Raw genomic sequence first — 119,768 nt, 5'->3', positions numbered from 1 at the left:
GATAAGCACAAAAATAAGATAAAGTAGGCCAACTGAACATTTGACCAATAAAATAGATGCTGGATCAATCGGCGAGTATCCCTTTTAGGGTTTTACGAGGGGAAAGATATGAAATATAAATAAATCTAGTTTAATATTATTCGGCAGCTTTGTAGTTTTACGTTGAGGGTAAATATTCCAAAATGGCTAGTGGTTATTGGTAGATATAATATATTCATAATAATATATTGCATGCGTTAGTACATGTGTATTTCAAAAAGTAAAAATATGTTTTTTTAAATATTTTGATAAAGTGAATATGTTATTCTATTTTCTGTGGGGGTGTCAGTACCTGCACCTGGCTATCTCGAATGGAACCTTTGTGCATATCCCCAAGGTCTAAACTGCCTTTCTAAGCTTGGACCATTTCCCATCACGCTGGTCCAGTGCGGGTTGGTGGGTTCACATATCTAGATGTGCTAAATCTAGATATGCAGGTTTCCTCACGATGTTTTCCGTCACCGTAAGAGCGATGGTATACATTGTACTTAAATTCAGAAAAGAACTCATTGGTACCTACATGTCAGCGCCGGGATTCGAACCCGCATCTCTGGCGTGAGAAGCGGGCGCTTACCCGTCTGAGCTACCACCGCTCCTTACCCGACTGAGCTACCACCGCTCGTGAATATGTTAACTATTCATCCTGCTTCAAATAAACAGCTTTAATTAATTGTGTTTTTTTTATACGTTTTCTAATTAGTAAGTATTAGAATGGTATAAATATTTAAAAAAAACTGTGATAATATTAAATAACGATATCTGATTCTTTTATTTACATTTTCAATTATTGATAAACATAATCATTAGTTCCGTATATTCAACACACTTTTAAATCAAAAACTTATAATGTCTAATAAAAGTAGATAAGCACACTCTTACAAAATACATAGTAAAGTTATTATGATCCTCAAAGCGAGCCGAAATAGTTAATCTCTACTAAAAGGAGATTTAGCTCGGACATCCAATTTATTGCGTATTAGTAATTGATATCTCCAAAAACCTTTCTTGGTAACCTTTAGTTAGGCCTTCATGGATACGGGACTGATTACTTTATCCCAAAGGGGAGCTACGATTATTATTATTCTTGTGTAGTCCATGGATATATTGTGTACGGTGGCCTGCGCCTAAAAGTATACAGGCGGAGTTTTTAAAATAGCGATCCCTGATGATGAAGGGACCAGCTACATCTGTTATAAATCCGGGGACGTGTTGTGTGTGATGTGTGTAGCAGGGGTGTTTATGTGGATGTACTTGTACAGCATGTGAGCTTGAGATCGCTATTTTAAAAACTCCGCCTGTATACTTTTAGGCGCAGGCCACCGTACATATTTATTGTTAAAATATTACACTCACTGGCAATGAAAAGGTTCCACTGCGAAAGGCACTAAATTAATCCTAAACGGTAAAACTTAGCTTGATGGCGTTTTCTGCAACATTGAAGTACCTACTTATATTTAACAGAGCATCAGGATATTACCAATTAAAAACTTTTTTTTATTTTTATTTTTTTAATGTCTTATAAAATATTGGTCGTTTGCTGTCGGTATTTTGTGTGTGGAACTGAGGACATCCTCACACACGGCATCCGACCCCAAGCTAGGCAGCGCCTCTGTTATGGGTATCGGACAGCTGATATATCTACACAAATACATAGATAGATACATATTAAATATAAAAATCAACACCCAATACCCGAGTACAAATATCTGCCTTTAAACAAATATCTGCCCCAGCCGGGAATCAAACCCGGGACCTTCGGCTCAGCAGTCAGGGTCACTAACCACTACACCAGTAGGCCGTTGTATATTTGACAATGACCTGCCTTAAACGCGAGCACACATAAAAAGCCTCCCTGTAGAGTGCGACAAACTTATCTGTTCCGGTGACAGTTTACTAAATTGGTCCATATCTAATTATTTACTAATAAATTATATATTGATATAGATTAGATGGGTTTATTAAAACCGCAAGGGTAAATTACCATTACGGGAAAACTTAACATCTTAAAGAATTAAGAAATATTAGACATTTACGTGAGCTCTCACCGGAACAGATAAGTTTGTGGCACTGTACAAAGTTTAATGTTGTAGCAATAAAACCGCCGGGTAATTCGCTATTAAAACCACTTTTAATGGCATTTCCTAAAATTACCACTGCGTTGGCCCGATAAAGGGCTGTTACGGTAAATTTATGCTAATTTTGTTATTTATTAATAGGATTTCGGTAACGTGGTATGCGGTATTATTATTACAAAGTTATTTTATGTAATTTTGAGTGTATTTAATTGTTTTTTTAATGATTGGGCCAATACAATCGGAAATTCAATTGTATATTTATGATCTTCTTATAGTGTCAGCAAGGACTTTGTATGTCAGTGACAATCACTAGATCTATAATGCCACAAACTTATCTGTTCCGGTGACAGCTCACGTAAATGTCTAATATTTCTTCATTCTATAAGATTTTAAGTTTGCCAGTAGTGTTAATACGCTCTTGTGGTTTTAATAAACCCATCCAATCTATATCAATATACACTGCCGGGCAATGAAATAGTTCCACTGATATAACATCAAATTACTCCTAAACGGTAAATGCTAGCTTAATGACGCCTTCTACAATATTGAAGAATATTTAATTGCGCATCAGAATATACCCATGTAAAAACTTAAATATTGTAATAAAAATTTAAATTAAATGTTTTTCAAAAAATGGGGCATTTGGCAAATAAAACAAAATCTCTAATTATGCGTTTATTCGGTGTAAACGTGGTATTTTGATAACTCAGTACTTGATGTTACCTCCACGTGCTCTCAATACAGCTTCTACGCGATTGGGCATGCTGAATACCAGATTCTTAGGCATATGCTGAGGAATGTTCTCCCATTCTTTGATGAGCGCGTCTTTCAAGCCACGAAGTGTAATTGGAGGTGGAACTCGGTCTCTCACAGTTCTATCGAGCTCGTCCCAAGCAAGCTCAATGGGATTCAAACCGGGGCTCCTTGCAGGCCACTCCATTTTATGGATTCCTACGTCATGAAGATACTCATTTACAACTTGAGCAATGTGCGCCCGTGTACTATCGTTCATGAACATTGCATTCTCGCTCATATTGGCCAAAAACGGAACAGCATGTTCATTGAGGACCTCATTGATGTATCTCACAGTAGTTAGGTTCCCGTTCTCGATTGGAACTAACGCTGTTGGACCCTCCGCAGAGATGCCCGCCCGCACGCGAAAGCTGCCTCCGACGTGTGCCACTTTTTTTTCAAAATATACTTGTGAAAAATCTTCTCCTGGTTGTCGGTATACTCTTTTCCTCCCATCACGATGGTATAGCATGAATTATGACTCATCTGAGAACATCACTCTGCCCCATTCGTCCTCATCTCATTCTGTATGATTACGGGCGTATCGCAATCGGGCAACCTTATGATGCCGTTCCAGTTTTGGGCCATTTGCTGGCTTGTAATGCTTTAATCTTCTTTCGGCAAGACGTCTCCTGACTGTCCACTCGCTTATTGACTCCCTTCGAGCTTGTAGAAGTTGTTGTTGAACGGCTACTCCCGTCTGATGTCGATTTCTTAACATGATTTCCGCAGTGAATCGAACTTTTCGGACTGTTGTGCACCTTGGCGTGCCAGTACCTGGTCTTCTCAGGTTTAGTCCTGTCTCCCTAAACCTTTAGATCATTCGTCGTACAGTAGTATGAGTCACGCCCATTATTCTGGCCGGATTTCTTTGGCTGGTTCCCATGTCCACCATGGTGATGATTCTCGCACAATCCTCGCGTGATACGGGCATGATTTATGGGTACGAGAGCCGCAAGACTTTACAATTTCATAATTATTTCACAACGACAAAAAAAAAGAATGAAATAAAAAGCAAAACTAAAAACGAAGCAAATGTTTTCCTAAACTTTCAAAACCGAAAATTTTGCTTCTTATCTTTTGCTATCCATGGCTTCGAAAATAACACTATTAAAAAGAGTTTGCATTTAAAATGTTTGCATAATAAACTATATTTCATTAAACTTTTTAATTCATGAAGCTAGGTTCTATATCTTAGGAGATATTAAGGTGTTTGTCGGCATTTTGTGGGTGGAACTATTTCATTGCCCGGCAGTGTATAATTCATTAGTAAGTAATGAGATATAGATCAATATAGTTCACTCTCACCGGAACAGATAAGTTTGTGGCACTGTACTAGAGTTTATCACCATTAAGGAGTCTACACACCAAACCCGCCGACCCGCCGACACAGCCCGGCGGCTTGGTGTCGGCGACTTTGTTTCAAGAATCATGTCGGCGACTCGTACCCGCGCGTGCAAGTACTAATAAAGTTGTACTGATTTCTTGCCGCCGACACTCACCGACACAGCCCCATGACACATGTTGGCGGGTTTGGGTCGCCGACACCAAGCCGCCGGGCTGTGTCGGCGGGTTTGGTGTGTAGACTCCTTTAGCCATACTTAAAAATACACTTATATAGGTAAATCCATTCCATAACCTAACCAACATTAAGAACCTCCGATATTCAACACTGAAAGTTGCATAACATTTGAACGGCTAAGGATTTTTTTATAAAATACGGCTAAGAGCACCCGAGGTAACATTAATGTATAACCCTAAAAATCAAAAAGAAAATCGATTCAGCCGTTTGGCAGCTACGCTACTACAGACAGATACACACACACACACACAGATACGTTAAACTTATAACACCTCTATTTTTCCGTCGGGGTTAAAAACAAAATAACATCGCAATCCAAAGGTACATAAAAGCATTAATCCAGTCCCGCCCCGCAGTCATTCACAGAAGACGATAACTTTTCCTGAAAAAAGGGCGATCCTAACAATAATTGCAGGCTATTGATTTTATGGCCGTGTGGGCGCCCGTTAAACAGAGTGGAACCTATTAACACGTGTTTTTGTGAAATCGACTAAAGTAGATGATATGCAAGAGGTTGCTGCCGTTGTATTATCACCTATATATTTCACAGTAAAATATAGAACGGTGGTGGCGTAATGGATAAATAAGGCTTCATCCTCACAATCGAGAGGCCGTGGGTTCAAATCCTGGCCTGTACCAATGAATTATTTCAATTGTGTTTTCAACTTAGGAGTTTAAGTACAATAATACCACGTGCTCTTACGGTGAAGGAAAACATCGTGGGGAAACCTGTGCACATCTAGACTCTGACTAGACCTTCGGGGATTACAGTCGCGAGTGTAGGTATATTATATACAAAAATATAAGTGAAAAACTATTAAAATCTAGCACATCCAACCTAGTAAATTATACAAGAAGCCAACCTAGTGAATTCAATTCAGAAGTTTATCATGAAACGCCAAAGACTAGTCGTTTATGGCAAAACTGCTAAAAACAAATTAAAAATTTTTTGACGAACTTTATGTATATGAACATAGGAAGTCTTTTTTTTCAAACAGTGCTTTTTGAAAAAAAAAATATTCACACGGATGACATAATGTAGAATCCGCGCCACCACTGAAGTCTTACGGCAAATCCCAGGGGAAACGTTTTAAGGCGAAGCGTGGCTCGCGGGCGACATCTAGTATTCAGTAAAAACCCCGGGGTCAAACTGTTCCGCTCTGTATTAGATAATTAAGCATTTCCTTTACGGAAGCTTTTCTTTCTCCATACAATTTATGTCTCTTGGAAGCGATAGTCGAAAATCATTATCATTTATAATAGCACAAAAAACTTAGATTTTATTGTTTAGGTCCAAAATCAAAAGTGTGTGTTTTGTAAAAACAATTGTATCCGGATAATGAAAGGTACAATAATTTTTTAACAACAATTAAATAAATAAATATATGGAGGATGCCTCCGAGTACTTATTTACTTTCTTACTGCGATTATATGCCATTCTCATTATACTCGTAGTGCCACAAACACAGATCACCCCCAATAGATTCCGCCTAATGCGACATTTGCACTGGGCCGAACTCACCAAATTTAGAGGAAGGAAGGGTGTGCGGGGAAAAAGAAAGCGGGCGTGTGATTGGCTAATTCAGAATCGCGCTAGAACGCATCCACGGTCTAGTGATGCGACACCGAAATCACAGAGTTAGAAACTAATCGATAGATAGTCATAGCGAATCAATTCCAACGAAAGACCTGTGATTTTCCGAACTACAAATTTAAAGTCACAGAAATTATATAACAGTAAAGTAAGGTTAAATATTTTTTTTAAACATTAGAAAATAAAAATGTTTTTCTTGAGAAAAATATTTATTTACATAATCTTAATAATCTATATAATAAAAATGAATTGCTGTTCGTTAGTCTCGCTAAAACTCGAGAACGGCTGAACCGATTTGGCTAATTTTGGTCTTATTCATATTCGTGGAAGTCCAGGGAAGGTTTAAATGGTAAGAAAGGTAGGGTAGGGTAGGGTAGGGTAGTGTAGGGTAGTGTAGTATAGGGAAGTGTAGGGTAGGGTAGGGTAGTGTAGGGTAGTGTAGGGTGGTGTAGGGTAGGCTAGGGTAGTAGGGTAGTAGGGTAGGGTAGTGTAGGGTAGTATAGGGTAGGGTAGGGTAGTGTAGGGTAGTGTAGTGTAGGGAAGTGTAGGGTAGTGTAGGGTAAGAGGCGGTATGAAGTTCGCCGGGTCAGCTAGTCTATACAGAGTGTTGCAAAAAGGGTATACTAAGCCGAAACCTACATGTGCAGCATGGTATATCTAAGCCCGAAACTGAAATCAGAATTTTAAAATTCTCGAAAAAAAAAGTCATTCTCCATGGTAAAAAGTCACGTGACCAACATAGTTTCTATGGAAAATTAAATATTTTTTTCGCGAATTTTGTAATTCTGATTTCAGTTTCGGGCTTAGATATACCATGCTGCACATGAAGGTTTCGGCTTAGTATACCCTTTTTGCAACACCCTGTATAATAAAAATGAATTGCTGTTCGTTAGTCTCGCTAAAACTCGAGAACGGCTGAACCGATTTGGCTAATTTTGGTCTTGAAATGTTCGTGGAACTCCAGGGAAGGTTTAAAAGGTAAGAAAGGTAGGGTAGGGTAGGGTAGGATAGGGTAGTGTAGTGTAGTGTAGTGTAGTGTAGTGTAGGGTAGGGTAGGGTAGGGTAGGGTAGTGTAGTGTAGGGTAGGGTAGTATAAGGTAGTGTAGTGTAGTTTACAATTTACAATTACAATTGAATATTTACAATTAATACTTTAATACTTACAATTTAATCAAAAACACACTTAAAAAACCATAACATTATGAGGGTACAAAGGTACCTACGTATTAGAAGCTATTCTTGACTTACATATTATAAGTAGATAAAATTTTACATAATTGAAAAAATAGGCTAAAATTATGACGATACATAATCATAGGCCAACGAAGTGGGCAGCAATAATCAGTACACGCGAAGAAATAGCATTACTATTGATTTTTAAAATGGATTAATTTGGTCACCAAAGGTCGCCACGATGTGCTGCATCTATCCATTTGCTTTTTCTTTCAGGGCATTGTGGAAACCTAAAACAAACGATTACAATAATGTTCCGCATTAATCTTGCACTTTAAAAATAAGAAAATTTGCCGTGTAAAATCCCAACATCATTTGTATAAAAAACCCCCGACCCAATAAATATACTCTATAAACTAACAAGTAGTATTTTAAGCTATAATTATTATTATCATCTTTACATGTAAATTGAAATATGTTAAAATGATCGATAAAAACTTGAGCGCGGAACTCGGCGCTACACAACACTAGTAGTATCGCGTGATTTTGATAAAAAAGGACAGGTAATTTCATTACCGCAGGTGAGAAAGAGACATTTTCAAAAGACATCAACGCATAGCGTAAGTTCTATTATTAATAAACCATTATATATTGACCTTTGCTTCACTAACATAATAAAATATTTTTTATGATTTCACTTACCGGTGGAAAGTAATTCCATCTTTTTGGAAGTTTGAAGTCTTAGAAGACTTCCCACACCACTTTACACCACAAAACGGCATTAAAATGTCATATGTTTTCGTTGGAAAAGATTTTTAACAGTTTATTATTCCACACTACGCGCGGGTCTGAATCTTGGTCAGAACTAAAGGAGCGCTGTCAAGCTTTGTTTCTTTATTATACTTATTGAGCTAATGCGTGGTGCGCGTCGCTTGCCTTGTAGGCGGAATCTATTGGGGGTGATCTGTGGCCACAAACTTATCTGTTCCGGTGACAGTTCAAGTAAATGTCTAATATTTCTTTATTCTATAAGATTTTAAGTTTTCCCGTAGTGGTAATTTGCCCTTGAGGTTTTATAAACCCATCTAATCTATATCAATATACAATGAATTAGTAAGTAATGAGATATGGATCAGTCAGTTGAAATATCTGTCTACCTCTATAAATTTATAATGTTTTATCTGAGTGCTAGATAGAAACGTAAACTTTTCGCTCCCGCTAGGAAAATTCCGTCCGAAAACAAAAATGCTTGCGTAAAAACTACCAGTTTTCGCTTTCCGATACTCTGTCGGATCTCGCCATGTTGGTATAACCTCATTTCGCGAAAGGGAATATGCAGTAAAAAACTGAAAGCCAATAAAATGAGAATTCATTTAACTGAAAAGCTCCATCCTGCTATGTTTGCCGTTTTTTGGTAGATTTTGAGTGAAAGCTGGATTAGTTCCTATATTGCTGACTGGGTGAGTGATGGTAAATGGTTAGGATTTCGAGGGCTAACTTACGACGTAATGCTCTTATAGGTATAGTTGACGACATCAATGCTACATTTTTCTTTCGGTGTTATTTTTTATGTAATACTAGCGGTTCCCGCAAGCTTCGATTCGCCTTAAAAAGTTTTTCCGGGTTAAAAAGTAGCCTATGTTCTTTGTCAGGGTCTAGACCAGCTATACTCAAACTGCGGCCCGCGGGCCGCATGTGGCCCGCCGGGCCTTTATCAGTGGCCCGCGTGCCATGAGAGATAATAGATAATATCATTCTATGTAAAAAGTATCGGGATTATATCCATATAAAAACCAAAAAAATATTGTTATTCATCCAAATTTATTTAATCACCTTCAAAGTTTGCTCCGAAGTTTGAAACGATACCCATGCGCCAACGAATTATCCAATTATCACAACATGTTTTTAAACGCTGTTTTCAGAGTTGTGTTTAGTACTCGCGGCGATTTTTTTCTTATTGTCTTCTATCGATTGAAAACAGTGCCTCAAAGTATTTATTTGTGTTTAGGAAAAAAAAGAAGCTATAGCCGTGAGCTGCAGCCATATCTGGTTAATATGGTGGATGCTCGATGGTATTTGTTGAAAAAATCATTCACAATTGTACGAAAGGTGCGTTATCGTGGTGCAAAATCTTTCTTGGTTTTTTCCACAAATCTGGCCTCCTTCGTCGAATTTGCTGTATTAAATTTTACATAACCCGCAAATAATACTATTTTCCTACCGTTTGACTTTCTGGCTAGAATTCCGAGTGCACAACACCACAATAATGTCAAAGAAAACAGTCAACACATGACTTTAAATAACAATGGATAGAAAACAAAAAGGAAAATTCGCCGCGAGTTAGTACTCTGCAAAAAGCGTTTAAAAATGTTGTGATGATTGTATAATTCATTGGCGAATGTGTATCGTTCCTGAAGGAGCATACATTGAAAGTGATAGATAAAATATATAAATTTGGATGTATAACAATATTTTTTGGTTTTATTGGTCTAATAGTATATGCATGTGTTTTTTTATATTAGTATACATTGCTTTATAATAGTTCAAAAAAAAATTGCTTGCGGCCCGCGACAGCATGACTTGAACGTGTTTGTGGCCCTTATATAAAAAAGGTTGAGTACCAATGGTCTAGACCATATGTATACCAAAATTCATTCAAATCCGTCCAGTAGTTTTGGCGTGAAAGAGTCACAGACTGACAGACAGACACAGTTACTTTCGCATTTATAATATTAGTTAGGATAAACATCCAAAATCAAATTATAAGCACTGTTAAGCCTCACCAACATTACGTAGCTTTTTAATATCTCACTCGTTCAGAAGGCAAAGAACTTATTTAGCAATCTAGAAGACAAAATGTGTGGACCATACCCACACGAAGTGCACCGTACCCTCTAGATTTACACTAAGCGAGCTGGAATCGCGTAGCACAAAGCATTTAAAGAACCTCTGAGACATTGATAAAGTGCCTGCTACATAGACGTGGCGTGTGCCGCTACCATGAGTCTATAAACATCAATAAACATACACTCGCGAGCAATTAAAAAGTTTCACAGATAGAACAAAATTCAGTTTTACAAAATGTCGACACCAAATGACCCAATTTTTTTAAAACATTTCATTTAGAAATTGATCAAAATATTTACTTTCCTGTTGGTAATATTCTGATGTGCTGTTACCTTTAGGATTGGTGGTGCTTTTCTCACTGGAACTTTTTAATTGCACGTCAGTGTACTTATATTCTTATTTAAATTCAATATACTCATGGTAGGGTCTCTCACGTAGAACTTTACATGGAGCTCTGAAATATATCTTAATGTTCTGGAAACCGAAATAGATGGGTCTTCAATATCCAATGGCTCATTAAATAATCTAGATATACGAGTATAGTGTAATGTGGGAATAGTTGGTTATATCATATTTATTATGGCTTCTATCTATGTTCTTATATAATATCATACATTAAACGAATTTATCTTCTATAACTCGTACAATATATTGAGTGTTTATTTATCTAAGTAATTAATATAATTTGCGCAATAGGTTTTCGATAACGGACCAACTACTATGTTTGACAAAAAGGCATTCATTAGTCCGTGACATTTAGAATAGAATAGAATACTCTTTATTTTGCACCATTAAAGAAAACATAATAATTTCACAACTTATATTTAAATATAGTACCAAAAAGGCGGTCTTATTGCTTAAAGCAATCTCTACCAGACAACCTTTACACACATTTAGAATGGGAATAGAATATTAAAATGTATTTTTTCGCCAAAACCTGGCGTTAACTTAATGTAAATATAAACACAACTGGTATGGACAGAGGGCGAGGGTTTATAAATTAGATTTTCTTTCTTCTCTCATTCCCTGATCTCCATAATTCTCCACATTTTTCCGTCCTCCGTGCCGGACAAAACTACAACTGCGCCCGTCGCCTAATGAACGAAATAATAACATTAATACAACGTCTTTTTTACTCTGTTCCTTTGACACAAAATACATTTCAGGTTATCAGTAACCTGATTACACGTCCCGGGAAGATTGAGTGTGGTTTGCTGGCTCTAATTAGTTGAGGCGCTTATACGTTACGCCAAACTTACGGTTGTTGTGTCTGTAACCCCTAAAACCAGGGCTTAAGAACTATTTTTGTGTAGCAGGGAGTCAGGGTAAGTTTGGCTCGCGTATAGGCGCTAACATTAGATTAGAGGCTGGTAGATAGGTACCATAAAATAAAATTACCTCAGTGGTAGGCAACACGAGATAAAAATGAGTTTTTGGCGTGCTAATCTTGAATATTAGACGCTTGAGCGTTTATTAAGTTCTTTTTGGGGTTGGTTATGGCTATGAGGATATTCAATTATTTCTAAGTAACTTTAGGCGAAAGTGCAGTATTTGAATAACAAACACACACACACACACACACGTTCTCACGCCTTGTACTAACGTACTCCCTTGCGGGGTAGGCAGAGGTGCATTGCTGCACCCACTTTTCACAATAACAAACAGTGTGCCTTCTAGCCTAATGACTTTTTACCCAATCGATTGACCCATGAACTATGAATACAGAAAGTTTCTACCAGCGGACTTACCAGACCTACTGCTGAAAAACTACAGCAAAATATATAAACAGAGTGAAATTTTATCAGTGACCCTTCAACTGGTCAATAAACCGTACGTACTGAGCAATTTCTACTATGGGACTTATTCTGAAATTTTAAACCATCAGGATCAGAATAGACTGAAAAAATCCACTGTATATCATTTGACATATCCGATGCAACACTATACATACTATGTACATGTAGGTACGTACATAGTGTGGAGCGGGTTTTCATAAAATATCCAGCCGAGGCGTCAGGTATTCCATTTATTGCAACGACCGGCGAGCGACGGGGCAAGTTTCAAAAAGGACATTTTACAATTGGCGAGACAATCTTAATTTTTTACGTTCTTAGCATCAAATTATTCTATGATATCTTATAATCTTATTTCTTACTACCAATATTTTTTGAATTTTCAGTAATTTGTGTAAATTTAGAGTAATTTATGTCCTTTTCGACATATATTATATATATATCATATATTATATTGTCCTTTTTTAACGAAACTGTTATATATATTAGAATGTTTCAACCAACAAATGTTTCAATGCAGACGAAAAATGGCTTCTGTTTGGTCCGATAAGTACGATGTCAATAGGTGGACGCTTACCTTAAAGGCAAGCAAAACTCACTGGAAATACTATTTTAGAATAAAATTATAGGTAATATCAGTTAGATTACGAAAAATGAAAACTTTTTGTGAAATAAGAAATTTATTTTAGAAATTTTAGGTACTAAACTGTCGCTCCCGTCATACGCCGACAACCGTTTGTAAACCATTTTTTTCCTGAATAAAGATTTTTATTCATTTTAAAATAGTTAACCGAGACGCAACTAGCCCCGTCGCTAACCCCCTGTATATACGTGACGCATACTTTGAAAGATACGCCATCCAATCCGGCTCGTGTTGTGGGAAAATATTTAATTTTGCACCAAATATGTGTTGTGTGCGTCATTGCACTCGGATACTTGTTGTTGCCGCAAAGTGTCAGCAGTACAGGTATTAAACAATTATTTAATGCTACTTAGGAATAACCTAACACTAGGGATTATCTTATATTACATTATAGAAAATAAACTAAACAAAAATCAGTTAAGCCGTTGGGGACGCTACCACAGATACACAAACACACACACACATACTATGTTAAACTTATAAAACCCCCCCTTTTGCGTCAGGGATTATTTAATTAGAGATTCTATTCTATTCTCTGTGGGGGTGTTAGTCCCTGCACCTGATTGTCTCGAATGGAAAATTTGTGCAATAAAAGTATAAATAAATAAATGGAAAATTTGTGCACATCCCATTAAGGTCTAAACTGTCTCCCTAATTCCATGGTCACAACTTACCTTTTCATTGGACATTTCCCACCACGGTTAGAAAATGCGTATAACATAAAAGTTTACATTAAAAACTGCTAAACCGCAGTACAATTTAACATCAGTTAGGTAAAGCGTCCCATTCTTGGCAGTACAATCATAGAACCAGACTCTCGAGAGCCCGCTTACCAATAGCCCGAGGCGAAGCGAAAAAAAACCTTTTTTACTAACAAATCGGAACAAATAATCATTTTCACTCTTTTATTTTATATCTCCTGGGATCACTTACCACTGGATTCTAAGATACGGGTTTTTTTTATAGGCGGGTCGAAATATTGGTGATTTATCTTTTTTGAGGGTATATTGGAGTGAATAGGTATCAGAAAAATGTAGTATGGGACTATATTTCCAGTTTTTTTATATATTTTTATAATAGGTAGTTTGTACGTACTAAAAAGTAAAGAATACTATTTATATCGGTAGTGTGAATGAGTTTTTTAAACCTGTTGTAACGACAGTTACATAAGGTTTGTCTACTGGGAAAGCGGCTTAAAGGACCCACAAATTCATATTTAATGCCTACGGCAATTTATAACCCTGTATCCAGAAACGCTCAAAACTTTAACAAAGTTATAATCTTACGAGCGTTTCTTTTCTCTCAGTGACTAAGACAAGTGTCACTTAACTTAAGGAGAGGTTAAGTGTTCTATCATTGTCGTCTACTTAAGCACCGTCACTTTGGACGTGTCTTTGTCATTGTAACTTCTGCCAGACTTCCCCTTAAAGGAGAGATATTAAGTTACTGTTTCACGAAATATTAGCGGTTGAAGTTATATTAATATTAGCTTACGTAAAAATAATATAAGATGCACTAGTATTATAAATGTGATTTGTAATTATAGGAGAGTAGATATCCTCGAACAAACAATTTATTTTATATTTGTGAAATAAAGAATTAAATAAATAAAAAATAAATAAAACAATAGTTGTTCCTTACCCTGCATTGCATATACCCACACAGTTCTACGAAATAAAAAAGCGCTATTTGAAAAACAACATTTACTGTTACCAGCCAGTTGCCCTTTTCTGGCCTACCCTCATTTTACAGGAGGCTCTCATAAACGGGAGACGTGTTGAGCATCCAGAAAGTTCTGCTCAAGCACTTTCGGTAATTAACTAATTTATAGACAGGGGGGTCACTTTCCAAATCGACGAACGAACGACGGCGAACCATGGCTCTATCTCTTTCGTTCGTCAATTTAGAAAGTGACCCCAAGGGCTAGTACGGTGCGCATTTAAGACGTGACAAGAGTTTTGCATCGCGCTCACTCACACATCGCGCAGCCTCAAGAGCGAACGCGACGGAAAACTCTTGTCACGTCTTAATAGCGCCCCGTGCTACAGGGCCAGGTCGCTCTTTGACGACCGGATGGTGTAGTCGTGAAAATGGGTGCTACGCCAAAGGTCCCGGGTTCGATTACAGGCAGATGTTTTTGTTACAGATATTTGTACACGGGTGTTGGATGTGTAAATGTAGACGACCGAATGGCGTAGTGGTTAGTGACCCTGACTACTGAGCCGATGGTCCCGGGTTCGATTCCCGGCTGGGGCAGATATTTGTTTAAACACAGATATTTGTTCTCGGGTCTTGGATGTGCCCGTAAAATGGCAATAGGCCCGCCCCCTATTACATTGGGACTAACATAACACTCTGGCGAAAAGTGGGTGCAGCAATGCACCTCTGCCTACCCCGCAAGGGAGTACATTAGTACAAGGCGTGAGTGCGTGTGTGTGTTGGATGTGTAAATGTTTTTGTTGTGTGATATTTCCAACCAAAGTTGGTAAGCGATTAAATGTATGCTGCGGTCTTTGGAAGATATTTCCAACGATGGACGTGTATTGGTTAATTAATTATGATGAAAATTAAGATAAGTAAATTAAAATATATTAAAAATAAAAATAAACTCTTTGTCAGCAATCCCTAACCAGAAATCGAACTATTTTAATAACCAAACTGTTCAACTTGAAACTACTGCATAATACGAATTCTAGAGGAACTAGTAATCAAGATAGTTTAGTATCCAAGCAGGCACTAACTTAGGTCTAAGTTGGTAACCTATTACCTTGAAACTGGGAGCCTAGATTGTGGGGCGGCCACAAATTGCGATGATTAAATTTCAGACGTCAGTGCACAAGGCTATTTGGGTTTATGCATAATTATACCAACAGAACGATCATTTTTATTGAGGAGACATCTTTTTTTTCTGTCATCTGATTTTGCGGATTGGTAGACCCCAACACAAGCAAGCTTGTGCTGAAAGAGTTTTTGGGTAGGCAACCCGTGTTTCAGATGTTTTCAAGCTGCCCGAAGGCCTCTGACTTGGCTTGACAACTGCTAACGAAACAGCAATTGGGACCCACGGCTTAACGTGCCGTCTGAAGGATGAAAGCGTTTAGTAAACCACCACTTAAAATCGGTCACCTATTGGGTGGTGCCATGTGTTTCTTTACTTCAAAGATCGATCACTGAAGCTAGCTCGACTACGGACGCTTTTATTACTGTAAAACAAGTTTAGTTTAAACTTCAAATTGGAATTAAAACAACTCACAGTATGAACCGTTCTGAATTTAGGTTATTTACAACACACAATTGAACCAACACTGAAATTAATCCGTTAAATATTAAATTTAATGGCCTCAGTTATGGGTGTTATTTATTCTGCGAGCTCGCTGCCCGTGCCGGCCGAGTAATGCAACTTTTCAAATGAATGGAAACAAATTGAACAAACACAAAGCCCGTAATTAGTCCTCTGGATAATCCTTGACAAACACTAGAGCTGAGAGTCTATTCTCCTCCTTTAAAGATAGTCAAACTAATTGCAAACGGTTATTTTCCGTTTAGACCTCAAATATGCGCGACGTTTTCGAGAATCCGTTAAAAAACGTTTATGTAGAACTAGCTGTTCCCGCGCGCTTCGCTTCGCCTTAAAAAGTTTTCCCGTGGGAATTCCGGGATAAAAAGTAGCCTATGTTCTTTCCCAGGGTCTAGACCGTATGTATACCAAATTTCATTCAAATCCGTTCAGTAGTTTTGGCGTGAAAGAGTAACAGACAGACAGACAGACAGACTCAGTTACTTTCGCATTTATAATATTAAGTTAGGATTAATGCATTCAGTAGTTCTAGTTGAAATTCCAAAGTCGACGCTTTTAATAAAATAAGTCTTTTTAATAATCTTTGTTAATTTCTCAATGGTGATTACTTGAGGCGTGAGCGTCCCGTGGCCTTCGTGGGAATAAATCCACTTTTACGGTTGCATAATAGAATAGAATAATATTTATTTCAGACATAAGTCCATAGTTGTGTTAGTAACAATAATGGTTGCACAACTGTGTTAGTGACATGAGAATCTAAACTCATCTCTAGTCTGTGACACCGACACGCTAAGAAGAAGAAAATAAAGATATGTATTAACTATTTCAGGATAGTCTGTTTGCAGTATTTATTCGAAGACAAAGCGAAGTTTAAACGGAAATGAAATAGTTATTTAAAATGCAAAATCCTTGTCAGATGTAGGTACACATTAAATATTAATACGGAATGATGTACCCATTACCTAATAATACATTATTTATGTCTCGATAGAATTAGGGCAGCGAAAAAGTTGCGACTTTTTCCAACCTTTAATAGTACATGTCGTGTCCTCAAAAACTAGACTAAAACCCTTCCTTCATTGGAAGGAGACCCGTGTCCCAGCAGTGGGGACGTGATGGGTTGTGATGATGATGTGTCCTCAAAAAGGGCCTCCTTAAGTGACGTATCACAGTCCTCATATATGTCCGATGCACCGTGGGCAATCTGCAACTGACGTTTATCTGCCTGACCAATCCTTTCGCCACACAACGGTCACAAACCCTAGACTATATAGCTCTCCTTGTCTGTGTGTATGTGTATCTGTCTGTAGCTTCCAAATAGCTACTTAAGTAAAATGTACGGATCAGCTTTTCATGCGATTTCAGTGTCGGTCCTTTAATAAAAACCTTTTCACGCAGAAGGTACTAAGATACTCATAAAAAAATTGCTCAATGAACTTACGTACATCGCAATCGCAATATACTTTATGCCTCACAAAGAGCGAAATTTCATACTTTCGAACTAGCGTACATCGGAATCATAAACTTTATAAATAACAATCAGCGGGATTTCGTACTTCGAAATTCAGTAGCGGAGTCCGATTTCCGTGATGTTTTTTACAGCTATAAGTATTACCTCGAGTGTTTTAGCCATATTTTATCATAATCCATAACATGTTGAATGTCGTAGGTTTTTAACGTTGGTTAGGTTATTTCACTATTTATCCTATTATACGCACAATCGTTCAAACAGTAAACGCAAGCTGTGATCAAAGCCTTAGAACACAAAGATAAGTCCCGCAAGAAATGAAAAGACTTTCCATCGGATGACAAGAGCTTTCATTCCCCTTCTTTGTTTATTATCTGTAAAGATGTCTTGTTTTAAAAAAACAACTTTACTCTCTTGTTTTCAAAATACAGGGTGTTGTTAAAATTGTGTAGTAGTCTAGTGGTCTGGTCACATTTGTCGAAGAACCGATAAGGTAAACATGTTCTGGAGTGGACACCGCGACTAGGCATAGTGTAGGACGCCTTCCGGCTTTATTGGGTGACGACTAGCAAAAGGTGGCTGGTTATGATTAGATGCGGAAAGCTAAAGATCGCATCCAGTAGCGTGTTTTGGGAGAGGCCTATATCCAAGAGTAGACTGCAATAGGCTGATGATAATAATGAAGAACGATATAGTCTATCTACGAATAAATAAAATAAAACACACACCTTCTTACAAAAACAAACAGCAAATCTCACGTACACTTTGAACATTTTGAGGGTGAACGGTGGAAGTTTGTTTGTTAGTCCAGCAATCACCCGTGTGGGGTTGTGGTGATTAGTGTACGAAGTGCCACTTCCACTGTAGACCAGTGGTAGTGCAAGTGTGAGAACTGCTAGTTATACTTGTGCAAGATATTTTAATTATATAAAATGGGTAATTCTTTTTTAAGTAATAATTATTTAAAAACATTATTCGTTATTATTTAATAACAAAACATTATTCGTTTTTTTTTATTGTTAGTTATCTCTTCTGTCTCATCAAACTACTACCGATGTTTTACGTTAAAGCTTTCCTACCAATAAGGGTGGCTTGTACCAAAAAGTTTATCAAAATTTAATCTATGTAATGTCAGAGCAATTGTAAAATGTAAAACTATATAAAATTAATACTTATGCTACTTATGTTACTTAAGTTTGGAAATAAATTGCATTATTTATTTTATTTAATGTCAGAGCAAGAGATAATAACATATAATATTTAATTTTTATTTAAATGTTGTGTTGCACTCGAGAAATCCATAATAAGCTGCATGTCATTCTTAAAAGTTCTGCTCAACTTGAAAGAAGAAGAAAGAAAGAAAAACTTTATTTGACTTAGACAGCAATATTCATGACACTCTGAGTTGTGAAATCGGATGCTAGCCACTGATAGTGAAGTAAGAAATCAGACAGTTTTACTATCACTGGTTAACTGTGGTAAAGTTTCGGGTCAAATTGGGGTCAAATGGGCCAGTTTAATCTACGCCTTAGGAAAGTGTATGAAGTATTAATGTAGGATCTGTGGGCCCTTACTTAAGTGTTGACTAGTAAACAAATTTCATCCTTAGCTGAGAGTCGAAAAGGTTTTATTTCAGTGGAACACTGAGTTGTACCATTTTACTACGAATCTCGTAGCGCTACGAAGCCTACGGCGTAGCACGTAGCAGAATTCAAATAGTACCTAACGAAGTAACGAATAAGGACCTTACAACGTGAAGGGTGTTTAATTAAACAACCTTTCAAAAACCGATAAGAAAAGCCGAAAATTATTACAAATACTAAACCGAGTTTGATGAAACTAAATTTAGAGCATAACCAGGGAGTAGTGGTTGACTTTTGACACATCTGTCATGAATTTTATATGGGTTTGTCGTATAATTTATAAATCAATCCCTGTGGGCTAGATAGCCAACTATGGAGAAATTGGCACTTTACCTCATGATCACTTAACTTTTGATTATCAACGCTATGTGGGCCACCTACAAATTGTAAACTATGCCAGCTATGCTTTGTTCTTCGAACAATTATACGACCCTTACATTACAGGGGTACACGTAATACTTGGAGCTCGGTTAATCTGGGCCTTTCACCTTCAACCGTCACTGTAATTATATGTATATATATATATATATATATATATATATATCCAGACCGTTTTCGGTCACAGCGACTGTAGGTCCTGACTAGCGAGAGCTTCGTTCATGGGCTCTCATGTGACTGACGTAGCCAATTTTTGCAGTGCATGTACGACCACATACTCTGCACGTCAGCACCCCTCCGACGTAATTATAATTAATGGCCGCAGCTGGTCGGGCCTTGAGCTCGTCTCGCTTAGCGTCGAGCTCCTCCCGTCGCCTCCTCTCGAACTCAAACACCTTAGTGCGCACTGTATGCCTCCACGCGGGCCGATCTGCAGCCATCGACTCCCACCGAGACGAGTCTAGGTGACAACGCTTCATGTGGCGCTTAAGCACATCTTTATATCGCAGAATTTGGCCACCTTGTTTCCGCTTACCTTCCTGCAATTCTGAGTAGAAGATGCGCTTAGCCACTCTGTTGTCAGACATTCGGGAGACATGGCCAGCCCACCGCAGCTGCCGTCGCATTAGATAGGCCTCTATTCCACCGACATTGGCACGTCGCAGAACTTCCGTGTTTCGAACACGATCCGACCAATGAATGTTCATAATGTCGCGTAGGCATTTCAGATGGAATCTATCTAATGTCCGGATGTGCTTGCGGTACAGGGTCCATGTTTCAGAGGCATACAGGAGATTGGGCAGAACGACCGCCATGTACACAGATATTTTCGTAGGGAGCTTAACGTCATGTGACCGAAACACCTTGGTACGAAGTTTGCCGAAGGCTGCAGCAGCTGCTCCGATTCTGCTGTTGACTTCGCTGTCAAGTTGGCACCTAGATGTAATGGTGCTGCCCAGGTATTTGAATTGGTCTACGATCTTAAGCGAGTCTACACCGAGTTTTATGTCGACCGGGACACTATTCAGCGTATCAGATACCATCACTTCTGTCTTCTTTACGCTGATTTTAAGCCCAAATCTTCGACACGACTCATCAAGACTCGACATAAGTCTTTGTAGACCATCTGGGGATTCTGCCACAAAACATAAATCATCCGCATACATAATCTCAGTGATATTCATATGAGACACTTTGGTGTGAGCTCTTAGTCTAGCCAGGTTGAAGACACCACCGCCATCTGCACGAAAACGAATACGGATACCATCAGGCAAGGTTTGTAAGGTTTCCCGAACTACAACTGCAAAGTACAGAGCAAACAGAGTTGGAGCGAGAACGCAGCCTTGCTTTACGCCGCAACTCACTGAGAAGAACTCTGAATCTTCGCCCTGCACACTGACACAGCAACGCATGTCATTGTGCAAGAGACGGAGCAGTCTCACAAACTTATCCGTGCAGCCTAGTTTCGTCAGTACCACCCACAGGGCTTCTCGAGGCACGCTATCGAAAGCTTTCTCGAGGTCAACAAAACACAGGTACAACGGTTGACCCTGCTCTCGACTTTTCTCTTGTAGTTGGCGAACAGAGAAAATTGCCTCGCATGTGCCTCGATTCGGTCGGAAACCAAATTGGGTTTCAGGCAGTATGTCCTCAGACAAGGGTAGCAAGCGGTTTAATAAAATCCGAGCAAAGACTTTTCCCGGAGAAGTCAGCAGAGAGATGCCCCTATAGGAATTGCAGTCAGATCTGTTTCCTTTGTTCTTATACAAGGGGCAAACACGCGAGACTCGAAAGTTATCAGGTACTCGCTCCTCGTCCCACATTCGAACGAACAACTTCCAAACCACTTCGTGCAATTCACCACCCCCATACTTTATAAGTTCTCCGGGTATGTTGTCAATACCGACCGCTTTCTTGTTCTGCTGTTGTTGAACGGCAATAACGACCTCTCGCAGAGACAATGGCTCGTCTAGCTTGTCCATCGTGGGGAATGATGTCATAGAGCTGATGTGCGACATGTCCGCAGCACGGTCAACATTGAGCAGGGTGTTAAAATGCTCGCCCCATCTATTGAGCACGTCTTTCCTATTGGTAAGCAATTTTGTGCCATCGAGCGTCCTCAGGGGCACTCTAGTACGAATGACATTACCAACAAGTTTACGAACTTCTTCATAAAATGCACCCAGCTGTTTAGTATCAGCGAGCCACTGCATGCGCTTAGCCTTGTCCTGCCACCACTTGTCTTTTATTTCCCGTACATATCTCCGCAGCTCGGAACCACTACGCTTAACTTGTTCCACCTGCTGATCGTCACGGTGCCGACGTAAGAGGGACCGATGTTTCTGAATAGCCCTGGTCAAAATTTCGTCATTATCATCGAACCAGTCCTCGTGCCTACTCGTTTGTATACCTAATGTTTGCGAGGCCGCGACGACTAAATTGGTCGAAAGCGTTTGCCAGTTATCCACAGTATCACCGGTTTCTATGTCTAACGTCGAAATCGCACCACTTACTGTGTGAGCGTAGGCTTGGCGTCCATCTAGATGTGTTAATTTGTCTACATCCAGGCGCCTAGGCTTCACTCCTTCCGATCTGCGAGGAGGATGCAATCGCAGTCTTAGTTTAGTGACGACAAGCCGGTGATCCGTAGAACAGATCGCGTTAGCGTCATGCATCACGCGGGTGACATGTACTTGGGAAATATCTCTTTGACGTACAATTACATAGTCAATCAGGTGCCAATGTTTTGACCTCGGATGCATCCATGTGGTCTTATATTTTGCCGGGAGCCTAAACATGGTGTTGGTAACTGCCAGATCAAATTGAGCACACAGGGATAGTAGGAGTTCTCCATTACTATTCATATTCCCAACACCATGTCTTCCCAAGACCTTAGGCCAAGCTTCAAAGTCACGCCCAACTCTCGCATTAAGGTCACCCATCAACAGCACCTGCTCTCTGGGGAGAATCCTAGAGAGGGCTTGCGTGACTTCTTCGTAAAACTTGGCCTTGATGTGATCATCCTTATCCATGGTTGGCGCATATACACTGACGACATTCAAATAATTGTCATTGGCCAGGTGTAAACGCAGCGTAGTTACGCGATCCGAGATGTGAACTGGAAGCTCCTCCAATTTAGAAGCTATATGGTTTTTGATCGCAAAACCTACACCGGATCTCCTAGGCTCTGAAGACGGGGTTCCTTTCCAAAAGAAAGTGTATCCGCCCAGGCGCTCCACCCTCTCCCCCTCCTCAGCCAGATGTGTCTCACTGATAGCAGCAATATCCACATCATAACGTCGGAGTTCTCGGGAAACGAGGGCAGTTCTGCGAGGAGGACCCAAGTTGCTGTCGCGATCAAGGAGGGTACGCACGTTCCACGCCGCGAAGGTCATATTTTTTGTTTTGATTGTTTTTATATATTTTTTATGAGTCTTTCGACCACGTCTTGACTGATGCAGAGATAGCCGTGGTTACTACCTCCTGTAATTTAGGGTTAAACCTTTTTTGGGACACCTTTTCTAGCCCCCTCCCCAGATTGGGGAAAGCAGGGCCCCTCTAAATAGAGCTGCTTTGTCACTCAGGTAGCTGCCGAGTCACACTGTTAACCCAGTGCAGTGCAAAGCGACCATCTTACCTGAGCCGCCTACGTGCAGACATCAGACGAAGCCCAGTTAGCATCACAACCAGACCTCTCTACCTCTGTCCATCGCCGCAGGACTTTCGGAGTCCGTTGTCAGAAACCAAGTCATTTGCGCAGGAAATATTAAAGTGCACAGAACATTTTTGAAAATGACAGTGTGCGCGCGAACACAGGTGCACTCTTATCCCTACCTCTCTTAATCCAATGGAACGGGGAGCCGCTACGATCGGCAAGAGGTAGAAACGTCCCTATGCGTCAGCGAGGCCCCTGACTCAGACCGATATTGATAACTATATGGTCAGCCTCTGTCATTAGTCGCCTTTTACGACACCCCGAGTGTGGAGGGGTGGTGCTATTCTACTCCACCGGCACCACACGGCGGAAATATATGTATACCAGCAGTAAATAAACTCAAGGTTGTAAATTTTACATTACAAATACACACATCAAAATAAAATTGTAAACACACTTTTTTTTTAAATGTTTCTGTGAAAATAACATCGGATTAATCCTAAATGGAACAGGCTAGATTAATGATGCCGTCTGCAATATGATGAAGTACTTACATAATTTAACAGCGCATCAGAATACTACCAACTCGACAACAAAAAGTAAATGAATACGTTTTTAAAATTATAAAATAAATGTTTTAAATAATCGGAGATATAATGGTGTCAGTACTTTGTAAGTGGAACTGTTTTATTGCTTGCGAGTGTATTATACTACTAACTACTATGGACTTCTTGTCTGATAATAAATAAATAATAATTATAATTATAATAAGTCCGGCACACCCTGGGCAGTCCGCGAATGACGCTAAACTGACTGATCAATCGTTTAAATACCGTGACAAACAGTTATGTATGCCTTGGTTTGCAACAGACACACTAAGCTCCAATTTCTCCATAGTCGGTTAGATCGTAACCAGGGAAAGGTTGATCAATTATACGTCATCTCCATATAAAATTCTTGACAGATGTGTCAAAATTCGACCTGGTTATGCTTTAACCGACTATGGAGAAATTGGCACTAAGAAGAAGACCTAACCACTTATGATTCAAGCAGGTTGAAGATAGCTTACTAGTTCAGCCTACAACATGTAGATATATTGAGGCACATACGCCTACCTTCAGGGCTGGCACAGGTATGCAATTATGTCAGCGATTTGAAGAAGGACAGTCGGCCAAATGATTTCGACGAACCTTCTATTAGGTATAGAGTATATGTATAGTAAGGACAGTTGTCACCAATCATTCAATAGTTGAATATTAGTGATTACTGAACTAATCTGGGACCTTCGATTTGAAGTCTAAAATTGCATAGGAAAAAGAAGGCACAAGGGTGAAGCATGCAGCACTTTCCACTCGTGTTAGAAATTTGGCTAAATAGGAGGACAATAAAAGCCAAACTGAGGGCAATCAGCGACTGATGCTCGCCTGACTCAAAACGGCTCAAAACTATTAAAGGACAAGACATTTAAGAATGAATTTAAAGTGGTACATCAGAATATTCAGAGTCTTTCTTCTAAATTGTTAGAAATAGAACTATTTTCGGAAAAATTTAACATTGATTGTTTATGTATCACAGAACATTGGTTAGACGAGAATAAAATGATGTTCCAATTGAAAAATTACAAACTTATAAGCTGTTTTAACAGAAAGTGCAACGAGCATGGCGGGTCACTTATATTTCTTAAAGAAAATTGTAAATGTAAAGAACGAAAGGACATAGTAGCTCTTTCTGTTAAACACCATATAGAAATTTCATGTGCAGAGCTAAACAAGTATATAATAGTATGTACCTACAGGCCACCTACTGGTGATTTCATTACCTTTGAGACTGTCATGGAGGATGTTCTAAGGTTAGCTTCCAATAGTAAAAAGGAAGTAATAGTGTGTGGTGACTTTAATGTTGACCTATTAGGTGACTCTCCTAATATGTCGAAATTACTGTTACTTTTTAAATCATTTAATCTTTTTAATGTCTTTCTGGAACCAACTAGGATTACATCCACGTCGGCCACTTGTCTAGATAACATATTCTGTAACTGTGAGTTTAAAGACAGTAGTGTGATAAATTGTCTGAGGTCAGACCACAGTGGGCAGACCATTACCTTAGTAAACACTGACAAGACAAATAAAACTAAGGTTAGATGCAGACCGATTACTACAAAGAAAATTGACAATTACTTGAAGAAACTAGACGAAAAACTTCCGAGGGTTAAAGTAGATTGCAATTCTAATGAGATGTATACTAACTTATTTAAGATAATAGCTGATGAGTTTGAGAGTAATTTTGAAACGAAGGAAGTTTTGATAGACAATAAAATTAAATTTTGTGACTGGGCTACAGATGGTATTCGCAAAAGCAGGGCGACATTATATGATCTGTATGAGATGAAAACATTCATACTCCGCCCTGACTTTCAATCTTATGTGAAGAAATATAGCAAAATGTACAAATGTGTCTGTCACTGTGCGAAGACAATTTTTATTAATAACAAGATTAAAGACTCGGCTAACAAATCTAAGGCCATTTGGAATATTATTAATAACGAAACGGGGAAGAATCGAACACGCGAGACTAATTTATCTTTAAAGGTAGGCAATGACATAATAACATCAAATGACGAGGTGGCGAGAGTTTTTGAAGAGTTTTTTACGAACATTCCTTTAGAGACTACTTGCAACCTAGATTCTTCAGCTACATTAGCTGAAACCCTGATGAAGGAGAACGCACCTTCAACCGATAAGGAATTTAAATTCAGATATATAAATACATTAACTATTATAAAAACATTTAAGTCCTTAAATATGAAGAAAACTGAAGACTTGTGGGGAATGTCAGTTAAATTTGTTTTTTCTATTATTAATAAAATCGCCCCAATTTTGGCTAACATTTTTAATAAATGTATCGCTGAAGGTGTGTTCCCAGATCTTATGAAATTGAGTAAAATTATACCTCTGTTCAAGAGTGGGGATATGGAGGACCCTGCAAATTTCAGGCCTGTCTCGGTTCTTCCAGTTTTGAGTAAAATATTTGAGAGGATCATACTCAGTCAGATGCTTTTGCATTTCAATGAAGCTCGACTGTTTCATAGCCAGCAGTATGGTTTTACAAAAGGCAAATCAACAACCGATGCCGGTACTGCGTTAATTAAGCACATATTTGACGCCTGGGAAGACCATCACGATGCTATTGGAGTCTTCTGTGATCTGTCGAAGGCGTTTGATTGTGTGGACCATCAGACTTTAATTTCGAAACTGAGATACTATGGAATAGGAGGAAAGGCTTTAGATTTGATAGCTTCATATTTAGACAAGAGGCAACAAAGGGTCGATATTAATAATACTAAATCACAGGGGGCTCATGTAAAGATAGGCGTCCCTCAAGGATCTATTCTAGGACCATTTTTATTCCTCATTTATATTAATGACTTGCCTTTTATGGTTGAAAAATTGACTAATATAGTTTTATTTGCTGACGATACTTCTTTGCTTTTTAAAGTTAAAAGAAGTGAAAATATTTTTTATGAAATTAATTCTATTCTATCTGACATACACGATTGGTTTACCGTAAATAATCTTTTATTGAATTCTAAGAAAACGAAATGTATTAAATTTACACTGCCGAATGTTAGACAATGCGATACTAACATTATTCTAGATGGGAATAAATTGGACCTAGTTAATGATACTGTCTTTCTTGGTATGACTATAGATTCAAAGTTACAATGGGGACCTCACATTGCCAAATTGGCTGGAAGGTTGAGCTCGGCAGCTTTTGCTGTACGGAAAATTAGACAACTGACCGACGTTGAAACCGCCAGATTAGTTTACTTTAGTTATTTCCACAGCTTATTGTCGTATGGAATTTTGCTTTGGGGTAGAGCCGCTGATATTGAGACTATATTTGTATTACAGAAAAGAGCCATCCGCTCTATATACAAACTTGGTTCCAGGGATTCATTGAGAGAACTATTTAAAGAAATTAACATCCTTACAGTTCCATGTCAGTTCATTTTTTCCAATTTAATGTATGTACGAAAGAATATTTCAACTTTTGATACAATTGGCAGTAATCATGACATTAATACTAGGAACAAGCATAAGCTGGCTTTTCCAGCGATGCGTCTGGCGAAAGTTAATAAATCGTTTTTAGGGTACTGTATTAGATTTTATAATAAGCTTCCAGCAGAAGTTGCTCAAATGCCAGAGAATAAGTTTAAGTGTTACATTAAAGAGAAACTCAGTAAAAAAGCTTATTATAGAATTGATGATTACTTAGAGGACGTTAATGCATGGCTGTGATAAGTAGTTAGCTCTGCTCATATTATTATAATAATAATAATTAAGCTTATATGTATTGTATACCAACTAGTTTTAAGTCTTTTTTTGAAAAGATGGCTCAGGAGTTTCTTGCCTCCGTTCTTCTCCTTAGACAGAAAGAGCCCCCCCTTATCCGAACGGAGAGTAATTTGTAAAAATTGACGTTCATCAGAAAATTTTATATTTGTACGATGAATAAAAAATTTTGACTTTTGACTTTGACTTTGACTAGCTTTTAGTGTTTGTAATAGATACGCAGAAAAATACGTTGTTTTGTTAAGTAACGTTGCTTTGGTAAATAGCCATACACTTGTGCGAATATATATTATGCAAATACATTTAATATTTGATGCTGTCTGTACGTCAGTACCTACTGGCAGGCGGTATAGTGCGGAATTTAGTGAGATTGTTCTCAAGACGTGCCCTGGCCTGGCTTATTCAGAGGGTTGCTCATTTTGCTAAGTAGAAGGCCCTTGCTTAAAGATTCTCGGCGGTAGTGGCCGCTGAAGTCATCTGAAATTCATGTTTCTTGTTACATTATTTTGATAGCTAGAACATTTCGAGATGAAATATAACGCGATGCAGTAGTATGCTAGGTATTTTATGTAGAATCAATGGCTTATACTTATACATAGCTGGTTAGACTTAACATTAACGTTTTTAAGTATTTTTGTAAGTATTTACATATTGTAAGACGACTGAATGGCGTAGTGGTTAGTGACCTGACTACTGAGCCTAAGGTCACGGGTTCGATTCCCGGCTGGGGCAGATATTGGTTTAAACACAGATATTTGTTCTCCGGTCTTGGATGTGCCCGTGAAATGGCAATAGGCCCGCCCCCTATTACATTGGGGCTAACTACACTGACGAAAAGTGGGTGCAGCAATGCACCTCTGCCTACCCCGCAAGGGAGTACATTAGTACAAGGTGTGAGTGTTTTATAAATAAAATATATTTATAAATTACATACACAATATGTAAATATGTAAGTTATATTGTGTATATAATTTATAAATATCTCATATTATCTCACCTTACCCATTTTCTTAACTTTGTTTCTGTGTGGTTGTCTGAATGGCCCCCGATGGTGGTATTTTCTTTATATTATATGTGAATCCTATTTGTGTGTAACAAAGTATAAGTATTTTATCGTAATTAACCACTAGGAACTCCTAATGTTAGGCATCCTTCATCTCGATCATAATATACCCATCTCTAATGAAACTCTAACGAAGCCGAAAAACCAAAAAAACTAAGTAAACCACTTACATCGTAACTGCCACTCCTTCTACAAATCGATACAAACTTCGATCGTAGAACCTCATAATTTAATCTAATTAGTTTCTTCACTTGGCTAACTTCTTTGCTTTATAAGAAATACAACTTTCAAGCTAAAGTTTTCTCCCCAAGAATGTTGATTATTTGTTAAACGACCCCTTTTCTCTCAAGTTTTCCGCCTCACTTAAAATGCAACGTTTAATCTAGAAATGTAAAGATAAATTGAGTAACTTCCAGATAGAGCCAAGTTAAGAACATTTCTCGTACGTCATTGCGCGATTTTTTACGTTTTAGAAGTTAAGTTAAGTAATTTTTTTAGGATACCGTAAGCTTAGTAACGTAAAACAAAAAAAAAGAATCGGCCCACACATTTACTATATCATAATATTCATTTGTAACAACTTACCCTTTTCAGTGTGAAGTTAAAATTGGTATAAATAGTTTCTGTTTATTCCTTATAGGTACATTTTGTGATATTTTACATAGTACTTCTACTTACATACATAGAGGACAGTGTTACCTTAAAGGAGTCTGGTTTCTTTGATCCAGACTGTAATTTTCGTGTATAATGTTTATTTTGATATGTAGATATCTATACAGTCTATGAAAATGTTCAGGTTCCGTACATGTTCAAAATAGTTATAAATAAACATTTCAAGTCACATAAAGATCTCTCTTAACATTTCCCTTACACCTTTTATGCCTAACCCGATTAATGTGAGTGAGTAAACGAGTGTTTTCGTGTTATGGTCTTTAGCATAGAGGCCTAGGGTTTACAGTCGCTTAGCAACCGTTGCCGGGTTGAACTCAGGTTGCTTCTAATTAAAACTATTCATCAAGAGGCTTTGAAACATGAACGCAGCAAGAACGAAGATGTGGCAATACGCGCACTGTGCTAATACATTCTATTCCGGTGCTAATAGCTTATGAAATTAAGCGGAATTCCTTTAAGACCCCCCGCAGACTGCAGACTTTTAGTCGGCCGATAGTTTGGTCGGGCTCTTAATCAGTATGGAGTCTCGGCCGATACATAATCGTTGAATGTGCGCACTACCATACATCTCCATACTGATTAAGAGCCCGACCAAACTATCGGCCGACTAAAAGTCTGCAGTCTGCGGGGGTCTAAGTTTGTGAAATAGAGAAATTATTTTATTGATATACCTACCTAGCTAGTGTGCCATCCATATCTGCCTAAGAACCGATGACAGTAAGGCCTGTTGTTCACAGCACGTTTTTGGCCGGCTCACCGAATAATCCGTAGTTTATAACGACGGAAAAAACGTGTAACAAAAAGAGGCGTAAAGGGGTATATAGTATAATTTTGTTACGAATGTCGAAAGTAGCGTAGGGGCAGCCGGTAGTGGCTGGATGAGGAAGGCAAAGTGTTGGTGGCGCTTCAAGTGGACGATAATTGGCTTTTGATGATGACGCAGTCATGATAAGATGAAGTCAAATAGGTACTTTTTAATTCGTATAAATATTAAAAATTCTGATAAGTAGTAATCGTGTTTTAAAAAAAAAACTCTCCGTTCGAAAAAGCGCTCTATGTTTTTGGAGATGATGCATGCAAACAATTATGGGTACCACGTACCACATCTTACTTGTAACTTTAGCTTCGTATTTGATGAAATTCTGTAACAAATTCGGTTCAGCCACGTCTCGGTTCTCACGGCGGTCTTAAGGTCTCGACATACCAACTTTTTACCCCACACGAGTACTTATCATAAATTATACGCGCGTATCTGACATCATAAATTATGTGCGCTTTTTTAAACTTCACAAAGGAGAAGGTTTTCAGTTCGATTTGCATGTATTATTATTATTACATAAAATATACTCTGTTTAGATTAAGAGTGTACGATGGGCTTCAAAAGTAGGTACCTATATTCAATCTAACAAACCGTCAGTGTTTAAACAGTTTTTTTTTGCATAAGTAGGTATTATAGACAAACCCCCTTATTCATAAAAAAGTTATAGGACATCAGTCTAGCTATTGAACTGTTTCGTCTCTCTCTGTCAAGGAAAAAAAATCTGTGACAGTAACTAAAACGTCCTACAACTTGTCTATGAATAAGGGGGAAACATTCTAGGGTGTCTAGATCCTTATCTTCACCACGTAGGGTAAGCCGAGCCAACACCGTAACCAGATTAGCTGAGAAACCATTTCACTATAACGTATTAACCTAGATCAGCGATTAATCTCTCTAAACGCTGATAGAAATTGTTTTATTCGCGCTCAAAGAGAGAATAGAAAAGAGGATTATAGTAATTGCCTGTCGATGTCTTTGAGGAGATTACTTAATATCTCCAAGCGAGGAGATTGTGAGCGAAATCCCATAAGACTGTGTGTTTGTTTATTTATTTTACGATTAGAGATCGTTTAGGATTTAGTGAAGGCGGTTAGCCGTAGGTAGATTGTTTATTTCTTTCAAATAAAATAAAAATCGCTATTGTTTGTATGAAAGCTGAAATATTTTTATTCATTATTTTAATTTAATCAACAAATTTTATAACAATACAGTTATCTAAATACTCAAATTGCAAAGTACAATTTTTATTTTTTATTTTATTTATTTGGGAAAACAAACAGTCTTTCATTGTATAGTAGGTATTGTAAGTATATATGTAAAATTATGTTAGTTAAACATAAGACCCACAGCGTTATCCACAGATAGGTAAACAGTATAAAAATATATGCGTGCGTTGTGTAGACGCCGACACGACAACTGTTACGCAGTACTGTATAGGTACATGTAAAGTGCTAAACTCGACACGTGCCGACGACTACACACTACTTACTACTAACATGCAACGTGTCGTACAGTATTTTTTTAAACATAGGCTTGGAATAACTAAATATATCAATATCAGAAAACATACTATTAAAGTTATTGACCAGTCTGCGTAAAGGGACGCGCTCGCCAGCGTTCGTGCGGCAAGTGCCGGGCGCGAACAGCTGGCGGACGCGCACCTCACGTCGATGTACTGTTCTAGGTACTAGATAGGCAATTTGGCTAGTTAAGTCAATACAGTCAAAGAAATTGTGACATAAACCGTACAGAATCATGGCTCCAAAGACTGTTCGCCTAGATTTTAGTGTGGGCAAGTTGTATCTCGATAGTAATTGATCATATGAAAGATATGCGCGGAAGCATCTGTAGTGCACGGCTCGAAGAAACTTTCGTTGGACCCTCTCAATGCTATCTGTATATTTATTATAGAAAGGATCCCAGACAGTGACGGCATACTCCAGTTGAGGGCGTATTAGACCTTTATATAAGTAGAGGTATGTGGAGGTACTTTTAAAATCCGTACACGCCCTTAGCACGAAGCCGCACATCTGTACAGCCTTATTTATTATTTTTCCTATGTGGAGATCAAGGTGAAGTTTTGTGTCAAGAGTAACTCCAAGGTCCCGCAGGGTATCAACTTTCTTAAGAGGAGTATTGCATAAAGCGTACTTAAATGGTATGGTTTTTCGTTTTTTTGTGAAAGTTATTGTGTTACATTTGGATAGATTTAAGTGCAGTTTATTATCAATACAGTAATTACTAAAGCGATCTAAATCAGCTTGGAATAGATGACAGTCATTAACATTTTGAATTGGTCTGTAAGCTTTAAGGTCATCGGCATATAAGAGGAATTTTGAATTTTGAAAACATTGATTAATATCATTAATAAACAGTATAAATAAGAGCGGACCCAGTATTGATCCCTGCGGGACGCCTGAAGTCACTGGTAGTAAGTCAGACTGATAACCGTTGATTACGACTCGTTGACTCCTTTTGTCAATATAGGACGCGAACCAGCGCAACAAATTACCACGGATACCATTGTAGGCAATTTTTTTGAGAAGTAGCTCGTGTTCTACCTTGTCGAAGGCCTTACGGAAGTCTGTGTAGACTGTACACAAAACCAATAATGTAACTATGTAATAAAGTAAAGGCATTTAATTGTACAATCAAAAATTTTGAAGCGTCCGTAGTCGAGCTGGTTTCAGTGATCGTAACTGATCACTGAGGTTAAGCAACACATGGCACATTTCCAGTGGTACTTTTAGTCCAGTCAATAAATGACTCAAAATGAGGTGTAGGGTGCGTGAGCAGGTAACTAAGCGATTCCTTCAGAAACTTGTTCAGGGGGCTTAGGTTGTTAACATACCAAAAGTCCTGACTCCTAGGTGGTGAGCGGGGGGAAGGAGGGGGGGATAAAGGTACGAGTTTTTGGTTTTTAGCTTATATCTCGAAAACGGTGCATCGGAGAGAAATATTTTCAGGTATAGAAATGAAGTTCTTAAAATTATCTAAAACTTTTATATCATATGTTTTTTTCTAATTCCTAACCGTTTTCGAGATTTGAAATTTACAAGAAAAATGTATTCATGTCAAAACATTCATAAACATTACTTCATATTGTCTAAACCTATTCATAAATGAGAAAAATTAATAGGAAAGAAGTTGTAGATTTTTAAATTCCCTTTTAGAATATATATAGATATGCTGGTTAATGTCCAACCCACCTAAAGTTACAGCTATTTTACTTACACTTAAGCTTACTAACTCGGTGAGTTAAGTCAGCGAATTTAGCAAAATACAAGTTTAAAATAGCTGTAACTTTAGGCGGGTTGGACATTGACCAGCGTATGCATGTAATATTATTGTATATTGTAAATTTCAACTTTTTCCGAGGGTATACCTCGAAAACGGTTAGGAATTAGAAAAAAACATATTTAGATTTAGATAATTTTAACCCTTGAATTGGCAAGATTATTTTTGTGTGATTTACGTTATTTTTATATATGTTCCTGTTTATTTATGATACAAAGACTCTAAAAAAAATGCGAAAAAAAAATTACTGTTGACAGTTTTCGCGAAAACTATAGTACTACGGGTATGACGTTGACAACTGCACTGTATATTACTAAGACTTTTGTTCGTCCTACAGGTATGACGTTGTCATGTTACTAAGAAAAACACTAAGTATATATTTATTTATTTATTTGTGAAACACTATCAATATCTTTTAACATAACTATGCATCATTTGGTATGAAACTCACGGAAACAATTCCTTTTGTTACTGTCACCCGTAGTAAAGCATAAATGCATATTGCACTTGATGCAAAACACTTTGGTTCTTCCATCTTTGCAGAACCTGCAACGGGATTGTTTATTTGACGAATCAGGGAAATGTCCAAAAGCATCGTAGCGAACACAGTCCCCTGGCCGTGAGGCTGTTGGTTTTTGAATCTTCTTGTCATCCTTCATCACCATACTGTCACGTGATTTGGGCAGTTTATTGGCATGACACAGTGCTTCAAATAATTCGAGACGAAATTCCTTCAAGGATTTGTTTGGTCTACCATCTCGTCTGTATAATAGCCAACCATTATTTATACACATGTCCAACAGTTGTGCAAAGATGCCCGTGTACCACCTTCGGCTTTTGAAAGGGGTCCGGTAGAGGGATATTAGCATGTCTGCCAGATCGACCCCACCCATGTGCCTATTATAGTGTTTTACAAGTTGCGGGCAATCAACTTCAACTTTAGCTTTGTCTTCCTTGGTATAGCGCTTTATTTTTTCTACAGGGTAGGAGTCCACAAATGAACTGATTAGTGTCACCACTTTATTGTCGTTCCACTTCACACACGCAAGCTTGTTTTTGTTGCACACAACCTGTGTACTGTATCCTCTTTTCTTCTTTTTCATTTCCTTATCAGTTGGTAAAAACTCTTGGCAACCCCTCAGTCTGTTGGTCCTAATTGTCCCCAAGCTAAATATGCCATATTCTTCACGCAATAAAACCACCAGTTCAGGAGACATGAAAAAGTTGTCTGCATAGACTATTGATGGCTTTTGTTTTATAGTATTGCATAAAGCCACCACTACCATACCTCCAATCCCCAAAGATGTTTCTTTGTCTGTGAAAGTGTGTCCACGGAAAGTGTCATCACCTGCATACATACAGAAGTCATAAATAAGACCCGAAACCCCGGCACGTACAAAATTTTTGAATCCCCACTTCTTGGGCTTGCTTTTGATGTACTGTCTTCTTTTTCCTGCTTTTGTACCCTTATATGGAATCATCATTTCGTCGATGGAATACTGCCCTTCTTCTTCTAGTCGCAAGAAGTTTTGGCGAATTCTTTCCATGACTGGGCGAATTTTAAAATATCTATCCCCGTTCTCCATAGTATTATCCACAAAATGGATATAGCGCCTTATCTGCTGGTATCGCTTGAGGGGCATTTGGTCAGCTATTGGAGCAAAACGGGTTCTTCTTGCCCAGTAATCTACGTAGGCTGGCATTCTTACAACACCCATCATTATTTGAATTGCAAGAAAGCTTTCCATTTCTTCAATTGTCACTTGGATAGATTTACCATGTTCTTGTACCGAGTATAAGTTTGTGTTATGAACAATGTCTTCAATGATATCCGCTGACAAAAATGAATGAAAATATTCCAAAACACTATCATTTCCGGATTTGTGGATCTCATGTATTCCTTCATCAATGGATGCTTTGTGGAGTAAACTGGTTTTTTTCCAGCTGTAGTCGAGGATCAATTTCTTCGATTTTTTACCAATTTTTGCGACCACCGCCATAGTTTTCTTACGTTTGGATCTCGTTACGGCTTTTGAGGTGCTGGGTATTGGTGATGCGAGTGGTTCCACTGATGCTGGTGGCAATGTCTGGATTGAATTTAGTGTGGGTATGGCTTCATAATTGTTGGTTGATGGGGAAGGGAAAACTTCTTGGAATGTTGGTGTGAGTGGCACTTCACAAAGGCTAGTGCGTTCAGAATTATTTTCATCAGAGAGGTCAGCTAAAATGTTCAGGCGTTCAAATGAGGAATTCAAAGAAGGAGAGTCGGAGCTATAGCATGATGGAGTGGGTGGGATGAAATCAGGTTCTTCGTCGGAAGCGGAACTGTCATCGGAGCAAGCATTCTCAGCGGGGACCAAAGCCAAAATTTTGTGCGATCGTGACAGCTTCAAGCACTGTGGCAAATAAAGAAAAACAAGCTCTGTAAACCATACTCCCGCCACCAAATCAGCCACCCTACGGTTTCACTCGCATTGTATTATAATATGTAAAATGCATGTAAAAAAATATAACTGAAGTTTCACATTAATGATTTGTCATTGTTTGTTATCAAAAGTGATACTCTTTATAACTCGCGAGTGATACCGCGGGAAATAACTGGTGACACGATAAAAGAAAACGAAAAAAAGCTTCACTGAATGTATGCACAGTCTTGGCAATGTACTACGGGTATAACGAAGTCTATTTGGGACCGTTCACCGTACACTTGACAACGGTATACCCGTAGTACAAACAGAAACGTGAGCTTATAAAATAGTAAATAAGTGATGAATTTATAAAATAGCGGCTCAATAATGTTATTTACAGTGTTCCCAATCCATGGAAGATCAATCAATTACCAATCCAATGCAAAAACCAGTAAAAAAGTAAAAAAACTTACACGAGGTGCAGACATAGCCGGCCGCTTCGGTGCCATTTTGCGATTTATACAGCTGATCGAAGATGTTGCCACACAGAATATTTATTTTTTGGTAGAATAAAATGATACCAGGTGTACCGTGTACCAAAATGTATTTTTTTTTTAAATTATTAAGTCAGTAGATTTTTTTAAAGACAATGTCTTACTGGTATACCACTGCCAATTTAAGGGTTAAGATCTCCATTTCATTAGTTGAATATATTTCTCTCCGATGCACCGTTTTCGAGATATAAGCTAAAAACCAAAAATTCGTACCTTTATCCCCCCCTCCTTCCCCCCGCTCATCACCTAGGAGTCAGGACTTTTGGTATGTTAACAACCTAAGCCCCCTGAACAAGTTTCTGAAGGAATCGCTTATTTACCTGCTCACGCACTCTACACCTCATTCCATGACTGGACTATTTTCTTGTGTCAGTGGTATGATTCCGTGCTTCTGAAGGCACGTTAAACCGTGGGTCCCGGCTGCTACTTCGGCAGTCGGAGGCCTTCGGGCAGCTTGAAAACATCTGACAGTCGGGTTGCCCATTGCCTACTTACCTGACAACTTCAGTGCATTGTACTCATTCAAAAACGGCGATACGGCACGCGACCTATCACGTGAATACTAATGTACAGCGAAAATCGGGTGACTCGCTTGCGAGTCACCTCTGACTACCCCTTCGGAAATTACAGTCGTGAGCATAAAATGTATTCATCAAAAGTTTAGTGAAAACATTTTGAATTCCAAACTATGCGATAATGCAATCACGCAAAAGTAATATTAATCATGCGAGCCAACGGCAACCGTTCATCCAAACCTACTGCGCCATTTCGCATTACAAGCCGCAATACCAAAGCAGAAATGCAATAAACTGTTAGGATACCTTTATTTGCGGCTCAACGATAAAATAGTAAAAAATATGCAGGCGCACGTAACAAAAATTAAATTTTCACGCCGCTGGATTGGTCGGCAAAATGTGTTTCGGCACGCCATAGTAATATTACTGGCTTGTGAGCTTTGTGCTATTGTTCTCATTTAACTTTGCGTTGTGACCAGCAGGATATATTTTATAGTCTTCATCATTCATTACATTTTGAGAATGGAAGCAGCCCTTGTCCAACAGTGGACGATTTCTGATTTAGAACAACTTTACCCCTATGAAACTTGCAGAATATAGATTATATACCTAGATACCTACTTATATAAAAATAAATAATCAGGTAGGTTCAATCCGAAGTGGGAGCTACGCCTCCACAGACAGATACAGATACACGCCTTATGTCATCTTTCTTTTTCCACCGGGGGTTAAAAAACCCCTGATTCAGTGAAAAAAAAGTTCTTCAAAATGGCGAGCTGATTCACCCTTTATTTATTTTATTTATTTATGAAAGCAATTTTATTGTATACAAAAAACATATTTACAAAAATGGACATAAAAAGTAGTATATTCTAAGGCGGGCTTATTGCCAAGAAGCTATTTCTTCCAACCAACCAACCCTTTCGGCTTACTCTATAGATGTACCATGCCATATTGGTATATGTACCTATAGAGTATATACACCTATATTATATATTATCTAAAGCAAATACGATAATATTAATACATATAGGTAACATAATATCTCTTATACTAAGGGAAAGCTGACACCGTTCGCAAATCCCAGCTAATCGCCTAAATTAACTCGTGAGGTAAATAATTCACATTATTAGAGTAAAGAGGGGAGATTAATTAGGCTTTAGAGAGGGGGAGCGATTCCACAACGATTTATTGAATAAGAGTGCCGTCGCACGACCGACTTTTTGTCGGATACTTAGGTAATCAGGCCGAATTTAATTTCCTCTGATTTAAATACGACCGAATTCCGTAGCGGTTAGTGACCCTGACTACTGAGCCGAAGGTCCCGGGTTCGATTCCCGGTTAGGGCAGATATTTGTTTAAACAGAGATATTTGTTCTTGGGTCTTGGATGTGCCCGTAAAATGGCAATAGGCCCGCCTCCTATTACATTGGGACTATCATAAACACTGGCGAAAAGTGGGTGCAGCAATGCACCTCTGCCTACCCCGCAAGGGAGTACATTAGTACAAGGTGTGAGTGTTTGTTTTTTTTTATTTAAATACTATTTATGCCAACTTTTTAGGGTAGGTCGTGAGTGTTGCACCATTGCAATCGTAATCGGTACGCGTTCTATTTTCGTCCAGCAAAAAGTCGGTCACCTATTTATCGGTCGTGTAGAAGAACCCTTACAAAGGAATGGGAGGGAGCGTTTTCACAACGATTTATTGAATAAGGCGGAACGGCCCATTTGATGTTACTGATGATGACGAATGGGAGAAAAAATGCATTTTGCATTCTTTTATTGCAACCACACTATACGTAACATCGCACTTTAATAACTCTATTAGTTACGGTTCTTAAACATAGATTTAAGTATAATTTATTAATATTCTGTTGCTTCCTTCAATTATAGGGTCAGGTCAGGATACACTATTTAGGTATATTCTGATTCTGAAGTACCCATAATACTTTTTTTTCGTCATTGTTTTTTTTCCAGATACCTACTAAGGGCCACTTGCACCAAAATATTAAATCTAGATTTAGTGATAAATGTCAATATACTAATGTATAAGGTGAGGACTGACGTTTCTTAAATCGAGATTAGACACAGATTTAACACTCTGGTGTGACTTAGAATCTGTTAATTTAGTATCTGAGATTAAAAAAATAGACTTTGTACAGATTAAGATTTTGTCTTTAGTAGATACTTGTAACCGCTCGTCATTCACCAGCCAAGCTCATCTAAGCCTTGGCTTAACTCAATAGCATCCTATAATACGCGTACGTATTTAAGTGAATTTATTCCAAAGCACTGGATTACCAGAATTAGGTACTTTTTTAAGGTTCGAACGTGGTATTATGTGCTGTCCTTTTAACACACTGTACGTAGGTACATGTGCTTTTTTTCTGTAGCTTCGAAATAGTGAATACTTGCAAATCGCAAATATGATAATTTTTATAAATAAATAAATAAAATAAAATAAAAATCGTTTATTTCAGACAATGAGGTCCATATAAGTATTAAATCAGTCATTAATTATAAATCTTACATTTTTATCACCTTTTCTAAATTGTATGAATAGGAAATATTAAGTATAACAGAAACTGGTGTAAGTATCTACGAAATCTATAAATATACGATGAAGTAATCAATGTTAGGTATTTCCATTTCCAATGAGATCCTAAGCTATATATTTTAGATATATTCAAGTGTAAAATCTAATATACTTACTCACTATTTTATTTATTTATTAAATTACTTCCATAATAGTCTACGCTCATTAACCATTTTTATTTATTAAATCCTAAATTACATTTGTAGCTACGGGCATGTAAAATCAGTTATTTAATAAAATATTAATAATAAAATAAATAACCCGTGCAAAGCAATTTCGTTCTTATCTTGATTGTGTTATGGTTCATCAGATTTCCTCCTTATATAATGTCTCTGTGAGAGTGAACCATCACAATAGCCGGTACTACGATGTATTGGATTCATGGTAAGATTGTTTATTTGTTAATATTTTATGTCAATATGGTTCGCAACCTATCACGTGAGTACAAATGTGCTGCGAAAAGTGGGTGGCTCGCTTGTGAGCCACCTCTAACTACCCCTTCGGGGATTACAGTCGTGAGTGCATATGTATTTTATGTCAAGTCAGTCCGTGACTTCACCCAGGGTTCTAGCTGAAAACCAGCGCTATGGTTTACCATAGCACCAAGCTGAGCTAGAGCTAGAACCCGTTTCAGCACCGGGAAGCAACACCCTTGCTCATTTCTCTTTACTTTAAGCTTTTTTATTATTTGTCTTATTTTATTGTTGTGTTGTTTCTGTGTGTGTGTGTGAAATAAATTTATTTTCTTTCTTTCTTTCTTATTTGTTAAAAATCATTATACTCACTCTCTCTCTCACACATGTTTTATTGTATTTGTGATGTTTTATGCAGAAACAGATTATCCTTTAATTTTCTGTTATATTTTGATTGATCAATGTTAATTATTTTTGAAATACCATCTAAATTACGTACATTTCCATAAACAAAATTTTGGGTTTATATATAGGGTTTTGCAAAAGAGGTACAGTTTAGCGAAGGGGTGACTCAAGGGGGTCAATGAACAACTTTTGATCTTTAATTTATATATCTTTACCCGTATAATATTTTTTAAATTAATAAGCCACCTGTCAGACATTGGTAAATACTTTAGAAATAAACTCCTTATCAGACTACTCACGATACAGGCCTAGCCTAGTGTGAGGGTCACTGACACAATCATAGGAAAAGCATCATCAATATTATTATTTCAATTATTTGTAAATTCTTAAGTTCTTTGATATTCTTTATTTAAATAATATTTAATTTTTAAGTTAAGTACAAATTTTAAGTTCTTTAAAGTTTTAAAATTTTCTGTTTTTATTTTAGATGTTTAAATTTTATGTTTTCAAGTTTCTCAGCTTACATTTTTGATTTTAAGTATGGTGTCAATAAAGACTTTTTAATTTTTTAATCTCACGATAAGTCAACCCGTTACGTTGTGTGCAGGATTATTAATTGTATGGTGCTTTTCAGGATTCCTGTTTATGCTGCTACAGCTCTCATTTATAGAAGCTCAACCAACACGAGCAAACCATGGAATTCAGGACAATGTAGCCCACAAAGGATTTGATGCCAAAAATATTCTGAAATATCTTCCACCACACTTAGTCAAAGAACTTCAGCAATCGTCGAAATCACATAATCCTATCGCTATTTTTACTGCCGGAGACTTTTCCATGGACTCTCCTGATGATGACTCTAAAGACGAAATCTATGAAAGAAACGGTCCGATTCCTGATGCTGGATCAGAAGAAAATTCATTAAAATATGATGAAAGTAACGAAATCTATTACGATGATGACCGAAATGATGAACCTGACATGGATGCAGATTATTCCACTAGTAGCAATGAGATGTCGGAATTAAGAAGAGTTAGAAGAAATTCAGATGCGTTAGTTCATACACGGCCAGTACGCACACTGGCACTTTTAAATTCAGTGTCAAACGTAGCAAGATCAGCAACCGAAGGACACAGTAATGATAAAACACTAGAAATTATGATTAAATTGAGTAGAGCACTTCAAACTTATCTGGCCGATATTAACAAAGATGAGGGAGTTACCTTAGATATCAAAAAAAAAATCGGATTAAAAACGCAACACAAAAATAAACCACGAAAACATTCGAATTATTCTGACAAAGACAGTACCAATGACGAACATACACGTGGCAAAAGAGAGGAATTAAGAAATTCAGATGTGTTAGTTCATTCACGCCCAGTACGCACACTGGCACTTTTAAATACAGCGTCAAAAGTAGCAGGGTTAGCACATGAAAGACATAGTCATCATGATAAAACACTAAAAATTATAGCTAATTTGAGTGGAGCACTGAGAACTTCTCTTTCTCATATTACCGAACATGTGGGCTTTAGCTTAGATGTCAACAACGAACACAGAAACAAACCACAAGAAGGTTCGAATAAATCTCACAAAGACCGTCCCAGCAAGGAGAAAAACCAAGAACATGATTAGTTATTTAAAGAACTAAAGTATATGTTAATTAGAATTTGTATGTTTTGTTTTCAAAAGATTATTGACTAAAGTTACTTGATGTAATTAGAAACTGCACTTCCTACAATATGGCGAATAAATCAGGCATTTTTATTGATGTAGCTACATTATAATTTATGCAGTAACTAAATTCTATCTCGTCCATTTTAATCATTCTTCCTTCTCTAACTTACAATTTTAACACATATACATCCGGCTCGCAGGACCATGAAAAGGCTTGGTTGCCTTATGATAGGATCGCTGGTAGTAGAAGCTATTTGACAACTGAACACTTAGTATTACTTATTATTTAGTACATAACTAATAGTACCTAACTAATAATAGACCGAAAGTCTAGTAAAACTTTAATATGTCATATCTAACAGCACCGATATTTAAGACACAATGTCTTATATTTATTTTGATCTAATAAAATCTAAATAAGAACCTACTGCCATGCATCAAGACAAACTTTAATATTCTGCGAGGCAAATTAACAGAATTCAGTCTACTACGGTCCATGAATATTGCAAATAGAAAACGCCAACTCACCTTTGAGTACCTAATTTAGTTCCTTCGCAACCTTAGATTAACAATATACTAACAAGATGGAATGTCAGTGCAAAAGAAACGTCTACACGAAATAACACCCCACTTCAACCACTGCACTCTTATTTGAATCCGTTCGGTTAGAAGATTTGTGACTTTATTCATTAGGTTAAACCTAAAACGGTTTGACAGTAAACAAAATATGGACACTTTTTGGTTTGTTTTTGTGACACGACCATCTTGTTCGTTTATTGCTAAGCTAAGTTCGCAACAGACATTTCTGTTCCTTTCTACATAATAAAAACAAACAACTTATGCGGTACCTAGGTAATAAAAACAAATGCTTCCTTTCGTGAGTATTCTGGAATGCTTCCTACGTTTTTCTGTATCCCCAAGGCCGTATGAAGTAGTATGGACGAAACGACTTGTAAAGCAGAGGCTACATTGATGAATGATTTAATAATAATAATAATATGTGGGGACAACTCACACACGGCTATCCGACCCCAAGCTAGGCAGAGCCTGTGTGTTATGGGTATCGGACAGCTGATATATCTACAAAATTACATAGATAGATACATATTAAATATAAATATCAACACCCAAGACCCGAGTACAAATATCTGTCTTTAAACAAATATATGCCCCAGCCGGGAATCGAACTCGGGACCTTCGGCATAGCAGTCAGGGTCACTAACCACTAAACCATTCGACTGTCTGTTTAAATTAAATTACAATTCGCTGGCGAATTAATAACAGCATCTGCCTTACTTTTCGTTGCAGAAAGGAATATTTAGCTAATGTGGGCATTCGACTGTCAGTAAAGCAAGGTATGTAGCTCGACGGTCGAATGGCGTAGTGGTTAGTGGCCCTGACTGCTATGCCGAAGGTCCCGGGTTCGATTCCCGGCTGGGACAGATATTTGTTTAAAGACAGATATTTGTACTCGGGTCTTGGGTGTTGATATTTATATTTAGTTTGTAAGTATCTATTTATGTATTTGTGTAGATAGGTATAACAGCGGTCCGATACCCGGACGGCCGTGTGTGAGATGTCCCCACATATTTATTTATTTACATTTAAGGTCGGTCTGTTTTGCCATTTGGCTGCCACATCCCATAGTCACATAATCACTACATACTGATTTGTATGATATTGCAATCACATTTCTTCTCCGAGGTTGGTAGGCACTACTAACTGAAATTTCCGAAGCTCCACTGCGGGCTAGGATTCCCGGAAACTCGTGGGTCCCAATCACATCAAACAGAAACCTTTTTCAAATTGATCCATACATTTCGGAGCTCCAATACCAGTTATAATGGCTCACACACGTAAAACCACGTAAAACTTATGCATTTACATAGGTACATACGGTTGCGAGCCGTTAAGCCGTAGGTTAGGTAGGTATTTATAGTAAGCAAAAGAGATAAGTTTTGTTTTGTTTTTGCTTTTTCAATTTAGTAACTACTTTTTTTTTTTGTTGCACCTTTCTACTAGTTTCTCTGTACCTCCTGTAGGTTGGCTGGTAGAAAATGCTTTTAGCATTAAGTCCACCTTTTTTACACTTATATTTCATATTTGTGCAATAAAGTATCAAATAAATAAATAAATAAATAAGTATATACCAGCACATAATTTATACAATACACGTCATCATCATCAGCCAATAATCATCCACTGCTGGACATAGGCCTCTCCCAAGGAGCCACAACACTCAGTCCTCGGCCTTCCTCATCCAACCACTACCGGCCACCCGCCTAAGGTGGTCGGTCCAACGAGCAGGAGGGCGATCCACGCTGCGTTTGCCTGTTCGTGGTCTCCACTCGAGAACTCGTCTACCCCAACAGTTATCGGTTCTTCGGCAGATATGAACAGCGACCAGCCCACTGCCACTTCAGCAGGGCGATCACGAAAAACAGTAGAGCGATCCGGAAAAAACGCAGCACATTCTATTCGATAGTCTATTCGAATGTGCTGTCAACCTGTCAATAACAAAATGGCGGTGTATAGATTTGCGAAAGTTTGACAGCTATCATTCCATAGGTCATTGTCAGAATAATATGATGTACTCTGTGGTCATTCTTTTCGAAACTCATTCGAAAGGTAAAAAGTGTTCGAAAGTGCTGTCAAGTTGACAATAGTCGCAATCACATTCGATTCTATATTTTTCGTGATCGCCCTGCAGCTTGCATATTCTGACAGCGATGTCGGTAACCTTATAGTCCTCTAACAATTACATACAAAATCTATTTAAGGTAGATTTGACGACTCGTTTCATAGAACATGTATGTAAGTACTTACATATACCTACTATGCATTAAATAAAATACTTGTACAACTCATTTTATCTTTCACCGGCGATTCTTAGTGCCAATTTCTCCATAGTCGGTTAGAGCTTAACCAGGGAGTAGTGGTTGACTTTCAACACATCTGTCATGAATTTTATATCGAGATGACGTTAATTTATAAATCAATCCCTGTCGGTTAGATAACCGACTATGGAGAAATTGGCACTTAGGATCAAACCGTTTGCACGTTTAGCGCATACTTACCTCTTTAGTTGACTGTACGCCGCTATTCTCCTAAACTTCGACTAACATTAGCGATGTACACACGCCTTTAGAAGGTGCTTCGCGATAACGTCAGCCAACGGTTCTTATGCAAATTGACGGAAAGACACTCGTACGTACATAGACGTACAACGTACATAGACGTACAACGTACATAGACCAACGATATTTTAATACCAACTAGATGGAGTCAGTGCAAAAGAAACGTCTCTACAAATAACACCACACTTCTACCACTGAGCTGATCTTTAAATAGTTCGGTTAGAACATTTGTGCCTTTATTCCTTGGTAAAATTGTTGTCATTAGGTTGAACTTAAAACGATTTGACAGTAAAATAAAATGTGTCAGTTTTTAGATTGGTTTTTGAATGTCGAGTCACCTTGTTCGTATATTGTTAATCTAAGACACAGACGTAGGTACATATATGTACGTCAGAGCAATTTGCCTTTCAATGAGACGAGATGGCATCAAATGTTAGCAGAAAGGCAGGTGGGTGTGAAGAACCGTTTCCGAAATGATGTAAGAAGTTAATCGTAGGTTACGTAATGATTAAATAAATTGATTGATTTTTTTACCTCATTTCCAAAAGTCCAAGAATGAAAGTGGTTGCAAGACCTTGTATAAAAAAAGGCCAAATGTTTTATTCCTACTTAGGGCAGATTTTTCAATAGTCAGATAAAAGTTATCTGAGGAATAATTCTGATACTGTCGCATGTGAATTTTGGTATTAGACAGAGGAACAAGTTTATCCCTCAGACAGTATTTATCCGAGCATTGAAAAATCAGCCCTAAATCTTATCCATTAGCCAAAGTCAAAATTCAAGCATGCCATGCTTATAAATTTTGTTGGGTAATGGTTGGTTAAATGTCGCCTTAATTTTTATAACAAGTGTCTAGGAGTTAGTAGTTAGGAGTAAAACGCAAAACGTGTATTTTTAATAAACATTTTAATAAATATCGTGCTTTCTTATTTTAAATGTAAAAAAGTAGAAAAAAATATTATGCTGGACAGAATATTGTTTCATTTTCACAAAATATTTTACACTTTATATATATTTGTATTGCAAGTACTTAACAGATTTGTAATGCATGTGGAATGATAACTATAGTTACATAATACATATCAGATAAGTATAATAATGTTACGATAAAAAAAATCAACGGTATTTAATTTAATAGGTTTCATTACTATATGTGTTAGTTACAGATATTATTTGAAGATACTTGATTGAAATCGTGGTTCAAGCTGCCAAATTAGTTAGGCCGTGTCCGCACCGCGAATATTTCACTAATTTTTCTCCCCTTTTTTCGGTGATAGATGAGGTCATGGGAAGTATTATATTCTTTCAGACCTATGTCTATAACTCAAACGTTAGGTACAGAGGTTATTTTAGAATATGTATACAGAATTTAGAATATTTACCTAAAACACAGAAACGATCACATTATAGTCTTGAGGAATTTTCGCTACTGGCGCCCTCTTCAACTATATGGGTTTTTAACCACACATTCCAAATTTGGGTTTTGACATTAGTAAAAATGTATTTTGTGTCTTCAGAATAGGTCTCACTGTCATGTCTATAGTTAGGCTGTACGCACAGCGATATATCACCGCGCGATTAATAAATTCTCGCGAATTATATTCCAACACTTGTATTCACCGATATGCGTTTTTTTACCGCCAGTACTCGTATAATATTCAACGTGTTACAGAACTGCGAGAAAAAAACCACGCGGTGAAATATCGCTGTGCGGACACAGCATTACAGTTATAGAACACGTCAGAGAAATCTGACCCTTCTCAGAAGCATTGTTACTATGAGAGGGGGGTCAGGTTTCTCTACTATTTCCCAACATCAAATCCAATCTCTAAGCATGCAAAAGTCCGTATTTGTTAGCCAGCGCCAGCACAGGGGAGCCAGTGGGGGGGTCGGGCAGGCAGCCCCCGGAGCCCGCCACGTCGAGGTGGCTGTAGGGAATGTCGGCCACGTCGAGGTCTGAGGTCAGGAGTAAGAAGCCTGCCGGGCCCTGGGGAATGAAAGCACACACACTTACGCCTTGTACTAATGTACTCCCTTGCGGGGTAGGCAGAGGTACATTGCCGCACCCACTTTTCGCCAGAGTGCTATGTTAGTCCCAATGTAATAGGGGGCGGGCCTATTGCCATTTTACGGGCACATCCAAGACCCGAGAACAAATATCTGTGTTTAAACAAATATCTGCCCCAGCCGGGAATCGAACCCGGGACCTTCGGCTCAGTAGTCAGGGTCACTAACCACTACGCCATTCGGTCGTCAAAGATGAATTTGATTATAAATTCAAGGGTAGTTTAATTCCATTAATTTTGAAGGAGACCCGTGCCCCAACAGTGGGGACATGATGATGTGATGATTTATTATAAACAGGTATTTTTTTTTTTATATGTAGGTAATAGTAATAATATGTGGGGACATCTCACACTTATATACATTTTAAATGAAATTAATAATGAATGTCTGCAATGCAGCCCGAAGGTTTTAATTTAATTTTCTGTCATCCAGTCTGCCAAATAGACTTATACAGACTATATCAGTAAACACCTAGTGATATTTTATTAATTCACCTATCTTCCACCCATGAGTCTTAAGATCAAACTGTTTCCTAAAACTTTAGGTGGCATACATATCTATTTTGCAGACTGTACTATATTTACAACAGTATGGTTCCTACCTGGTGTCCTCTGGGCACAGCAGACGAGGGCTGGTTCAAGGCTTGGTGGACATCTTCGAACTCAGCCTGGCCGCGGTGCACCTTGAAAGAAAGAAAGTATTTATTTTTGGGCACATAGCATACATATAGTTGGTAATTAAATCATGTATTTATTGTCACTATGCCACATACGAAGTTTTAATGCTACCTACACTAATAGTAGGTATATAGAGGAAAGATTTGATTGTGTTTGTCTAGGTACTGGAAATTCTTACATACTACTAAAACTTTTTCGCCATAATACAATATCTACACTGCCAATAGCATATTCCAACACTGCCAATAATTTTGACACTGTCCATAACCCATTCGGACACTGTCAACAACACATTTCAACACTTTCAATAATATATTTTTATTTTATACATTATTAAGCTCAACAATACCTTCAAGTCTTCTCTTCTGATGGTGGACACCTCCACCATGTCACCGACCGCCTCGCCGGCCAGTTGGAACTGTCGCGCGTGGTCCTTGTATCTGTGGGGTGGGGAGGGCGTTTTAATTTAGTCGTATTATTAAGATTAACTGGCTAGGTATATATTATTTATATTATGTTTATTTATATATTCATAACTTATATATAGTTACGTATTTTATATTATATTTGGTAATTATTATTAAGTGACTTGTTTTAATTTTGTTTTCTTTTTGCACACCTTATAATAAAATTTTCTTGCACCTCCTGTGGGTTGACTGGTAGAAAATGCTTGTAGCATTAAGTCCACCCTTTGTACACTTATTTTTATATTTGTGCAATAAAGGATTAAATAAATAAATAAATAAATAAAATTACGTTCATTTTCGAGACAGTAATAATTATTGTCACAATCAACCGTTCATCACAATCCATCAGGTCTCCACTGCTGGGGCACGGGTCGACTTCCAATGAAGGAAAGGGTTATAGGCCTAGTCGATCTTCAAAATCAAACGTTTCTATAACAAGGAGGAAGGAGGAGTAGCCCAAAAACAGGAGTGGCCCAAGAACACTTCCCTGTGGTACACCAAACTTAACCATTCTTGTTGAAGAATTGAACAACTCAGTTACTGTGTTAACTTTTTTTTCAAGTCGGACGAACTGTTTTCTGTTGTCTAAGTAGCTTTTTATCCAGTCCTGAGCTGGGCCTCGAATCCCACAACAGTGACACTTCTTTAGTAGAGTTTCGTGATCGACAAAGTCAAATGCCTTGGTCATATCAAAGAAAATAACCACCGCAGGTTGCAACTACGTCCCTAATATTATTTTTAAAGTGAAAGTGAAAGTGTTGTCACCTGGCGGCGTGGTTGTCCATCACGATGCTTCCTATGTAGCCTAGTTCTGCCTAGCTTGGGGTCGGATTTCCGTGTGTGAGATGTCCCCACATATTATTATGATTACCTAGCGGCATGGTTGTCCATGAGTATGATTTGATTTGATCCAAAGGCTTAGTTGACTTGGGGTCGGATGTCCGTGTGTGAGATGTCTTCACTGACCTGGCGGCATGGTTGTCCATCACGATGGTGTACCCGAGGCCGACGGCGCGGATGGCGTGGCCGGTCAGAGTGGCCACCGTGTAGATGTGGGTGATGTTCCAAAAGTGGTATGCATAATAATAATTATAGAACTTACGTTGCTCATAATGACCCCTAGAGTCACCGACACATTATAAACTCGGATACATTACTTAAGTCACGGACACATTATAATAGAACGGACCCCCTTTCGGATTAGTAAACCACTTTTGCAACATCCCGCCCAAGGTAAAGGTAAAATTACAAACATACACACACATATGATTTGATTTGCTCCATAGGCTTTGGACTGACGACCTTAGGCGGGCAGCCGGTAGTGGTTGGATGAGGAAGGCCGAGGACCGAGTGTTGTGGCGCTCTTTGGGAGAGCCTATGTCCAGCAGTGGATGATTATTGGCTGGTGATTATTATTATTATTATGTAATTATGATTACCTGGCGGCGTGGTTGTCCATCACGATGGTGTACCCGAGGCCGACGGCGCGGATGGCGTGGCCGGTCAGCGTGGCTACCGTGTAGATGTGGGGGTTTTTCTCGTTTACTGCTCGCTCTTTCATCTGAAAAGTTGATTAAGATTATGACGTTACTGTATACATAGAATAATGGAATATAGTAAATAAATATTTATGCCATACAGGACATGTTGCAAAAGTGCTATGGTAAGACGAAAGGAAGTTACTCAGGGGTCGTTTCGAATCACTATTGTTCTACGCTTTAGGAAATTTTACTCCTCATATTAGTCACTTTATATCACCAACAAAGTTTATTTCAAAAAGCATTTTTTTCTCTAATTTTAAAAGTCAGTGTTTCCCATATACTAGAATATGTGTTTCTTACTGCGCCCTCGCTTATACGGTATATACAGGGTGTTACACAATGTTCAGTCTTGGGTAATGATATTTATATTTAGTATGTATTTGTGTAGATAATAATATATCAGCTGTCAGACACAGGTTCTGTCTAGCTTGGGGTCGGATAGCCGTATGTGAGATTTTCCCACATACTTATTTACTATCGTATTTTTGTTTTTGTCTCATCTTCTTTTCTATCCTTTTGTTCTTGTTTTTTTGTAATTTCTTTAAATCTGTATATTTTTTTTTGTTTTTGTCTCTGTCTACATGTCAAATACACGTCTCTTTATCTTTATTACTATTTACCTCAAACAGCAGGTCGGCCATGATCATGCGTCCCTCGGCGTCAGTATTCCCCACGTGCTATATACAGAGTCTTACACAATCTTCAGTCTTGGGTGATGATATTTACATTTAGTATTTATTTGTGTATAATATCAGCTGTCTGACACAGGTTCTGTCTAACTTGGGGTCAGATGCCCGTGTGTGTGTGTATGTCCCCACATATTTAGTAACTATCGTGTTTTTGTCTCATCTTCTATTCAATTTTTAACCGACTTCAAAAAAAGGAGGAAGTTCTCAATTCGTCGGGATATATATTTTTTTTTAATTTTGCTCTTGTTGTTTCTTATATGTATTTCTTTAAATGTGTATATTTTTTGTGTTTTTAATGTTTGTGCTGTCTACGTCTCTTTATCTTCATTACTATTTACCTCAAACAGCAGATCCGCCATGATCATGCGTCCCTCGGCGTCAGTGTTCCCCACGCGGACAGTTCGTCCGCTGCGGCTTGTGATCAGTTCGTCCGCGACGTACGCGTCCGCGCCCACCAAGTTGCGCGCCATGCTGAGAGCGGCGATCACCTTGAGGCTTTAGGACCTGTATCTATGTATTTAAGTAGATATATCAGCTGTCCGACACCCATATCACAGGTAGCTAGCTTCCCACATACTTAGTTACTATCGTATTTATGTTTTTGTCTCATCTTCTATTCAATTTTTTTGCTCTTGTTGTTTTATACCTACCTAATTTCTTTAAATCTGTAATTTTTTGTTGTTGTTGTTGCTGTCTATCCTAACTAATATTATAAATGCGAAAGTAACTGTGTCTGTCTGTCTGTCTGTCTGTCTGTCTGTTACTCTTTCACGCCAAAACTACTGAACGGATTTGAATATATCTTGGGGTCGGATGGCCGTGTGTGAGACATATGTATAAATTTACCTCAAACAGCAGGTCAGCCATGATCATGCGTCCCTCGGCGTCAGTGTTCCCCACGCGGACAGTTCGCCCGCTGCGGCTTGTGATCAGTTCGTCCGCGACGTACGCGTCCGCGCCCACCGAGTTGCGCGCCATGCTGAGAGCGGCCACGACCTTGAGGCGGGGCTGCAGGAGCTGACAGGCCTGGGGGGTGAAGTGGAAGTTGAAGTGGAAGTGGGAGCTAAAGTGAAAGTGGAATGATAAAGTTACATGGGAGACAAAATTGAAAGTTAAGTATATTTATCCGAGTTGCGCGCCATGCTGAAAGCGGCGATGACCTTGAGGCGGGGTTTTAGCAGCTCACAGGCCTGGGGAGGGGGAGTTGAAGTTAAAGTGGAAGTGGGAGTTAAAGTTGAGGTGGAGGAACGCAAAAAATAAGGGCAATGATGATAAATTTTAAGTTAAAGTGGATGATAAAATTTAAATGACGTTGGTATTTTTATTCATCGTACATAATATATTATACCTACTATGCAGTTTAAATTGTTACTATCACTCACACGACTAAAATTACAGCAACAAATTTAATCCTCTAATATTTTAAGAATTTGTAGAGTCAGGCAGCGAATGTGGCTTCTTTTATTCGTGAATCGTGTTTTTCATTCAAATATACAGGGTGTTGCAAAATTGGTATACTAAGCCGAAACCTACATGTGCAGCATGTTATATCTAAGCCCGAAACTGAAATTAGAATTTGGAAAAAAAAAAGTAGTAAAAAGTCACGTGACCAACAAAGTTCCTATGGAGAATGAATTTTTTTTTTCGCGAATTTTCATATTCTGATTTCAGTTTCGGGCTTAGATATAACATGCTGCACATGTAGGTTTCGGCTTAGTATACCCTTTTTGCAACATCCTGTATAGTATTCAGGTATAACACCCTGTACAATTTGATTTGAAACTCTGTTCAATGCAACACCCTGTATACAATACCTTGACGAACCCGGCGACGGCGGCGGCACCGCACTTGTCTCTCGACATGCCCGCCATCACGCCGCCCGCCTTGATGTCGCAGCCGCCCGTGTCGTACGTCACACCCTGTAGATAACAAGTAAAACGTTATGTTAGCATGTTACGTGCAATAAGGAGCAACCTGTAGATAGCATATGTGTTTTGTTTTAGGTTTTTTTATCTTATATTTTAAAACCAAATTTTAAATAAATCAAATAAAAAGACTTAGCGTGCGTTGCACCATTTAACTTTAACTATTACAAACGTCACATCGTCTGTCAAAGCATCGGTTAAGCGAAAAATTGGTTGCACCATTCAACTATGGTTAAAATGACGTCATAACTTTAACGATAACCATAACCACCCCATGTTGGCCGGTTACTGTTAAAGTTAAAGTCAGGTAGCTGTCAAACCCGTTGTATAACCTCAAAGTAACAGTATTACGTACAAATATTAATATTCAATAATTCTTATCATGTCGCTTCTACGTGAAATAGTGCTTGAAACAAGTTCCTCAGAAATTGAGATTGAGGTGGAGTAAGTACGGAACTTACGAAATATGAAGAGAAAGGTGTACTTTCAGAGAACTGATAGATTCGCAGGTTCCAGGTCTCAAAAATGTGGCTCGTGTGTTGGCTTTAAAACTAGAACCTTTCTTACTGCCTCCAACGACGAAGTAAGTGCACCTATTATTATGTTGTAGGTGTAATGATCATCTTCACCACCAAATAAGTGTCCACTTCTAGCCATGGGCTCTTCCAAGGAGCGAAACAACACTGTGCCCTCGGCCTTCCTTATCCAGCCACTACCGGCTACCTGTCGGTTGCCGGTCCAGCGCAGCAATCTAATATCAAAGTAATCTACGTAACTCTTTAATTGAATAACCTTGTTTTCAGAAATTGTGCAATCACTCCAATACAGAAATATATCAATGAAAATAAGGACAGAACTAAGAAGAGTGCAGCCCATTATTGTGGCTACGGCATAGCTGCATAATATATTATGTAAACAAAATAGAGACCCTGTGCTGTACCACCAGCTAGGTTTTTTATGATGATTCATCATCTGATGAAGAGGAACCTGTCTATGCAGTTAACAGGAATGATGAGCATAATCGAAGGATGTCAATAAATAATTATTTTAATAGATTACATCGTTAGTTTTTATTTCAACTTGTTAAGAATTAATTAATAATAAAGGCTTCTATTCTATTCTATTCTCTGGGGGTGTAAGTACCTGCACCTGGCTCTCTCGAATGGAACCTTTGTGCATATCCCCAAGGTCTAAACTGCCTTCCAAAGCTTGGACCATTTCTCCACCACGCTGGTACACTGCGGGTTGGTGGGTTCACATATCTAGATGTGCTAAATCTAGATATGCAGGTTTCCTCACGATGTTTTCCTCACCGTAAGAGCGATGGTATACATTGTACTTATGTTAAAAGAACTCATTGGTACATGTCAGCGCCGGGATCGGACCCGCATCTCTGGCGTGAGAAGCGGGCGCCGACTGAGCTACCACCGCTCTTAATAAAGGCTTATTAGAGTCTACTTTGTCGCGGGTTTTATTGATGATAATCTTTTGGTCAATATTTGGAGGAACAACAGACTTAGTTCGGCTTAGTTCGACTTAGTTAATGACGGCTACAATGTACTCTGTGACGGCTTCAGTCCGACAGCTAGATTTGGTATTGCCCTACATAAAAACGTTTCCCACAATAACTTTGGGGATAATTATGTCTCAAACGAATAGCAACCCTAATAACATTAACAATGACCGACGATTTGATGGTGCAACACGTTACAGTAAAATATTAACTGTAACGACTCTGTCATTGCTAAGTTTAACCTTAACTATTACGATAACCGGGATGTTGATGCAACCCACCCTTAGTGTGTCTTGTTTACCTTTTGTGCCGAGAAAAAATTAATGCAGTATATTAGGTTTATTAGAATCTATGTCGATGCGGCTACACCGTAGGTAGTCTCTATGAAGTTCTCTCTTAGTTATCTGTCAAAACTGACATAATTTGTATGGATATGATAGCTGCATAAGGATTGTTTACTGTTTATGTGGTTTATGCTTATGTCTCGGTGGTAAGCCAGTAGGAGATATGATTATTAAAAGCATGTTTGATATATACCCACAGGAGAAAACTGGATAGTTTGTTGCAAGACCTGTACATATAATATCTACTAACTATATAATACGTACCTTTCCTACGAGCATCACTGTCTCTTCATACTGTGAAGGAGTGTACTCCAAGAATATGATGCGACCTGAAAAGAAACAGATTGTTATATTATTATGTAGATTGTAGGTTGACTGGTAGAAAATGCTTGAAGTATTAAGGGTCGGCAATAGGGAATCGAGGGTTGGCATTGTCATAGAATTATATAGTAAATGATGCTCTACAGCCTTGAAAAAAATCACACAGGTAGCCGAAGAGTCTAGCTAGGTGCTGAATCATTCGAATTTAAGTAAATGCTTATGGATAACTGTAAATTAATTTCAGAAAACCAGTAAATCACACTCCCGTATTGTAACAACTGTGTCGTAATTATCAAGAATTTTCATATGATTCTTATCAAATTATAAAGATAAATGCTTGGACTAGGCGCTAAATACCTTGGTTTTAAATAAACACACACCTATTTTGTGTAAATTAATAACAAACTTGGGCAATTTTTTTCCCTCAAATCTTCATACAAATATCTATGGCGGCTTTCTGTGTTATAAAATCATAAACACATGCGACGTTTGACTCAGTCGGCCGCTGGCCTCCAAAGAAGGGTCACGTCGGTTTAGGCAGCACTGACAGCTCGCGATCTTTTCGTGTACAGATACAAAATCACTGCACATTGGTTGTCATTGCACTTTTTCAACTTTTATGACACCTACATAATTTGATTTGAAATTGAGGAAGCATAATTCTTACACTATATTCAATACATTAAATTAAATTAGATAGTGGGCAATCTCGTGACATTACAGTCTCGTAAAGGTCCGATGAGGAGCAGGAATATAGCGAATGGATCTAAGTGATGACAATACGTAGGAACATTAGGTTAGGATTCATCAAAAACACAGTCTCATTGTACTGGTTGAGGAATGGTCTCGTGAGGATCTGAGGAGGGCAGTAACAAGGTGGTGACTGAATTTTATTTCAAAGATGTTAATAGCTAAAAGCATCGAGTTTGGGCTATTAAGTATGTTTTTCAGACAGACAGAAAGATATTTTAGGTTTCCTCTGGATTAGTTAGGTTTACTGGGTTTACTAAATTCATTCGTAACGTAAAATTGATAATGACGGAATTTCTTCTATAGACAGTAGTTACTAAAAAAACCAACGATAGATGGCGTAATTTGCAGAAGTACCTATCTAGTCACCCTGTCACGGGGTGACTTCGGTTGGTAACTCAGAAAAAATACTATATGTTATTGCATCAATAATAAAAAAATCAAGGAAATATTCAAAGTTTCCATCCTCGCACACAAATCACAAACTCATGCCCTGTTCTAGGAGCAGGGTCTACCCTAGTGCATTTTCATGACCACTTTTTGGTTCTACCTTTTTTGGCCCAAGATTTATTTGCCTAATCTCGTATTGCATAGTAACGTTTGGTCAAAGTCTCGTTTCGCCGAAAATCGTATGGCATAAATCTCGATTAGTAAAAAGTTATTTCGCATTATCTTGTTTAGGCTAATAATGGTATGGCCAAATCTTGAATAGCCTAATAATAGGTTTATACAAAGTAATAATATTTGTTTGGCTTTAACTTTGACGGAGCGTCTCTCTATAGCGCAAACTGGTGCCTTGTATTGTTTCCGCTGTTTGGAAAACGCTCCGCTCCGCTTCGCTGCGCTCCGCTCCGCTTCGCTGCGCTCCGCTTTGGTTTTGATGAACATGTGCACCTAACACGCTCCTCCTCGCTTTGCTCGTCGTCGCACCTATCTTTAGGTTTCGATCTCATGGGGTTTGTAATAATTATTGTACTTATGTGTTTTATAAATGTATGTTGTATTGCTCGTTAACTTTCGATTTTTTAATAATTCAATATCGTGATTTTCAGGATGTATGAGAAAAAATACCACAATTTGTACATTTACTACATACTTAATATATTATTTATTAAGATAACATTAGGAGAAACAAGATTATACATAGGTATAGACGAACATAAATTTGAGCAAACGAAACTTAGGTGTTTAAAGATTGTGCCGAAAGAGTTTTAGACGAAACGAGCCTTATGCCACATAATTCTTGGCAAAGTGATGGTTCGGCCAAAAAAGTTTAGACCATACGAATTATGCGAAATGAGTTTTGGTCAATAAAGATTATGCGAGATGAGGGGAACCGCCACTTTTCACTTGTGTCCCACCGGTTTCGGTGCTCAGCGGAATAGCACCATTAACCATTATTATTCTGAGATATCATCACTTCTTATTCTGAGTTACCGAACATAAAAACACGCCATCTATTAAAATCATTTTTAATTAGGATTTGATTATGGTGTGGTCCCCAAATTTAAGGGTAAAAGCAAAATAATTATATTTTAACCTTTTTTTATACCTATTATATTAAAAGACCAATTCAACGATACCCTACCTACACCATCAAAATAACCGGAAAAAATATCAGCCCCAATTTACTTGTATGGGAGAGGGAGTACCCCAATATTTTTTTGGGGTACTCCCCATATCTATGCGAAATATCAGCTTGATATCTTTACCCGTTTCTGAGAAAAAGGGCTGTGACAGACAGTCAGTCAGACAGACGGACAACAAAGAGATCTTATAACGGTTGCTTTTTTTCCTTTTGAGGTACGAAACCCTAAAAATAAGAAAAAATATTATTCTGCTACCAAAAAATATACTTACAAACATACAATCGAAAAATATTACCCTCCTCCTTCGGCAGTCGGGTAAAAACAAGTGAGACAGGGGGTCATTCTGAACTTTTGTTCTACGAGTTTTAAAAATTAACAAAAAAAAACCTTTTTCATAGAAACTTTGATGACACGTCACTTTTTACCATGGAAAACAAATATTTTTTTTTGCGAATTTGCAAAACTCGTAGAACAAAAGTTGTTCAAAATGACCCCTTGAGTTGAGTCATCCCCTTTCGGCTTAGTATACCCTTAGTATCTACACTTTAATACCTGTAGTTACCTAGTTAACAGTAAGTAAATACTACATTTGTTTAGAAAGCTAATCGGGTTCCGAGTATGGAGAAAAGTGGCACCCCTATTAATTTCTACTCTTTCCTGGTGCTTACCAGTGTAATTAAAAATTATACTTACCCTCAAATCACTACTTGAAAATAATTGTCAATAAAGTTAGCGAGTAAAAGTTTATGACCCACTGTGCAAACTTACATGTGTGCGTGTCACTGCGTGTGCTGTGTGAAGAGCATTGAAAACCCAAATTTGGCGGGGCACGTCACCCTGTACGGGCCCTTAAGTCCATCTGATTTTACTTTTGTCAATTATGCAATAAATAAATTATTAATTTACCATAATTTGTTAAAAAGATGATTTTTAAATGCCTTGTTTAGACAACGATTTCCGGACTCAAAATGTATTGAATTTTAGAATAAAATTACTTCGTAAATATTACTTCGTTTGACTTCGCAATATGGCCTCTGTTGTTATGATATACGGACAATTTGAATTGCGCTTTTTAAAAACCCAGCCTTAATCTATGAATTGATGTTATTTTTACCAGCCGACAAACAACTGTCGCTGATATTGTAAATATTCGTTTTAAGGATTACTGTGATATAATAAATAAATACAAAATATACTTCGAAGTTTCTTACCCTTATGCCTGGCCACGCCGCTAGCAGCCCTATCAACTGCGGCATAAAGCGGGTACTCCTTCTCAAACACCGTCCTGTCTGACACCACTCTGACACTGACAGATGTGTCCTTGAACAGTGCAGTGACGTATTCGGCCACGGCTATAGGCGTCATGCGTTCGGGGTCGCCACCGCCTATGTCGCGTGCTACAGCCCTGTGGGGAGAAAAGATTAAGTACTTAGATAAGATAAATTAACCCTCTGTAATTTTAAACAAAATGGGATAAGTAGAATAGTTGGGATTTTTATTACTAAAAGTTATCTCTCCCAGACATCAGAACGAGATGTACAATGACCTAACCAACATTAAAACCCACCGAGATTCGAAAACACACACACAAAATCGAAAATCATTTAGCCGTTTGCACGCCGGGTTATAGACAACATCATGTGAATACTGAACAAAACATTACAATTTATTCTTAAGCTTAACCTAAAGTAATACTAAAGAATCGAAATGAAATATTTGCGTTTTGAAAACATAAAATTTAGTGCACATGATGTGTTTGTGCAAATATAACTTTGGATAGCATCAATTACACTTGCTGCCGAAATCTCCCATTATCTAATCTTAGAGATAAGTTTTGAATAAGTATGTACATTGCGTCAACATCAAGTAGCACGATTTTTTATTATACTTGAGCCATTACACATATAGTTTGACAGTTAAGTAACGCTCCTTAACCCGTTCAATGCCAACTACGGATATACACGTAGTATGCAAAGAGGCAGCTACGGACGCCATATTGACATTTTATCGGTTACGCACTGACGTCTGAATGGTGTAGTGGTTAGTGACCCTGACTGCTATGCCGTAGGTCCCGTGTTCGAACCGCAGTTGGGGCGGATATTTACGCGTACTCGGGTCTTGGGTGTTCATATGCATATGTATCTGAGTCATCAGATATTATATCACCTGCCCGATACCCATATAGCTCTGCCTAGCTTGGAAACGGATGAAACGGGTGAGATGTCCCTACATGTTATTATTATTGCAACTGACCTGCCCGCCTCCAGAGCCACGGCATTCTTCAGTGTCACCTCCAGCCCTTTAACCCCTTCTCCGTATATCCCCAGGCCGCGCAGTTTCACGCGCTTGTCGGGACACAGCTCACGGATCTGGATGGGCTGTAAGAATAGAATAGAATAGAATATAACTTTATTACACACTAAGAAGAAGACAATGTTTCGTGCGACTCACCACGCCCCAATTATTTCAAAAGGGATGAATAAATGAAAATTTAAGAATGCGCCCGTCTGGACATTTTGTCTAAAGAAAATGTCACACGCACGTTGGCCCTAATTCATATAAATTATGACAGACACCTACATGCGATTTTAGAGCCAGCGTGAGGGTGCAACTTTTTTTAAGCGGTTGGGCCACAGATCTATAATCCATTCCGTTGTAGTTACTAGGGTCGTCACTGTTTGCACCCTGTATACTTTTAGACGATTAATGATGGAAAATAGTGTGGTGCCTTGCCGCACTATTTTCCATAATTCATTATTTAATCACCAGCTCACCACATACAGGTGTCTCGCAATGGCCTGCAGCGCGCTCTGCTTGCATCTGCATTTATATTTACTGTGATGGTCGTGACCCTTACACAGTATGCTTTGTAAAATATAGGAGGAAACATAATTATTATGGCGTTTGATTGACAAACTAGATGCCTTTCCGTGGTAATGTTGCTTTTCCCTTGAAAACTTTAAATGACAACAACAATGACTAACATTTGACAGCTGCCATGGGGTTCTTCCTATATTTTACATAGTATAGTACCTATACTAAAATCTGAAAGACCTAGACTTACCACATAAAGAGCTTCTAAAGCAGCCAACAGCACTACGAGTTCAGCCTGCTTGAACTGCGGATGCGGCTGTAGGACTAGCACGGGACGCGTCCGATTGATGATACTTACTGTGATGATTGTGATGTGACCTTAGACCCTATACTTGGTAAAATATAGGAAAAATCATAATAATATAAGCCGTTTGATGCCGGTCAAAGTTGCTTTTCCCTTGGAAACCGACAAATCACAGACAAAATTTGACAGCTGTCTTAGGATTCTAGCTATATTTTATGGATGTGTCAGCTGTCACAGGGTTCTTCCTATATTCGACACAGTATAGAGTGTACTAAAATCTAAAATACATGTTCTTATAGTGTATATGTCGCAGGCATCTGGTTTAATCTCCTGTTTGATTGAACCGCTAGCCCGTTCATTGGATGACGCTACTCAGTTGAATGACTAAAGAACAACTCGTCAAGTGGTTGACTGTAACGTCCAACGTCTTGACTGAACGTTATTCAGCGAAGTCGTTAAATGGGATATGGTATAGCAACTTTGTAATGTCTGGTTAGGATGAACATGACCAGACAAGAGTCAACAAAAATACTATATTACAAAGCTCTCATCTCACAAATTAACTAAACAATAACAATAAACGTACCTTGATATTGATTTGATTGATTGATTTTTAGAATTCTTTATTAAATAAATATAAATACAGTTGACACAAAAAAATACAAATTGAGTCGACACACAACTTCAAAATGATTGTTTTTACCAGGCTAGGCACCTACAAAAAACTTATAACATGAACATGACCTAACAACTTAAATAACAATAAATGTTTTAACTTACTTAGCGGATGCACTGTTTATTAATATTTATTACACATGTACTATTAGTTTTTTTAGTTACATTTTAAGGCATTAAAAAGAAAAGAGAAGAGAATAAATAAATATTATTAAAGTTTAACTTTTTCACTCGTCCGAGTTCCTAGCGAGCGCACGCATTATCGTTGTGTCCATAGTAATTCAAATCGTTCCGGTTCTACTGTCCACGCATACTAGTGATGGGAAAGTGTTCTATCGGCGAACCATCGATAAAATGGCCCAGTCCACTATCGATGGATATCTAACAAGATCGACATCGTGCTCAAGTCTTACAAAGCGACCAGCCGAGGATGACGTTGAACCTTGGAGGAAAGTGAAGCGCACGGCACTGCGAAGAAACGAGACGGTTACCAATAAAGTGACAACTTCAAACAGATATGGCAACTTGACCGTCGACAAAGAGTTGGATCCCAAGAGTACGCTGTTCAAAGAAGCTTCCAGACCTAAGAAAAAGGTTGGCCATGTACCGCCTATTATCTTGCAGTTAAAGTCTGAATGGACTCACGAAACCATCACCAGTCTCATATCCAAGTTTAATAAAAACTTTCACCTCCAGTACAGAGGTAACAACAAAGTTTCGGTCAACTGCCACTCCATAGAAGCACACCAAAGCGTTAAAGATGGTCTTCAAAAAGAAAACTTTAACTTCATCACGTACACTCGCAAAGACGAAAGGTGACCTAAAGTAGTAATAAGGGGACTACCTTCAAACGTCGAAACACAAATTGCTGATGAATTGGCTCACTTAGGATTTGGTGGCGCCACTGTGACAAAACTTGTGTCTAAAACCAGCAGAAATGCTGAATGCCCACCATTTCTTGTACAACTATCACCTGGCACTGATATTACGAAATTCCGACAGATTAAATACCTCTGCAACTGTGTGATTCAAATTCAAAAATTTAGGTCTGGCCAGAACATGGGAACACAGTGTTTTAGATGCCAGAGCTTTGGTCACACCTCTAATAATTGTAATATGCCAAGCCGATGTGTCAAATGCACAGAGCAACATTCTTCTACTGAATGCCCTATTAAGGACCGAAGCCAGCCTGTTCGTTGCTGCAACTGCTTAGAAGACCATGCAGCTAGCTATAGAATGTGCCCAACCAGACAATTGTATCTTGAGAGACTACGCTCAAAACGTGAAGAACAGGAAAAGGTCAGGAAAGGATACACTGTTACAACGACTCCAGCCCAACCTAAACTTAAAGTCGCTGAAGGCCGCAAGTGGAACGAAGTAGTTGCAGGGGCTCGAACATTACCCACAAATAGTCATCAAACATTACCCACAAACAGTCACGATATGCTGACATCTTCCAGTCCAGATGAATCGACTAAAGAAATGTTAGATATCCTAATGACCATAAGGTCCTTAAAGAACGAGTTTCTTAATTGTACCAATATGATGGACAAAGTTATACTAGTTGTTAGTCGACTCGGCCACTATGTCTAATCTTAGCCAATTGAAGTTTTTATGTTGGAATGCCGATGGCATCCGTAGCAAGCGAGATGAGCTCCTGGATCTAGTGGTAAGTGATTTTTCTGTTGACATAATTTCGCTTTGTGAAACCAGACTGACCGACAATATAGCGTTAGATTTCCCAGGCTTTACTTGTTATCGCCAAGATAAGCACACAAGTGGACGTGGTCAGGGCGTGGCTCTGTTAATAAAATCTGATATAACGCACTCTCAGATTGCTTTACCTAATACATTGCACATGGAAGCCGTAGGTATTGAGTTGTCCATATCGGGTAAGAGACATGTCATAGTGGCCATCTACCAATCCCCAAACTTAAAGCTGATTCCCCAAGATATTGAGTTACTGCTTGCTTTGGGAAATCACGTATTATTAATGGGTGACTTCAATGCTAATCATGACTGTTGGCTCAACGGAGAAGGATCCACCAATCAACATGGTAAAATTTTATTTGACCACATGGTTGATCATGACTACACAATACATGCATCTAGCACTTCATCTCTTGTCCATTACCGCTCTAATTCAACACCTACAAACCCTGACCTAATCATCTCGCTTAATATCGATTCCATTAGCGAGGTTGGGTGTATCAATGCACTTTCATCGAATCACCTTCCATTATTATTTAATCTTGGTGGCTCCTGTCATCGTCAAAAACGTAGGCAGTTTAACTATGCGAAAGCAAATTGGCCGGAATACCGGGGTGCGTATTGCGACGTATAAAAACGAAATGTATAATTTCACATTAATAACGTTCACAACATATAATGAACGTTACGTATAACAACAAAATCTATATTTTCATAAGGTATAAGATTCAATTGGTATAACGTACATTTTATATAATATCAAAATATATAATACTTACGAGGACTAATATCAATTCGTATAACATACATTACGTATATCGTTTAAAATATATACTATCATTTAGTATAAAGTTCATAAAACATACTAACATACAATAACATAGTCTGTGTTTAATTACCCAACACCGTCAAACCCCCTAGCACCAAAACCTAAAGATAGGTGCGACGACGAGCAAAGCGAGGAGGAGCGTGTTAGGTGCACATGTTCGTCGAAACCAAAGCGGAGCGCAGCGAAGCGGAGCGGAGCGTCTCCCCATATAGCGTCAATAATAATAATAATGTCAAAACCCTTTAGCACCAAAACCTAAAGATAGGTGCGACGACGAGCAAAGCGAGGAGGAGCGTGTTAGGTGCACATGTTCGTCGAAACCAAAGCGGAGCGCAGCGAAGCGGAGCGGAGCGTCTCCCCATATAGCGTCAATAATAATAATAATGTCAAAACCCTTTAGCACCAAAACCTAAAGATAGGTGCGACGACGAGCAAAGCGAGGAGGAGCGTGTTAGGTGCACATGTTCGTCGAAACCAAAGCGGAGCGCAGCGAAGCGGAGCGGAGCGTCTCCCCACATAGCCTCAATAATAATAATAATGCCAAAACCCCTAGTACCAAAACCTAAAGATAGGTGCGACGACGAGCAAAGCGAGGAGGAGCGTGTTAGGTGCACATGTTCGTCGAAACCAAAGCGGAGCGCAGCGGAGCGTTCCCCCCGCATAACATCAATAATAATGAAAATACGATACGACAATCTTTTATACTTTTTGTGCATTATACATTTTGATAATTATATCCGTTGTAGAATATATGTTATAAACTTTATGCATTTTAATCGTTATATCAATTGAAATTATACTTTTTGAACTTTATTCTTTACGAAGTTATGTATTTAGTTATTATGCCTTTCGTTTGTTATGCACAGTGATCGTTATACTTAATGAATTTATATCATATGGGCGTATACCTTGTGAATGTTATACCTTTCGTTTTTATACCTCGTATTACTTACCCGAATACCGTGCCCAATTAGATTCAAATATTGTTTTAACTGCGAAGGTGTTTGAATCGCCAAGGGAAATCGATGAATCGTGTTAAACTTTCTCAACAGAATTGTAACATCCGATCGCTATGAAGTAGAAAAACGGAAACTGAAGACGAATAGACATGCTGCATTCGTTATAGGCATACCAGAAAGTTTGCTACCACAGATCGATTCGCCTTCTTTGTGGCCCCCGCACGTTAAATATTGCGACTGGTTTCCCGCCAAGCCCCGCTACCAAGAGCGGGGACAGAGCGCCTCGCGCTGTGACGTCACCGGTACCCCCTCCGCTGCAGCCCCGACCCGTCCCGCTGTTGCCGTCGAGGCTCCCCCGGCCGCGACTCCTCATTGACATTGACGGCACCGCCACTGATATTGGAAGTGTTACTAAGAAGGTGACTAACACAAGACTGAGTAACATATCGATAATCCACCAAAATATCAATAGACTGGAGAATAAATGTTTTCAACTTGAATGTGAACTTCAGTTGTCCCATAAAGACTTGGATGTCCTCTGTATAACAGAACACTTCCTCCGATCCAATGAGCTGACCAGTGTCCGGATAGGCAACTACAGGTTGGCGGCGAGCTACGCGCGTGCTTCCCGCGAGGGAGGCGGCGCCTGCATCTACGTGAGGCCCGACCTGCTCACCATCGAGCGCGGGGAGTTCGCCGCGCTGTCCGTGGAGATGCACGTCGAGGTATGCGCTGTCGAGTGCGTCGGTCTAGACTTGATTGTTGTCTGTATTTATAGACCCCCTCAAGGAGAAAATAGAGGTGACATTGACATTTTTCTTTCTACTATGAACGCTTTATTTGATTTAAACGCATCGAATACCTACAAATTAATTATAGTTGGTGATATGAACATTGACCTTCTAGTGAAAACATTAATGTCTAAAAGATTAAATTCTACATTGAAACAACACGGTTTTAAAACGTTAGTGGATTTCCCAACTAGAGTGACCTCATCCAGTAGAACTTGTCTTGACCATGCCTACACTAATATACCTAATGTTGATATCTTACAAATAGCGCCTGTGGAAATGTGTTTGTCGGATCACACTGGTGTTATTATTGTAGCACAAATAAAAAGTCAACATGCTAATTCTAATGATGTAACCCATAAACGACTGTTTTCACAACTCCAAATTGATAATTTTTATGAGGCCCTATGTTTGTATAATTGGGATATGGTTCTCCAAAAGTGGCTAAGTCCTTGTGATCAACTTACCGCAATTTTCAACGTAATTAAGAACTTCTATGAGGTATTCTTTCCAATTAGGAAATATCCTGTAAAAAAAAACCTTTTCTCCTGGGCTAATCCAAAAGTTCAAGAGTTGCGTCGTGAAGTGCGTAAGCTGAAATACTCCGTAGCCAATCATAATAATAAACTTGACAATTGCCTATCAACCAGTAGCTTATTGCAGCTTGAGATAGAATATTCTCTGGAATTACGTAACTCACGTCGCGAATACATTAACAAACAGATCAGTAACCCTAAATCTGACATGCGTCGTACTGTGTGGAGAGTGATCGAGGCTGAAACCGGTCGAAGCGAGGCGCGGCGCGGAGGGGCCCTCGACCTGCTGGTGAGCAAGTCTGCCGGCAGCAGCCAGGAGCAGCGCGCGGGCGCCGCCGCCGCCGCCCTCAATCGCTTCTATGTGGAGGCCAACAACGACCCTCGCTCGCGACCCGACCTTGTTGTCGCTATGCAGTTCCTCGATAAATATTTAGATGGCAGGCCAAAACCAACGTTTCAGTTTGTGCCAATAACATTATCAGAGTTAATAACTGTGATCAAAAATATTAAACGTAAGAACTCGACGGATATAAATGACATGCCAACGCACGTATATGATTATGTACCACCAATACTAATCTCGTTGTTATGTATGTTGTTTAACAAGTGCGTTGAGTCTGGTGTTTATCCACAGTCTCTCAAACAGATTAAAGTCCAGCCGGTGTACAAGGGCAAAGGGGAGATGGATGTAGAAAAGAGCTATAGACCTATAGCTCAAATTCCAATATTTTCTAAGGCATTCGAACGCATAATTAGCAATAGACTCGATGAACACTTTACCAAAAATAAACTGTTAAACACTCGGCAATACGCATACCAAGCTAACAAGTCTACAGTAGACGCCGCTCGCGACGTCGTGGCGCGGGTGATGGGCCGGCTCGAGGACGGGCGACAGGTCGCGGCCATGTTCTGCGACCTGTCGCGCGCCTTCGATCTTGTTAATCACTCTCTCATACTGAAAAAGTTGAGTAAGTACGGTGTCGAGGGTGATTTCCATAAAACTATATGTAGTTTCCTGTCACAGCGTCATCAATGCACATGCGTTCGTGGTGCTAAATCGGAACTCGAGCATGTTGGTAATTGTTCTGTCCCTCAAGGGTCAATAATGGGCAATAGTCTCTTTCTCATTCTAATGAATGATATATCCACTGCGTCTGATGAAGCTGAATACGTTCTGTTCGCAGATGACACATGTGTAATAGTAGCTGCCGATGACTTCGACCAGCTAAAATCTAAACTCAGGCGTGTCACTGGCTGTCTAGCTCATTGGTTTTCCGCCAACGGAATGCTACTGAATGTTGAAAAAACAAAGGTTATGCACTTCCAACTACGAAAAACTAGGGGACACGAGCTGAACGTAGTTTGTGACGGGGTGGCGGTGCCGCAGGTGGACCAGGTCCGCTACCTGGGCTTCACCATCGACGCCGGCCTCACGAGGGCGCCGCACATCGACATCACCTGCACTAGGCTCTCATCTGCGTGCTTTGCTCTGTCTAGGCTGGCCCCATCTCTAACAACTGATAATTTAAAAAAAGCCTACTACGGTTACTTTCACTCCATACTTATTTACGGACTTGACTTGTGGGGAGACGCAGCAGACTGCGAAAGCGCACTAAGGATGCAGAAACGTGCTATAAGAATAATTGCCGGTGTACCCTGGGACTTTTCAGCGAAGGAGCTTTTCAAGAAATACAACATCTTAACGCTTCCCTCGCTGTACATATTAGAAATCGCTAAGTACGCGTGGCGTAATCTGCCACAATTTAGCAAAAAAAAAGACACGCACAATATTAACACCCGGCGTCGCGATCAGCTTTGTATACCTGCTAGGAGGTTCACCAAAGCTGACAAGTGTCTCCTTACTCTTGTTCCCAAGGTGTACAACTCTCTCCCTGACGAAATAAAAAGTGTGCCTAGTGAGTCCATATTCATTTCTAAGTTAAAAAAGCTACTGGTTGGTATGGCATGCTATACAACTAACGAATACTTTCAGACTGTGAAAGCCATTCCTTGATTTGATATATTTTCGTACAAATATTGTACCTATATTGATTTATTATATTTATTATTATTATGGCGATAAATTGTATTAATTGTAATTAACTTGACATCTATCAATAATACTGTATTAATTTAATTTATTTGACATTGATAGTATGAATTTATTAATTTGACATTGAAATATAATGTGAATGATGCTTTTTTTTACTGTGACATTTTTTGTAATACGTACTCATATAAGTACCATATATTTTTCCTTTGACTTATAAATTATTGATTTATGAATAAATGAGTATTTCAGTATTTCAGTATTTCAGATGAGGCCGTTGAAATGTTAACAAACTCCATCTTACTTGCCCGTGAGCTGCACATCCCTTCAACTAACCAATATAAAAACACTGAAACATTACCAAATCACATCAAATCAAAGATAAAGCAAAAGAATAGACTTCGTAAAATAGAACAACGTCACTCAGATCCTAATTTAAAAAAACATCTTCGCAGTAGTATAAACTGCCTACAAAATAGCATAAAAGAAGCAGTAAGAGCTCACAACGACGCCAAATGGGATGCCAAGTTGTCAAAAATTGATAATCCATGTTCGGAACTGTGGCGTATAGCCAAGCAATTTCGATCTAAACCCACTATCATACCACCATTAACAAAAGCTGACGGTTCTCTTACATCTAACACTAAGGACCAATGTGAAACTCTTGCTAATGCCTTTCATGATAACATGTGCCTTACCAAAGACTACTGTAGTGTTGAAATTGAAGCTAGCGTCAATGAAACTATGCATTACATAAATTCCACTAACAACTTAGATCCACCTATAAAATTCACACGTCCAAATGAAATCTGGAAAATTTTAAGGAAACTTAAAAGACGTAAGTGTCCTGGATTTGACGGTATTCACAATGCATTGTTAAAAAATTTGTCCCAAAAAGCTGTAGTTCTGTTAACTAAAATATTTAATGGCTGCCTCAAACTGTCATACTTCCCATCCGCCTGGAAACTTGCTAAAGTCATTGCTCTAAAAAAACCTGGAAAGAAACCTGAGATTCCAGTTAGCTATAGACCCATAAGTTTACTTCCAACGCTCGGAAAATTGTTTGAATCCATTATAAGTAGCCGACTGCGTCACTTCACTAAACACCTGCTTATAAATGAACAGTTTGGCTTTCGCAGAATACACTCAACTATCCAGCAACTGGCCAGGGTTGCTGAATATGTTACTAACAAGCTTAACATGAAAAGCTCAACCGGGATGTACTTACTTGACATCGAAAAAGCTTTCGATACTGTATGGCACGAGGGCCTACTACACAAGCTTATTTCTATGGATGTACCATTGCCAATTGTAAAAATTGTCCAATCGTATTTAAGCAACCGTAGTTTCCGTGTCCATATTGGTGATGTGCAGTCTGACACTAAGAGCATACCTGCTGGAGTCCCCCAAGGTTCACTTCTTGGCCCATACCTATTTGTACTGTATCTTAATGACATACCGAAACAGACTCGAACCGAACTAGCATGTTTTGCTGATGATACGGCGTGCTTCTCATCAGATAGCGATATTGACTTGGTTATCAGCCGTCTTCAGTTGTCGATTGAGTTGCTTCAAGAGTACTTTAAGCAGTGGAAATTAAAGTTGAACGAAAACAAAATCGAAGCAATAATGTTTTCACGGCATCGCTCTGTACCGGCCAAAACCTTAAGTATTGGTGGTCATGATATACCTTGGAGCAGGTCTGTCAAGTATTTAGGCGTTGTCATCGACGATAAAATGAACTGGACCAAGCATGTCGAATCTTCAAAGATTAAAGGTATACAAGCCTTAAATGCACTGAGCCCGATCCTTAACAGGCGGAGTAACCTTAGCGCCAAAACTAAGCTGAGCATATACTCCACTCTCGTACGCCCATGTATGACGTATGCTGCCCCGGTCTGGAGCAGTACATGCCAATCTAACTATAACAAACTACAGGTTATTCAAAACAAAGCTATCAAAATATCTTACAACACTCCCTTCAAAACCAATTTAAAGAGATTGCACCAAAACATTAAATTCCCACTCATCAATGAATTTATTTTAAAACTAACAAAAAAATTCTACCTAGAAAAAAATCCCTATCACCAAAACAGTCTGGTTTCATCTATCGGTCGCTCTCGAATGCGAAACTTACCTTATGTCGATAGTTACAATCGCTACCGCTTACCCCATCACTACGTGCTCCACGTCTAGTAGACAAAGCGTCCACACGCACTGCGCGTGATCTGTCGTCATTCCACTATTCCTATTTTAACTGCCTACCTATGTTAGCTAGGTAGTTGCTTAATGTATATTGGATATAGCTTACGGTATAAGAATTAAGATCATAACATTATTGTTCATACTAAAAGCAGGTGTAAAATATAATAAAATATGAAAGTTAATGTATAATATCCTGTCCTGTAGGTAAAATTTTATATTGTATAAAACTATAATAATTACTTATATAAATAAATGAGCATTATAATATTGGTTCCAATTGCATTAAATGTATAACTTTATATTATCATATATAACTAATATCTGCAATAGTTTTGTTTTGGAATTAAGAACTTCACTCTCAATTCATTAATTAGTAGAATCGTGACAATGACTACACCGTTATACCCCATCCACACGCTCGGCGAACAATGGCAAACAGCAAACAGCAAACAGCAAACACTGACGTGTGGATGGGTGTTTGTCGTTGTTTGCCTGTTTGTGTTTGTGTTCGCCAGTGTTCGGCATCGGTGTCGGTTTTTCTTGCCAGATCAAAGGATGTTCGGCAAACAGTTCGCTACGTATCCACACGTCTGGCAGCGATCAGTATGCGCGCTAGCATTGCGGGAGGCGGACGTATCAACTTGCTACACTTTTTCGTTGGCGCGCATTTTTTTTTATGTATGTTCACCGATTACTCCGCCGTTTATGAACCGATTTTGAAAATTCTTTTTTTTTTGTATTGGGTTGAGCTCCCAGGTGGTCCCATTTTTTTTCAGAATTTTATCTCACCCCTAAGGGTGGGTAAAGGGGTAAAAACAGGGTATGAATTTACATTTTGGACACATATTAACCGATTCTAATGAAATTAAGAACATAAATATAGTTCTTATAACAAAAAAATATGATGGTCCGTGACCTCATTATAATCGGTGATATAAATATAAATACATTATCCAAACATCACACGGATACAGTGCTGTATGAGGACATGTTGAGTGAGTACGGACTGCTTAATACAATTTCAGATGTAACTAGGGAAGAAATTAGGGATGGAAAGTTGATTGTCTCATGTTTAGATCATATTTTAATAAGAAGTTGTAAAAATAACAGTTTCTATTCTAACATTGTTAGGTGTGGCATCTCTGATCATCATCTTATATGTCTAAATTTATCAAACAATCAAGTCACACGACCAGATAAAAAAAATACTAAACAAGTACTGAATAACACATTAATCAAACAAGATTTAAAAAACATTGATTGGTCAGAGTTGCTTTACCTAGATTGTCCTCTTCTGATTTATGAAAAGATGTGTAAAATATTTGATTCCACTTATAAAAAGAACTTTAAAACTATTAGAGTTCGTAACTGTAAAAATGACTATTGTCCATGGCTTTCTGTTGAGATAAAGAACTGTATAGCACATAAGGATAAATTATATCGGCTTTGGAAGGCCTGCCCTAACAATATGGCTAAAAGGCTAGAATACACTAGATATCGAAATAAAACTTTCAAGTTAATAAATAAGGCACAAAACTTGTACAAAAAGAACTTACTAAAAAAGCATGTAGGCAATAGTAAAAAAATATGGGAACACATAAATCATTGGCTGGGGCGCAGTAAAAAGTCCCCGGACGAAGTAATAATACAGCACATGGGTAGTCAGTTTGATATACAAACTATATGTTCAAACTTTGCCCAAACTTTTGCAAATGAAGTCTTACTACTTAAATCTCAACATACTTGTAACTCAGAGTTGCTAAAGAGGGATGATTATACTAAAGTAATTAATGCCTCCATACGATTTATCAAGGTCACTCCATCACAAATCGAAAAAATTATCGACCAACTTGAAAACAACATGTCACCTGGCTTTGATCAGATAAGAATATGTGATCTAAAAGAAATTAAATTAGAAATTAGCCCAGTCATAGCCAAGATGATTAATCTCTTTGTTGAACAGTCTAAATATCATGAGAATCTTAAACTTTCAATAATTCGCCCAATATACAAAAATGGAAGCTATAGTGAAACCACTAATTACCGTCCCATCGCAATTCTTTCATGTATTAATAAAATTGTAGAAAAAGCAATTACAGGTCAAATTATGCATTTCCTAACAAAGCATGACGTCATCTCACCATCACAGTGTGGGTTTCAAAAAGGGAAAAGTACTTCAACTCTGTTATCACGATTTGCTAATGACGTAAATAATCATTTAAATATTAAAAACAAGGTGGGGGTCATTTTCATAGACTTCAGGAAGGCCTTTGATACACTTGATCATGAGGTCCTCCTGAAGTCTATGGAGAACTGTGGTATTAGAGGAGGATTAAACGACTGGTTTAGGCAATATCTGAGTTACAGAAAATTAACAGTAAAAGTAAATGCCCACACTGGGAAGTGCGAAAATGTCAAGTACGGGGTAGCAACCGGGTCAGTGACCGGGCCGACCTGTTATATAATGCATGTAAATAGTATGCCTAAAGTTGTAAAACATTGTAACATTTATATGTTCGCTGATGATACTTGTCTCATGTATGGCCATAAAGATTTAAATATAATACAACAATGTTTACAGCAGGATTTCGATAATATTACACGATGGGCTCACGATAACGGTATTATTCTGAATGTTAAAAAGACAAATATTATGTGCATCTCGTCAAGTTTTAAGAATCAATGTAATGGACTAGTTGTTAAAGGTCATAGCTATAATTGTCTTCATAATAATGTATATTGTACTTGTAAGCCTATTGAACAGGTTAACGAATGTAAGTACCTGGGTATAATTGTGGATTGTAAATTTAGCTGGAAAAAACATATAAGCTTGCTTGTAGGTAAATTAAGGATATTATTAAGAAAGTTTCATCAATTAAAATACTGTGTATCTAGATCTGTCCTGTATTGCCTCTATTTTGCACTAGTAGACTCACTAATATCATATGGTATCATAACTTACGGGGGTTCTTTTAAAACTTATATTAATAAAATAAAACAACTTCAAATACGATTCTTAAAAATTTTAGTTGATAAAAAAGTTAAACAACAGTATAAGGACAATTACGAGGGACTATTTAAAAAATGTAACGTAATTCCGGTTGATAAGAAATACCTATTGGAGATAGCCAAGGAAGAATATTGGGATAATAGATACAAGATCTTATTAAATAGTAAAGTTAAAACCAGACGGATGAGTAAGGGTAAACTATTTGTACCGAAAGTTAATAATAATTATGGTAAAAGAACAAAAGAATACTTAGTTCCTAAGATATTCAATAGTATGTCTGATTCAACGAAGAGTGTACTACGACATAAAGTCTGTTCTAGAAATAGGGCACTTAAAAAACATTTCCTTGAACACTTGTAATCTACGCCTTAATGATCATACTGTTATTTAGTAGTTGCTTACCGATAGCTTTTGTAATAAATGTAATAAGACTCAATTATTGTTACCTTCAACTTGTATTTTTTATTGGGATTGCATAAACTATAGTACATAACTTGCTGCATGTTTCAAATAATTTAATTGTATTTATACCTACTTTAAGTGTTTATAAAAATAGCTAGCTAATTAGAGTGTACTACCCCGAGAAACAATTGTATTGTTTGGGGTGTTATGCATAAATGTATATGTCTTGTTTGAAAATGAATAAACGATTTAATTTTTTTTTTTTTTTGGTGACCTTGAGCTGATCTGATGATGGAAACGGAAGGTAGTCAGGGGAACTCCTCAACGGTATATAGCACTACCTCGTGTTTAGGCTTGAATGATTCGTATTGATTAGTAGGACTTTTTGGTATCATTTGCATCTTACTTTTGATTAAAAATTATTGCAAATAAACTAAAAACTATAAAATAAAATAATAATTAAAAAGAAGAAGTCAGTATTTTTTTTTTTTATTATTATTATTATCCCACCATCGTCTTTGCTTTCTTCTTATTTTCCTTTTTTCTTTCTCTTGCTTTAATTTATACAGGGTGTTGCAAAAAGGGTATACTAAGCCGAAACCTACATGTGCAGCATGGTATATCTAAGCCCGAAACTAAAATCAGAATTCGAAAATTCGCGTAAAAAAAAAATTTCATTTTCCATAGAAATTTTGTTGGTCACGTGACTTTTTACTATGGAAAATAATTTTTTTTTTCGCGAATTTCCAAATTCTGATTTTAGTTTCGGGCTTAGATATACCATGCTGCACATGTAGGTTTCGGCTTAGTATACCAATTTTGCAACACCCTGTATAATAGAAATATGTCAACCCGAAAGTAATAGCTCGTCGTCCGCCGTGTTTGCCGGTTCGGAATGTTATGAGCGTTCGCCGAGCATGTGGATGGCTGTTTGTGTTCGGTGATTGTGGTTGGTGTTTGTGACTTTGTTTGCTGTTTGCCGTGTTTGTGACAAACAGCAAGCGTATGGATGGGGCTTTACGATTCACGATCGCAGTTTGGTATTTTGTGCAAGTACCCTAAGTTACAATGTAACCTTGATATTGTTGTTCATAATTATCCAGTTTCAGCACATTTTTTTCTTTGAAACTATCCGCCGGCGGTGTAATAATAGGTAAATCCATGTTGTCACACTATTTTAACATAAATAGCGCACTTTAAAGCTAATTTATTTGCAAAAAATAACAATACAAGTGCTTTTTGTGTCAGCTGTTCGCTGTTAGACGCCATATTTGTTTTATTCACCACCTGACTGATTTTAAGTCCGCTAACTAGTTGGACGTTTTGTGACGCTTGTAAAATCAACGTTCGGCCTAGTCATACAACTGAATAGCGTCATCCAATGAACGGGCTAGCGGTTCAATCAAACAGGAGATTAAACCAGATGCCTGCGACATATATAACAACTCACCACATAAAGAGCTTCTAAAGCAGCCAACAGCACAACGAGTTCAGCCTGCTTGAACTGCGGGTGCGGCTGCAGGACTAGCACGGGGCGGCGCGCGCCGGCTTGCATGGCCCGCTCGAGGCCGCGCTTGGCCGCCTCGGATATTGACCTGTATACAACAGAATTAGGTTTATGTCGAGGTGCAGAAAGGAACTTTAAGCTAATGGAGACATTAATGGCCTTACCACAAAAACTTAAGACAGTATTTAACAGATGTTTAGCGCTGTCAAACACCTACAAAATCTGTAAAATTTCGTTTTAAACGCTTGTTAAACAGTGATTAAAGTTTTTTGTGGTAATACAGTAGATCTTTGTCTGTGTCTTTCCGTCCGTATACTGTCAAAGCAACTCAGCAATATATAAGGTTGACATTAGCTTAAACTTTCTTTGTGCAACTCAGCGTATGGCTGCTTTTCGCCACTGATATATTAGATGGTATATTATTATAATGGGGGCTGCTTTTAAACCATAATTGAAATAAAATTAAAAGGTAGATTAAACAAAGTTCTGGTATAAAACCGGCTTTAGACTATTGAATTTTTTACCTAAGTACTTATGTATAAAATGCCTGAACACTATTTAGTTACAATCGAAAGAAGGCTCTCCGAGTGGCCAATCCTGGGCAGTAGTCGCTATTCTGACTATCTAATCTTTTCACCACGGTGACAAATCCTAGACGCACTCTCCTATCTTGTGTTTGTCACTGAGACGGTAACAACACTATATGTATACCACATTACCTGACATCATCGTAAGGGGTGATGGGTCCGGTGGGCGACACGACGAGGCGGCCCCCCGACACACGGGGGCAACTCAGCACAGCCGGCACCTGCGAGGAAAACACCCTATATAACAACTGTTAGCCGGAGTGATGTGGGTGGGTCGAGGAGTGGTTAGGGAGGGTGTGTTTAAACTCTCATTTTATTTGTTTTTTTTTGTAAAACTATATTTTCAAACTCACTATTTTCTAAATTTTGTGAAATAAATAAATAAAATAAAATTAAATTAACCAATGGATGAAAATATATTGAACTTGCTCAACTTGGGATCTTTGCTAGATGCCCCGATAAGGCAATGTAAGTATAAAAATGGCTAAGTACATAATTTTATAAGTAAATCAATACATACATATTTAACCATCAAAGTAGAAACAAAGAATAGAAGATAAGAGAAATCTTTTTATCTACTTCGTATTTAACATAACTATAGCATTTGTATTATTTAACATTTACATTTTTGCACCTCTCAGGTGCTGGCTACAACATATTTATTAATGTTTACTTAGAATGTATCATACAAACAGAAAGTGTAAATTTATTCAAGGATAATAATGATAAACTTCCACTTTATTTGTTTTAATGAAGACACATACATTGTTTATTTACTAAATGATATGATGATAGTATACAGATAACCTACTCCTTTTTTAAATCATCCTAAAAGTAGTCAAAACATTAAAATTTGCCAGTCATGCAGGATTGTGAATTTACTGAGGTATCTAAGCCCAGTAGCCCGATACCTTGAGCTTTGCTATTTCTTATCATATTAAGGTTTTTGCATGAAAACTATTTGTTTACAGAAACTTTAGGACACCTACACTCACCAACTTTTTGTTGGATAAATAATCAGGCCTATTTTTCCTAAATCATAAGTTTATACAGTTATCAATATTGGCTATCTTATCTGATAGGAATGTGTTTGTTGCTATACAGGTATAACACATATATCATAGTCCAAACAAATCAGATACCTTGCGTAATATTATCCTTTGCATGTAAAGATAGATAATAAATAATAGATGGCTATTTTATTTAATTCTGCATAAAAACCCTAAAATGAGTTTTTTCTTGACAGACTTAGCATAACTTGTGTGGCTGAAAGATGGTGTTAAGACCTTCCATTACCTACTCTCACCAGCACTCTAGCAAGCTTGGGTGTCCAAATTATCCTAAAATATTTACAGTATAAACTATACCTTACATACAGAGGCCGACAACTAATCTGACTGGGTAATCCTTTCACTACAGTTACTAAGCCTTAACAAATCTTGTGTTTGCCATTGACAAACTGAAAAGAAGTCATTTTCCATGTCTATCTAGGTGAACCAGCAACATGGTGGGAAATGGTCCAAGGTTAGAAAGGAAGTGTAGACATCCTGCTAGTATTATAAATTCGAAAGTTCGTGAAAGTGTGTGTGTTTGTTACTTCTTCATGACAAAACGGCTGAACGACTTTTATTGAAATTTGGATTGGGGTTTGCTGACACCCTGAACACATAGGCTACTTTTTATCCCAGAATTCCCACGGGAAAACTTTTTAAGGGCATGTGAAAAGCTAGTTACTGATATATGTGCAAAGATTCCATCCAATAGAGCCAGGTGCAGGTACTTACATACCTGTCTCTAGAGAATAGAACAGGATAGAATAGAATAAATTTTAATACCTTTTCCAAGCCTTTATCAATCTGCACGGCGGCCACAACAAAGTCCTCCAGGGCTTGCACAGGAGCCACCTTCGGAGACGTGACGAGGATCACCGCGTCATAGCTGTTGTCGTTCAACTCCTTCACAATCTCCACCGACACACCATTCACTTCCACCCCCATGCTGCAACAAACCCAGTTTATAAGAAACTTATAGGAAATTGAGCAGGTAATCTGACTTGAAAAATTCTAAGATAAAGATAAAATACTCTTTATTGCACACAAACAGAAACAGTTTCACAAACATAAAAAAGAAAATAAATAGTATATATCAGTGGCCTTATTACGAAGAGTAATCTATTCCAGACAACCTAATAGATAGGAAATATACATAGAAAGTATGAAAATTGGTAATGTGTGAAAACAAGAGATATTAATAAACTAACAAAACCAAAGGTGTACTTAAGTATAAATTTAAGAAATTGTATGTTCAAACCTTCTCATTGGTTCATGCAAAGCAAATGAAAACTAAATAAAATATACCTACATACTTAAATGAAAGTTTAACAAATTTCCTTAGCAATAAGTACCTGTCATCAACCATTACACATGTGAAGATTAGACTTAGGTATTCAGTTACTGTAAGTAGTAAGTAGCCTTTGTAAGATTTCATGAATATGACCTCTATATCTGCTCGCCTGGTTACAGAAAGGATACCGGTATTTGAGGTGCTACAATGAGGGCCTATAATAACAAATTTACAATGAAAGTTTATACAGATCCAAGAGTTATTAACTATCGCACTATTAAACAGTGAATAGGTACGCCCCTTTTATGGAAACACATTATCAGAAGAAAGGAAATTTTAGTGGGTACACAAAGAGAAGATATGATGAGTAGTGATGACGATGTTCTTTGTAGTTTCTAGTAAGTAATTATAATTAAAATATTTTTAAATAATAAAGCTACACACAATACTTACGTGATAAAACGAAACTGTGATGCCTTGCCGACCACAAAGCAACTAATAACCGCTTATTTATATCAATTGAACAATAAATATGCAATCTTATCGCTTTTCTGCCCGGTCAGTGTTTTTTTTTTTTTACACATACGTCACATACCGTCACCGTTGCCGCGTTGACAGTCTTGACATTGACACTTGACTTGACTGCCTTGACACTGACAATACTGTCCGTCTGTACCTCAGAATAATAACGGTCTTGGTTGTACCTACCTAACTTTATGTTAGAGCTGCCGGGGCTTAGCAGAAACGACCGGAAAAGGTCAGATGGCCTCACATTGATGCCCTGGGAGAAGGGGCGCTGCTTGATGTGGGATGCTACGACATGTGTTTGCACTTTTCACCTTCACATGTGGCATCCACCATTGCAAATTTGCAACTCCTGGGGCCGCAGCAGAACTAGCAGCAAAATAGAAAATAGCCAAATATAGCGTCCTCATGGACAGTTACATCTTTGTGCCCGTGGCTCTGGAGACTACGGGAATCTGGGGTCATGACGGCAAAATATTCATCAAAAGCCTAGGCCGTCGCATGAGGGACTGCGGGCTAGACATCCGCTCTGGAGCGTTTCTGATGCAGAGGATCTATCTGGCTGTACAGCGAGGCAACGCTGCCTTACGGACCTTTGCGTCGGATGCGTTCCGGAGCAAAGACACATAGTTTTTTTTTTGTTTATAGATAGGCTAGGTACCTATAGTCATGGGTTTTTCTTAAGTTTAGAATAAGTTATTTAGATTGTATTGTGTACGGTGGCCTGCGCCTAAAAGTATACAGGCGGAGTTTTTAAAATAGCGATCTGAAGCTCACATGCTGCTCAAGCACATCCACATAAACACCACTGCTACACACATCACACACAACACGTCCCCGGATTTATAACATATGTAGCTGGTCCCTTCATCATCAGGGATCGCTATTTTAAAAACTCCGCCTGTATACTTTTAGGCGCAGGCCACCGTACATAGATATTTACAGTTTGATTATATAAATTAACATATATAACTTATGAAGCCTAACCAAATAAAATTAACTTTATAGTTGGACTGTACAGTCCATTATAGACATGAAAACGGAAATAGATTCTACAGTTTTTATAATAAGGTTTTTAATCAATCAAGCGTAAATCTTAGAGAGGTCATACAATATATGTAAGTCTAATATATAGCGAGAGACCGTTATTATTCTGAGATGCATGTTGTGTAGGAGAGGTGGATTTTATTAGTCAGAATAATAATAATATATACAGCATAAGGCTAACTTGGGCTAAGTAAGCGTTTGAAAACGTTATTTCACCAAACTGCCAAGTTTCACGCCCTCCGGCGGCCCTCCCAATATTTATTATAGAAAAATTTATGGCACGAAGTCGAAGATCTGGAACAGGATCGGCAAACATTCAACTCTTCGAGCCTCATGTCTTAAAACCCCACTTAAAACTGTTGACGATGATGATGATGAGCAAACTATAAATAAATTAAATTTAAATAGTAAACCAAGAGAAATTAAACATAATATATATTGTCCAACTGTTTATTTTTATAATTTATCTATGTGATTTTCTTAGATTTCACATAAGTACCTACACAATTTATGTATTTTTTACGACACTCATAGTGTGAATCTAGGAGTCTAGGAGCTAATACCTACTTTTTATATCTACGAGTAGAATGGCGAGACAGTATCCTCAGCCCTACCTACCCTACCTAGTTACTAGTTTATTCTTTGGCCGATGATACTGTCTCGGCCACTCTAAAGTCTGTTTTTTTATCTCAGATACTAAATTGATAGATTCTGAACGGTTCATCAACAGTCGATTGTTCCGCAATAGAACGATACGTCACTTAATCGTGGGTCAATCGACTCGACTGTTGATGAACCGTTAAAATCTGCCAATTTAGTATCCGAGATTAAAAAACAGACTTTAGTCGTAGAGGTAATCAGGGTAAGGGCAAGCCGCCCCCCTCTTTTTGCGCCTGTCTATCCAGCCCTGGACCCCAATTCCCGACCACTAGTCTTAAATGTCTACTGTCAGTGGCGCCACGTAACGCTTTGTAAATAGTAACCATTTTGCAATGAATTCTAACACTAGACATTAAAGACTAGTGGTCGAGAATTGGGGTGCTGGTCCTGGCCTTATTTAATTTTATAAAAATGGTCTTATCAGAAATGGTAACTAAGTTAAGAAAAAACGCATTCATTTATTGAGATGACTGATGAAAATATTATCATCAAATTTAATGTAAGTAGTTAATTCATTGTGACTCGCACATTTTAATTTTATTGCCTTCTTAAAATTTGTAAATAAAAATACGGATATAAACTGTAACGCGTGCTAAGTTTATGTTTTGCAAACATTATTATCTGATGCCTACTTTAGAAAGTACCTATGTAGGTAACCTACCTATTATTTAGGTAAGTATATAAAATACCGGGTAATTTTCAACGAGATTTTGACTTTAGTACTTATACCTAACTAACTTAAAAGTAACTAACAAAAATTATCGGCTGAATAGCATTTCCATTGTGTTACCATCATATACATATTGATCACTGGTGTCTGAAATTTGATCTTATTATACAACCTGTACCTTATTGTACCTACCTACTGAAGGATAAAAATTAAAACAGTTTTATCCTGACTTAGGGTGCTTACATAGAGAAACTGGGTTCCCTGTATCTACCCGGTTTTAAATCTCTCAGTGAGCGCTACCTAATCAAGTTACCGGAGCGGGTAGATACAGGGAACCTGATTCTTTATGTAAGCACCCTTTTCGGTGAGAAGTGGTAAACTGCACTATTACGTGACTATCGTGTTCGCGCTGGGGTGGCCTACATACATACCTATTTAGCCTACCGTACCTTATATAATATCACATAAAAATGTGATTTCTTTCCAAAATTTCCAATTTAGGCAGCGAAACATGCGAACAAATAAAAGACCAAATGTGTCAGCATCAAATATATATATTTTTCAAACAAACATAATAATAACAAAACAGGTTTACCAGGTCTAGATTAAAGTTTAATATTATTACAGTTGCATTGTCTGGTACTCTATAATATTTACATAACATAATTATTTCGGTCCCTAACTCTATTATTCACAATTTCTCAACATCATCCGCAAAACGCCCCACACTCAAAATTGAAGACCGAAACGACAGAAATACAGCTATCTCTTTCAAACCTTCAATCACAGACCAATATCTCTTTCTCACAACAGAATATAATAAAAACAACATATTTGCATTATTATCTGACGCTTAGTTCAATTATATATTGTTCGAATTCATTGAAGCTGCTCTAACAGAATATTAACACCTTAAATACGATATTTCATATCATTCGAACATAGAACTAATTTCAACATAGCGTAAGTTGATTTTGAAATGCTGAGAGCATTATAAAATCAGCCCAACTCAAATCCACTAAGTTCTAAAATCGCTTGACACTTATCAATTTTGTTACGAGCAAAATTTCACTTTTGTGCTGTAACTGACTCTACCAAAGGAATTTTATTCCTATTTTATTTCCAAGACGGCTTAAACCGTTAAAATATAGCACAAATATCTATGGTTAGATGACTTTATAAATACCACTAATTTAACCAACAATATCTGATAAATATTTAATAAAAGCTTTCGTGATTTATTTGTGTGTAGGTAAACTTATCTTTAATTTACGCTACAGTTCAAATGTTACGCTATCATCATCTTTACGTCTTTGAATTAAGGTCTAAATCTAATCATCAATCAATCACACATGTGCCTTTTGTAGGCCAATCGGTCATAATTTCACATGCAAACTGGAGTCATAAAGTCACCTAAACAATTTTTTTCTCCCCAAACGTGCGTATAAGGCAGAGAAATCTGACCCTTCTCAGAAGCATTGTTACTATGAGAGGGGGGTCAGGTTTCTCTGCACTAGACCGTACATTTTGACCCGGAATTTATATTGAGCGGTGACCTTGAGGGTATTTTTGATACCTACCGCGTGTTTCACAATGCTTGTATAATGGTTATCTGTAGGATAAAAGTCATGGTAACACTCTGAAATTACATTTTCAAAAGTAAATGTAATGATTGCTATCCCACAGATAACTTTTATCCACATATCGAGAAACATACTCTTAATTTAATAATTTGAGAAATTGACATAAGCGACTGCTTGGCTAGGCCATTATAATATTATGACCGACATGAAATTTGATCAACAATTTTCCGTCAAAACCCCTGTATTTTTTCCAGGGAGCAAAACATTTTCGCCTCACAAATCCCTAAAACCCTCAAGGCCGGCGCTAAATCCAGGCCCCGCGGCACGGGTCCGCTATCGACGTAGACAAACACGTTTTAACCGTGTTCCCAGCGACGTCTTAAGCTAATCGCGATATACATGACGGTTATCTACTTCAACATATGACCCGTGCAGCGGAGACAGGAGGGCCACTCTATATGATGAAAAACGAAGCTTCGGAGCGCGAGCCACGACTCTATATTGTATACGCTCTTTACCGATTGCACGATTGCTCTCGTTGGTTCGTTTTTCGTCAGTACACAGCAACACTCCAGGCCCCGCGGCACGGGTCACCGTCATCAACAAACACATTTAACCCCATCCCTCCCATAAAATCGCCATAATTATGACGATTCGCGATAAAATTTTATCTACGTCGATAAACTCCCCATGCAGCGGCAACAGGTCCCTCCCTAGGTCCGGGTGAGCGGCGCGGGCACGTCGGCGGCGGCGAGGCGCAGCGCGCGCGACAGGTCGGGCGCGACGAGGGGGGTGGGGGCGGTGGCGGCGGGGGGGAGGTCGTCTTGTCGCTCCGCCTGTGGAAAGGGGGAAATAAAGGGTTAGATGTTATAGAAAAGGGGAGGTAAGCAGTGCCCATGTGCCAGTGCGACCTAAAAGATCTATTGCGACTCCCCTTACTGCCAGTTTCAATACTCTATCTATCAATAGCTGACAGTTACTATCATGAGCTATCATACGACTGCGACACATAAAAAGTTGCGTTCTGTCAAAAGCGTATGAAAATAACTGTCAGCTATCAATAGATAGAGTACCTATTGAAACTGGCAGTTAGAGAGTCAAATCACACACATCTTTTATAAATAAACTTGACGATCCAAAAATATGGGTTTTTACATTGTTAGCTGTTCCCGCGAGCTTCCGGACTTCCGGGATAAAAAGTAGCCTGTGTTCGTCCTCACGGTCTAGACTCTAGAAGTCTAGACCATATATGGATACCAAATTTCATTCAAATCCGTTCAGTAGTTTTGTCGTGAAAGAGTAACAGAGACAGACAGACAGACACAGTTACTTTCGCATTTATAATGTTAATAAGGATTTGTCCAAGGTTCTTATGGATCTTCAATACGTGGGTGGATGCGTCTTCATATATTCTAAATATAAAAATTATAAAAAATAAAATTAAATAAAAAGTACCATGTCAAAATCTTCTATTAGAACGAACAACATCTTAAATTTATCTTCTCATTAATTGAATCCAATAATAATGTATGGTGGAATTACTTCAATCACTCAGAGTAGCCCTGTGTAAAAGGATCCGTTTAGTAGGTAAATTGATATTATGAAACCCAGTAACAAAGTAATCCCTAGAAAGGGACCGATTGATTAGGGGATACATAAATTAGATGAGGTCTATAAATATGAAAGTTATTTGTATTCAGTGTGTAGTTTTTAGTTGCAAAAAAGTCCGCTTTTGCTTTTCTCTAAAGTCGAATTTATGCTGAACCACCTTACTCTACAATAATAGAGCGGTGGTAGCTCAGTCGGGTGAACGCCCGCTTCTCAATCAAGAGATGCGGGTTCGAATCCCGGCGCTGACATGTACCAATGAGTTCTTTTAACTTAAGTAAAATGTATACCATCGCTCTTACGGTGAAGGAAAACATCGTGAGGAAACCTGCATATCTAGATCTAGCACATCTAGATATGTGAACCCACCAACCCGCAGTGGACCAGCGTGGTGGGAAATGGTCCAAGCTTAGGAAGGCAGTTTAGACCTTGGGGATATGCACAAAGGTTCCACTCGAGAGAGCCAGGTGCAGGTACTTACACCCCCACAGAGAATAGAATAGAATAGAATAGAACTCTACAATAATAGCGTGTATTGTCTTATGCCTTAAAATACACTTCCGTGCGGAGCGTTACTTTTGTTCGACAGAAGTAGTGTGTGTAAGTGGACCTTTTTCATTGCTCGTGAGTGAATAAAACAAAGAGGTGTAGAAGATATTTTGGTTTACCTTGGCGACGAGCAGGTGCTTGAGCGTCTCGTACGTGAGCCAGCAGATCGCCGCCGCCGGCATCTGGTACAGGATGCGTGCCTGCAAACATACACACGTGTTAATAAGTGCGTATAACGTGAGGAGAAACACAGGCAATATGATAAAAGGACACAAAAATAGTCTTCCCAAAGTTAATTACGTTTATTGCAAACATAAATAATTTTACAAAGAGCGGACTTAATTCTAAAAGCATTTTCTACAGGAAATACATGATAAACTATGTCAAAAGGTGTATAATGTCGCAGGTATCTGGTTGAATCTCCTTTTTGGTTGAATCACTAGCTCGTTCATTGAATGGCGCTATTCAATTATATGACTAGGCCGGACGTTGATTGTACAAGCGTCACAAAACGTTTAACTAGATAGCGGACTTAAAATCAGTCAGGTGATGAATTAAGTTCAATGTTTTCCCACTGCGGCACTAGTAGTCGCCAAAAAAAATATGGCGTCTAACAGCTGGCACAGAAAGCACCTGTATTGATAATTTTTGCGAATAAATTAGCATTAAAGTGCGTTATTGTGTTAAATTAGTGTGACAACATGTATTTACCTATTATTACGCCGCCGCCGGCTAGTTTCAAAGAAAAAAAATGTGGCAAAACTGGATAATTATGAACAACATTGATTTTAATGGTTCAGTTAATTTGTGAAATAAGAGCTTTGTAACATAGTAGTGTTAACTCTTGTCTGGTCATGTTGACCCTAACCAGACAATACAAAGTCGGCTATACTATATCCCATTCAACGACTTCGCTGAATGACGTTCAGTCAAGACGTCGAACGTTACATTCAACGTCTTGACGAGTTGTTCTTTAATCATACAATTGAATAGCATCAGACGCTATACAAAAAGAAGATTCAACCAGATGCCTGCGACATATATGTATATACCTAGGTGAAGTTGACTTATAAGAGATCTATATCGGATGACAAAAGTCCTCTGTTTATGCAGGCCCTATAAGGGAGTCAAGTCAAGTGGACTGTACTGTACAGTACCTGGACGCCCTTGAAGAAGCCGAGCGGGCCGGTGACGCGCAGGATGTGCCCCGCCGCCTCCGCCAGCCCGTCCGCTCGCGCCGTCTTCTCCTGGAACATTATGGAAAATATACATTCGTTTGTATTATCTGTTTATTATTGATTTTTAGTATTTTCAATAAACATCTGTCAAAACCCTGTAATTAGGGAATGCAATCCCGATCCCGCGGGATCTCGATCTCGCGAGATCTCGTGTAATTTTTCGGGATCAATCCCGACGCATTATACGACGAGATCCCGTTCGAGATTGACGGGATTGGGCGGCAGTGGTCAGCGACGCAACACACAACCACTCGGGGCGCAATCGGCGTCTATCTAATATCTAATAATCTACCATTAAAAAAGAAAAAGATTTGTTTAGTGTGGAGGAACAAGGGGGCGATTTTTGCAGTTTGCATATAATTGCTTTGCCACGCTGTTGCCAACCAGCGTTGAGTCGGAGAGGGCATTCTCAGCAGCGGGGTACATTGCAACGGACATTAGATGCCGTTTAGCAAATGAAACTATTAATACCCTTTGTTTTTTAAGGAGTCATTTTCAAAATCTCTCTTTTTCCTAATTCCCTTGAAATAAGCTTATTGTTTTGATTACCTAATTTACCTACGTTAATTTCCTTACAACCTGATTATTATTTAAGTTGGTAAGACTAAAGAATAAAGGTTTTTATTTTATTTCAAGTAATATGTTATTTTAGTTAACCTCACTATCACAAACAAACAGTTATTAGCTTTTTCAGTTATCTGAATTCAACATTTTTATTTTTATTAAACGGGATCCCGAAAATTCCGGGATTAATATTTCTAATCCCGCGGGATCCCGAATTCGCAATCTCGAGTCGGGATTGCATTCCCTAACTGTAATAAGGGTAGTTTTTTTTGTGTCAGATGTCTCATTTGAAGAAACGCTGTATAAACTATGATAATCTAGTGGAATTATACATATATCTTATGAGAATGAAAATAAAGTTCATGCTAAAATTGGGATACCCATATCATGAAAGAAATTTACAGGCAGAACCTGTGTTATGGGTGTCGGACAGCTGATATATCTACACAGATACATAAATAGATACATATTAAATAGATAAACGACAACCAAACACAAGGCAAACACAAGTGCTCATCACACAAATGTTTGCCCTGGGCGGGATTCGAATTCGCGACCCAAGCTTCGGAAGCAGCTTCACTACCGCCTAAGCTACGGTGCCGTCACAAGTTTCCCACAAAGTTTGTATCCCCACAAAAGGCTTGTGGGTGGTCCGGGATGAAAGAAGCCTATGTGTTTATCCAGGGCGTAAGCTTACTATAAGGCAAATATAATATAAAATGGCCCAGCCGTTTTCTCTTGAAAGAGAGACAAACATCCATTCATCCATCCATCCTTGTGTTGTTCAAGCCTGTCATTGTAAACTACGCACCTGAGTATTAAGCACAGTCTTGCACACATCAAGCGGGGTCGTGGCGGCGGCCGCGAGGGCCCCGGCCGCGGCGCCCGACATTGTCTAACCTTGCTATTTAAAACTAGTGTTTACCCCGCTTAATATTGAGTATACTCTTGCAAACTTCGAAAAGCTAGATAAACCAATCATTCAAAAACCACCTCTACTCACCTGAGTATTAAGCACAGTCTTGCACACAACAAGCGGGGTCGTGGCGGCGGCCGCGAGGGCCCCGGCCGCGGCGCCCGACATCGTCTAACCTTGCTATTTAAAACTAGTGTTTACCCCGCTTAATATTGAGTATACTCTTGCAAGCTTCGAAAAGCTAGATAAACCAATCATTCAAAAACCACCTCTACTCACCTGAGTATTAAGCACAGTCTTGCACACATCAAGCGGGGTCGTGGCGGCGGCCGCGAGCGCCCCGGCCGCAGCGCCCGACAGTGCATGCGCTCGGGGGTCGTAGCCGCGCCGCGGGTTCACCACTGATTGGCACCACTCGTAGGTCACGAAGTGGAGTGACTGGAAGGTACAAAATGGATTTTAGAATAAGCTTACTTTATATTTCAGGAACAAAAGGTTTGAAAAGATATAGAGATAGGTAGTAATGAGGAAATGGCGGACAGTGGACTGAGACTACTCGTAGGTCACGAAGTGGAGTGACTGTAAAGATAATAAGAGGAGGATATTTTAGCCCGCGCGAAGGAGTTCACTACCGACTGGCACCACTCATAGGTCACGAAGTGGAGCTACACGGAGGGGGAAAAGAAGGGTTTAGAATAAACTTCATTAAGTTTATTTTATGTTTCAGGGACACAACACACAAGGGTTTGAAAAGACATTTGAGGTAGGTGGTAATAAGGAAATGATTGAAGGTGGACTCATACCACTGGTAGGTTACGAAATTTTTTCACAAAGGCCCCGTCATTAAGGAGGAAAGAAATGGCGAAAGAAACTCCTCGAGCATCTTTTCAACTTTTACGAAGTAGAGCTATAAGGTAAAATGGAGTTTAATAAGAGAGCGTGCGGATCGTAGTTGACTATTGACTGACACCACTCGTAGGTCACGAAGTGGAGTGACTGGAAGGGGGGAAATAGGGTTTAATAACAGTGAAATAAAGCAATTTATTCATTTGGCAGACATTTGTTATCGGGTCTTGGGTGTTTCATGTTTGTGTTGTGTGATAATATCTCCAACTCGCCTGCCAAGGATGGAGATTATGGCAATAACCCTTCTGTCTTGGAAGAGGCTCATGTCCCGAGTGGATTATTACGGGCTGTGTGTTAATTTTTTATATTTGTTGTAGATATATGTGACCTGCTACCGTACCACCACCTTAGCAATCAACAATCCATAAGCAGCGACGCTCGCCTGTCAAACCTCAGTCAGATCCTTCAATTTTTCAGATTCAACATACGGCAGGTCGGAGGAGAGGAACAGACCTGGAAGGGCACGTTCATGGCGAGCTGCGTTCCGTACGAGCGGTAGAACGCGCGCAGTCCCTCCGTGCGGTACACGCGCCGCGCGCACTCCCATACGCCGCGGTACGGCGAGTTCAGCATTTGGAGACGCTGCTTTATGACTGTGGAGGGAGAGAAGAGTGGTCTTGAGTTTTTTGTGAAATTAACTAGTTGATAAGGAGTCAGCGTTCTAATTCTTAAAAAGCTTTTTTAGGTCCCATCTGGATCCAGGCAGCCAGTAAAATATATGGGAATTCGTGGCTGCCTAGTGCGCGGCGGGCTTTAATATACGCTCTACGGGTAAGAACGGGGCAAGAAAGTCTAGAGACACATTTTTGAACCTTGAAATTCAAAATAAGTAAACCTAGCTTTTCCCGCAAGTCCAAATCTCGCTGTAAGCATTGGAAACGCGTTATACGCTTTTAAAAAACACCGTGTGCTACTATTGATCCCTACATCGCCAAGTTAATTTTCTTCGGTTGAATGAAGCAAGAAAATGCTGTACAAAGCCTTAAATGCGTCATCATAACTCCTACACCGTCACTTCGCCATCACAAAGCTATAACTTCATTCATTTCCACCATTTACTAGCCAATAGCAACAATGAAACAAACTATAGCAAATACAACGATAGACGACGCGCAAAATGTGCCAACGACCGCTAATCACAAAGCAATGCCTGCAAAACTACACAATAACAATAAAATATGGAGTAGTGTCTACCAACTAGGTGTTTATTCAATAAATTGTTATTTTATTATTACATCACACCGTGTCTAGACTCTACTCGTAAAATCATATTAAAACGTCCGTTGCGGCCATATTATGACAAAGTTGTGATAACTATAAATCTAGTAAGCCTTTTAGCCCTTAATATTAATCAGACGGAATATTTAAATATGTTAAGATTTTTCCAGGTATTTTGATTGCTATTTTCGTATATAGCAAATATACAGGGTGTTGCAAAAAGGGTATACTAAGCCGAAACCTACATGTGCAGCATGGCATATCTAAGCCCGAAACAGAAATCAAAATTTCATAATTCGCGAAAAAAGCTAGGTTTCGGCTTAGTATACCCTTTTTGCAACACCCTGTATAGCGACACCTATGATGAAGTTGTTTTTCATTTGACATCTCATCTTCCGGTTAGGAAGCAACAGTATCTCAGTATTTATTTCACTATTCACTAATAAACAGTAATGTTTTTTAAAACTGTACATCTCAATTCAATCCAATGTAAAATGTAAAATATATCATTTATCTCTAACAGCTTAAGGTATACTATTGATTACATAAAACGTCTTTGCCTGATTCACCTATGACCCGTGCTTGTATGGAAACAAAGATAAAGATATTATAGTTGGTTGTATGACTTGTATGGCATTGTCTTAGTGTAATGAATTGATGACTTATGGCCTACATTAATTTGTAAACAGTCCTTCAGTTTTATCTCGGTCTTTATTTCCCGTTACTATGCATAGTAACTTATCCTAGATCTCAAGAGAATAAGATCGTGGGCGAAGAGCCTAAGGTTTAAACCACACTTTACAGATTTAACGGCAAAAAGACAAAATCCTCAAATATTATCTTTCGTTAGTACATGTCCAACTACTACTATTACTATTTTACTACTACTGTTTTATCGTACGCTAATAGACATATACCCTTACATTAAAATTGTATTGAGTAGATAAACAAGTTAGTCATGTAAATACCTTGCTAACTTGCTGGTAATCACCCGTGTTGCCTCCCACTACAGTGTGACACCTCCCCATTGCGATTCTTTTATTGCTGCTGTGTTCTTTATTTGTACAAGTATCTAATTTGTAGGAAACACGTGTTAGACTACTACAGCATACTTAGCATGGGCCGCAAGACACGCAAAACAAGACCAAAATCTTTCGTCGCCCTCCCTTATAACGCTATTTCCATATAATATATAGAACTAAGGGTTTTACTATAAACCTGTAAAATTATCGCAAATGCCGACTAACCAACTGTGCAATAGTTAGGTGAACGAAACACACACACGCACTCACGCCTTGTACTAATGTACTCCCTTGCGGGGTAGGCAGAGGTGCATTGCTGCACCCACTTTTCGCCAGAGTGTATGTTAGTCCCAATGTAATAGGGGGCGGGCCTATTGCCATTTTACGGGCACATCCAAGACCCGAGAACAAATATCTGTGTTTAAACAAATATCTGCCCCAGCCGGGAATCGAACCCGGGACCATCGGCTCAGTAGTCAGGGTCACTAACCACTACGCCATTCGGTCGTCAGTCTTAGTTAGGTGAACGATTAAATCAATAATTTCAGTCAATCAAACGAAGGATGAACCCATTACAGCAACTATTATAAAATCATAAAATCAACGTAATGTAAGAACATGACATGCTAATTAACCGTATTGTAATAATGTGGTTGGTTGATTTTCTTTACTTCAGTACGCCTGTAACCTTCAGGTTTTTTTAATACTTATGTGAATTTTCACAATGGTACCAATACGGATATGGAAAATTAATTAGCATATATTGCACTAAACTTTAGAGTGTAAACTGAAATATTCAGGCTAAATAGAGTAGCGGTAAGTAACTGTTGTAGCCTATGTCCCGGATTCGATTCTCCGTGGTAGATATTTGTTTAGGCTGCATTTCTAGGAAAACTGTGCGCCCGAAACAAGTATCCTACTAATATTATAAAGGCGAAAGTTTGTGAGTTAGCTAACACCTTGAATTAACACATAGTTTATTGAAAACTATAAAAGTTTACGTTTGTTAGCATACTAAGTGGCGCCTCTAGCGGAACCTATCATGAAACTTTTAACAGAAGATTTAAAAAAAAACGTTTTCGTAAATTGCAGTACCCGTTAGGCAACAGTGTCATATTTTACAAGCTTCTACCTAACTTTTTAACTTGTTAAATGTTAATTTAAACTTCCTGACAAGAATTTACATTAGGTAAATAGGAAGTATTATTTCAGGTGGGTAAAATGGAGTAAGATGCCATGTGAAACCGGAAACTCACAGATAAGTTGATCAGTTGTTCAAATACTCTTTAATTATGATCGTAGCTAATTAGTATACATTTAAAGGTTTTTCGACTTAGTATACATACAACATACACGTTAATAAAACTGTGCTTATAGGAATATAGCTATTGTTATAGTGAAAAGTGGGTAGAGCGAACCAAAAAACGAATTCATTATGTATAGCTGGACAATTAAGTATTGTAATATTATGTGCGGTGTATAAATACCTAACTGTATTAGAATAAGTAAATGTAAATAGTAATTTAGACACGTTTGTCTATGATTAGTACCAGGCGAGACATTAAATTGTGTATTTTCCTTTAAGATAAGCTTCAATCAATTGTATTATTACCTGGAGCAAAAATTACCCTATAATTTACTATCCTGGAGTGTATCTCATCATTACAAGTCATGGAGCACTATAAGCAAGATGGCCACATCTGCTAATGAACCGATAATGATTATATACATATATACATACATATACTCACGACTGTAATCCCCGAAGGGGTAGTCAGAGGTGACTCGCAAGCGAGTCACCCGCTTTTCGCTGTACATTTGTACTCACGTGATAGGTCGCAAGCCGTATCGCCGTTTTTGAATGAGTACAATGCACTGAAGTTGTCGGGTAAGTGGGCAACCCGACTGTCAGATGTTTTCAAGCTGCCCGAAGGCCTCTGACTAGGCTTAACGAATGGTGCCGAAGCAGCAACCGGGACCCACGGCTTAACATGCCGTCCAAAGCACGGAAGCGTCCGAAAAGAACCACTTGAAATCGGTCACCCATCCAATGGCTGACCGTGCCAGTTGTTGCTTAACCTCAGTGATCGGTTACGATTGCTGAAGCCAGCTCTACTATGGACCGATAATGACCTCTATAAAAACTGTGTTACACATCTTGGCATACGGGCGGGACTTAGTGACTCTTCTGTATCGGATTCCTTTCCCTATCATATCCTATCCTTTTGATACAGACATACAATAGTATCTTCTAACAACCTGTAGGTACATTATACATAATTTGATTTATTTGACACTTTATTGCATGTACTGGATACACAAATGTTGCTATGTATTAGCTAAGTACATGCGGTCGTAACTAACGAATGATATAACGTATAAGGAGCGCCATCCGCCCAGACCGCAAATTGTACGAGGGGATCATCTACACAGATCTATACACATTGTTATGTCACATATACCTTGGGCCTTGTTTAGGACACATTGGTTTAAAGACGTTCCTACGAAAGAAACATAAAGTTACTAAAGCAAGGCTTAAATGATATGTCGCATAGATAATCGTATTGCATGACAGCTCTTCGAAACTACGTTCTTGATCAAGCAAGAGTAACCTCGGAAACTGTTGGTGTAAATTAAAGGACTCGAGACTACGAATAGGCTGTCATAACGATAAACGTCCTCCAGCCACTAGACTAAACCAGCCTATAGTGGATCATAGACCATAGACTGTGTTGCAAAAGTGATATAGTAAGCCGAAACTAGGATCATTCCTAACTACATTTTGTTCGACGAATGTTGGAAATTCGCGTTTTTTTATACCACTTTTCCAACACCCTAGAAACAGCGGTTTGGCAGATATAAATCTTTTCGTCAAAAATAATGTGGATAAGGAAACACCTTTCCAACATACTTGTTAGTAAACAAACCACTGTATTGTGACTGCCTCCGTGTTAGTATGTCTGTTGAATGTTTACTAGGCTACGTGAACACAGGAAGCGTCGTGGTTCAACATCGGACTGCCTGCAAGTGGGAAACCCCGGTACCTTGAGGTGTTGTGATAAATATAGGTCTATAGTACTTGTGGTCTTGTTACTGTGCGGTTAGATAAATTGTGTATTGTTTTGAAGTATTGTGGCGCTCTCTGGGAGAGGCGCTGTTTACTACTTAGTAGATTAATCATATATGAACATGAACAAGATTGTGTGTCACATGCAAAAATAAAAAAATAAACTGTCCGTATTTTGTTTCCTATCAAACCATTTAATTTTTAATGTAATGACAACCATGATTGTACTAATGAATAAAGTCACAAATCTTCTAATTGAACTAATTATAAAAAAAGAGTTCAGTAGTAGGTGGGGTGTTATTGGTCGAGACGTTTCTTGTGCACTCACACTTATTGTTCGTATTTTGTTAATCTAAGATGCGGTTAGATAAATTATAGTGTTTTGTTTTGAACATTTGTGGCGCTCTCTGGGAGAGGCCTATGTCCAGATATGCTATATACAATACTTGTGTTCGCTGAAGGTATATAACGTTATGTACAGTATAAACACGCGTGTAAACTGACTTGCAATTACCGTAATACCGTTTCGCGCATGCACAATTATAATGAATTGTGGAATACCAATTGTGTGTCGGTGTGAACGAATGACTGATCGATATTATACTCAATGCTTTGACTGCTAAGGACTAGAATTAAATGGAAATTTACGTATAATACACAAGCCGATTGTATTGATTTAAAATACGCACATACTTAAAGGTCAATATCGACTTTTAACTAGGTAATGGGGGTGACTTACTATTTATTTTTATAGGCGCCGTGTTTTAAACGACTAAAGTCCGACAACGCTAACTCCGACAATGTAGAAGGGTAAGACGTTACCATGTCAGTGTCAGAAATTACAAAGAATGATATGGTCAGTGTTGTTACAAAGTATTACTTACCTTCTGTGGGATTTGAAACTGCGTCGTGTATTACTGAAGCCAAACATCCGGATAAGCCTGGAAAAGCATAAAAGAAAATGTTTTAATAACCGTTTTAAAAGCTGCTTTTAAAATAATTTCAATTTAATGCTTAATGCTATTTGTCTCGTTTGGACCTTTACTTAGATGTATAATAATTATATATAATGGCAAATTACTGTCTTAGGCCATTTTATTTTAGATTTTATTATTAAAAAATACACCTAGATTGTTGAGGAAATCCATCATACCCTAGACGGGGAAAACCTGCAACGTGGTCATGAATAGAATAATAATAATAATATAATAATATGTGGGGACATCTCACACACGGCCATCCGACCCCAAGCTAGGCAGAACCTGTGTTATGGGTGTCGGACAGCTGATATATCTACACAAATACATAGATAGATAGATACTAAATATAAATATCAACACCCAAGACCCGAGTACAAATATCTGTCATTAAACAAATATCTGCCCCAGCCGGGAATCGAACCCGGGACCATCGGCTCAGTAGTTAGGTCACTAACCACTACGCCATTCGGTCGTCAATACGGTAGAATACTTAACTAAGTCATACGTCAAACCTTATCAATTGAAGCAGACATTGTTTTATTCAAGATACACATGAGATCATCATCTCAAGCGCTTACCAACTCACTGCACGGTGTAAGGGCAGATTAACAACGTTCTGACATGTTGCGGGACAGTGTGACTTGTGAGATATGGGGTCAGGAGCAGGAGGCAACTGGCAGACCCAAATTCTGGCATCTAATGCGAGCTTACTACTTTGCATAATAACTAATGCCTAGGTCCTCGGATTTTCTGGTCCTACTATTCGGTCGTTTCTTCATCATACCTTCCCAGCATGTTTCCCCGTGCTTACTGTGTGTGACATGGTCTCCCGTGCTTACCGTTCCTACCATATAACTGCTGAAATGACGTTGAATGATAAAGCAGCCAATACAGGTTCAGCTATAGCGAACCTATTTGCTGAAAATTTTTCAAAGGTGTACAGCTCAGACACTGTGTTGGATTCTGCTCAGAGCCTTTCAGGAAAGACAAGCTGTACGGGTCTCAGTAGTTTAGCTTTTACTGAATTAGAGGTATTAAAAAAAATTAAACAACTTGACATATATAAAGGAAGTGGGCCAGATGGAATTCCACCATTGTTTATTAAAAGATGTGCTACGGTTTTGGCTCTTCCCTTGATGATGATTTTTAACAAATCTTTGAGTGATGGATTATATCCAAACGAATTCAAAAGGGCTAGAATAATACCAATATACAAAAAAAATGATGTAACTAAGGTTTCAAACTATCGTCCAGTGTCTATTCTATCATGCTTTTCTAAGATTTTTGAATCACTTGTATGCCCGATTCTATCTCGCTATGTTCACCACTCACTGTCGATTTATCAACATGGTTTTATAAAGGGAAGATCTGTGCACACCAACTTGGTCTCTTTTGTGACTGACTTATCCTCTTGTATTGATAAAGGTGCACAAGTTGATGCAGTTTATACTGACTTCAGTAGCGCCTTTGATAAAGTCAGTCATAAGCTACTAATAAAAAAATTGGAACACTACTCGATACATGGGACTCTGTTGGATTGGTTTAGGTCATATCTCGATGAAAGACTCCAAACTGTGTCAGTCAATGGTTACGAAAGCCAGATATACATTGCAACGTCTGGTGTGCCCCAGGGGTCCCATCTGGGCCCTATACTATTTTTAATCTTTAACAATGATATCTGTAATGAAATTCGTCATTGTAAATTCTCTTTGTTTGCTGACGACCTTAAAATATATGCCCAAGTTAATTCCAACAATGATGTTATGCTCATCCAACATGATTTGGATAGAATAAAACGTTGGTGCAATGACAATGCAATGGTTTTGAATGCTGATAAATGTTATCATATCAAATACACGAAAAAGAAAAATGTCATACCGTCCACATATACCCTTAATGGCAGACAGCTGGAGGAAGTAAGCGAAATCCGAGATTTGGGCGTGCTTATTGATAGTAGTCTGAAGTTCGATTCGCATATCAATGCGGTGGTTAATAAAGCGGCAAAAATGCTTGGCTTTATCAGGAGAAACACGAAAAAATTCAAATCGCCTACGTGTAAGATCTTACTCTACAACTCTTTGGTACGCAGTCAACTCGAATATGCGTCTACTGCTTGGAGCCCCTTTTATAGTAATCAATCCCAAAGGATTGAAGGTATTCAAAGGGCGTTCACCCGGTCATTAGCGTTCTCTGCCCCAAATATATCACATAGGAGTCCGTACAATGTTCGCTTGCAGTTTTTTAAAATGTGTACCTTGCGGGATCGAAGAATAATTCAGGATGTCTGCCTATTGCACAAAATTCTTAACCATAACATAGACTCGGTCTCGAATCTTACACCCATATCGTTAAATGTACCCTCGCGTTACCCTAGGTATCCTATAAATAAAATATTGGACCTTCCTTTTTGTAAAACGAATACGGGTATGACCTCTCCTGTTTGTAGAATGTGTAGAGAGTACAACAGCTTGAATACACAAGTGAATGGTCTCGACATCTTCCACGACAGCCTTAACTGTTTCAAAACCAAACTACTACAATTCTTTTCAAAATAAAAATAAAAGTTAAATCTTATTTATTGGGTTCATACCTACATCTCTGTTCTACTTTTTTGCTCACATTGTTATGTTAGATTAATGTATTAATGTTTTACTGTTACCTTTCACATTTTTAGGTTAATCTTTAGTTTAGGTTAGTCTTTAGTTTAGATTAAGTACTTAACTTATCGTGTTGTAGTATCGTTTAAGAATGATGTGGATACCTATAATGAGGCATACATATCAGTATTTTATAATAAGAAATACCTTTGTATTGTTCTATATGTATGCTGTTGGTGTTCCTTAATAAATAAATAAATAAATAAATAACTTCTCTCGCCACACACCCGCCCACCGTACGAGTATCCCCCGTGCTCACCATGCGTGACGTGTTCTCCCGTGCTTACCGTGTGTGATGTGGTCGTGCCGGTGCCGCGTGAGCTGCGACAGCGTGTGCTTGGCCTCTATCTCCCGTGTGTGACGTGGTCTCCCGTGCTTACCGTGTGTGATGTGGTCGTGCCGGTGCCTCGTCAGCTGCGACAGCGTGTGCTTGGCCTCTATCTCCCGTGTGCGACGTGGCCTCCCGTGCTTACCGTGTGTGATGTGGTCGTGCCGGTGCCGCGTGAGCTGCGACAGCGTGTGCTTGGCCTCTATCTCCCGTGTGTGACGTGGCCTCCCGTGCTTACCGTGTGTGATGTGGTCATGCCTGTGTCTCGTCACTTCAACAGCGTGTGCTTGGCCTCTATCTCCCGTGTGTGACGTGGCCTCCCGTGCTTACCGTGTGTGATGTGGTCGTGCCGGTGCCGCGTGAGCTGCGACAGCGTGTGCTTGGCCTCTATCTCCCGTGTGTGACGTGGCCTCCCGTGCTTACCGTGTGTGATGTGGTCGTGCCGGTGCCGCGTGAGCTGCGACAGCGTGTGCTTGGCTTGCTCGTACGTGGCGAAGAAGCACGCGTGCGCCGGGCCCGCGCCCATCACCACGGCGGACATGCCGCGCACGGGCCTGCAACACGGGAGAAACACGTTAGATTTTATACATGGTACTTATATTACAAAATGCTGCCGTAACTCCACTGACACATTCATCACGACCCATTACGTCCCCACTGCTGGGGCACGGGTCTCCTTCCAATGAAGGAAGGGTTTAGGCCTAGTCCTGACACATTAGCAATTAAAAATCCATAAGCGGCGTCGCTCGCCTGTCAAACATCTGTCAGATACATACAAGTTACGTAAGATTTGACAAGCGACCGACCGACCCTGCTTAAATCGGTGGTTTGAGAAAATTACTATTTAATCCAAAACTTTAAGGGGAACAATAATCTATTTACACATGAAAAGAGTAAATAACAGCCGCAAGGGATAGTAATGTAGACCAATAATTTGAATATCTGATTTTACAGGATCTCGTTGGCATGTCCATATAAAAGTACTTTACGGGATGCAGGCAAACTGTTCACCAATGCATTGGAAGATGTCTTTAAGACGTTGGACTGGAAAGGACATGGCATATGTATAAATGGCGAGTACATGTCACACCTCCGCTTCGCGGACGACATCGTTATTATGGCAGAATCTCTGCAGGAACTCAGCTGGATGCTAAGTGGCCTAAATGCTGCTTCCCGACGTGTTGGCCTCGGTATGAACTTGGACAAGACGAAAGTCATGTACAATGCTCACATCAAACCGGAGCCGGTCGCCGTTGGTGAGGCAACAATCGAAGTTGTGCAAGAATATGTCTACCTCGGGCAGACTATTCGGCTAGGCAGAAGCAACTTCGACAAGGAGGCTGCAAGGCGCATCCAACTGGGGTGGGCTGCATTCGGGAAACTTCGTCAAATATTCTCCTCGGCCATTCCTCAGAGCCTGAAGACAAAAGTCTTCAACCAGTGCGTCCTGCCAGTGATGACGTATGGTGCAGAGACGTGGACACTGACGGTAGGACTGGTCCACCGATTTAAAGTCGCTCAGCGTGCTATGGAGAGAGCTATGCTTGGGGTTTCTCTGATGGATCGTATCAGAAATGAGGTTATCCGTCAGAGGACTAAGGTTACCGACATAGCTGTCAAAATATGCAAGCTGAAGTGGCAGTGGGCTGGTCATATCTGCCGAAGAACCGATAACCGTTGGGGTAGACGAGTTCTCGAGTGGAGACCACGAACAGGCAAACGCAGCGTGGGACGCCCTCCTGCCCGCTGGACTGACGACCTTAGGCGGGTGGCGGGTAGTGGTTGGATGAGGAAGGCCGAGGCCGAGTGTTGTGGCGCTCCTTGGGAGAGGCCTATGTCCAGCAGTGGATGATTATTGGCTGATGATGATGCAGGCAAAATGCCTTCCCAAAATGCCTATCGTTAGACATCTTCATTCATGGAATTATTATCCCAATTTCCTGGAAATTTACGTTATCAATGCACTGTCTGTTCTATCTTAGTCGGCGGACTGTGTTGTCCCGGGTTCAAATCCGGAGAAAAAAGTAGTATAGTAGGTTTTAAATTTGCATTTAACTGTAGGCTCAGTATAGCAACCTGCTCTTACTCGTTATAGAAATGTAGGACATATCTTTCTACACCATGTTTTATACCGCAGTGATCATCGCTTAAAAACTCGACTGCGTCAAAGGTTCGAATCCCAGGAGGGCCCGTTATTTGTCTAGAAGATATCACATTATTTTGTCTATGAATGACTGAAATTTTGTGAACTGTGTGCACTGGACCTTAGGTATAGGTGATAGGATCAATCGAGGTGGCTCGTTTGGTAAATCCTTATTATATGACTTTATTAAGAGCACATAATCGTCGACTTTCCTCACAAAGGAATAAACATAGGGCATGATATTTTCAGAATAACTATATCTAGGTATGTCAAATTCCAATTATTGTAACTATTTAGATACGAATAAACCAATTACCTAAATAAATAACGTTTCCCCAATACTGTATGTTAATACAAAAGGGCGTGATTACCTACGGCTACGTTTTTATAGGCATTTTCATCGATTTACTTCAATTACAATAACTATTCAAAGGCTGGCCTTGGAATTTTAACCCGATGACCAAAATACGAGGATCATAAGTTTGATGCTATTGTCTTCGTATCTGTTCCCCTTCTGCTACCCTTTCTTCATTGGAAGGAGACAGCAGTGGAGACGTGATGGGTTGTGATGATAAGGAATCGAAGCTTTTGGGAAAAACTTACTTAATACCTATAATAATTTGTTCTGGACTCATCGATTTATTCTCGTAGAAATAACAGATAAACTACTATACCTATTTACTAAGTAGTGGGTTTAAAGTTTTGGATTCAGGTTAGGTTATCTAGAGTTCTGAACTCAGGCTATCGTTTCATTATGTAATTAATTAAAGCTTCCAAAATGCGCATGATAGGTGCCAAAAGATAAGTAGTTAATTTAAGTAAATAAAAATGTTTAAATGTATTTGAACTGATAGGTTACCTGTTGTTATCTACAGGCTTTGAATAGTTTTAATCACCTTCCTTCTTAAATCGCCTATTTGTAGAGAATTTTATGTATATTGTTTGAGTAAAAGCATATTTTTTTGCAAGGAGCCACCATTTACGATATATATAAAAGGAAAAACTGAAAATGGGACCTTCACTTTCCCCTTAACTCCACCCCCATGCATCAGCACTTTGCCTGCAACCTACAACTTTGCTAAATTCGCTTACACGAACTATTTCCCATATATATTTCTGCTTCTTCGGGTGAGCTAAAAAACCTGATTTCCTATCGGAGCGGACCCTAACACATAGATTTAAAATTTCCGTACTTTAGGAGTTACGAGTACCAAAACATCAACATTTCAGGAAATAAACAAAAATTTGAGGAAAAAAATATTGCATACTGTGCGATATTGACATAAATTCACTTTGCATAGGAACAATAAAACACTTGAACCAACGCGTGTTATCTCACACTTGTATGCAAATTGTTGATATCACAATGTAGTTTAATTAAATAATTGAACAAGAATATTTAGGTATGAGTAACGTGACCATACGTCCCGCTTTGGGCGGGACAGTCCCGCTTTCAAGATGTGCGTCCCGCTGTCCCCCGCGAGGGCAAAAATGTCCCGCTTTCTTAAGAGGAGAGTATAGCTTCGCGATCCTAGCGAAATAGGTATTTAGGAAAGGTATTGCTGTCGCTCGTGCACTCGCCCGCGCCGGGCACCGCACACACACATGCAAGTAGCGTCACGCACACATCGATGGACGCTGCCGCGCCGCCACCGCGCCGCGCCGGTTGGCGAGAAATTGCGACCAAACACGGAGTGTCTTCGTCTTACCTTCATATTATTATTTCTGTGTTGTGCTTGTGAGTTGTGACTTGTGAGCGAAACTTGAAATTATTGAAGATAAATAGAAAGAAGTATGTAAGTAATTAGTGATAATTTCATGTGAGTAAGTATTTTATTATGTAGGTAATTACCTACCTAGTAACGAGTTAGTAGGTAAGTACATAAAATGGATTTTTGATTATTGGAAAATAGACCTTTTGCCGGTTCTTGGACTATCATTTTGTATGTAAGGTTATTTACATCTATATATGCAGTGAATCTAAAAAAACATTATGATAGTTTTGTAAAAATATAAGTTTATAAGTACCTACTAATAAAGTTTCGGGGCTGTTTATAAATCTTGAGTTGTCTTAGTAAGTATTTATTTCTTTTAGCATGAGAAGCAAAAGCAAGGAGTCTAAACTTTCAAGCGAGACACTCGAGCTTATGAGGCAGAGACGCGAATTTCCGTCGGCAGGTGACACTTCGTCAGAACTACGGGTACTCAACAAGCTTATAAAGAAGCTGATACGAAGAGATCTCCGTCGCTCCAACACACGCGCCATAGAAGCAGCAATTGAGCAAAATCGGGGGTCAAAAGTCTTCGTTCAGCAACTTGGGAGAGGCCACTTGACGAAGTTGAGGTCTGCAGATGGTAATATCGTTGCCTCTAAGCCGGAGGTTCTTGCCGAAATCGAAGGTTTTTACGGACAACTTTATGCTTCACACGCGCAGAAGTCTGTGGCTCAGCTCACCGATTCCAGAGCGCCACTAATACGCCACTACACTGACGACATCCCTGACGTCGACATAGGCGAGATTAGGATAGCCCTTGAGCAGCTTAAAAACAACAAGGCTCCGGGTGAAGACGGAATTACTACAGAGCTTCTGAAAGCTGGAGGTATTGCAATCCTCGAACAGCTCCAGAGGCTCTTCAATTCGGTTCTTCACAATGACATTACACCGGAGGCATGGTCTGAGAGCGTCGTGGTATTGTTCTTTAAGAAGGGTGACAAAACCCTTCTGAAGAACTATAGACCGATCTCGCTTTTAAGCCATGTATATGTCGCAGGCAACTGGTTTAATCTCCTGTTTGATTGAACCACTAGCCCGTTCATTGGATGGCGCTGTTCAGTTGTATGACTAGGCCGAACGTTGATTGTACAAGCGTCACAAAACGTCCAACTAGTTAGCTGACTTAAAATCAGTCAGGTGGTGAATAAAACAAATATGGCGTCTAACAGCTAACAGCTGACACAAAAAGCACCTATATTGTTAGTTTTTTGCAAATAAATTAGCTTTAAAGTGCGTTATTCGTGTTAAAATAGTGCTACAACATGGATTTACCTATTATTACGCCGCGGGCGGATAGTTTCAAAGAAAAAAAGTGGCGAAACTGGATAATTATGAACAACAATATGAACAACAACAACAATATAGTACGTTTATTGTTATTGTTTAGTTAATTCGTGAGATAAGAGCTTTGTAACATAGTCTTTTTGTTGACTCTTGTCTGGTGATGTTCACCCTAACCAGACATTACAAAGTTGCTACACTATATCCCATTCAACTCAGTCGGGTGAGCGGCGGTAGCTCAGTCGGGTGAGCGGCGGTAGCTCAGTCGGGCGAGCGGCGGTAGCTCAGTCGGGTAAGCGTCCGCTTCTCACGCCAGAGATGCGGGTTCGATCCCGGCGCTGACATGTACCAATGAGTTCTTTTAACTTAAGTACAATGTATACCATCGCTCTTACGGTGAAGGAAAACATCGTGAGGAAACCTGCATATCTAGATCTAGCACATCTAGATATGTGAACCCACCAACCCGCAGTGGACCAGCGTGGTGGGAAATGGTCCAAGCTTAGGAAGGCAGTTTAGACCTTGGGGATATGCACAAAGGTTCCATTCGAGAGAGCCAGGTGCAGGTACTTACACCCCCACAGAGAATAGAATAGAATAGAATAGAATATCCCATTCAACGACTTCGCTGAATGACGTTCAGTCAAGACGTCGGACGTTACAATCAACGACTTGACGAGTTGTCCTTTAGTCATACAACTGAATAGCGCCATCCAATGAACGGGCTAGTGGTTCAATCAAACAGAAGATTAAACCAGTTGCCTGCGACATATACAAGCTGTTCTCAAGGGTTATCACGAACCGTCTTGCCCAAAAGTTAGACGAGTTTCAGTTTCGAAAAGGCTTTAGTACAATAGACCACATCCACACAGTAAGGCAGATTATACAGAAGACCGAAGAGTATAATCAGCCTTTGTGGACTATGAAAAAGCCTTCGACTCCATCGAGACCTGGGCAGTTTTGGAATCCTTGCAGAGATGCCAAATCGATTGGCGCTATATCGAGGTGTTGAGATGTCTGTACAACGCCGCTACTATGACTGTCCAAGTACAGGACCACAAGACAAGACCTATCCAACTGCAACGTGGAGTGAGACAGGGGGATGTGATATCTCCGAAACTGTTCACCAATGCATTGGAAGATGTCTTTAAGACGTTGGACTGGAAAGGACATGGCAAATGTATAAATGGCGAGTACATGTCACACCTCCGCTTCGCGGACGACATCGTTATTATGGCAGAATCTCTGCAGGAACTCAGCTGGATGCTAAGTGGCCTAAATGCTGCTTCCCGACGTGTAGGCCTCGGTATGAACTTGGACAAGACGAAAGTCATGTACAATGCTCACATCAAACCGGAGCCGGTCGCCGTTGGTGAGGCAACAATCGAAGTTGTGCAAGAATATGTCTACCTCGGGCAGACTATTCGGCTAGGCAGAAGCAACTTCGACAAGGAGGCTGCAAGGCGCATCCAACTGGGTTGGGCTGTTTACGTGAAACTTCGTCACATATTCTCCTCGGCCATTCCTCAGAGCCTGAAGACAAAAGTCTTCAACCAGTGCGTCCTGCCAGTGATGACGTATGGTGCAGAGACGTAGACACTGACGGTAGGACTGGTCCACCGATTTAAAGTCGCTCAGCGTTCTATGGAGAGAGCTATGCTTGGGGTTTCTCTGATGAATCGTATCAGAAATGAGGTTTTCCGTCAGAGGACTAAGGTTACCGACATAGCTGTCAAAATATGCAAGCTGAAGTGGCAGTGGGCTGGTCATATCTGCCGAAGAACCGATAACCGTTGGGGTAGACGAGTTCTCGAGTGGAGACCACGAACAGGCAAACGCAGCGTGGGACGCCCTCCTGCTCGCTGGACTGACGACCTTAGGCGGGTAGCGGGTAGTGGTTGGATGAGGAAGGCCGAGGACCGAGTGTTGTGGCACTCCTTGGGAGAGGCCTATGTCCAGCAGTGGATGATTATTGGCTGATGATGTCTTAGTATACTTACCTAAGTAATTATATCATAGAATACATTTTATTATTCGCTTTTGTGGCCTCAAGTCAATTTATAGTAAGTAAGTAAGTATTATATTTTTATGTAAGTAACTATGTTAGTTTAGATGTAAGTAAATAAAATTTCCTAAGTAACCTAATCCATGTTGAGTGAGGATTAAATATAATATAGTAACTAGTCATTTTTTTGCTTGAAAACCTACTAGTACTTTAAACTTTTCCTATTCACATCTTTTTATATACAGGGTGTCCCAAATTAAAGTGCACATCCAAATTATAGTGACTTAATTTGTTATTCTAAAAAACTTTTGTTTTACGACTTTTGTAAATTCGTGAAAAAAAATCTACTGTCTATAGTAAAAAATCTCATAGCCAACAAAGTTTCTATATGAATTAGCAAAAATAAAATTCGCAAACAATCAAAAGTCTTAAAACAAAAGATGTTTAGAATGACGAGTTGTGTCACTATGATTCGGATGTGCAATTTAACATGGGACATCCTGTGTATATCTATAGATATCGATAACGCAGGTAGTATCCCATCTCTACTATCGACTTCACTATGGACATCCCTATCGTACGTGTGCTTTGCTTCCCCCCCCGACCCTCAATCGTGCGATAGAGAGCACTGCAGCTCGGGACTGACAATAGGTACTTTTCTTGATGAAATTCTGGTTTTGGGAGAAAACGTTTTACACTAACTAAATATCAACCGATCTCTTTGATTTTAGTGTCAATCGCTTCAGCTTAATATATTCTAGGTTTATAGGTTTCGCTTTTTTAAAAAAAATACGTTGTTATTGATCCACAAACGGCTTAATTCAACAAAGTCGCAATCACAAAAAAAACATTATTTGAGGTGCCTATAAGTTTGAATCTATAGAAAATTTTGAAAAAAGGAAAACCTATAAACCTAGTTATTCCTTGTGTCAATAACATATTAAAAAATCATGGAGATTGGATAATATTTAGGGGTAGTAAAACGTTTTCTCTTTTTGTATGGACGAGCAAGTGCTATACTCTACTCTTAAACATACCAAACGATAATTTAAATTACCTACATTTTGTAACTAAATCCCATATTTCCCTTCTTTCTTTTAATCACTTGATACAACTATTTATCTTCTTATCACTTACTCACATAGACTATAGGGATTAATATGAGTCCTAGATCCACCGAGACTCCGCGAGTAACTTCGTTCAGTGACAATCATTGACTCGCTATTGCTCTATCGTGTATAATGAATTTATCTCGCAAACCTACCGATTCCTAACAAAGAAGAAATGCGTTGGAGTACATGTTTTCCAAAAAAGTAAAGTAAGAACTTTAAATTAAACTTAACAAATTATTTAAAAAAATCAAAGTATGATGTTTGAGAATTTTGTAGCGTCTGGTATGAGAACACCCAAAAATTCCGAAACTTTTTTTGCGAATTTAAAACACCGAATATGTACCTAATTTACAAAATATTGAAATAACGATTTTTTAAATATTTATTTATAAAAATCGAAATTAATGTTTAATTGTTTACTAAGTAACATTCGGGGATTCGTGTTTTCGGAATATTAAAACTTTGGGATTCGTTATTTAAACAATTCGATATAATAAAAATCGTACATTTAAAACATCGAAATTATAGCATTCGAAAAAATTACTTTGGTCATTTTAATAAATCTGTTGTTTAAAATTTCGTTTATCAATTGTTCGTAATTTTCGTTATTCGGAAACTTAAAATTTACTAGAACTATGAAATTCATAATTTTAAAAATCGTTATTTCATATTCGTAAAAAAGTAATTCGGATTTATGTAGTGTACCCGTCTGGTATATTTATAAAACATAGTAATTACTTAGGTATCCTAAAATATACCAACTTTAAAAGATTATTAGATAGGTAAATATAAAAAAATGACCGTGATATGAGGTAACTTTGTAGGTACCTACTTGTGGAGTCTATCTTTGGAGTTAAGTATGACGATCTTCAAAATTTTTTATAGGTATTGATGTATGTATGTACGACGAATAATATAATAGATAGGAAGATCTTTATTCTTTGTTTAAAAAAACAACTCAATAATGTTTGGGTTTGGAGGCTAATTAAGTATACTAAAACTTCTATGAACGGCAAAAATAGAGTTCTAGAGTATTCTTTTAATTTTTTTAATTCGATACTGATAATTTTAGATATTTTTCAGATACATACAGAGTGGAATTTATACATTGTCCAGCCGCGTCATATCGCTCCATTCACAGATTTTATAAAATGATTTTATCGGATTCGTGCCGGTCTATTAAATACGATCGATTGACATTGACAGTGGGGGACGTCACTATCTACCCCCTCCCCCACTACCAAACGACCTTGATTTTTATGATAGTGGTCGTAGATTAGACCTTAAGGGAACACGCATAACAGTTCGATTCGAGTGAGCAATTTGCAGGAACTAGCAATCTCACTTAAAATGCCAGAATAATGTAAATAATGAATAATAATGTAATGTAATAACCAGACAGTAATAGTAAAGTCACAATAGTAAAGTCACAATACTCTGTCCTCTGCCTTCCTCATCCAGAAACTACCAGCTAGCTGTCTAAGGTCGTAAGGTCGTCGTCGGGACGGAGGGCGTCCCACGCTACGCTTGCCTGCTCGTGGTCATCAGTCCTAATTTACCCCTTACCCCACCGATAAATAAATGCCCGCTGCCATTTCACCTTGCAAATTTTAAGAGCTATGTCAGTTATTCTAGTTCTCTTACGAAATACCTCATTTATTTCTTCACAGAATTTCTGCGCATACCTATTTCCATAGCACTCAGAGTGAGTTTAAATCATTTACCCATTATCCTGAATTTCAGGAAAATCTATCTGCTAACATTGCTATCTATAGTATGTAGTTTATGAAATTCACTTTATGATCAGTCGCTCACACATCAGAATAAGTTTATTTAGATAACACTGCATATATGTGTCAAGTAGAGTGATAATTTTGCAATTTTCGCACATCGTCGTCAGATACGGTATCTAATCGCTGCCACATTCAACCATTGCGGGCTTGTGAATCAAACCGCAATTACTTATAGTAAATTAATTTATAGTAATAGAGATAGGAATAATACGCTCAAGCGCAAATACCTCTGAAAAAGCACCGCCCGAGCATTATTGTAAACAAAAATAAGATACTTTATTTCAATATCTTTTGAAAATGCCTAAACTATAGGTGAACGCAAAATCATGAAAATCCGGGAGTTGTACATAAATGAATCCCTTCCAAGCTTGAATAGTCGGAAGAGTTTTACTATATAGTACTTTAAAATATTTAAAGTGGCGACTAAACACTTTTGTAGTTTTAACCTTGGCTGATAAATGATAAAATCAAATATCAGTCGGTTGTTTGTGAACAAGTCCAAGTCAAACCACTATTTGCTGACAGAAGTAACGTTTAATTATATCAAGCACAAAGTCATTAAAACCAAAGAAATCTTAATACCGCGATGTACGGTAAGGGATAGTGACATCTGTTGGCACATGAACTAAAAACATTAACATTATATAATTATGACGAACTTAAAACTAAACATTCCGCCCACCAAGAACGCGGTGCCGTTCTTCCATTTACCGCCCACCATGAGGTCAAGGGCGGTTTACATCAATAAACCACTTGATAACATTAAAATTAACAAAATTAAAAACATAAACTTAACTTTCATTGATTGTACATAACTAGTAAACCTATGCATGATACCCAACTTAACTTGCTATCGGTAGTATGCATAATTTTGATGTTGGGCGTTTAATAAGAGATCCATTACATTTTAAGGTTACTACACGAGTTAACTGGTCTGATCCTGGATGTTTCGCAACCACTCTGCCTAATAACCACCGAGCAGGAGGAAGATTATCTTCCTTAATCAAAACAACATCTCCAAGTTTAGGTTCGGGAATGACCTTGGACCATTTGTACCTTTGCATGCAATACACTAAATACTCATTGGACCACCTGCGCCAAAAATTTTGCACCATCCTTTGAGTTAATTGCCACCGTTTCAATGATGATATGTTACATAACTCATAATTGCGTTCAGGAACAATCACCAATGGTTCACCGACTAAAAAGTGGCCTGGTGTGAGCGGTGTGGGGTCCTGGTGATCATCAGACAATGTTGAAAGGGGTCTAGAATTCAGGCACGCCTCTATCTGAGCTAAAGTAGTAGCTAATTCTTCATAAGTCAAAGTTGAGTCACCTATCACTCGCCTTAAATGAAACTTAGTGGATTTCACTCCTGCTTCCCACAGCCCGCCAAAATTCGGTGCATGGGGAGGAATAAAATGCCATGTGACGCTATTATCACTCAACCACTCTTGAATCTCAACTGCTACTGAGGAATTTTCAGCTGAGACTAGCTTGTGGAGTTCCCTAGATGCCCCAACAAAGTTGGTACCGTTGTCGCTCCAAACATCACTGACGTGGCCGCGACGAGCCACTAGTCTCTTAAATCCAGCAATAAACCCTTCAGCTGTTAAATCGCTGATTGCTTCTAAGTGTATAGCTTTAGTTGCCATACATATGAAGACACATATATAGCCCTTGTAGGATCTATTGCCCCGACCCTTGGACATTCGAACGTTGATGGGTCCGGCAAAGTCTACTCCACTGTGTAAAAATGGTCTAGACGGGGTGACTCTGCTTTCTGGTAGTTGACCCATGTATTGAGTCTTTGTTGCTGCTGCATGTCGAACACATTTGACACAATTATGAACGTGAGCTTTTACAAGTTTCTTGGCTGCTACTATCCAATATTTTGTGCGTAAATGATTCAACATAAGAGTGGGTCCTCCATGCAATGTCCTCTTGTGTGCGTCGTCTACCACTAAATTTGTGAAATGACTCTTATGAGGGAGAATAATTGGATGCTTTGCATCATGGTCAAGGCTTGCATTTTGAAGTCTGCCGCCAACTCTCATAATTCCCTTATCATCAAGGAATGGACATAACGATTTAAGTTTTTCCATATCACATATTAGTTGAGACTGCCTAATGCATACATCTAATGCTTCATTTATTTCAGACTTTGTGAGGTGAGACCCGGATATACAGACATATAATTATGACGAACTTAAAACTAAACAGTTTGTTTTATCAGTTAGTATTTTATTTACAAGCAGGCGATTCGATACTTCGCATAGTAATTGCAATTTTAAATCAATTATACGAATTGCGTTACCTTCAGTGATTGACCTACTTTCAGTGGGCAGTCCTGAAGCGACGTATGAAAATTCATTTTTACGCTATTGCATTAACACTTTACAAAAGCCATGTTTTTCATAATTGCAAATTATAAGGTAATGAGGTAGGCACACACCAAGATCAGAATATACAGTGTGTTTGTCTATTGACTATTGAATATTTACTATAGTGACCAACACCAGAGCTGGTCTAGAGCCTGTCAGAATAGCGTCAGTCGCTGACCACCCAGTCTGTGCCTGACGTATACAAAGTTCAATTGAAACGTCACTCGGGGCGGCTCCATTCGGGATTTACTTGGTGAATATTAATTTTCTACAAAATTAGTTTTGTGGTGACTGTTATTGGCAGATAACAATAATATTTAGTTTAGTACAAAATCTTGTCTGTGTTGGGGTCCGCACTAGGTCAGCGTGGTGGACTAGGCCTAAAACCCTTCCTTCATTGGAAGGAGACCCGTGCCCCAGCAGTGGGGACGTGATGGGGTGTGATGGTGAGGATTATTATGAAAGGTTTCTTCCTTTCCCACATAACTTTCACTTCACCTATTTCCACCGATGTTCTCTACTAGAGCTTCACAAACACAAATCAAATATCAGTGAGTCAACTCGTCTAAAATTGGCCCGTGGTTATAATAGACTTGGCCACAGATATCGATTTTGACCTTTGACTCTAGACACAGTTATATCTCTCACTTGCGCCTACATCAATACTAAATGTAGTTATTTTATTTTTAAACCCCTGGCCTATTATTGGGGGTGTTTGATGAATGAATTTACGTCAGTTTACTCAAGACATTACTTTTGAGCGTTGTACGTAAAGAGTAGGATGTTTAGCCGTGTTTGAATACTATTGGTTCATTCATTCGCTTAAGTGTCGAGAGCTTGCTTGGATGTCAAGACAGTAGACACAGACGCACCCTTGTACCTAACACCCTTCTTTTTAGGTCCAGGTTAAAAAATATGTCTGGTAGATTTCTGAATATTCTGGATATGAATATACTTATAATGTATGTATTCTATAAGAGAAATTGCCGTTACTTCATCTTTACAATTGATTATGAAATTGCAACGATAACAACGATACGTGTATATCCTTATCACTGTGAATCTTATACTTTCTATGATTCATTCAATCGATTGACAACGTTATGTTGATCGTAGACGCTAACAATAACATAATTATGACCATGAAAAGCATGACGGTGCATTTTCTGTGCATGCTATTCTGCTGGTACAAACGAGGGTTCTTGATATATTATGATACAAGAAGCAGTTAACGAAAGTTTACTAAACTACAGATCTACAAATCAGTTTTTTGGCATTCTATTTCCTTTTCAATCACTGAAACTTAATTCCTCGTCTTTTGTATAAATCATGCGCCGATTTAACCTCTTTACACCGCTAATTATCAAAAAATTATCACTTTCCCAATCCCAGGGGTCAATACGTGATATACTTCGATGACTTCTTGTTATCTAAGCGTCTTTCCGCAAAAAAATATGCATCTCGAGTGGAAGAAAACTTATTACCTATCAGTCACCTTTAGAACCTGGCTGAAATAAAAACGCGATAAAGGCACACTTGTACTGCTACCGTGAAAAAAAAAAGTCGGCGGCTACAGATAACTTCCAGCCACGTTAACAGATATTGGAGTAAGAGTCTGAATTATTACGAAATGATAAACATTATGGAACGAACCGTGGGATGGATTTCAGCCATATTGTTCCCCATGATGAAATGATTGGCCAGTTGGATAAGCGTAAAAGGCTCAATTGTTTACCTTCAGTTGATGACGACTAAATTCCCAAACACATTGGAACAGGATCATCAAACCTGGACATGCAATTACACAGTCCAGTGTTTACGATAAACCATACAAAAGTAGGCTGCCTAATTTACAGTGCAGTAATGCAGCAAGATAGTACAATTTACCCGGCGTCTAATAATAACTTTCGGTAGGTATTAGTACATAGTATCAGGCGTGACAACATCGTACAGTAAGTGGCCATAGATAACGAATACTTCGGCTTTGTTTAAACTTGCCTGCACGTACTGTGATAAGAGATAACCGAAACGCGAGATATCAAATTAAATAACACCGAATTTATTGTGTGGTGAGCTCTGAGCTTGATCTGTTTTGGGTTTTTACTGTTTTGCCGAAGTTTGAACCAGTTTCATCGGCTATTTATCATAGAATATCATATACAGGATGTTTCAAAAAAGGTAAACTACGCCGAAACCTACGTGTACAGCATGTTTATTTATATACACTTTATTGCACACAAAAAACAATTTTTACATGGAAGCATTTAAAAACATAGCTAATAATTTGCGCACAAAGGCGGACTTATTGCTAAAAAGCAATTTATATCTGTTACTTCACCGATGAGTCTACAACTGCTGCCAATCAGCTTTAAGGCCCAAACCGGTATACCGCTATCTACAGGGCATGATATCACATGACTCTGAATAGGAAATTTAATTACTTAGATCTATAAATGCAGAGTCAGACAATACTAACTTTGTAACGGGTAAAATATAGTACATAGCTGCCGATTAGCTCAAGAGAGTTCAAAGAAACAATACAATATTGACATTGACATTGAAACTTAATTTAAACGATTTTGAATAAAACTAATCACTTCCACGCGTCACTAGTGCAAGGTCAACACTACCCGATTTGCATACAACTCATACTACGTCCACCAACATGGATAATTTGTAAACAACAAGACTTAATACACGACGGAAATTAGAAACCACGGATCGAACTATACGCTTCCAACGAGCCACCCGTCGGAAAGCATAAGGAAGGGTGCTGGGGGTTATTCTATTCTATTCTATTCTATTCTCTGTGGGGGTTTCAGTACCTGCACTTGGCTCTCTCGAATAGAACCTTTGTGCATATGCACAAAGGGGGATATCCCCAAGGTCTAAACTGCCTTCCTAAGCTTGGACCATTTCCCACCACGCTCTGGTCCACTGCGGGTTGGTGGGTTCACATATCTAGATGTGCTAAATCTAGATATGCAGGTTTCCTCACGATGTTTTCTTTCACCGTAAGAGCGATGGTATAGATTGTACTTAAATTCAAAGAACTCATTGGAACATGTCAGCGCCGGGATTCGAACCAGCATCTCTTGCGTGAGAAGCGGGCGCTTACTCGACTGAGCTGCCACCGCTCTCAATGGGGGGTTAATCTATATGACGAAAAATATGTTTCCATATGTAAAACCCTCTAACTGGCATGTTTATTACTATTACTTTTGCTAATTCTAAACTAATAATTCCATGCTGTTGATTTTCCATGCTTCATAAATAGCCACGACTCTTTATCGTTGCATTAAACGTGCCGATTGCACGACAGCTCTCGTTCGTTTGTTTTTCGTCAGTATCCTAACTAATATTATAAATGCGAAAGTAACTGTGTATGTCAGTTACTATTTCACGCCAAAACTACTGAACGGGTTTGAATGAAATTTGGTATACATACGGTCTAGACTACTCTAGACCCTGGGAAAGAAGATAGGCTACTTTTTATCCCGGAATTCTCACGGGAAAACTTTTTAAGGCGAAGTGAAGCGCGCGGGAACAGCTAGTAGAGTAATATAACCGTCCTGTTCCAGTAGATATGTGCTATGCTACGTGCCTACTAATCATATTCATTGGTCCAATAGTAGTGCTGGTAGTAGTTTCACACCTGAGAATATCAAGTTAAGCAGTACTTGAGTATAATATTTAACTTCGTGCTTCGGTACCTTCAGGGGCGTATTTAAAGATTGCGCGCCCTGGGCTCCCGTGCTTCGGTACCTACATATACAGAAGTCAGAAACTGGGCCTCAATGTTGTAGATTACTGTAGAAAATATCAAGATTAAAAGTCTTACCTTAACAGTCCTTCAGTTCGAACCATATATCGAAACGTCTCTGTGATCGTGCTATTGTGTGCGCTCCGTAAAGACTGCATCCGAGTCTGGGGAAGAAAGGAAACTAGTATTAATATTGTTCATCATCAGCCAATAATCATCCACTGCCAAGGAGCGCCGCAACACTCGTTCCTCGGCCTTCCTCATCCAACCACTACCGGCTACCCGCCTAATATTGTTCATCATCAGCTAATGGCTGCGTCAATATTTTGAGTGGCTACCATACCATCGATACTTTAGGGTCAGCGTCCACCTTTCAGCGTACGCAACGGACGCATCGCATTCAATATTCTTTGTAAAGAAATTCACACAAGGGCGTCCACTTCATCGGCATTGCCGACGCCGTTTTTCCATACATTTATGAAAATCCGTCTGGTCCGATACGTATGATACCGATAGGACGCTTACCTTTTATCATCTACAGCAACGTACGAAGTAGAACTTCTAGCTAAGTAGATATCTTCCAGAGATATGAGGGTCACCAAAGTCAGACATAGCGAAATACAGGTATTTGGTCACATTCTCAGAAGATTGTAACGACAAATGATTTTAACTGCGATAAACATACATCATTATCGGAAGGAAGTCACGAATAAAGGCAAATTATCCGTTTACTAACGCTAAACACCACAATTGTGACCCTTTATTAAATTCTATAAACAGCATGATAACCGAGCAAAAAAAAACTCAATAAAAATCAATTTTCCGGTCGGCAGGCGGGTACGCTACAATTTAAAAATATGACTCTACGATACGAGAAAAAAAAATTACAGTTCTGCAAAGGCCTGAAAACGCCATACACAAACACCGGCTTTTTAATCATAGCCGAGCCAACAAGAGCGGGTGTAATTTTCGCTCTGCGTCCCATCTAATACACACCAATTACCTTTACATGACATTGAAAACTCCATATAAAACTGGAAAGACAAACAATCACATCCCATTAGTTTTCCATCAATTACCCGCGATGGAGGGCCACAAAGTCCTGACGCTTCTTCTCTTCGGAGTCCTGGTCGTGTCAGTGTCTGCCATGGACGAGGAGATGGCTGAGCTAGCCAAGATGATCCGAGACAACTGCGGTGCCGAGACCGAAGTGGACATGGGGCTGATCGACCAAGTGAACGGAGGAGCTGACTTGATGCCAGACGGGAAGCTCAAGTGCTACATCAAGTGCGTGATGGAAACAGCCGGGATGATGTCAGAAGGCGAGGTGGATGTTGAAGCAGTACTCGCGCTGCTTCCAGAAGACTTTAAGGCCAAGAATGAGAAGAGTTTGAGGGCGTGCGGGACACAGAAGGGGGCTGATGACTGTGACACGGCGTTTCAGACCCAGGCCTGCTGGCAGAAGGCTAATAAGGCAGATTACTTTTTAGTTTAGGTTTCTGTGTGTAGGTAGGATTGACCTGTATCGTTGTTAGTTTCATTTAACTTCTAGTGTAGTTGTAACTGTGTTACAGTTGGTGTAGTTATTTGTAGTTGTTATTTTAAATAGTAAAAAGTGTAGATTAATTTATTACTTAGACATTTTTTACAATAGTATTTTGCATTAAGGTGCTTCTATTTCATTTAGTATTATAGCAGTAGGTTTTGTGGTAGGTGATTTATTAAACTATTATGCAGGCAGATAAAATTTTGTTGTATTTTTTGCTTCCCTGTCTGTGTTAGGTAGTAGTGGATGACAAAGTCTCGGGACAGTGGTGAGTGACTGGTGTCTGACTGCTACGTTGAAGGTTCAACCTAGCTAGGACAGATATTTTATTAAAGGCACCATAAAAGATATTTGTCCCAGAAGGTTTAATGTTTTGTGTTGTGCCATAATATCTCCGATCTGCCTGCCAAGCATGCGAGCGGTGGTAGCTCAGTCGGGTAAGCGCCCGCTTCTCACGCCAGATATGTGGGTTCGAATCCCGGCGCTGACATGTACCAATGAGTTCTTTTAACTTAAGTACAATGTATACCATCGCTCTTACGGTGAAGGAAAACATCGTGAGGAAACCTGCATATCTAGATTTAGCACTTCTAGATATGTGAACCCACCAACCCGCAGTGGACCAGCATGGTGGGAAATGGTCCAAGCTTAGGAAAGCAGTTTAGACCTTGGGGATATGCACAATGGTTCCACTCGAGAGAGCCAGGTGCAGGTAGTTACACCCCCACAGAGAATAGATATTTGTCCCAGAAGGTTTAATGTTCTGTGTTGTGCCATAATATCTCTGATCTGCCTGCCAAGCATGGGGATTATGGGGTCCAAGAAAGGAGCCATAGCACGTAGCCCCTGGAAAGTCATAGACTGATGCTATGCTCATCCTTTCGCAAGCGTGACAAACCCCAGATAAGCTCTAGTGTTTTTCACCAAGAAATGAAGAACAGATGGATCCCTCCAATCTTGGAGGAGGCTCATGTCCAGCAGAAAACTATTTATTGTTTAAAGTGGGAGTTCTCAAACAGAAAAAAGGAAAGAAGCTTAGCAGGGGCCCATTTGACAAACACCCTTTGATAACAAACTGGTTAGATGGAAAAGGCTTAGAGCAGTTTTGTGTAATATCTAGTAGAGATGCCACGAATATTCGGCAACTATTCGGTATTCGGCCTATTCGGCCAGTTTTTTCAGTATTCGGTATTCGGCCGAATAGTAAGTAGTATTCGGCCGAATACCGAATACTTAAAAAAGTAGCAAATATCTCACAAAAAGGAATAAAAAATCAATTTAATCGAAACATTTAACTATCAAACAATAATTAATTGCGAAAAGCTGAATACAACATCGCGCTTACGACAGTTGCGATTTTCTTCATAAAATATACAATACTTACCTGCTACTGAGACACAGGTATTTTTTAACAAAATATATAAGGTTTGGCTACTGATTCGAGTTGGTACAACTGGTGGTCAACCAGTTATATGGATCGGCCGTAAGATTAAGAAGAACACTTTTTAAATAAAACTTTAACTTATTGAATTATACTGGATCACCTGCCGAATATTCGGTGGCCGAATATTCGGTATTCGGCTGAGAGCGCCGGCCAAATATTCGGTATTCGGTATTCGGCCAAATCACTATTCGTGGCAACACTAATATCTAGCTGCTTATGTTTCACTTAGCAGCATGTCTGTCTGTCTTTTAGTTTACCACCAAAACAAAATAATATAGTTTTTTAGATGGATATAATACCTTTAACTGCCAGTATATTTGTATCTGACCATGTTGCTATGTAGGAATGGACATATACATCTTATGTGTGTACACTGTATACCTAAATATCAATTCTGTTAATATCAGTAAGCATGTGGGCACACTCTGGTTTGATACATTTGTGTGATATACAAACTATAAACTCATTAATCATCCAAATATTAGCTTAACAATATTGTGACACAGTGACAGTATACACAAATAAATAAAAACAATAATTAGCAAATGAGTAAGATGACCCTTAATTATTATAGTTACAAAACATAATTATAATACTTGTACAACAATATTTACATATAAACTAGATGGAATGTCAAAAGGCTCGACAAGTTATACCCCACTTCTACTACCTCTTATTTTTAATTCTTTATAAACCACACTATGTAATACGTATATCTCAATTCTCATTAGATACACACATCTGATTGATGGGGCATGCATTTATCTGGGTTAATACAGAAGCCATAATTTTCACTCTGTGTTGCAGTGCATCCCGTCTGGAGTCTTCATGTGAGCAGTCAATTTGTTGATGCTCAAAGAACCAAGAGTTAACCCCTAATCAGCCATAGACTATAACCAGTTGAGTTAATGTAGAAAACTGATGAAATAATTTGAGTAGACACGGCCGTTTAAGGGTTAAATTAAGTGTTAACGTGGAGCACTGGAAAACCTGTCAAGAGCCTAAAGAGATAGGATTGCTGATCACCCCAACAAGCTGGCTACTGACCTCACCAGTTGTATTCCAATAAGAAGGTTGAAAAGAAAGCACATTTGGGACGGTCTAGGACCAATTGAATAAGGAGGCAACCCAACGATGGGAGGGAGTGCCTAAAACGCCATAAAAACACACAAAACAACTGCTTATGGTCACTCAAGACCGATTGCATGTTACAGTGCCTACAAAAAAAAAAAAAAAACGTGGAGCACTTAACTTCTACTGAAATATGCTGCAGAGGTTTAGAACAGCATAGGACCGCTGATGAATTGATGATGATACAGAGTTTACGGTACTAAGGGTGCTTTTCCACCAGAGATGTGCTATGCTACGATGCTATGGATGCGTTTGATATCCACCAATCATATTATTGGTGCACATTAGCACTGGTGGAAACGGATTCAACTAAGATATGTTTTTTGTATGGAATGATGCGTGCTATGGATGTGTGCTATGGATGCGTGCTATGGATATGTGCTATGGACCATCGCGAGTGGTGTAGCTATGTATGTGCAGAGCAGACAGTATGCCCGCGTTTTTCACTGAAAGTAGACATGCCATCGTGGAAGCAAAATGTTATTTTGTATCAGCTACTTCGCGGCGGCGCATCTTCGTAGCGCATCTTCCTCGCACAGCTACCTAGCGTAGTATTGGTGGAAACGGTCACATATTTTCGTAGCGTAGATATCACATCTTCGCAGCATAGCTGCATATCACATCTCTGGTGGAAAAGCACCCTTAAAATAAACATGCATAATGATAATCAATAGAGTTTACTTTAAATATGTATAGGGTGTCCAGTAGATAGTGGATCAACAGAAGGGGGTTAAATTATTCTATGACTTTTTGATGGATGGATGAATAGTTTTTTTTATGGTTAAGTGACTTTACTATGGAGGACCAATTTTAAATAAGTAAATTTCTGAAATTCATCAAATAATAATTATATTGAGCCTCTGAGTCAACCCCATTTTATTTGTCCACTATTTACAGGATACCCTGTATAAATAGGTACTCAGGCATTGAACAAAGTTAGCATGTTCATAGTAGTAATTGCTATTACATAAAAGGATATCAAATTATAGCAAAAACTTGTAAGCAAGGTCACATGTGGAAAAACATTGAGTCATGTCAGTTATAAGAGTTTCTTAGCATTATACATGATGCCCTGGGTTATTATCAGAAATATTATGAAATAAATGTAGCATACAAACTATTTTCCTTTTGTTTTGATCAAATTATGAGAATGATATTGAAACTTATTATTTTTCCTAGTAGGATGTCTTTATACCTGGAATTCCAATTTTACGTATTTATTATTGTTTTGCAAATCATTTAGCACTATCCGTTAGTATAAATGACGGTAAAAAGGTATAATTACTCCAATTTATCCTACGATTTTAACAACAACAATAAGTGACAGGAAAGCAAGATCATCCTGCCGAAATGGAAACTTAATATTATTATTGTAATTTAAGAGAAATTGCAGTGCTAGTTCTATCTTTGACCTAGTCTTTACATAATCCCGAATAGGATTTTGTGAAATTGGTGGCGTAATCCTACGGCTGTCAAATATTTTGAGGTTATGTCGAGCAGGAAAATAGTAATTTACGGCCGACTCTCGCCTGGGTTCAAGGTCTTACCTTTACGGAGTCCAGCGGGTACATGATGCAGTGCTCCATGATCCCCGCTATGGCTCCAGCAGTCATGTGTGTGACTGAACTTTGGGTTGGAAGGGTTTCATAGTCTTCAAAGTTCATAATACTAACTAATACTGACACTTAGCACAAAATAAACACAGGTTCAGGATGTAAGCGGCGGTGCAACTGAATTTTACCTAATCCGCAATATCATTTTCACTGCACTATTTTCGTATCAAAGTCATCAGAAAATTTTAAATAAAAATTTTTCAACACAACTCGCGAGCGCACACGAGAAATTGCGAATCGTTCAATTTTTTTCTGATTATATTTTGACGTTTCGGTTTCGTTCATTCACCGTTCAAAAACACAGGCTAAAGCTGCGATCACGTTTTCCACACTAGAAAATATTGAGTCATGCTATTGGGCGTTAAGTCATTGTTCTGAGTGCCACCATATTGCGTATTATTGAAAACGGGCGTCTTGTTAGGACATTAGGAGTTTTGAAACGCGCGCCTTTGAAAAATATTACCCGCTATACCACAAAGCGCGCTTCAAACGCTCTATAAAAACTTAATAATACCTATATTATGTCTCGGACTCGGAGGAGTGCATGTTTCAACCAATCCAATAAGAGAAACAATGAATAAAAGTGGCCCCCATTACATAGACCAAATGAAACCCAGATAACTTTTCGCCGCTAAACGTCCGCCATTTTCTTAATTTATCTTTATCTGCGATCAATATGAATTTGGTAACTTGTAGGAACCTATAGGTATCTTACTTTGCAAAGGAAGTTAAAATAAAACGCTAAC

General features: G+C 38.7%; 3 protein-coding genes across 5 annotated transcripts; 1 reads left to right on the top strand and 2 right to left on the bottom strand.

The window, feature by feature from the left end:
• Positions 1-46,392: 46,392 nt before the first annotated feature.
• Positions 46,393-78,085, bottom strand: LOC105398361 (putative aminopeptidase W07G4.4). 3 transcript variants are annotated; one of them, XM_048630561.1, is made up of 14 exons: positions 77,556-77,695; positions 76,987-77,149; positions 75,284-75,372; positions 74,508-74,652; positions 59,026-59,150; positions 57,984-58,177; positions 54,377-54,441; positions 52,145-52,249; positions 51,327-51,356; positions 50,669-50,818; positions 49,540-49,661; positions 47,983-48,073; positions 47,558-47,638; positions 46,393-46,876 (listed from the first exon to the last, which is right to left on the bottom strand). In XM_048630561.1, exons 1-14 carry the CDS (start codon positions 77,636-77,638, stop codon positions 46,718-46,720), a joined length of 1,602 nt encoding a protein of 533 aa, XP_048486518.1. In that variant the 5' UTR covers positions 77,639-77,695; the 3' UTR covers positions 46,393-46,717. The 3 variants fall into 3 exon arrangements, with proteins under 3 accessions (XP_048486518.1, XP_048486519.1, XP_048486517.1); XM_048630562.1 differs by lacking the exons at positions 50,669-50,818; positions 77,556-77,695 and adding an exon at positions 77,948-78,085 and having other exon boundaries at positions 51,177-51,356; XM_048630560.1 differs by lacking the exon at positions 50,669-50,818 and having other exon boundaries at positions 51,177-51,356.
• A 2,847-nt stretch (positions 78,086-80,932) lies between these two features.
• Positions 80,933-119,289, bottom strand: LOC105398363 (mitoferrin-1). Its single transcript, XM_048630517.1, has 9 exons — positions 118,957-119,289; positions 113,367-113,452; positions 97,456-97,586; positions 93,952-94,008; positions 88,214-88,353; positions 87,134-87,292; positions 85,294-85,383; positions 84,256-84,336; positions 80,933-82,815 (listed from the first exon to the last, which is right to left on the bottom strand). The coding sequence occupies exons 1-9, from the start codon at positions 119,071-119,073 to the stop codon at positions 82,693-82,695; spliced, it is 984 nt and encodes a 327-aa protein (XP_048486474.1). The 5' UTR covers positions 119,074-119,289; the 3' UTR covers positions 80,933-82,692.
• On the top strand, positions 114,351-115,035 carry LOC105398362 (general odorant-binding protein 69a). The gene has a single exon (XM_011570439.3). It carries the CDS (start codon positions 114,373-114,375, stop codon positions 114,781-114,783), a length of 411 nt encoding a protein of 136 aa, XP_011568741.2. The 5' UTR covers positions 114,351-114,372; the 3' UTR covers positions 114,784-115,035.
• Positions 119,290-119,768: the final 479 nt, after the last annotated feature.

The sequence above is a fragment of the Plutella xylostella genome, chromosome 26 (assembly GCF_932276165.1).
Source record: "Plutella xylostella chromosome 26, ilPluXylo3.1, whole genome shotgun sequence".
Lineage (NCBI taxonomy): Eukaryota > Metazoa > Arthropoda > Insecta > Lepidoptera > Plutellidae > Plutella > Plutella xylostella.
Note: the sequence above shows the minus strand (reverse complement) of the source record. Positions and strands in the feature narration are given on the sequence as shown.

Bases quoted from the DNA above. Each gene is read 5' to 3' on its own strand.
- LOC105398361 (XM_048630560.1), bottom strand. From the start codon at position 77,638: ATGAAATCTTACAAAGGCTACTTACTACTTACAGTAACTGAATACCTA. The intron at 52,250-54,376 runs GTACGTATTATA...TGTTATCTACAG, and splicing joins CAGTGATGCTCGTAGGAAAG to GGTGTGACGTACGACACGGG. The intron at 51,357-52,144 runs GTATTGTATACA...TTCACCCCCCAG, and splicing joins CCGTCGCCGGGTTCGTCAAG to GCCTGTCAGCTCCTGCAGCC.
- LOC105398362 (XM_011570439.3), top strand. From the start codon at position 114,373: ATGGAGGGCCACAAAGTCCTGACGCTTCTTCTCTTCGGAGTCCTGGTC.
- LOC105398363 (XM_048630517.1), bottom strand. From the start codon at position 119,073: ATGAACTTTGAAGACTATGAAACCCTTCCAACCCAAAGTTCAGTCACA. The intron at 88,354-93,951 runs GTAAGTAATACT...CTCCCTCCACAG, and splicing joins AGTTTCAAATCCCACAGAAG to TCATAAAGCAGCGTCTCCAA. The intron at 84,337-85,293 runs GTACTGTACAGT...GTATGTTTGCAG, and splicing joins GCTTCTTCAAGGGCGTCCAG to GCACGCATCCTGTACCAGAT.